This window comes from Gossypium arboreum, chromosome 7 (genome assembly GCF_025698485.1).
Source record: "Gossypium arboreum isolate Shixiya-1 chromosome 7, ASM2569848v2, whole genome shotgun sequence".
In the NCBI taxonomy this organism is placed as follows: domain Eukaryota; kingdom Viridiplantae; phylum Streptophyta; class Magnoliopsida; order Malvales; family Malvaceae; genus Gossypium; species Gossypium arboreum.
The window spans coordinates 5,914,821-6,035,599 of record NC_069076.1 but is presented as its reverse complement, the minus strand read 5'-3'; the positions used below and the strand labels follow the sequence as shown (position 1 = coordinate 6,035,599).

The window sequence follows — 120,779 nt, the reverse complement described above, 5'->3', positions numbered from 1 at the left end:
GGCCTATCGCGGCCACGTGCCAAAATCACGCTTCCCGCAAGAAATTCTCGATCAACGGTGATGGAGGACCAAACATATTACGGATGTACCATTGCAACACCCGATCTACAGACCATTATAAAAATTTAAAAAACAAAAATGAATTAAAATTGCATAAATTAATTAATGCAAACATCATAAAGGAAAAAAAAAATAAAGCAGTATTGAAATTGTAATTATAATTGCATAAATGAATAAAATATCAAATAGTATTGCAAATTTAATTAAATTTGCATAAATTAAAAAAATATCAAATAGTATTGAAAATTTAAAATTATCACTTACCATTGTCATTTAATCAACGGAGATGTGCTTATTATCGAGACGGATTAATTCTCCGGCCATTACTAACACGATCGAATTTTTTTAATTTAAAAAAATTAAATTCAAAAAATTTTAAACAAAGAAATTTGATAGAATTTTGTGAAAAATTCAATAAAAATTGATAGATTTTTGAAGGGAATATTGAAAGAATGTTGAGAATTATGAGAGAATTGTGTGAAAAATAAATAAAGGGAAAGGAATTTTGAGAGAATTATAGAAATTGTGAGAGATTTGTGTGAAAAAATGATTTGAGGAGGTTTTATAGTTTTTTTTTTCGGACCGTTCAAATTTTTTATCGTTACACGGGCAAAACGCTTCCCTGGGGGAGCGTTTTACTGACGTGGACACTAAATCGCGCTTACGTGGATGCGTTTTCGTGAAAAACGGCCTAATCCGGTAAATAACCTAAAAAACGGCCCATTTCCGTAATTATATTTGTTAAAGGGCCTTTTTGGGTAAAATTGTAATGGCGTAAATTCAATGTTATCGGAACAGTGGTTTCGTAACCACAAATCCGATTTAAAGAGAAATTTATTTCAATATTTTTGCTTGAAAATTTATATGATAGGAAAATAGTATGAAAATATTGATAGGAAAATTTTATCAATTTAGTGATTAGTTAGAAAAAGAAATTATTGAAGAAATTGGGTAAAATAAGGTATCGGGACCTCTATCTCGTAAAACCGAGTCAAAAATAATTTTATAAATAATTATGAAATGTTATTAATGTGGTATTAAAATTTCGTTAGGAAATTTTAATGTTTGGGTAGTCAATTAAATGAAAAGGACTGAATTGTAATAGGGGTAAAAGTTGCTAGAGTGATTAAATAGCTTATTAGTCTAATGAGAAAGGATATAAAAAGCATTTAGACCCAAAAGTTATTTGGGCTGGACGGCAAGGGTATGAAATCAGCAGAAAAATTGATAAATTAAGGGTAAAATTGGAATATTGCAAAATTAACTAAATAAAACTAGGACTAAATAGGAAATATCTAGATTTTTTTTCATTTCTCTTCAATTTCAGCAGCTAAGGAGGGTTCTATAAGCTGGTATTTCATAATTTTTGCACCAAGTGAGTTAATCCTTGCCTTTTTCTTGTAATTTTTGTGTTTCTAAGACTTTTACAACTAGATCCTACTATTAAATTCATAAGTTTTTGATTTCATGGATGAAATTTAAAGTCACCATGGTTGAGTGCTGTAAGTTTATGATGAAATAGAATGAAATTAAAGCTTTAATTTGTTTATGAGATGATTTTATTAGGCAATTTCAATGGAAATTGATTTTTGGGACCTAATTGTGAAAATGTTTGGAATTAAAGTCTATTGCTGAAATTCTGATTCCTAAAGGTTGTAAACTAGTTTAAGGTGATAGAATAAAATGTTAATTGAGAAAAATCAGCTCAATTGAGAGGCTAATTGAGTAGGGACGAAATTATCATTTATTAAAAGCTTAGGGGAAAAATGGTAATAAACAGCTTGCACTAAAACAGTTTGGACAGCAGCAGTAGACTAACTTTGAAAAATCACCAAAATTGTAGAAATCGAATTAGAAGATGAAAAAATATGGAATTAAAGCTTATTGAGTCTAGTTTCTCATAGAAGAAATATTGTAAGCAATGGATTTGTAAATTTTGAGATATAATGAATTTTGTGAGACAAGGTCAGAATGAATTCGGGTTCCCCTGTTCTGAATTTGAAAAATTATAAAAAAATTGAATAAAAATAATTAGGAACTTAAATTTATATGTATAGAATTCTGAATGAGTCTATTTTTAATAGAAACAAATGAGAACATCATTTGAATTCTGTATAAAGAGATAATTTATTTTTAGTGAAGAAGGGTCAGAACTGTTAGACAACAGAACAGGGGTGACTTTGAAGAATAAACTGTACTGATTGGCTAAACCAAAAATTCTGAAAATTTTATGGTAAAAATATATATGAGTCTAGTTTCAGGGGAAATTAACGGATCTTAATTTGGAGTTCCGTAGCTCAAGTTATAAATAATTTAGTGCCTATGACTCAAGTAGACAGCTTTGAATGAACTATAAATAATAGTTGAATTATAGAGAATGTTGCATATGAACATGAAATGTATTAAATTGATAATTAAATTTATTTATTTAGATCCAGAAGATTCAAATATGAAGCTAGATCGAGGAAAGGAAAAAGTTCGGGATTAATAGATTTTTACTGTTTACAAACAAGTATCAAGGTAAGTTCGTGTAACTTGAATTATATTCTTAAATGCTTGAGATTGTATGTTATTGATGTGAATATGATTTGAGTGTTCATTGTATGAAAATTAATGAAACATTGATATATTTGATAAAATGGGAAGAAATCCGGTTGAATGAAAGGAAAATTCGATGGATCTCTGAAAAGGAATTGACGGTAAAAGGATCTAGCCGGACGGGTGATCCTATCTGATATAGCCCTCCAGAAGAATATGTGTAAAATGGATTTAGCCGGACGGGTAATCCGAATTAGGTCTGAATTAGCTTTGGACTGGTAATTGGATCCAAGCTCATTAGAGTAATTATCGTTTGAGGATTTAGCCTAGGTGGTAATCCCGACAATACTCTATGAGTTTATATTGCGAGGATTTAGCTTTGACCGTAATCCATTGCAAGGTTGAGGTTCGAGGGAGTGTGCTCTCTGAAATGGAAATGTGCGCACATGAATATGAATTGACAGACCCGGAATTGTACACTAAAAGAGTACCTCTGAAAATCCATCGAAAACTCCAAGAAATTCAACGGGATAAATATGGAAAAATAACAAGGAAATGGAAATCATGGTATTGACGAACTCATCAATCATAGTATATATTATTGGTACATGGAAATTATTGTACTAACTTGAATGTTGAGTTTGTGCATATTAGGGTAATAATGCATTGAATGGATATATGGATGTTTATTGTATTGTATTGAAAATATTAGGTAAGTATAATTCTTGTTACATGAGCTTACTAAGCACAAAGTGCTTACCCCGTTTCCTTTTTCCTTGTTTTGTAGTGTTAAGAGCTCGGAGGTCGGATTTGGTCAGAGACACATCACACTGTCAACCTCAGGATTTCGGTATATAAAGAAACTTTATTTTGGAAATCAATGGCATGTATAAGCTAACAAAGTAAATGTTAACGTGAAATGAATGTAAAGTTAGCCATTAGTATGGTTAACAAACCTGGTTATAGATATGTGATGACGTTATCTTATATAAATGCATGAATCTATCATGAAAATATGTTGAACTGAAAAAAAAATTAATTCGTAAACTTCGGTAATGCCTCGTACCCTATTCCGGCAATGAATACGGGTAGGGGTATTACAAAAATGGCCGAAAAAATGAATCATGATACTTCCGAGTCTAGATAAAAATAGCAATTTTTTCTTTTGAGATATATATTCAACTTTCTTCATGATAATGAAAGAGAAAATTAGTTTGCTTAATTTAAACAAAATTTTTTTATTTCATAGTATAACTTTACACAAATTTTATTTAGTAGTTAATTAAAGTTAAAAAAATGCTACTTCAATGGTTTTTTTTCTCGGGGCAAATGGTTTGATTGGATGAAATAGAATGAGTATTGTAATAATATTTATGCGTTTGGTTGAGAGGAATAGTTATATAATAAGAAAAAAACTCGAATGACGAGTATGTCCTTTAATAAATTATATTATGTTTTATTTTTGTAAAATATTTAAAAAAGCGTTAAATCTGAAATGATAAATATACCTTTAATTTTTTTATGAAAATGTAAAAATTATAAAAAAGTTCAAATGAATAATATACTATTTAATAATTTTTTAAAATGAAAAAAAGAGTGGAATCAATATACTTTATTGTATACTATTATTTTTGTATTTAGCATAACCTTATATTTTATAAATTGAAAATTCAATTATACCACTTAAATCGTTTACCAAAATCCAACATTATATTCCATTATAATAATATTATATTTCATTTTAGTAACATCACTACTATTGTTAAAGAGTGCTACTATCAAAATAAAAATAATGTTAAAGAAGTAGCACCAACATAATTCAACCATTATCTCAACATCTAAATAATATAACAAACTATAGTCGTCTTTCAACCAAATACAGTACAATACTCATTTACGCATGTACAAAAAATGACAATATTAGTATGACATATTTCCATGTCATTGTATCATCTTACAATTAAATACAAAAAGTTATATTACTCCACCACCACATCCAATTACACATATAAAAAGTGACAACCTATAATTACATATAAAAAGTGATATTAGTCCATCACCATACCCATTTACACATAGAAAAAGTGTCAACCTACAATTACATATAAAAAGTTGTATTAGTTCACCACCACACGCATTTACACATAAAACAAAGTGACAACCCTTTATGGCACACAAAAAGTTACATTCATCCACCACCACAACCACTTCTTTAATGGGTAGAAATAAATTTTCTCACTCATGCTAATCGCATAGAAGGGGTAGACTTAGGAAAACAAGCTAGAACTACTACACTATCACCCAATGAACTCTTCACAGTAACACCCAACCTAGATATCTCTACAGAAATCCCAACTCTCTAGCTACATCTCTCAGAATAAACGATCTCGTAGAACTAGAATCTACTAAAGCTAGAAAAAAAAGGATTGTAGTGTGAATGTACCTGCGATGATGTCCGTGGTCTCTATAGTCTGGGGCTTTCTAACCTTATATACTCTAGCTTGACCTCCAGTCTCAACTCGAGCAGCTCCTCTCTGTCCAAACCCTCTACCACTATCACCTCTACTATGACCTTTCCCTCTAGTCGAAACAGGTGCAACAGCAACGACAGCAGCAACAGGTTGGTCTCTAGCCATATGTAACTCTTAGGACAATCTCTAATACAGTGTTCCATCGATCCACAAGCAATACAGGCACCAGTAACCCTCTAACACTCAGCAGGATGCCTACGGTTACAATACTCGCATAATGACATTATAGCACGTCCCTGATCACCTGCGTCAGTCACAACTCTTGCGGTCTGTCTAACCGAACCCTAGCCTACAACAACACGTCGTCCAAAACTCCCAAAATGACCTCTCTTGGCCTTCTGGAAAGATCCACCAGCAGGTTCAGAAGACCTCTTAACGGTCCTAGCAATAACAGCCTGGTCTCCTCACTTAAAGTCTCTTCTAAAGCTCGGGCCTTCTCAACCAACTCGTCAAAAACCTCAGCAAATTGTGCTACTAGATACAACTTAATATCCCGGTTCAGTCCAAACCTGAACCTCTTACAACAACTAGCCTCTTAAGCCACCAACTCAAGTGCATACTGGTTTAGATGCACAAATCCCGCATTGTACTCGTCCATATACAGAGTACCTTGGACTAAATCCATGAACTCGCGTCTTTTTACCTCTAGATATTACTCTCCCATGAACTTCTTCCAAAAAGACTCTAAGAAAAAGTCCCAATCCACTCTCTTGGATGCAGTACCACGCTCGACTGTCACCCATCAGTGATGAGCCTCACCATCTAAAAATGACACAGCGCACCCAAGCTTATCCTCGTCAGAACAACCCATCTGACCAAGGATATGGGTAACTCCCTCCAACCAATACTCAGCATAAGCAAGGTCTCCACCTTTAACTCCTCGAAACTCCTTACTACCTAGAGCTTGCAAGCGCTCTAGTGGTAATCCTTGGCAAACAGGAGCAGTATTGGCACCAGTGATACGCTACAACTCCCCGATCATTTCATACATCAAGTGCTCAACTTAATCTAGATGAGTATCTTCACGTGGCTGCGGCGGTGCATCTCCATGCAACGGTAGTGATACATCCTCATGTGGCTGCGGTGGTGCCGGCAACTAATCGTGACTACCTCGTCCTAGTCGCAAAGGCATAACATAGATAGAATAGTAAAGTAAAACGTAGGGAAAACGTACCAGGAGTGAGTAGCAACAAGTGATCCAATGCTTAACTAAGTATAATTTCCTATAGGGCTTTGTGTTCCCGGTTTCTACCTTAGAAGATAGTTTATAAAACAAAAAACATGCATGGGTAAAATAGATAATTTCAAGCAATATTATCAAGTAGGCTAGGCTTCGGGGTTACAAAATTTGTGACTTTTAATGTTTAACAAACCTAGCTCTGATACCACCAAATGTGACACCTCAAACTCAACCAGAATAGACTGACAGAATCCAAAGTGACACATTAGCAATCGAAATGACTCTTTAGCACAAAACCACCCCAAAACACACTGCAACCTTATAACACCTCAATTCTAATTAATAGTTGTCTAATCTTACTGCGGAAACGATTTGTGAACTATTTTAAAACTATTTTTAAGGATTTAACCCTAAAGGTATATTGGTCATTTTACTACTTAAAACTAAATGATCTCGATTTTAATTCTAAATGTAATGGCCTAAATTCAAGGTTATCGGAACAATAGTTTCGTAATCATAGATCCGATTTAAAGAGAAATTTATTTCAATATTTTTGCTTGAAAAATTATATGATAGGAAAATCGTATGAAAATATTGATAGGAAAATTTTATCGATTTAGTGATTAGTTAGAAAAAGAAATTATTGAAGAAATTGGGTAAAATAAGGTATCGGGACCTCTATCTCGTAAAACCGAGTCGAAAATAATTTTATAAATATTTATGAAATGTTATTAATGTGGTATTAAAATTTCGTTAGGAAATTTTAATGTTTGGGTAGTCAATTAAATGAAAAGGACTAAATTGTAATAGGTGTAAAAGTTGCTAGAGTGATTAAATAGCTTAAGAGTCTAATGAGAAAGGATTTAAAAGGCAATTAGACCCAAAAGTTATTTGGGCTGGACGGCAAGGGTATGAAATCAGCAGAAAAATTGATAAATTAAGGGTAAAATTGGAATATTGCAAAATTAACTAAATAAAACTAGGACTAAATAGGAAATATCTAGATTTTTCTTTATTTCTCTTCAATTCCAGCAGCTAAAAACGCCATAGGAGGGTTCTCTAAGCTGGTATTTCATAATTTTTGCACCAAATCCAGAAGATTCAAATACGAAGCTAAATCGAGGAAAGGAAAAAGTTCGGGATTAGTAGATTTTTACTGTTTACAAATAAGTATCAAGAAATCCCGGTTGAATGAAAGGAAAATTCGATGGATCTCTGAAAAGGAATTGACGGTAAAAAGGATCTAGCCTGGACGGGTGATCCTATCTTGATATAGCCCTCCGAAGAATATGTGTAAAATGGATTTAGCGGACGGGTAATCCGAATTAGGTCTCAATTTAGCTGGGTGGTAATTCAGATCCAAGCTCATTAGAGTAATTGTCGTTGAGGATTTAGCTGGTGGCAATCTGAAAATACTCTATGAGTTTATATTGCAAGGAATTTAGCCTGGACTGGTAATCCCGCTGCAAGGTTGAGGTTCGCGGGAGTGTGCTATCTAAAATGGAAATGTGCGCACATGAATATGAATTGACAGACCCGGAATTGTACACTAAAAGTGTACCTTTGAAAATCCATCAAAAATTCCAAGAAATTCAACGGGATAAATATGGAAAAATAACAAGGAAATGGAAATCATGGTATTGACGAGCTCATCAATCATAGTATATATTATTGGTACATGGAAATTATTGTACTAACTTGAATGTTGAGTTTGTGCATATTAGGGTAATAATGCATTGAATGGATATATGGATGTTTATTGTATTGTATTGAAAATATTAGGTAAGTATAATTCTTGTTACATGAGCTTACTAAGCACAAAGTGCTTACCCGCTTCCTTTTTTCCCTGTTTTGTAGTGTTAAGAGCTCGGAGGTCGGATTTGGTGGAGACACATCACTTTATCAACCTCGGGATTTCGGTATATAAAGAAACTTTATTTTGGAAATCAATGGCATGTATAAGCTAACAAAGTAAATGTTAACGTGAAATGAATGTAAAGTTAGCCATTAGTATGGTTAACAAACCTGGTTATAGATATGTGATGACGTTATCTTATATAAATGCATGAATCTATCATGAAAATATGTTGAATTGATTTGGTTGATGTGGATTGGTCTCGATTTAATATTACAGGGAAGGTTAGATATTTATAAAAGGGCTATATTGAATTAAAAAAAATTAATTCGTAAACTCCGGTAATGCCTCGTACCCTATTCCGACAATGAATACGGGTAGGGGTATTAAACTAAATGATTACCAACTTCCTTTTAATCAATTTTGAGAAACCCCTAAAATTTATTTTAATTAACCATTTTTCCTTAATTCATTTACTAATTAAGGCTATATTAGCTGAGTTTTATTACTTTAATTATATATATACAATTTTAATTAATTTATTTACAACGAATAAACATGTATTCATAATTTAAACATCCAAAATCATGCTTAACAAACAACAATTAAATTATACAATGGACTTACCTTAGCCACAAGGCTATCCACTTCTTGCCAAGCTACAATTAAAATGTATTAGTGAAAAATTTATGCTTCAATCACTATGTTTTCAATCACCATGATATCACTTAACAACATACCATAATCCATATAACATTTAACCATAAAATCAATCATTAAAAAAAAAAACAAGTATAACATCTCAAAATTAAAATTCAAATAAAAGTATCAAATGTCCACTACAAGTATGTCAAATTATCCCAATTGAATGCCACAATGCCCTCTAATGTTTCTAAAGAAGAGTCCTTAATCTATACTACCAAATAGCCTTAGACTTGGACCAGCCTTGCCCTTGCTCCTCAACTCCCCACAGCTAGAAAAAAAAAAAACTCTATACAAAGCTGTGAGGGTGTGAGTTGAAAAAGCTCAGTGACTGGCCATAAATTCAGTATGTAAATCACACCAAAAAAATACTTAAACTAAGGAAAATCATGTATCAAATTTTGAGTATATGAATCATAGTTTCAATTATATTTTCATGCTCAATTATAGCATTCAATTGACTGAAATTTCTAGCAAGAATGCAACATCATAACATCATAATTCCATATGTTATTCCATGATTAAAAAACACATTTATTATGGCATATGAAAACATAATTTAATTAACAAACAGACACTTATATTGGCAAATGATATCCATAGAAAAATATAAATGTGTGATAATGCTTTGGATAAGCGGATCTCTAATCTCCAAAATATCAAATACAATACTCAAGTTGAGTGGGGTGTAGCCACACACTCCCTTATATCGCCTCGAAATCGTAAATAATTGAGTGGAGAAATAGGCTCAACACTCCTTTATCCACTCTAACAAAATCAATGCTCCTAGAGCCATATGCTCACAAATAACACATATAGTGGTGAGTACTCACTAATCTTATGACATGCCATCTATATCCAATGGATCCACCATGCAGTGTTGCCAAAATAACCAATCATACAGAGCATAAAAACTGATATTTAAGCACTTAATTCATTATATAAAAATTTAATTTAAATCATGTCACTTAGCAATTTTAGTACCAACATAAATAAGCACAATAAGTGTCTTTGTCCATGGATCTAAAACCAATCATAAAACCATCATCAAGTGCTCTAATATACAGTAATATATGCTCCAATTATTATTCAATACAATCCAAATCAATCATACCAAACACACAATTCACAATTTCCATTAATCATTTATAAATATGCTTATATAAAATTAAAATCAATTTTAATAATCTAAACCATTTGAGATACAATTGAATCATTAGAAACACAATTCAAAACCTCAATTTAGAATGTAAATAGGCATGTTTACCAATTGCCTTTAAAAAATCACCCACCTTCACACTTTGCTTCTCAAGTCAAAGTGTATCAAGTAGTTGTGTTTGGACCTCGATTTTGATTAACAATGGCCTTATCTCGTTATGAAGCTTAAATAGAGGTAAAATACATGTTATAAGCTATCATTATCAACAAGAAAATAAAAAAAAAATCATGAACTACACGGATCTAAAATGCCTCTCCAATCTACCTTATCGAAAACTCACAGTATAGTCGAAACATAAATTTTAGCCCCTAAATGACCTTTTCTGCACCAAACATCATTTCTAATCTATAAACACAAAACCTAAGCATCAATTTCATCAAACGAACCGTTTCATAATTTCCTGGAAAATCAACTCATGTTTTTAGTTAAAAACCGATTTGTCAAAATTGATCAATCAAATGAGTTTAATCTTTTTGTTTTTTGATAAAAAAAACCTCTTAATAAACATGATTTGAGTTTAGGTATCCATTTAAACTTGGATTCCAACTCAAAACCATGAATTCACCATTAAAGAATCTCATGTTCAAGAGAGAAGAGATTAAGATTTAAAAAATTATTTTAATCGATTTAAATAAAAAATAATGATTAAAAATAACTTTAAAATGAATTTAGAGTTGATAAATTACCTTCAATCGATCTAGAATCATCAATACTGAAGATTGGATCAAGATCTTTGAAGAACTCTGAGTTCTTTTCTAACTTTGAAAATCTTTTCTGGAGAATTTTGAGAGAATGTGGACTTCAAAAATGAAAAGGAAAAATGAGAGAAAATACATAGGAATCGAGTGAAAATTGTATGTGAAGTGAGGGAGTTGCAGTGTTTTTGAGCTAAAGAACCCCCACCTAAATTTCAAAAATTGGGAAAATTGCCATCAGGCCACTCCTACAATTCCCTTGTTTTACAAAGTAATCCTTTTCCTCCAAAATTCCAAAAATATGGGTAATTTACCATAAAACCACTCAAACATTTCCCTTGTTTTGAAAAATAGTCCTATGTAATTAATATTTTAAATTCTCTCAATTAAACCACCATTCTAATTTATTTTTCAATTCTAATTTGTCCCAAAAAAATTTTACCCAAAAACTATTTAAAACCATAAAATTAAATTTTCTAGAAATATTTTTATTTTTCGGAATATTATTTCTTGATTTTTTAAATGAAATTAAGCTAACTAAACTAAGAGAAAAATTACTAATAACCCCAATTTACTCCTAATTTTTCACTTTGAACCTGGTAAACTTATCCGAAATTACTAGGCCTATTTTTAGGGCCTCACAATGCCCAAAATGAAAATACACATTGCTCATATTGAGAATACCTAAAATCAAAATAAACATATTTTTGATTTCCCATTCAACTGCAACTAAATAGGAAATTTCTGGAAAAAAAAACAAATAGGAAATTATTAGAAAAAAATAAAAATTAGAAAGAAGAGATGAAAAAGGTATAAGAAGAGCAAATTACCCAATAATGGCAATAGATTTTGTCTCCAACTTTGTTACTCACTGTAATAGGAGCATCCAAAATTGATTTGTTGAAATGACCGCAGTAAATGAAGACTATAGATGAGAGGAGATTTTGGTCTTAAAAAATAGAAAGCTATTACGGACGACAAAGAATAACCAATTTAGAGCCCTACCCTTTGAATGGGTACGCAATCCTCATATGTAATAAAGACCAGAGTGGAATGATGAATTTGGAAGTAAAAATTGAACCAAACAAATTCAACACTACTCAAAACTGAATAATCCTTGAATCGAGTCCTTATTTACGTCAACCAAACGTATTCCTTTGGTTCTAACAGCTTTTGGCTTCTTATTTGTTCCCAACAATTTTGATTCATCAATTATTTAAAATGAGTATTATTTTTTTCTTTATCTGTTACTACAGGGAATAACTTGTGAATGCAACGAACAAGTGAATAAAATAAAATCGAGAAGATCAAACACGCAAAATTTAACATGGAAAAACTCCTCAAATGAGGACAAAAACCACAACCAAAATGAGATTTCACTATAATAAAGAAGAATACAAAATAAAGAGAATTAAAAGAGAACCCAAAACCCCACAAGAAAAGCCCTTTGAAACAATGGACAAAATTCTCTCAATCTAAATATTTTTTTTGTGTCTAACCTAAAGTAATTGAGGCCTATTTATAGGCTAAAATTCGTACTACAATATGACTAGAATATCTCTAGACTAATTAGAGTTTAAGTGGGAAGCTAAAATAAAATTTAACCGAGAGAAGAAAATTGAAAAACTTGTGGATCATGTTGCCACGTTTGGATGTGGCCTTCGCATTGTTGAAACGATGGCCGTCGCGTCATAGAGACGATATATGTTTGCTCATTGTGACGTCAACACAAAAATGCGACGTATAACTTCCACAAATCTCCACTTTGACTCGTACTTGACTTAACTCCATTGCCAAGTATTGTTATGGGCTTATTTTGATCTTCATTGGATTCTTAGCAAGTTTGAGCAATGCTCTAAAACTGGAAGGCTCTTACATATTGGCCGGATTGTGTTTCGTGCCGATTTTAAGAATCTGAACATCTCTTTAAATGATCACCTCTCAACAAAGTGATAACGAATGTCTATATGTTACGATCTCTCATTATGTATTTGATCTATGTATTTGATCTTTGGTGAGATGTATGGCACTTTGGCTATCACAATATATGACAACTGCTTCTTTTTCACTTACCAGTTCATAAAACAGGCCCCTTAACTAAATTGCTTCTTTTACTGCTTTTGTAATTGCCATGTATTTTGCTTCAGTAGTTGACAAAACCATTGTAGCTTGAAGTGTAGTTTTCCAACTAATGACACAATTCTCAAAAACAAATAGGTAACCTGTGAGAGACCTTCGATCTAAATCTCCTGCATAATCAAAATCAACATATTCGACTAAGCCCTTTGGGCTTTTTCTGAACTTTAAGCACATGTTAGAAGTACCCCGCAAATATATGAAAATCCACTTAACTACATGCCAGTTTAATTTACCGGGATTGACCATGTATCAACTAATAATACTAACAACATGTGAAATATCGGGATGAGTGCATACCATTACATACAAAAATTCTACAAAATAGCTTGTGTACATTGAAGGGTTAAGTAGAGAAGGCCGTTTTTAGCTTTTCTTCCGAGATGTTTGGATTTAAGAAATCATTTTGGGGTTGCTTTTGAAGCTCACGGTTTCACTGCTATAATTACAAAATCTAAACATCATTTTATCATAAATTTTAAAAATGAAACAATATATTGATATAATAATAACTTTGAGAAAAAAAATTTGTGAGAGTCTGAATAGTTATATAAAAAAACTATAAATTACAGTGGATACTCAGTTGGCTATCCAACTTTTAGGGTATTTTCATTTTGGTCATTTAAGAAAATTCTTTTATTTTCATCACCTAATTTTTATAGTGTTTTCTTTTAGTAACCCAAGTATTAAATCTTGAACAATGACTGATTGTATATGCCAAATCATTTTCACAACATGTTCACACTTCCATTTTGGTTACTTAACTTTTAGATCGATTTCATTTTGGTGATTTTTTTTAAGTATTGATTTGAGTAAAAAAATCAACAATTTATTTAATTGGTTTTGATGTCAATATTCAAAAAAAAAAAAAAGAAATTTAAAGCTTTCAGCAAAATTAATTAATTTAATTAATGTATTATTTCAGTTTCTACCGCTTTTTCACTTTAACTCTTAATGTCATTTACCTTGATTAAACTTAAAAAAGACTTCTTTTAGGTGACCAAGATGAAAACAATCTAAAAGTTGGGTGACTAAAATGAACGTGTAAATATGATGTGACATGTATAATCAATTGCCGTAGTGATTTAATACTTGAGTGAGTAAAATAAAAACATTCTAAAAATTGGGTAATGAAATTGTAAGGATTTTTTTTGGTGTCTAAAATGAAAGTACCCTAAAAATTTGGTGACCAAAATGAAAATATAAATATAACGAGACATATACAATCAATCGTCGTTAGAGATTTAATACTGGAGGACTAAAATAAAAATTCTTAAAAATTTATGATAAGCAATAGTCTTGATAAAGGAATCAATTAAAACATCACCGTAATAAACTTTTAATTTCTCAGGAAGTTGCTTTCTATTTTTTTTTACCTTCTCAAAAGAAATTTATTTCCAAAAAACTTATGTGTATTTGTTTTATTGCATAATTATCTAGTTGGAGCTTTCAAGCCGCCTTGTAATATTTTCATTTCATTCACAGATGGAAGAAGTTTATATCTTATTTAGATTGGGTTTGTTCCAAATTTTAAATTTATTTTTTAGATTAAGTTCAATTTAAAAAATGGACTTAAAATTTTATGTCGATTCAATTCAGTCGGTGATGAACTCTATATTTAAACTGAGTTAATTATTACTTTTTTATTATTAATTATTGTAATGGAGCGTTTACTTACCACTTTCAGTGGGGCTAATTTTACGTTTAAGCCCAGGACAAAAATCACGCTTTTAGTCAAGTCTTTATACCCTGTGAAAGCAAATTTGACCCAAGCAGTTCCAGCCGGGAACCTTCCGTTCACCAGATTTGTGGATGTAAGTCTTCAATATCGACTTCTTTGACCCGGGCAACAAATTTAATTTGAATTACTATTTCTTAATTTTAGTTTTATTTGTTTACATTGGAACTGTTTTTGGACAGTAATGATGGATGTTTTACATTGGGATGGAACCCTTTCTGCAAAGGATTTCAGAATTGGTGCTTTCGCGTTTGCTCAGAAATGGGAAAGTCGTAACTTAGCTTTTCCCCCATGGTCGTGGCTTCCTTGTCCTAAACACCCTTGGCTTGCTCCTCCTAAGGTAACCACTCTTCTCACCCTTTTTTGACCAATTCTTGTTGCAAAATCATTTACTGCTTTTAAAGGAATCGACTTGTTTTTAACTTTTGCAGGAGGAAGGCTACTTGTCACTGGAAAAGATATGTATTTCCAGGCCAAATGAGGTCCAGTCTCGAGTCATTTAATGGATCATATTTGATTATTTAACAAAAAGGTGATTTTCCCCTTATTTTTCTTCTTTCTTTTGGGTGCAGGAAGAAGATATTGATCAAATTAGTCAAATTGAAACCGGGGAAGAAGAGACCTGTTGTTCAGGAAACGAAGATGTTCTTGATGATGCCACATTGGTACATATTTTTTTATTGGTTTTTCCAGTTAATTTGATTGCATTAAATGTAAAATTTCATGTGTAACTTGGGAGTAAAACATGAGATTTACTAGTTTTGTTGCCTGGTTTACTGTTGGCTGACTTTGATCATGCTCTTGTTGGGTGTCTAGGTTCAAAGCAATCATCATGAATTACATTACTGTGACTTTCAAATAGTTTACAGTAGTACATTTAGGGTTCCGGTGCTATATTTTCGTGCTTACTGCAGCGGTAAGTTCTCTCGATGCTGTCACTTCCTACCTCAAGATAGCCATTATTTTCCATGTCAACTTGCGACAGAACATACTGGTTGACATAGTTTAGCTTGTTTGTATGACTTAAATGCATGATATATCTTATATTTGAGAAACCTAACTTGGAATAAACTGATGATATGTGCTCTTTCAAACTAATGATTTCTGTTTATTTTTTATATTACCATTTTCATCAATAACTTTTTTTTGTTGCTATGCACCTGAGCATTTGGGTTTATAGTAGGTTCATGTATCCTCTTCTCAAAGAGCTAGTTTCATATCTCTCCAAATTTGGATGGGGCTAAAAGACCAAAGAGATAACACTTATACTCTATGCTTTGCTGCTTGCTTTGTTAACTGATCATGAAAATGGGTCATCTGATTTGAAGGATTGAAATTGTTCAAAGTATACTGTTCCTTGTCTTACAGCTGGGAATTTATATCATATTCTAAACTTATGAAACTCTCAGTTCCTGAAAAATTGTGGTGGTTGTGTAATGTAATTGTGGATCTCATAAATCTTGCTTATTGTATCTGAAATGCAAGTCCTAGCATTGATTCATAGATGAATTTATGCTTTACATGTTTTCATTGTCTCTGATCTGTCCACTTTTCGATTACCTTCAACAAATAATCTTGTGAAGGATGATAGGTGATTCAATTATTGATGGCTATATGCTAACGAAATTAACCTCAGACAAGTTTTGCTTAGCAAAGATGTGATTTGGCAACTTGAGGCTATTAGAACCAACTTAGAGTAGGTGCTGATAAGCTTAGTTATCAGAATTATCTGTCAGTTGCACCAAACGGGGCACCAAACAAATAAAGTCAAGTTCATGTAAGCTTAACAGTATGAAATTTTATTGCAGCAGGACAGACCCTGTGCTGAGGAATCCCTTCATATAGCATAATTGCACCTTATTGGATAACAAAAGCCGTTAGTAGCAAGTAATTATTTAATTAAGGGATTATGTCAGGTCATTTGTAATGCTTCTCTGGTCAGTGTCTTTGTCTTTTATATATATATATTAGTATCTGGTTTATGTTGATGGCAGACCAAGGAAACAGGTTATTATATTCTTGCTTCCTGTGAATGCATGAGTTTTTGCGGGTGTATATAGATGAATTCTGGCTTTAAAGTATTCGATTCGATATTTATTTGAAGAGTATAAGTGAGATATATATTATTCCATGTATAGATGGAAGACCTTTGCCATTGGATGAAATAGAAAAGGAGCTCCCTGCATGCTCTTCAAAGGAATTGTCAAAAAAAAAATGGACATTCATAACTCAAGAGGTATGTTTCTCCTACCTTGCTTTATTATCTCTTTGCCTTGCAGCTTCTTTGTTTTTAAGAAGTGTTCTATATTCCTTGCAGTTTCATAACTAAATGAAGGAAATGATGGAAAGAAATAAATTTTCCTTCCTCTCTCTTTCCTTCTTTCTCTCCTACCAAACACAATGTTAACCTTTTTTCTTTTTTTTTTTTCTTTATTACTGATCCTTCATGCCAAACACAATGACATGACAGTAACTTTCCTTTTTTCTTTCTTTTTTGGTAAATCATTTAGAAGCATGTTATATGAAGATGATATGTGAATATTTTCAATTATAGGAACATCCATACTTGAAAAGACCATGGTACAAATTACATCCATGTGGGACTGCTGAGTGGATGAAGTTGCTTTTTCTCAGTGACAATGCTAACCCTAAATTTGAAGTGGTGCTGGAACTATATCTTCTATCATGGTTCTCAGTTGTTGGCCAAGTGTTTGGTCTTAGAATCTCTTTTAAAATCTCAGACTAGGGCTGGTAGTCAAATCTTTTAATATATAAAAGAAATGCTACATCTTCCAGCCAGTTTGAGAACTCAATTCTTCCAATACATGATATCCATACTGGAAAATGAAAGCATACATTATATGCATAATACATATATATATTCCTTGTCATCTATTAGCTTCAAGCAGAGGTTAACTGGGGACGGGACAATATTAGACATGATGCACAAAAAAGATGACATGAATGTATGAATCTTCCAAGATCCATGTAAATGAATATAAAACGTGATTAAACACGTCAAAACTGAAATATATTAAACATGATTTATGGCATTACTAAATACACAAACAAGAAAAATATACGAACTGTTAGTTCTAAGTTGAGCAGGGTGACTGTTTAAGAAAGTATAAATAACTAAATACACTTGGGGTTAATCTTTGAGCTTGTGATTCTTATTGACATGGAACTATTCAGCTACTGATAGCAGTAATTCCGCGACAGGGAAACACAAACTGATAGCAGTAAATAAATAGCTAAAGACAACTTATTGTTTAAAAACCCAAAGGAAAATTATTAGCTGTTAATTTGGTCTTTGAGCTTTTTCCTGGGAAATTTATCAGATGAATCATGACACTGAAACCATTGCTTCCAGGATTCCCTGCTGTAATTAATACAATGTATTATGTTTTGAAGTTTAGTCTATAAATACGTGGTTCAAATTTATTGGTCAACAAAAAGAAAAATAATCTCTCTCAGCATCAAGTCAACAGTTCATGTTGGACTGAGTCACACTGGGAATCGCTCAAGTATTCTTCGAAACATAGATGAAGGAATAAAGTAGTCCTTACCGGCAGACTAGAGTTCCGGAAAACTGCTTTTTGGCTGCATGTATTTCCCAAGAAAGGTTTGGTGTAAGCATGTCATAAATGATTGACCAATCCCTTTTCAATGTCCTAATCCTCGATTCAAGATTAGGTTTAGCCTTCAACATTGCATTGGGTAAAACTTTTTCTACCATTTTTTCTAACTCATTTAAATAGCCAGCTTTGAATCCCGTATCCGCATTAAAGGTTCCAGCATTGTGCAAGTCGACCATACAAGCAACCAACGCAGCATCTTCTTCTGAAACCCATTTCCTTTTGGTTCCTCAAGAACTCTGAGAAGAAACACTTGATTGGAAAAAACCTGACATAACTATATTAAGAAAAAACACAAATGAAAATATAAAAATTTTAAAAAATTGTTTAAAAAAAACTAAAATGTATTAAAATAGAAAATCAAGTCAAAATCATGATTATGCTACAAGGATATATACAAAAAGATAATAGCACAAAACATTGCCAAGAAGCTAGTACTTCTTTAAATTTGTCATGGTAACTAACAAGAATAATGTGCCATATCTGGCCAGTCTCCAACCAAGCTTTCTGGTCTTTATTTTTTGCACAAGCATCTTATTTTTCCTATGGGCAGAGATCCATAGCTTTGCAGGTCCAGGGTCAAATATATAATTTCGCACCTTCAAGGTGGTCTAAGATGTTATATATGCAACACAAATCTCCTAATATTCTTCTACCATATGCAAGATGCAACAGACAATTCACCTGGTTGACTAGTTGATAAAACTCGTGTTAGCCATTTGTTCCAGATTTTCCTTTCACCAGCCTCGTAAGGAAGCAGCACACCATCAATTGGCGCACAATCTAAATTCCTGTATTAGATTACAGCCAAATCCGTAAACCCATAAAAACTTTTGTAGATGGCTCTATGCTAATATTATGAGCAACAAAGACGCACAACTGCAGTGGGAGTTGATATATATTAAGGCACTTACAGGTATATATAACATATTATTCTTAAAAGGAGCTGAATGGAAATGTTGATCAATGCTTGAAGTTCCCATTAAAAACCTTGAAGTAGAAAACACAAAATATATTCAAGATATTCAAGTATATACCAAAATCATGCAAATTATTATTATTACTTTTTTAGGAGGGGGCAAAGTAAAAAAGATGAAGAAATAATTGCCAAAAGAACTACTGCAGTTGGAGATTTAAGAGCTCAGTTGAAACTTAAAACTAATGACACACTCTTAGTTGTCATGGAATTTACAACTGTAAAATAAACAAGTTCTTAGTACAGCGTGTAAAACTGAATTTTGCGATAATAAATGAACTCCACGAATGAAAATTGAAGAACATTTTCATCCTTAAGTTCTGTTTGTTATATTTGAAGTGATTTATTTCCTTAGAACAATGAGATACTCTTTAAATTGCACAGATCAACATCACCTATCAGATACGGACTCCTAATAGACACTATAAACCATAATTTACAAGTTATAGAAATTCGAAAAGTGAATGCAGCACAACCACAATAAGAGCAGTCCTTTTATGCGGTTGCAGAGATCCACCAGTAGCTGTTGGTGTTGGAAGACGCTGCTCAAGTTGAGAAGTTTAGCAGCTCAGTTCATTAACCTACACAGACAGGTGCATGGATATTTCACGGCCAAAAGTTTATAGTTGGTAACATATGGAATATGATAAGTGGCAGGGCTGATAAAAATCAGTATTCGGCAGCTTTGGTACCCATTTCATATACCAAAGCTTTCTTTGGTGTATTGGTTGGCTGTTCAAAACAGACTGCTTACTAAGGATAGAATTATAAGGAGAGGGCAAAATATTGATGGCAGGTGCAATTTTTTTTGCTTGGAGTTGGAGACAAAGGATCATCTGTCTTTTGAGTGTAGATACTTGGGAGCAGTACGGGAGGGGGCCAGATTAAAAAATCAGTTGAGGTTTGCAGCAGGAGTTGCAATGGGTGACTGTTAAACTAAGAGGAAAGGCTCTTATATCCATCTTGCCGAGAATAGGATGGAATGCTTTCCATTTGTTTGATTTGGAGAGAAGGTAATAACAGACAATTCAATATGACTTAGTTGACTGAACTGAATTGGTTAAGTAGGATGAAATAGGTAGTTAGAATGTTTTTTAACTGGCATAAATACAAGGCATTTTGATACTGTAAACTTGAGATTGTGCATGGCTTGGGAATAGAATTTACTTCATGGCTAATTATCTTCCACAGCTCTACTACAAAAGGTCTTAATCCTTAACAGTAACCAAAGATATTGATAAAAACTTACCACTGTAATGACCGCCAACCCAGTCCCAGAATGCAAAAGCATCGTTATGATCAATGCCAAACTTTTTAACAAGCTGCATAGGAAACATTTATAAGCTGAATAGTATATATACCAGTGTACCATATCATATGTTATATGAAGCAATATTTATAAGAGCTTTAGCAGTTAATGAAAAGTGAAGAAAACAAGCCATGAACGATAGGCTATCTGATTCAAGCAAAAGGAGAAAATACATTTTCGCTTTATCAAGTTGGTCCATCTCTTCTTTTTTGACACTAATTACCCAATGGAAGAAAGAAAGAACACACAAAAAACATACCAGTTGCAGTAATAAACAACTACTTACAAACATAGACGGCGTCCTTAATTTGAATTAATGACAACTGGCAAACAAAGCAAACTTAACAACTCAGGAGAACAGACAGAATGTGTAGCACTTCAGTCAAGCAGACTGACTGTCATTAATTTGAAATAATACCTGCCCTCTATTAGCAATGGGGAGAAGCTTGAAACCTTCTTCCAAGGGATCTAAAATTCTGCCGCAAAAGAAGAATTAGAATCGAAGACAAGAAATCTAAACAAAGTTCTCAACTTTGAAACGAAAACAAAAAATCTGGAGCAGTTATGAGGAAGGAGAAATAGAATCGGAGCTTGAAGTAAAAAAAAGACATACCTTTGAGGAGATGAAGATGAAGAGCGGATGGATGGATGCTTGATTTGGGGAAAAAGGTTGAAAGAAATCTGGAGCAGATTTGTTGGGAGAAGAAAGCAGGCTATTTTGGTCCCAAAATCTGAAAATGTATTCAGCCTTTGTCTTGAATAGCAATTCAGAGCCCTCACCGCTAAATAGCTATTATAGGATGTGAGGGAATGTGGTTGTAATACCTAAGCTACGGAATCACCTAAATGGTGAACTAAACATATGAATCATTGTAGCGCACGGAATAAGGCAGGAATGGAATAGCAATTTCATCCAACCAAACATGGTATTTGTGTTTATTGTACGACAAATTTTAATCTGTCTTTAGTTTTTAAAAGTTTAGATTAGCCTTAAATTTTTTGTTAGGAAAGTAATGAATCCACTAGGAATAAATGACAAAAAGGTTATAAGTTTATATAAAAACCCATACCTTACGTTGTTTAAAAAAAATAAGAATAAATAAACTTTGAGTCTATAAAAACTCAAGCCATAAGCATTAAGTGCAACAAATTAAATATTGAATTTTCTATTTGGTTTCTTTAGCATAACACTCAATAGGCCAACAGTTACTCAAATTTGGGGTAGCTAACAAAACAATCACCTAGGTTTCATTTCAGTCACTCAACTTTTAAAAAATAATAAAATAGTCACTAACATTATAAAAAAGTGGCAAAACAGTCACTGATTAACAGTTTCTGTTAGTGTCTTAACGAGACTGCTGATGTGTGGTAAGTTAACTAGTTGATGTGGCCAGTTAACTTGCTACGTTGGATGTCCACAGTGAAAACCCACCAAATTTAAGAAGAAATTGAAAAAAAAACCTAAAAAAAACCCTTAATAACAGAGAAGAAGAAGAAGAAGAAGAAGAAGAATATTCTGAGAGTAAACAATATTCCTTTGCGAATGCCATTCAAACAGTGATTCAGCATTCGCCATCGCCTCACACTTGCAATAAATTGTCAAAAGTGCATTACTCACAATTGTTTCTGATAAATATTGCATCTTCACAACTTGGGCATGAAGCTGTTTTCCTTCTTCGATAGCCGAAAGGATTCCACAAATTGCTAGCATACTTGAGTATGTATAAGAATTCAGCTTGTTACCCCAGCTTTCATAATTCATGAACAACCTAAAAGCTTCTTCAAATAATACACAATTAGCATAACTAGAAATCAAACAATTACATAAAGCAACATCTAGACGAAGCATCTGATTAAATACCATAACTGTACTAACTATGTCTCCACATTTAGCATACATATCAATAAGGTTGGTATTTACAAATTCATCCCCATCAAGTCCATTCTTTGCAATAAAACCATGGTAAGTCCTTCTAAATTCTAAACATCCTTCACCACTAGTACCAGTTTTTTCAAGCGTTCATGCAAATACCTTGCATTCATTCTTTAACGGAACTTGTTCTCTTAATACACATGTTGCTGGAAAGTTACATCTTTGAAGCAAGGTTTGATCTTTAACAGAAACAACAAAGGACAAAGAAGACTTTTTTTTTTACAGTCTCTTATTCTTCTTTGTTATTAAGGGGTTTTTTAGGTTTTTTTTTTCAATTTCTTCTTAAATTGGGTGGGTTTCTGGAACGACGAAAAAATGTGCAAGTGTACACAATCGCAACAAGTAATAAAGTGACAAGTAAATATCGAGTTATCGTACCCACAGGGACTGTAAAAGAATTATTTATGAAATTAATTGTAAAACACTTTGGTGAGGTAAAAATAATTTGGTTTTAAAATGTGGTGAAAAACTATTTAAAAACTAAGTAAATGATTAAAAATAAAACAAAGGAGTTCTAGTGCACGATTTCAAATAAGATTTAATCAATGTAACATACTTATGTTGGATTAATTATATTTCTTGAACTCAGAATTATTAAACTCATGTTTACACTGTTACGAATAAATTCACAGAAACCCGGTAATTCGCTAACTTATGAACAAATTTACATACCAAAAATCCATTCATCTCTTGACATATCCCTATGTCAATTCAACCGACTAAACAGATTCTAGCAAGCAAACATGCTATTGCACATACATACTTATTAAATTGAACCAATCTCTTGTATATCCTTATGTCAATTCAAACGATTAATTAAATCTAATAAGCATATAAAAGACTTTGTGAAGTACAAGATATCCCTACCTTGGAACAATTTAATTACAATAATCTTGCAAGTTATACAAGGCAATAATATCGCCAGATATATTGCTAATTTAACCTTCAGCTACCTTAGAAGAATAAACATGCACTGATTAAGTATTGTGTCAACTAATTACAATTGCAATCCGTTTAAATAATTAATTCATTAGTTACCTTACAGTCGTAACGCAAGAATAACTTAGGAATGAATTTACTTAATCAAGCATCTTACCGAGGCTTATAACAGCATAAACATCATTTTAACAATTCAAGCAGGCAGAATATAATCAACCCAACGCAAACATAATTTAAGCTGAATTGATTAAAATAACCATTTCAATAGCATAAATATTCATAAACATGTTCGTCAAAACAATAACAAAAATTAAAGAGTTAGGAAACAAGAGGCAAATCCAGTGTTTCTCCGTGGCTTAACGAGTTTCTCCGTTCTTCGTTCTTCGTTGGCCTTGGCTATCAAGGTGGCTTATGAACACCTAATTGCTGCTCCAAAATGGCTGATGGAAGCCTCTTTCCCAAGAGAAGAAATCGGCACTTGAACAAGAGGGAATGGAATGGAAAAAAATGAGAGAAAAGTGAGAGAGGGAATGAGAGAATGATGTGAAGTGAGGGATGCCTTGAATGATCAGCAAGGGATGGCTTTTATAGCTGATTGTGGCTGCTAAAAATAGAAAATTCCAGCAGCCAAAGAGCCCTCCCTTGGCCGTTGAGAGTTTCAACTTTGCTATTTTAAGCTTGGGGCAAATCTACAAAACCATAATTTAAGGTGGGGTTTGAATGCAATTTAGAAGTCTTTTGAGGGCCTTTTTGCAAGCATATTTAATCAGCTAAAATTCTGATTTGGGTCAGCATATGGACGGTTTTGGGCTGCCCATTTAGTCGCTGGTTCGGTTCACTCAATTTGGCTCGACCAGTGCGGTTCAACTGGACCCTTTCTCCATAATTAATTAAAAATAATTTATTTAACCCAAATTAAATGGGGAATAAATTAAAATTAATTAAATTATGAATTAATACACATTATTGGACCGTCTTAGGCTAGAATTAAAGTGCCTCGATACTTCAAATTGCTTCTCGGTTTAGTGCTTTCAGCAGTGTCAGCGGAGGCAATTTTCATCATTTGCGTGAATCTGTCGAAAAAAGTCAAAATTAGTCAAAGTTAAGTATAAAATTAAATAAATTCACCATGTTCATATTTTTAACATGACTTAATTATTTTATAATATTTAATTATTTTTTGACAAGAATTTAACCGAATTTGCATGAATTTAAGAGAAATTGGGTATGAAAAAGTATATAAATTTTTGTGTTTCCACAACCCAAACTTAATTCATTGCTCGTCCTGAGTAATGCACAAATTTTGAAAAGAATCTCTTCGAAACACCTTTGAAAAATTCTTTCAGAACAACATTTTTCCAAAATTATAAGTTTAAAATACTTATGCTCAAAGACAAGAAATCTGATAGTTATGCTACTTAAGTATACATATTGTTCTAATTAAATTCAACAACTTATTATAATAGCAAAATTTAGACTAAATGCTTTTGTAACAAAGACATGTTAACCCTTACCAATTTGATTTTCATTCCTTTATTCAAGACTAAGCTGCAATCATTAAGCTTAACTTATGTCTTCATATGTTGATCGTAGCAATTTCTCTACACTAATGTAGGTAGCATGAGGACTTTGAATCAATAGGTCTTCATCAAGGTTGTAACGTGGCTAGGTTAGGGGTAGGTGAAAGATGGATAAATTTGGTTTAAAAACCCTAGACTCAGCCTCAATCGAACCTTCGGAGTTTTTACCTTCAAAACACCAACTTGACTTTCATATGCTCTTTCGTACATCTCTTTCAAATACATATGCTCTCTCTTTTTCTTTTTTTCTTTTTCAATTAAAGTGCCTCTATACTTCAAATTGCTTTTCAGTTTTGTGCTTTCAGCAGTGTCAGCCGAGCCAATTTTCACCCTTTGCGCGAATCTGTCGAAAATAGTCAAAGTTAAGAATAAAATTAAATAAATTCACCATGTTCATATTTTTAACATGACTTAATTATTTTATAATATTTAATTATTTTTCGACAAGAATTTAACCGAATTTGCATGAATTTAAGAGAAATTGGGTATGAAAAAGTATATAAATTTTTGTGTTTCCAGTTTCCACTATGGACATCTAACGTGGCAAGTTAACTGGCCACATCAGCAAGTTAACTTGCCACATCAGCAATCTCGTTAAGACACTAACAGAATCTGTTAATTAGTGACTGTTTTGTCTCTTTTTTATAACGTTAGTGACTGTTTTGTTATTTTTTAAAAATTGAGTGATTGAAATGAAACCTAGGTGACTGTTTTGTTAGCTACCCCAAAGTTGAGTGACTGTTGATATAATTTACCCAACTCAATATTTGGTTTGATGCACGTCAGGCTTACAATATGAGTCTTATGGGTTTTATCCATTTATCATGTGTTCCTAAAAACTAAAGGAAAGATGTTTAAATTTCGTACAACAATAACCCTAATAAAATATATTTTCCAATATACTAGATGGTGATTATTAGTTGGTGTTGTTATTCACCACTCCCTTTTAACATCAACTTCCACCATGCCAAATTGATGACTAAAGCTTTCAAGTTTATTATTGTACAAGCATTTTGTAACACCCCCTAACTCTTATCTGTCGCCAGAATAGAATTTCGGAGCATTACCGGACATTACAGATCAAATACGAACAATTAATAAATTACTCACACATAAATATAATAATTGAATCATATAGTCCCTTTGTGAACCTTTGAGGCTCAAAACACGTGTTAGAAACAAATCGAGACTTAATCGTGTGCTTTGGAAATTTTTCATGAAATTTCAAAATCTTTCCTAAGTGCAGGGGTCACACACCCGTGTGATCAAGGGATACGCCTGTGTGGTCCTGAGACATGCCTGTGTCTTGAGCCGTGTCCTACCCCGTGTAACTCCCTGACTTACCTCACACGGCCAAGTCACACGCCTGTGTGCTGGGCCGTGTTCCTCACACGGCTGAGACACACACCTGTGTCTCTGCTTATGTGGTAATACCTGAGCATTTTGGTTTAAATTTTTAAGATACAGGGATGCACGGTATAAGCCGTGTGTCTCACACGATCTAGTCACACGCCCTTGTGTCAGGCCGTGTGGACTCAAAATGAGCCTTATTCATCAAGTCTTACCAACCCTGCAAACTTAAACCACAATCAATTCAATAACCAAATGTTTAACCAATCCAAAACACGTTCAAATACATTTAAAACATGTCTAATTAATCATCCTAAGTACCTAACCAATATACTCTTATAGGTATTTCACATATACTAACTAAATTAATCCAATTAAAACTCATTCAAACTAATTCTAATTTCATACAAATTTACTACTAAAACTTATCATTTGATAACTTTAACATTTCATATATATATATATATATATACACCAACCATTATCATTTTACAACATCACTATAAACATTTCTCAAAATAACAACACAATATCCCAGGTACATGCCATTTACCAAAAAGAAATGTACTTCGCCACAATAAGTTCGAGATCAGCCTTGGATGCTGAGTCAACGATTGAAGTTTAACCTAACCCGCGCACGGAAACAAACCGTACGCTGAGTATAAACTCAATGGTATTTCTATAATCTGAATACTTTAAATAAATAACATTATATAATATACACTTTTAACCATATATATATATATAAACAATATCTAATCAATAATTCAATTCATCCATTTTGCCTTCATTTCTCATCAATAGTTTTCTCACTTTGATTCACATATCATTTGGCAATCACGTTACTCTTTTCGTAATCCCTTGATTCATACATTTCAATTGTACAATCCAATTCAATGTCACATTTCAATTTCACATTCAATATCAATCTTATGCTAATTCATTTATTTATCCTTATTAACAGGACTCAGACTTTGGCGGATACATGGATCCAACCAAAACACACCAGTATGGCACCCGGTGCCTCATCAGATAATTCAAAGTAATAAATTGACACCCAGTGCCTCATCGGCCATGCCGAAATAAGTTGGTACCCAGTACCTCATGAATTTATCCGAAAAAATAGTTTGACACCCAGTGTCTCATCGACTAGTGGTCGAAGTATCCCTGAACACTTCCAATCCTATGACATGCCAACTATATTTGACTCAGCCCGATATAGTTAATAGGGTTTCAATTTCACTTTTCAAAGTCACATTCATCCAATATACAAATATCACAAAATCACATACTTTCAATTTGATGTCATAATGATAATTACTCACCTCATTTACTTACCATAACATTTAATCAAAATACAATAAATAATAATTACTAGATTCAAATTATAGAAATACAACCGTAGTTTCTGAGCAAATCCTCATTGACTTTGTCTTTTCCTTTTCTAGCTGAGGTATTCGGCTCAATGTTAGCTACGGAATTAAAATAATTAAAAATCATCAATTCAACACAATTTTACATTGAATATTTCAATTTATACACAACTTTTGTCTAAATTCCAATTTAATCCTTAATCAAATCTAACATTATTTTCTTCACAATTTTATTCTTTATTTTCATTCAATTAACACTTAAAACTAAATTTAACTCTCTAATTTCACCATAAATCTATAATTTTGAAATTCTCTTAATTTAGTCCCTATTACTTAAAACTTACAATTTATTCTACAATTCAATCTTTCTTCATTTCTAACTTAAAAATCTATCAATTTAATCCCTAATACTCAAATTATTCAACATAGACAACACTTAAAAGTTCAATAATTTCTAAAATTTTGACATAGGTCGAGTAGTATTTAATACCGGGATTCCAAAAACATAAAAATTACAAGAAAAATGGACTAAATTAACTAACCGATTGAACTTGCAACTTTTGAAACCCTTGGCCGTGGCTTCCTTCTTTCTCCTTTTTCTTTTTCTTTCTATTTCGTTTAACCTTCTTTGTTTCTTTTTTTTTTCTTTTATTTTTTTTATTTTTTTGTTTTATTGTTATATAATATAATATAATATAATATAATATAATATAATAATTATTACTTAAATAATAAGTATTCTTTCTAATATATGTATTTTATTTTACCACATGTATTTCACTATTACGACACACTTGTCACTTATGGATTAATTTTTAATTTAGTCCTTTCACTTTTCTCTATTCTATAATTCAACTTTCTTCCTATTTGCAATTTAGTCCTTATACCTAATTACTTTTAATTTAGACAAATTTACCTAACCAAAACCTAATTGACCACACAACTATCTTCGTAAATATTTTTAATAAATATTTACGAATTTGTTTTACGAAAATGGTGACCTGAAAATGCACTTTCTGATATCCGTAAATTTTGGCTCGTTACATTTCTCTCCCCCTTAATAAATTTCGTCCTCAAAATTTACCTGAAAAGAGGTGGGGTATTGATATCGAAGCTGTATCAGGATATACTTCAATTGCGAACTCAACCTCCTGATCTTGTTGTAATCCCGGTAATTCTTCAGAAAAACATCAGGAAATTCACAAACAGTCCGATATATTTTAATATATGTATATCATTTTACCACATGTATTTCACTATTACCACACACTTGCCACTTATGGCTTAATTGTTAATTTAGTCCCTTCACTTTTCTCTATTCTATAATTCAAATTTTGCCCTATTTGTAATTTAGTCCTTATACCTAATTACTCTTAATTTAGACAAATTCACCTAACCAAAGCCTAATTGACCACACAACTATCTTCATAAATATTTTTAATAAATATTTACAAATTCGTTTTGTGAAAATGGTGACCCGAAAATGCACTTTTTGATATCCGTAAATTTCAGGTCGTTCACATTTTGTGAATAGGTCTACAAGTTTATCTTTTATCTGAATATATTTCAACTTCTTTTGTTGTTTCTCGTGATCACCCTCGTTGCTTTGTGTAATGGAACGTCGCCTATCTGTCTTATCCTTGTTGATGCCCCTTGGCTCGACTCATGGCACTCTACTCTCACTTGTGTTGGCTTGATCAGATCCTTTTTGCCCAATAGAGCAAATGTAACACCCTCAACTTGACCTGAATTATCGGATCCAGATTTTGGGTATTACTTCACATTTCACTCAACAAAATTTCAAAACAGTTGACGAGTACTCCTTACATAAAACATATTTCTTATTATTTTATTAAAAGACTCAATATCAAAGAAATAAAGAAAAGTATTTGAAAATGAAATAATACATCAGACTTGTCATAACTTATTACAATACAAAGTTTGTTAAAGACAGATCTTTAAGACATAATCTTACTATATGTCACTTTTCCAAATAGTTTATTGTATGCATGATAACCCGAGTCGCCGCTTTCTTGGCGTATTCCTGGCTTATCCCTCTTGGCGCACTCATTAATACTTGAAACATAAATAGACACATGTAAGTTCAAGAGATCTTAGTGAGCTTTAATACGGAATACCTTAGCGAGTACTTTAATAATTTCATATGTATGCTTGCACGCCAGTTTCCATATTTAACATGTCATATATGTTTTGGGGCAAACACTTTCATAATATTGATCTTGCATGTTTACGCCAACTACCATACTTAACATATCAGCTTTCCTTTTTACTACTTGACTGCTTTTAGATCTTACTAGACTATATTGTTATCTTCTTTCTCATAGAACAACAAAGATACTTCTCAAAGGAATAATTTTATCGAGCCCTCTTCATACAGATTTACTCTTCATACAAACATTTTCCAGAATGGTTGTTCGCATTTACTACTCACTAGCGGATATTTACTATCTAAACTCACATTATGGCGGATTCACATACTGAGTCTGATACTATCAATCTACCAAACAAGTCATATCCTAGTTTAAAGCCCAACATATGCTCGAACTGATCTGAACTATCCAGATCATTAAAAAGAGTTCCAAACACCTTTGTTACAAAACATAAGAAAACCCAAAATGACAACTTAGATTCTATAAAATTCCAAAATGAGACATGATGCTATTAAGATATAGCGAATACCAAATGACACAGATTTCATCTCTATTTAACACAGGTGAACTCAAATCGACGAATACTTATATATTTCATATCTACAAATACAAAGCTTGACAACTATTGAATTTTCATAACTTTTTATGAATCAAGTCATGAATTCGATTTGAGAAACAAATTTCAGTAAATTGACCATCTTTGCTAATAGACACATCCTCCAATTCGAAATCAAAGTCCTCTTCTAAACTATCGATTAGCAATCCATTAGCATTCCTAGGGTTACCCATTTGTCTCTTAAGGAGACCCACTGAAATAGGAAAGACAGGACGTTCAAGGGTAGGTGGGATGAGAATACTCTCCACCAGAGCAATCTTTTATAATCTTAAATGTGTTTATTTGTTTTAAGGTTTGAGTCTACTCTTGTTTATATTCATATAATATATATTATGTATATTTTCTTGTTTTTAGTTATAGTTAAAAGTGGACCCTATTTAAAATTAAGTTTTAAATATGATTTTCTTCCTATTAATTAATGATGTGTTTATTCCATTAATCACAAATCATAAATTATTAAACATTCTAAATAACTCATCAATACATTTTCTTTTCATATTTGCATTATTAATCCCTAATACTCCATTTTAAATCATAATGTACTACTAACACAATTTATAACTAAGCTGACTAATTACTATATATTTTAATAGATAGTGAATATACTTACTACTTATAATGTCAACCATTTCATATTAAACCTTATTTGCTATGTATTTCTTTGAAAGCCATCAAAATTCATAACTTAATGTCATATATAGTAATAAATACAACAAAGAAAAAATTAAATTTTAATGTCAATGTAAAAGGTAATAGAAAAGTTCTTAATATTAATTAATTACAAGTAAAAATATGGAAAATAAAATCACAACAATTAAGAAATAAATTATATAAAATAAAAGTCCACCTTTCATTCGTTCATTTTATGCATGAATAAAGACCTATAAATAGTATTCTTACAGAAATGATGAAATACAATAAGGAGTTATAAGTCAAATCATTGCATTTTAAAATTTTTAACCTTATTTTTACTTCATATCTTTTAATTTTATTTTGCATCATTTGTCTGAACATAATTTATTCTCATACTTTTTTTAATATTAAGATTATAGGAATCATCCCTGATAATTAGAAGAAGAAATTCAATAGATCTATGAAAGCGTAGGAATTAATTAAAATTATCTCCTTTAATCTTATATCGATTCAAAAAGGTTTCTTTTTAATTATTATCGGGGAACAACTAGAGAGAAAAACGAATATATGAAAACAAAAATGTTATTACATTTTGCTAAGAAGCAAGCAAACAAATCATATAATTCCAAAACGGTTTTCAATTTCTTATTATTTCCCATAGTTAATTGTCTCACCGTCCATTTTGACAATTGAGTTTCAAACTTGAATCGACTGATTTCGCTTGAAGTGACAAATCACTGAAGGGAAATAGACGAAAAAATTGAAGAGAAAAAATCACCAAATTGTTAAGAGTTTCATTTCTGAAAAGACTAGAAATGGCTAGGGTTTTTTTTCTTTTTGTCAACGAAACTACTGCTAGTTGTTTTTGATATAGGGATGAATCCTAGGTCGGGGATGCAATGAATGGAAGGGGAATTAGGGGAAGGGGAAGGGGAAGGGGAAGGAGAAAGCGTTTAGCAAGTTCTGATGCTGAGATGTGAAGAGGAAAAACTTTGGAAAATGTCTTATCGAAATAAAAAAAAAGGTAAGATATTTTTCCCAAAAAAATCTCCTTTTCCCGTGTTCTGCAAAATATTTTAATGTGAAAAATCATTTTCAGCCAAACAAATATTGGAAAAGGCTGAAAAGTTTCTACGGAAATTTTTTTTTAAGTAAACAAACGGAGCATTAATTTATAATATAAAATACCATTCCTTTTTTTCTAATTTTTATTTTAACTTCATTACTAGATTGATTGAGTTTTTAGTAAAAAAATTTAAATTTATAATACAAAGTTTCTTCTTCTCAAAGCCACAATTTCTTCTCTCAAATCAAGATTTTACTTTCATGATATTCATGTTTGATGCACGACTTGAGCTATAAGCTAACTGCAATTTTTTTTTTTACTATAATTTGAAACCGCAGGGGAGAAGCTGTTAAGCAACTTGTCAAAGTTTGTAGTGATAATATGGATGTTTTTTGTGCTTATAATAACCTCAAGCTACACTGCAACTTTGGCTTCCATGTTAACTGTTCAGCAGATTGAATTGAACTCAAAAGAGGATGATGTAGGTTATCGTTTTATGCTTTGAAGAGCCGTTAGTAACTTAGATCTCAACAATCACATGTTAAAGCCATACAATTCTCCAGAAGAATATGCCGATGCTTTAAGTAGGGGAAGCAACAATGGTGGCGTGTCAGCCATTGTTGATGAAATACCATACCTTAAAGCATTCCTTGCTAAGTACCCTTCTGAAAATATATGAAAAATTAAACAAAAATCTAAAAAAAAAACTCAGTTAAACCAATTTTTTAATCGGTTCAAACAGTTCTAGTTTCCTGTTTAATAATACACTACCAGAATTTGAGGAAACAATGACAGACAAAATTCGTCACAGATATACTACATCTATCGCTGTTTATGCTTTGTATGGAATTCAGTAACCAGTTTTTTCTGCCGCTAATTATACTGTCGACAAATCCCATCACTAAATTTGTAATGGAATTTTCAACACAGTTTGTAAATAATGTAACATGCTAGCATAAAGATAATTGGTGACATGTAAATGTATATTTCCATGAATAATTAATTTGAAAACTTCAGCAGCTCCATGAAATTATTACACTCAAAGCACAACAATCTACGGGATTATATGATAAAAGTTTACTTCTGTTAATTTTTAATTCACGATTCGATTTTAAAAAATCGAAAAAAGAATTTAAATTTTGAGTTATTTAAATTATTCGAGTCAACTCGAATAACTTGATTCGAGTTCGAGTCGAGTTGAATTTCACAACTCGAATAACAGATTGGTGTAAATACTTTTTTGGTCCCTTGTCAATTTTGAAAAAAAGCAAATTGGTCTCTCTCTCAACAAAAATTACAAAAAATAAATTAAAATAATTCAAAATAAATTTTAAAATTCAAAATAAATATTTATTTAAAAAAGCATATTTTATATTTTTAAATATATATAATTCTAATATATATATTTTAATTTTTAATTTTTTCTAAAATAATAATTTTAGGGCCTAATTAATTATCTAAATTTATCCTACTCAAGTATCTTATTTTTTTTATTATTTTGCTTTAATTTTTTTAAAATATACATTGTTTTAAATTTATTTGCTTTAACATGAAATTAGTCACGCTGTAAGAATATTCTTATTTGACATGTTTATATTTTTTTAATTTAACTCAAACAATTTCACTCGATTCAATCCAACTCGAATGAAATTTCACTCTACTCGATTCAAAAAAGTTTTAAATTAAGTTAAGATAAAAAAATAGAACTCGTGAACTTAATTAACTTGAATTTTTTTTACTCGATTCAATCTATCGCTAAACCTATCTAACTAAACCAAAAATTTATTTTCGAAAAATTGCATACTGTATTCATGGCGTTAAAAGACTCCAATGCCAATGTATAATATAATAAAAAAACACGTCATCCATATTCCTAGGCACCATCTGTTTTATTACAAAGGAAGAATAATAAAGTAAAAAATATAGAAGCCTGGCTAAGAGCAACATTTGCATTCAAAACATCATTTCTAAGCAGCATGCAAGACCCTGCCAATGGTTGCTCGAAGCAGAGTAGAGTGGCATCACTGACAGCCTCAACTTTTGCTATAGTATCTGCTACCCTATTTGCATCCTTTGAGATGTTTAGTAGCCTTAACTCATTACGATCTCACGCCAGGGAGTGTATTTGCTTCGAAGAATCAGAGATTTGTTGTATCATCTTCATGTTATCACTTTCGACTATAACTTTCTTCTATCCGCGATCCCATGCGATAGATAGACCATCCTTAACAGCCCACAGTGAGGCTTGAAGGACAGAGGCCATTCCTACATACCTGTTGTAATCCACTTGCCAGTTCCCATTATTTGATATAAAAATTAACAATATTTTTGAAAAATAAGAACCAAAAATAAAAAAAACTACATCCTTCATCTTTCTTGTATCATAAAATTGCAGTTGTTATACAAACACAATAAAGGAACAGAATATAAAATTTGTACACAGTATCCCACTAGTTAAAAAGTATGGTAGGCGTCGTAAAATATCTTTGAACTTTCAAGTAATCTTTCACAGAGTCCATGGAGTCGAGGAAGAATTTGAACTCACGGATTATTATGGCTCGACTTTTCTGAAATAGGCATAGGAGAAGAGCTGAAGTTGAAGAGATTCCAGTAACAAGAAATAAACCCCCAAAGCTATGAAGGTTTAGCCTGCTGGGGTTACTTGTTGTGTCCTGGTCTGTGAAAATTGATTCAGTACTGTTAAACCATTTATTTTCCACCAATTGCAGCTTTTCTTCCTCTCTTAGCCTCATAATTGCGCTCGATATGTCTTGGACAAGTGGGGGACCTTTAGGGAAAACCTATTAGATACAAAAGACAAATCAGCACCCGTTGCTGCAAATCAAAGAAAGATCAAAATCGTGAATGTGAATGGCTTTTCTATAGGAGTCTTACAAAGCCAAAACCGCCTGAGGTAGTCATGGATTTAATAATGGTGTAATCAGAAGGGTACTTGGCAAGAAATACTTTAAGGTATGGTATTTCATCAATAATGGCTGACACACCACCATTGTTACTTCCCCTTCCCAAAGCATCGGCATATTCTTCTGGAGAGTTGTACGGCTTTAACCTGGGATTTTTGAAATTTAAGTTGCTAACGGCTCTTGAAAGCACAAAACCATAATGATAACCTACATAGTCCTGTTTTGAGTTCAATTCAATCTGTTGAACTGTTAACATGGAAGCCAAAGTTGCAGTATAGCTTGAGGTTATTATAAGCACAACAAACACCCATATTATCACTACAAACTTTGACAAGTTGCTCAACAGCTTCTCCTCTGCAGTTTCGAATTACAGTAAAAAAAAAAAAGAAAAAAAAAAGAAATACAGTTAGGTTAGCTCAAGGCGTGCATCAAACATGAATATCATGATAAAGTTACATTTAGTTTCACTTTTATATCTCGGACGCAACTCAGAGATTAAGATATAGTTTACCTAATAAGTTCAATTCAATATATGGGTTTGTATGCATGAAGCAGAAAGGTTATTTAAGTTGAACATAGAGTGCTTACTGTGGGCAAATACTAGAGTTGAGAAAGAGTACCAAAAGATCATTCCTATTTGCTCACATGGTGAGCCTTGGAACTCCTCATTGATGGGACGTTCAATAAACCAAACCACAAGTCCAGTTAGAATAAAGAAAGCAGCGGTTGTTATCCACAGATCTCCGGAAAGAGGCATCAGGAATATCCAGATGCTTTTCTTGTTGATTTTGGGCACTACGGTTCCAATGCCTATGTCAGTGAATGGCATCGTGAAATCGACATATTGGAATCTTCTGGCAAGGATCGTCGTATCCCCCACAACAGCATCGTAATTCTAGTCCATTGATCACAAGAAAGAATATGTAAATACCACATTTAAGTACAATTATAATCTGAATTCTCAGAAGATGAGGAAGCCATGCATAAATCCATTAATTCAGATTTCTTACCTTATAATAAACCTGAAGGATAAGATCATCGTAAGTTCCTGCAATTTTTCCGCTGGCATCTTCAAACGGGATAAAATCATAATGTACTTCATAACCTAAACTTTGAACGGCTTCCTTAAACACATCAACACAATATCCAGTTACAGTAGTTTCATTTGTTCGGGGATCACGAGTCACGCTAATTATTTCTCTGAATCCATTATTTGCTGGAACACCAATCCTCAGCCTCTTGCCATGTAGAGACCAACCTCTCGGAATGTTCATAGTTCCTCCAGGCCAAATAACACTTTCAAGCTTACTAGATGATGTCGAATTCATCTCATTATGGTTTTCTTGCTTCATCAATGAGGTAATTCCATTTCCTGGATTCCAGTAACCAATTATCCTTTCTCCCTTGAATACGTTTACAATTTCGAATTCCTTTGGGATCAGCCTGCCATTAGTAAGTTGAAAGCCACCACTTATTCCCTTGAATGTACTCTGTAATATCTCATCCATAAATACCAAACCACTTTGTGAGGACCGGATAGTGGTGAAGTTCATATTCATTCTGGTTACTTGGTGTAGGATATGAGGATATCGAGTCATTACCCTTTCTGCAGCTGTTGCCACAGCCCAAACCATATCATAGCTCCATATGCCATACACATTTATCTCCATTTCTTCTAAATTTTGGTTTTCATTCAAGTTTTTACTCCTCCACCTGATCGCCAACTTGCGAAGCTCCTTCGATGCCGGAATGTGAGGTTTGAATCCAACCACTCCCTGCATTGACTCAATGACCGATGGATCCATTGAATTCATGAAATTAGTAATCATATCAGTTGTAATCCAAGCATACCCTTGACTCATCATTCCAAGCCGTCTGGCATTTAAAAAAAGTCGAGATGCTAGAGTCGGTGACATGTGCACAAGAAGTACAGTCGTCTGCAAACTCATGAGGTTCCTGAGCTGCTCAACAATTTCTTCATCAGTAGATGATGCTAGAAGGGCAACATGCTGATCAAAACAAGTGTTCGCATTAGAAAGGATCGGTCTTGCAGGATCATTGGAATGGTAGTGTTCCTTTCATTTCTTCCTCTACTTTTTTGAGAAAAAAAATGTAAATTACTCATTTAATTTTATATTTTAATCATTAAACTTTTTTAAAAAAATTACTATATTGTTTCTTGTAACCCCTTAAACTAGGCTTAAATGTTACAGCTCAATTTAAGCGATTACATGGGTCATAGAAATGACAAAAACTTGAGTTCAAAAATTTGATTTAATCTTTGAAAACGCATGCTAAATATGATGTTTTTAACTATTACTTTGAAAGAAATCTTATTTATTATTTGTAAAACATTGTGATGATCTTTAAAATTTAAGTCCATTCAATTGAGTTTGCGGAAAAACGGATTTTATTAAGTAAATACTAAATCATTTAATCCATGTTAAAAACCTATGTAAAATATCCAATAACGAAAGTTTTCAAAATGAAATATCCCATCCCACAGTTCAATAGTTTACCACAAAATAAAATCCCAAATAAAAATAATAAACTCCATAAAAGTCTCAAATTAAAATATAAGTTCATAACCATGAAAACCATTTTTCTGAGATCCTCTTCGATGATCGAATCCAAGTCCTAGTCACGAAGATTATCTGAAACACATGAATAATGTGAGTGAGCTTTAAAAGGCTCAATGTGAGATCAAAACAAAATATATTCGCATACATATCAAAATACACATATCAATCATGACATAACATACATCATTAAATTCATGGAATATAACATTAATACTTATGCATGGACATATCGATGCATATTTTATGATGCGAGTCTCAAGGCACAATTTCAGACCCATGAATGTGATGGGTTCATACTATCTCAAGGCCAAACAACAATGTCAAAAGCTAAGCAAATCAAATCAGAATCTGATTAAAAACAAGATTTGAGGACGAATCTTTTTGAGGAAAAGGAGAATGATACATGCACGGATGGGGTGAAATTTATTAAATTCCAATCATCAAAGCTGCCAATTTTCAGGCTTGGGAAATTAGCAGACTTGCAACCACTTTTTGGATGGGATCCTGGATTTTTTGGGTTGAGATATCTCATGGCGTTTGAATATCTATCTCTTAGCTTCGAAACGCATTTTGAATCACTCGATTTTGAGTTTGAGAGCTCAAGTTGTGACCGTTTTAGTTAAGACTGCGCAAGCAGAATTTCTGAACAGGATTATGACGAGAATTATGAATTTTAGGCTTTTAATTCGAGTTTAAATCATATTCGGGTTTCAGGCTTAATTTTTATTATATATATGAGCCCAATATTGTATTTATCATCTCCAATTATTTTATTATTGTAACACTCCTAACCCGTATCCGTTGCCGGAATAAGGTTATGAGGTATTACTTGACTGAACAAAACTTCTACAAGGTCAAAGATACTTACCAAACATAAATTATCAACAATGCAAACATGTCTCATTGATTTTCCATAAGAGCTCGAAAAGCATCTCATTAACAAGTTTTAACCATGTTTGCAACAAAATCACAAATTCACTACAAGCTGTCTTCCTGAGTAACAGTCACTAAATTATTTATAATTGGAGCTAAGAAACTCCAAATCAAGTCCCGTTAATTTTCTCTGAAAATAGACTCATATATCTTTCATCCATCAAATTTTCAGAATTTTTAGTTTGACCAATAAATACCAGATTTTTATTGAAATTTCCCCTGTTTCACTATTTGACTATTCTGACCACTCTTCACTACGAATAAAATTTCTCATTATACAGAATTCAAAATATGTTATCGTTTATTTAAATTGAAACTAGACTCATTAAGGAGTCTAAGAATATAAATTTTATCTTATAACCATTTTTGTACCATTTATAATGATTTTCTGAAAATAGAACAGGGGACCTCGAAGTCATTTTGACTCTGTTCCACGCCACTTCAAATATCTCATTATTGGCAATTCTTTTGCTTACACAGTTTCTTCTATAAGAAACTAGACTCATTAAGATTTCATTACATAATTTATTCAGCCTCTAACTCAATTCCCACAATTTATGGTGATTTTCCGAAATCACGTTACTGCTGCTGCCCCAAGCAGATTTATTACCCATTTTTTTTTGCATTCATATTATTTAACATGTATATCACCAAATCAATCTCATATAACCTTTCACCATAACCGAATACACACATACACATATGAGATTTTCACATATACTTCTCATTTCGTATTCATGATTCAATTCCGATCAATCTAACATATAAAAGTATATAATACATACCTGACCAACTTAATGTATTGAACATATTCAATGGTAGTTTACTACGAACATTCGAAATCATAATCTTACTCCAATCATCGGCATTAAGTCTGCTAGGTTTAGAACCCAAATCCAATCACCATCACAAAGCATGCGGGACTTTAAGCCCGGATATAATACCCGCACAAGGCCTGCGGGACTTTAGCCCGGATATAACATCAGCACGAATGCCTTCGGGACTTGGCCTGGATATAACACCAGCACGAATGCCTTCGGGACTTGGCCCGAATATAATTCTCCATTATCATGCACAAATATATATATATCATAACACATTAGCATTTCATTTACATTACTTGAACACAAGCACAACATGCTTATCAACCATTCCACTTTCGGCTCAATAGCCACATACAAAGAACACGATTTCGTTTCGCTATCCAACATGATTTCTATAACCATTTGGCTACAATTCATATGCACAAATTATTTATCCCACTACGTAATTCAAGTAGAACCAATAGGTCACAATTTATTTATTATGCTTATATACCATGATTTTATCAAATCATAAGCTAAGTTTCATTACTCAAAGACTTACCTCAAGTCAGAGATGATTATTCCACGACCTTCTCTTATCCCTGGCTTATAATCGATCTATATATTTCACAATTAAAACATAATAATAAATCAATAAATATTAACTAACTCAAATATCAAATCAAGTTCAAACTCAAACCATTTTATCATTTAATTACAATTAATGAAAACATCTTTATTACCCACAAATGGTCAACATGAATACAGTAGGAATTTATATTAGTTCATGAAACTTAAAGCCTTAAAGATTTACATATTTGGATAACATTAACTTACTCTTTAATAAACAACATTTATCAGCATTATTATCACCTTTTTCTCCTGTTGTAATAAATAACCCATAAACTGCCCAAACAATATAAACATACGGCTATTGATTACTACTTAATCAACTCATTAACTAACATCTAAGACATAAATTCTGTAGCATTTACTCTGCTTTTATCCTCATTTAATAACTTTAATAACAGTTGTATTAACCCGTTTAACATTCAGATTTTTACACATAAACTGCAACTAAAAAATATTATTAATATAACACCTCACAAAGGCATTCAGTCATACACGTGCTGCATTAATACACCAACAGCTGTTCATAAAACAGCATGCGTAAATCCTTTTTTTTTTTTTTTTAGTATCCTTATTACTGAAATATTCAATATCATCTACCATGATCGAACGGTAATAACAGAGCAGCAACTTACAATACTAATAGGGGGTACAATCCGGACATCATCTAACAGTTTTTCCCAAATTTGCAAACACAGAAAATAAAAGTTCAAGGAAAGCTTGCTAATATTTTCCAACACCGATTCTATCAATTCAAATTCTTGTTCCTTCTCTCACACATTCGGCCGAACTTAAATCAATAATTTAACCAAGATTCATCAATAAAAAGCTATAGGTAATGGAGAGTTTAGAAGAGTTACCCCGTTACTTCAAAATTTTAGCTTCTAAGCAACCAATTTCACGGTTTTCCCACAGCATGCAACCGGCCTCTTCCCTAGATCCCATAATCTCCTTCTCTCCTTAGAATTTTCGGCCAAAGAAATCAAAAAGATGAACACTTTTCTTTCTTTTCTTTGTTTTATTCACTTCATTAATTTAACACAATTTTTTTATTACATGTTTCTTACCACTATTTAATATAATAATATTAACCCATGCATAAAATGCCCATAAGTATGAGCTTGGCCGGCCACTATTGTCAAAAAGGGATATTTGACATGCAAGTCCCATCTTTATATAACATGAATTAATAGACCACTTTTAAAATTAGCTATCACATTTCACTATTGTCTCACATAAGTCCTATTTAATAAATTTCACATTCAAATGAAAAAATCAAAGTATGAAACTTTCACACATGCATGTTCACATACAATAAGCATAAAATATAACGGTTAATTATTTTTATAACTCGGTTTTGTGGTCCCGAAACCACTTTCCAGCTAGGGTCAAATTAGGGTTGTCACAACTCTCCCCCCTTAGGAATTTTCGTCCCCGAAAATCTTACCAACGAATAAATTAGGGTATCGTTCTTTCACAATTCAAATTGTTCATTAACATATGGTTGAAGATCATAAACTCATTATTCAACTCAAACTAAACCAGAACTGACATTTCGGTTGATAATACCTTCGTGCAAAAAGAAGCTTCAACAATCGAACTAACTTTAACTTTTCTCATAGAATTGCTCCGATAGATACAATTTTTGTACCAAATCTTCACGAATTTAGATTCTTCTTTTAGACTATCCTTCAAATCATATCTTTCTTCTTATTAAAAAGATAATCTTGATCTTCTATCATTTTCACTTTTAATGATGTCGAACCTTTCACAATAACTAGGAAAAAGTTTATAATAAAACTGTCTCCACCCTATAATAAATATTATCCCGATTGTTAATGAAACATTTGAACACAGAAGAGAATCAAATATGGTTTAAACAGCAACCAATGCAGAATCACAACTTCTATAACTCTGATGACGGTACCACTATACTCTCACATTCCAAGCCAAAAATTATAATCATAATAAACATAATCAACTCTGTCAAATAAATATTTCTTACAGATAATCACATGAAATCATAAGAAACCGATATAGCAAAATTTTAATGTCTAAAGTTACACAGAATATCAGTAAATTACCACCCATATAAAATGATATCAATTCCGATAATATCCCAGAAAACGTCCAGAAAGAACCATGTCACTCATAATTACTGAAATCCATAATAACAGAGACGATATACTCTTCACGAATATTCAACCGAACAATAATCAATAGAAACAGAGTATTAGCATCACACACACACACACACACACACACACACACACACACACACACACACACACACACACACACACACACACACACACACACACATATATATATATATATTTTGATTTTCATATTCACATATGGGAGTAAATACTAAAGAATGACATAGCAATGTCGAACATAACCCAAACAAACCAACGATGCTTTCTTTTATTAGTATGTTGAACTAATGATCTCTTATTACAAAAATTCCTTCTGAAATTAAACCGTCACATATACTTCTGAAGATAAACGTACACATAGAATGCCCAGAAGAAGTCATAGTAACTGCCCGACTATAACTACTGCACTCAATCATCAATATAATTTAATCATGACTTAACCGTCTAATTCTGTTTTCACTAATCCCATACTATTACACTATTGTACTCTTTAATTTCACTTTTGCAAACTCATGCAATGTATCTCTCAAGAATCTCATCGTATAACTCTATTCTGGTAAGGGGCAAAAATTGTAAAGCCTTTAAACTTTTGAATTTCAAGCAAGTGCACATTCAACAACAACATAGCATTACGCACATTGATTCAAACATTTCAAATTTCCAACTTATTATGAACACGTTTTCATACATCTCAGTAATTCATGCAACTTTATTTCCTGTGAATGTCACAAAACATAAGTGAATTTATCATAATTCAAACTTTCAATTCTTTTACCCAAATTATGAAAACTTTCTTATCAAGTTTCCACGTCTAATCTTGATCATTTATCACTATATATCAAATTGGAGAACGTCTTATGGTTTTGAGTACATCGCCTACTTGATGCCATAGTCCAACTATGGTCTTATACTAGCTCTACTATTGTCGTGCCGATGCCTATCCCAGATAGGTCTTACGCACAGCACTAGTTGAGCCGATGCCACATCCCAGACGGGTCTTACACTTGCACCTACGAGGCCGATGCATGTCCCGGACATGTCTTACACTAGCTTTCATATTTCATGTATTTCCATGGCCCAACCATGGTCTTTTCCGTCAATTTATTAGTAAACGATCGTACTCATTCCCTGCGTTCCACCCAATTTGATCTTTCATTACAATTTTCATGCTATTGTGACATTTATGAATCTGTAATTGAGATTATAAAGCATAACATTACGACATCTTGACTTCATTAGTCTAGACATAAATGTCAGTCTCATGCATATACTGATTACTAACCAGGCAATAAAAGCATTTATTCATACATTCTATCATTTCAAACAAATTTTTCTCCTCATAATTACTAAGCCAAATGAGTTAGGTAGGTATCATCATGTGAATACTGACATGTACGAAAGAGCTTATCACAACTTAACTTTCATTTCATTCCACGTTTCCTTATTCTTTAACTTATTAGTATCACAAAATGAATACTAGTTCATGTAAAAAAAATCATAAATTTCTTTTCATACCTTTCCCATTTTCAGCATATTACAAGCATGATTCATTAATCTCAATTTCACTCTTATCTCTATCAAGATTTGCTCAGTTGGAACTCATTCCTGTCTTAACCAATAACTTTGTTAGGGCCGGGAGATATCACACTATCATGAATAATACTATGGCATGTATAGCTAGACTCTCTTAAGCTAGGTTAGTCCGAGAATCGACTAAACCATGCTCTGATACCACTAAATGTAACACTCCTAACCCGTATCCGTTGCCAGAATAAGGTTATGAGGTATTACTTGACTGAACAAAACTTCTACAAGGTCAAAGATACTTACCAGACATAAATTATCAACAATGCAAACATGTCTCATTGATTTTCCATAAGAGCTCAAAAAGCATCTCATTAACAAGTTTTAACCATGTTTGCAACAAAATCACAAATTCACTACAAGCTGTCTTCCTGAGTAACAGTCACTAAATTATTTATAATTGGAGCTAAGAAACTCCAAATCAACTGCCGTTAATTTTCCCTGAAAATGCACTTGTATATCTTCCATCCATCAAATTTTCAGATTTTTTGGTTTGACCAATAAATACCAGATTTTTATTGAAGTTTCCTCTGTTTCACTATTTAACTATTCTGCCCACTCTTCACTACGAATCAAATTTCTCATTATACAGAATTTGAAATATGTTATCGTTTATTTCATTTGAAACTAGACTCATTAAGGAGTCTAAGAATATAAATTTTATCTTATAAATATTTTTGTACCATTTATAATGATTTTCTGAAAATAGAACAGGGGACCTCGAAGTCATTTTGACTCTATTCCACGCCACTTCAAATATCTCATTATTGGCAATTCTTTTCCTTACACGGTTTCTTCTATAAGAAACTAGACTCATTAAGATTTCATTACATGATTCATTCAGCCTCTAACTCAACTTCCACAATTTATGGTGATTTTTCGAAATCACGTTACTGCTGCTGTCCCAAGCAGATTTATTACCCATTTTTTTTGCATTCATATTATTTAACATGTATATCACCAAATCAATCTCATATAACCTTTCACCATAACCGAATACACACATACACATATGAGATTTTCACATATACTTCTCATTTCGCATTCATGATTCAATTCCGATCAATCTAACATATAAAAGTATATAATACATACCTGACCAACTTAATGTATTGAACATATTCAATGGTAGTTTACTACGAACATTCGAAATCATAATCTTACTCAAATCATCGGCATTAAGTCTGCTAGGTTTAGAACCCAAATCCAATCACCACCACAAAGCATGCGGGACTTTAAGCCCGGATATAATACCCGCACAAGGCCTGCGGGACTTTAGCCCGGATATAACATCAGCACGAATGCCTTCGGGACTTGGCCTGGATATAACACCAGCACGAATGCCTTCAGGACTTGGCCCGAATATAATTCTCCATTATCATGCACAAATATATATATATCATAACACATTAGCATTTCATTTACATTATTTGAACACAAGCACAACATGCTTATCAACCATTCCACTTTCGGCTCAATAGCCACATACAAAGAACACGATTTCGTTTTACTATCCAACATGATTTCTATAACCATTTGGCTACAATTCATATGCACAAATTATTTATCCCACTACGTAATTCAAGTAGAACCAATAGGTCACAATTTATTTATTATGCTTATATACCATGATTTTATCAAATCATAAGCTAAGTTTCATTACTCAAAGACTTACCCCAAGTTAGAGATGATTATTCCACGACCTTCTCTTATCCCTGGCTTATAATCGATCTATATATTTCACAATTAAAACATAATAATAAATCAATAAATATTAACTAACTCAAATATCAAATCAAGTTCAAACTCAAACCATTTTATCATTTAATTACAATTAATAAAAACATCTTTATTACCCACAAATGGTCAACATGAATACTGTAGGAATTTATATTAGTTCATGAAACTTAAAGCCTTAAAGATTTACATATTTGGATAACATTAACTTACTCTTTAATAAACAACATTTATCAGCATTATTATCACCTTTTTCTCCTATTGTAATCAATAACCCATAAACTGCCCAAACAATATAAACATACGGCTATTGATTACTACTTAATCAACTCATTAACTAACATCTAAGACATAAATTCTGTAGCATTTACTCTGCTTTTATCCTCATTTAATAACTTAAATAACAGTTGCATTAACCCGTTTAACATTCAGATTTTTACACATAAACTGTAACTAAAAAATATTATTAATATAACACCTCACAAAGGCATTCAGTCATACACGTGCTGCATTAATACACCAACAGCTGTTCATAAAACAGCATGCGTAAATCCCTTTTCTTTTTTTTTTTAGTATCCTTATTATGAAATATTCAATATCATCTACCATGATCGAACGGTAATAACAGAGCAAAGAACTTACAATACTAATAGGGGTACAATCTGGACATCATCTAATGCTTTTTCCCAAATTTGCAAACACGAAAATAAAAGTTCAAGGAAAGCTTGCTAATATTTTCCAACACCGATTCTATCAATTCAAATTCTTGTTCCTTCCCTTACACATTCGGCCGAACTTAAATCAATAATTTAACCAAGATTCATCAATAAAAAGCTATAGGTAATGGAGAGTTTAGAAGAGTTACCCCGTTACTTCAAAATTTTAGCTTCTAAGCAACCAATTTCACGGTTTTCCCACAGCATGCAACCGGCCTCTTCCCTAGATCCCATAATCTTCTTCTCTCCTTAGAATTTTCAGCCAAAGAAATCAAAAAGATGAACACTCTTCTTTCTTTTCTTTGTTTTATTCACTTCATTAATTTAACACAATTTTTTTATTACATGTTTCTTACCACTATTTAATATAATAATATTAACCCATGCATAAAATGCCCATAAGTATGAGCTTGGCCGGCCACTATTGTCAAAAAGGGATATTTGACATGCAAGTCCCATCTTTTTATAACATGCATTAATAGACCGCTTTTAAAATTAACTATCACATTTCACAATTGTCTCACATAAGTCCTATTTAATAAATTTCACATTCAAATGACAAAATCAAAGTATGAAACTTTCACACATGCATGTTCACATACAATAAGCATAAAATATAACGGTTAATTATTTTTATAACTCGGTTTGGTGGTCCCGAAACCACTTTCCGACTAGGGTCAAATTAGGGTTGTCACAATTATTATTTTATTCTGAATTTTTTATAATTATTAAGCATTTTAAGTTATTTAGGAGTTTTATGTTAACAAGAAAGTTTAGTTTAAAACTACTTCTTGTTTAGATTAAATTAGAGTTCTAGTATACTTAAGAGTTTTATTTAGATTTATTTAGCTAACCCATATATAGGTTTTTGCATTGTACACAATTGCTACAATTCATTATTATTCAACTTCTCTTTTGAGTTTATAAATTCTCTTTGAGTTTTATTTTTATGAATTTCTCTTGAGTTTCTTTCAGAAGAGTTTTAACAATCTTTTTAAACTGTGGGGATCATCTTCAAACTTTTTCTTGCCAAAGTTTCTATCTTGGAGGGGAAATTAGAGTTGCTTGAAGGGAGTTGTGGATTCTTCATGTTTCCAAGGCTTCTTAGGACTTCTACACGCCACGTTCTATCTTTCCATTTATCTTTTTTATTCGCTTCCATATTATTCTAATCTTTGATTTATTTTTTTTATTTTAGTTATTTATTTTAATTGTTTTATCTGACTTGGATTCAATTTCCTTTCAAGTTGTGTCAAAATTTAAGTTTCTTTCTGAACATCTAAAACTATAAGTCAAATCATCGACTTTGACAAACTTTACGATCCGCTTCCACATTCATCCGTCCCATCCTTTATCATTTTAAATCGATGCACATTTTATAAAAATTTCTAGTTATCTCCGCTACACACCAATATCGAGTTCCCCAAAACTCGTCCATCCAAAACACCATTTGTGAACAAGCCACCACTGATTTGCAAATAAACTACCACTGATAACACTTTTGTGAACAAGCCACCATTGAATTGCAGATATACTACTACTGATATAATTTTATGGACATGCCACCACTAATTTGCAGATATATTGCCACTGCTTCCACCTTTCACAAAATCTGACCCTAGACATGTGATATGGAAAATTCACTTTTTAACACATATAGATAACTTTTTGACTTGTGCATGTAAACATGCTCTCATAATCATATATCACATAATAATCACCTTTAACATGTTAAACATGCTTTTCACATTAGATCATGGATCACATTTTTTATCATACGCATATATAAGTGTCACATGTTTAAATCATCACATATATCACATAAGTCATACATCACATATCTTGAGAATGAGATCTACACATACATCATAATCACAATCATAATCACATCAATTATCACGCATTTTATTGAACCACTCAGTTAGAATCACTTACTTGGTATTCATCTTGGTACGTTTTTTGTAACACCCCTAACTCGTATCCAACACCGGGATAGGGCTCGAGGCATTACAGGAACTTTGCACTTTCAGTATACTAACTCGGGTTACAAAATTTCATTTGAATTTAAAACTTTTCAATCATGAACACCTCGTCCCTTGTATAGGCCTTCGAGACCTATAACATATCGAAAGGCAATGCGAGACGAATACGGGCACGTTCGATTAACCTTGGGCTCCTCAGAAAATTTTCCTTAACATAAAGGGACACATGCTTGTGTAAGTGGGGCGTGTGGACTCACAAGCCCGTGTGTCTTGGGGCACACCCATGCCCTTCAACCGTGGGCAACACTGACTTATCAACACGGCCATGGAACACGCCTGTGCTGCCTGCCCGTGGACGAAACTATCATTTTAACACGGCCATGGCGCACACCCGTGTAGCCTACCCGTGTACAACTTTGAGCTAAAATTTTAAGTGCAGGAGACACACAGCCATAACACACGCCCATTGGAGGGAACCGTGTGTCACACACGGCCTAGACACACGCCCGTGTGTCCAACCATGTGGACTTTATTAGGCTATTTTCCAAGCCTTTAATCACCCCTTTCTACTACTAGTGCCTCATAGTTACCAAGTTTTAAAGAAAAACATAATTTTACGCTTGTAAATAATCTTAATGAAAATAGATGTATGGAAACCTCATATCATTGGTTTCATACATAAATGGTTATTCCCTATTTAGTGTCATGGGTTCCCATATTACATTAATCCATCTGAAATTGGCTCATTCATGTGATTCATTGCCAATTGATAGCAACCCATCATTTGTAATTAAAACCATGCATAAAATCGCAGGTTATAGCCTACTTAAATTAAGCTAATCTTCATGGCCATATACAAAGAGATAAACATATTTTTATATGCTTTTACCAGGCAAATCAAATGACACATATAACAAAATACTCAAAAATACTATACATGCCATTGAACAAAATAATTAGAGTCTTTATACCAAAGCTTGTTTAATTGATAGTGTGTTGACTCTCCAATTGTCCTCCAATCTTTATGAGTCATCGAGCTCTATAAAACAGGGAAAAAAGAGGGGTAAGCATTTTCATGCTTAGTAAGCTCAAATAACCGAAGAGTAAACTTACCGAGTAATTAGCATACATCCATACTTAAATCATGAAATCATCTAATATGAAATGATTTCCTATCACATGCACTCAATCAATGTGTTAGTCACATAATCATGTATCATGTAATTTAACTAGATGAGCTCATCATTCAACATTTCATTCATACATGTATCCTACGTTAATCTCGTTGAGTTTCTAGGAAATCTCGATGGAATACCCATTATTCATCAATTCATTCAAATAATCTTTCCATATATGCACTTCCGCGAACCTCACATCATATGGCAGGATTACCAGTCCAAGCTAAATCCCCCATATTATATGAACTCATAAGGTGATGTCGGGATTGCCAGTCCAGGCTAAATCTCTTATAACGACAAACACTCTTAATGAGCTCGGATCTGAGTTACCAATCCAGGCTAAATTCAGATCCTAATCGGATTACCCGTCCGGGCTAAATCCACAATGCACTCATATTCTTCGAGAGGCTTGATCATTCAAGGAACACCCGTCCGGGCTAGATTCCTTTCCATACTCAAGATCACAGATTACCCATCCGGGCTAAATCCTTACTGCAACACATGCAGGATCTCTTTTCACATATAAAACCTGGTTTATCCATCGAATTCCCTTTTAACCTCAACCGAGACAGTTATCAACAAGTCATTATCAAAGATGCATTTCATGCATTTTCATGTCATTAATACTGCAATTATCATGCATTCATAAATCAGACAATCATGCATATTAGGGGTTTACTTTAAGTTATCCGAACTTACCTGGTAACAGTTTCAGAGTTATGTTTCGGTTATTCCGAAACCTTGCGTTTACCTCGATCGGCCTCCGAAATTTGTTCCTCGGGGTCTATAACAACAAATTCAGCTCATTAATACCCCACATTATACATTTCAAGTCTAATATCTACCCCCGGTCCAAATGACCGTTTTGCCCCTAACCTTTGACATTTTTACGATTTAGTCCCTAGGCTCGTATAATGAAACACATGCAATTTCTATCTTACCCAAGCTTAATCAAACATTTTTATCTCTTATGGAAACTCACATTTTTCATTATTTTCCTCATTTCTACCACACATTTACATCTTTTGCAAAATAGTCCCTATAAGGGTTTCTCATGAAAACCAACTTGGAAAAGATGTTTAACACACATTTCTCTTTCATATTCCTCCATAATCCATCAAAATACCAATAACTCATGCATGGATAATTTTTTGGACATGAACCCTAGCATGAAATATGGGTAGAAATGGAGAGAGCAAACTACCGAGATTTCAAAAATACAAAAAACATGAAAAACAGGGCTTGGGAGCACTTACTATTGAGCTTGAAAATTGAAGAAACCCTAGCTATGGTGTCCTCCAAATTTCGGCAGCTATGGGAAGAAGATGAGCATATTTTTGCTCCATTTTTCCCTTTTTATTTCATTAAAATGACAAATGACCTAAATGCCCTTATGCCCTTTCTTTAAAATTTCATTCATGCAAGCCTATTTTTGTCCAAAAATTTAGAATTTGGGAAAATTGATCTCCAATACCTTATAATTCATAATCTATATCAATTTCATACAAATTGCTTCTAGAATCCAAGTTTTTCAATTTATTCAATTTAGTCCCTAATTTCCAATTAGACACCTTATACTTAGAATTTCTTCATGAAAATTTAACACATGCATATATTCATATTCTAAGCCTCATAATAATCATAAAATAAATATTTTGATGTCGGATTTGTGGTCCCGAAACCACTATTTCGACTAGGCCCTATTTCGGGATGTTACGTTTTTCAACTCTCTTCATGAATATTTAATGTACTTATGATTTATTATAATTAATTTATTAATGTAGTAAAATAACTATATTCCATAAAACAAATAGTAACAATCCCACACCTTGTATTGTAGATCCGATTTGCCTCAATTCTTATTAACAATGTCACTTGATCTATCTCGCAAGACAATCTAACACATAAGTAATGTTTATTAGTTAGGGTCATTTGAAAATATTTTATCACTTAAAAGATTGATTATTAATAGTCTCATCAACACTATGATCTAAGACTCTCAAAAGGAGGACTTCTAATGCAAAGTTAGGGGTCTCCCCTATGATTATTATTTGGTCTTTCAAGACGATATGAAACCGTATTAGTACGATAATAAATAAATAATAAATAAAATATTATGATGTCCTTATGGCACTATACCATTCGGCTATGATAAGAAATCATCAAGAGAAAGATTTTACAATCTGAAATAACCCACACTTACACTTGATCAAATCATATTGGGTGATTAATCGAGAAAGGAACGAAGTCAATGAAATGAGTGATTGGTGGCGGCTCGGCGATGATCTGGCAGCTACTAGGCGATGGTCCAGCGACGGTGGAGTGGCTGTCCGATAATGATGCTATGGGGGTTTCGGCACAAAAGGGGATGAATAAGAAAATTAAATAAGAATGAAAGAAAAGAAATTGAGGAGGAGAGGAATCCACGGTGGCTCACGATGGTGGTCACGACAACGATTGGCGGCGGCAAAAAAAAAGAAAGATGAGGGAAATGGCGGTGTTATGGTGGCTAAAAGGTGTGACGATGGTGGTGCTATGGTAGGTTGTGGTGGGGGAAAAGCAAAGGCTAAAATAAAAGAGTGGTGGTTATTTTGCAAAAGAAGAGAAAATGGATGGGAAAAGAAATGAAAAAGTGAATGAATGGAAGCAATAGGGAGCTAGGGACGGCAAAGGGTGAAGTTTTGGCAAGAAGAAAGAGACATGGAGTGAAAAGGGAATCCTCCTATTTATGGTGTAAAGGGGTGGATGACAAGCATTTTAAAACACATTGAATAATTGTAAAAAAAATAAATGAAGGAGTATGAACATTAGGACTTGAACCTTGGACTACTAAAATAGATAAGTAGTCATTTAACCACTAAACTACTCATTTCCATATTCTTATTCTTGCGCACATATTAATAAAAATATATAGGATGTGACATTACTAATGTTATTAATTTATTATATTTTGGTCACCCAATCGTTAACTACAATTAACGGTGCAATCGCAAGTTGATGTAACACATTAATGTCATTATATTTAAAAAAATTAAGTTAAATTGAACAACTAATCCTACACTTTTTCTTTTGAGCAAATTTAAATTTTCAAAAATAAAAATAGATGGAATAATTTCCGAATGTAAAAATAGTACTAGAGCTTAGAACATATTTTAATTGTGCAAAAAAAAAAGGAAAAATAATTAAATTTGCTCAAAAGAAAAAAAAAATACAATGATTAGTTGTGTAATTTGATATAAATTTTTTTGAGTAACATTTTCTCGTATGTTATTAATAGAAGTGTTCAGATATTTATACATGTTATAGATACTATTACAGTTTAGGATAGGGCTTCACTATTTTGTCTTGACTCTGTTGCCTCTAGTACTGACATTCTCTGCGAACTACAAGTTTGTTGGGCATGTGTCTACGAAGCACACAATCATTTCTGTTCCTGGGACTAACACTCTGGGCAGGCTCCGTACCTGCTGAACACATGTCTCGGTGGCCTGTGGAGCTTGCAGCCCCTTTCTACGAGCTCCATGGCTCCTTACGAGCCGGATCTGTGGCACTGTGTTACAGGTTGTGATAAAGAATGAGGCGGATGAATGCGAAAGCGGATTGTAAAATTTGTCAAAGTCAAGATTTGACTTAGGGTTCTAAACGTTCGGAAAGGAATGTGGATTTTGATGCAATGTGGCATGAATAAGTCCTAAGAAGCCTTGGAAACGCGAATAATCCACAACCCCTTTAAGCGGCTTTAATTTCCCCTCCAAGAAAGAAAACTTGGCAAGAAAAAGTTTGAAGATGATCCCCACAACCTAAAAAGATTGTTAAAATTCTTCTAAAAGAAACTCAAGAGAAATTCTCTAAAAAAAAGAAAAAAAAAAGAGAGAGAAGAAAACTCAAAGAGAATTTATAAACTCAAAAGAGAAGCTGAATAATAATGAATTGTATGGATTATGTACAATGCAAAGGCCTATATATAGGCCTATAACTCTAATTTAATATAAACAAGAAGTAGTTTTAAACTAAACTTTATTTTTAACATAAAACTCCTAAATAACTTAAAATACTTAATAATTATCAAATTTTCGGAATAAAATAATAATAGCTGATAAATACAATATTGGGCTACATGTATAATAAAAATTAAGCCTTAAACCCGAACTCAATATGATTTAAACTCGAATTAAAAGTTCGAAATTCGTAGATCCCATCATAATCTCGTTCAGAAATTCTGCTCACGCAGTCTTCACTAAAATAGTCATAACTTAAGCTCCCAAACTCAAAATTGAGTGATTCAAAATGCGTTTTGAAGATAAGAGATAGATCTTCAAACGCCATGAAAAATATCAACCTAGAAATGTTAGGATCTCATCCAAAAATTCAACGTGATTTTGCTAATTTCCCAAGCCTGAAAATTGGCAGCTTTGGTGATTAGAATTTAATAAATTTCACCCCATTTGTGCATGTATCATTCTCCCTTTCCTCAAAAAGATTCGTCCCTTAATCTTGTTTTTGATCGAATCCTGATTTGATTTGTTTAGCCTTTGACATTGTTGTTGGGCCTTGAGGTAGTGTAAACCAATTACATTCATGGGTCTGAAATTGTGCCTTAAGACTCGCATCATTTCCCCTTCCTCAAGAATATTTGTCCCCGGATCTTTAGCTGCATAAAAAGAAAAGGGATTAGAATTGTGACAACCCGAATTAGGGCCTAATCGGAATAGTGGTTTCGTGACCACAAATCCGAGATAGAAATAATTGTTTTATAAATTATTTTGGGGTTTATGATATGATTGCATGATAGTGTGAAAATTTCGTGATGAAATTCTATGCCTAAAATGCTTAAATTGAAAGTAGGGACTAAATCGAATAAGTTGCAAAATTTGCATTCTAGAAATTTTTAGTATGAAATTGCTTTGAAATATTTATTAGGAGGTCTTAAATAGCAATTTTACCAATTTTAAGTTCATGGACAAATTTAGGACATGGAAGGAATTTTGGAAAGTTTAGTAGTAAGGGTATTTTGGTCATTTTGATATTAATGAAATAAAATGGGAAAAATAACACAAAATAGTCATCTTCCCATTTAGTTGCTGCCAAACTTCACTCTCTCCATAGCTAGGGTTTCTTCAATTTTCAAGCTCCATAGTAAGTGATTCCAAGCCCCTTTTAATGTTCTTTACGTTTTGGAATCCAAAGCTCGATTAAGCTTATGCTAGTAATAATTTAACTGGGTTCATATTTGGAAAAATACCCATAGGTGAAATTTGTGTATTTTGATGTTTTATGATAGAATATGAGGTTTTAAATTATGTTAAATAATTTGTGCTACTCGATTTTAAGTGAAAACGAGTAAAAGCAAGATAATCAGAAAAATACCTATTGTTCATAACTATATGATAGAGTGGGAATTTGATGTTGTCGTAGAAGAGAAAAATGTTCAGCATATCATAAAACATAAGAATAAGGGCTGAAATTAAATTCCGAGCCTAGGGGCAAAATTGTAATTTTGTAAAAGTTAGGGGCAAAATGTAATTTTTCACGATGTGATTTTTGGATTGAAATAAATAGTATGAGTATTAAATGAGCTAAATGTGTTATTATAGATCAAGAAAGGCGCTGAACCGACCTCTAAGCGGGGAAGGAAAAGTTTTGGACTAAATTGCAAAATTTCCACATTTTGCACCAAGGTAAGTTTGTATGTAAATATTACAATAATTTCATGTACATTCTTATATTTCAGCCTATTATATAAATATACTAGCTGATGTTAAAATATAAATTGACTATTGGAAGAATGGAAATAAATATAGAGAGAGATCCGGTTGAACATTCTGAGAGATCGAATGAAATAGAGGGAGCGTAGCTAGGTCACATGTATGATGCTGAGTGCACATCATGTGTACAAGAAAGCTACGAGACACCATGTAGTAGCTAGGTCACATGTGTGATACGGGATGTATCCCATGTAGACAAGAGAGCTACGTGAAAGATAAATGTAGCTAGGTCACATGTGTGATACGGGATGTATCCCATGTAGACAAGAGAGCTACGTGAAAGATAAATGTAGCTAGGTCGCATGCGTGATTCCAAGTGAAGGACACCATGTAGACAAGAGAGCTACGAGACAAATCGGCTAGGTCGCATGAGTGGTACTAAGTGTTCACCATGTGTACAAGAGAGCCGAACTAAATGAAGTATGATGGTGGGGCTGTGTGCTGAAACCATTAAATATCGAGGATTGATCCGAATTGTTCAACGGGATGGTTTTGTGGTGACATTGTGGTTTGGACCTACACTTATGGTGAATGAAATGTGGTGAAAATGATTTGTGGTATATACATATATAAGATAAAATGAGGTTAGCATAAAGAATGTGTGAAAGAGTGAAATTAGCATTAAAACTGTTTTTAGATGGCAGCAGTGACGTGATTTTGAAAAATCACCAAAAATAGGAGGAATATAATTAGAGGTTGAATGAGATGTGAAATTAAATCTTAATGAGTCTACTTTCATATAAAAGAAACAGGGCAAGCAAAGGAATTCTATATTTTGAGATATTTACAATTGTAACTGACTTGCTCAGGATGAATACGTGATCCCCTGTTCCCACTTTGAAAAATCATTAAAAATTGTACAAAGCAAACTAAGAAATATAGTTTACATGCCTAAATTCCTTATTGAGACTAGTTTTAAATGCAACAGATTTTAGGGTTGTTTGAATTGTGTACTGAGAGAAATTCAATTCGTAGTGAACAGAGGTCAGATCAGTCGAGCTGTGTAACAGGGGAAACTTTAACTAATAAACTGTACTAATCGGCTGAACCAAAAATTATAGAAAAAAATTAGCAAAAATATTTATGAGTCTATATTCAGGGAAATTTTACGGATTTGAATTTCGAGTTTTGTAACTCGAGTTATGATTTATTTAGTGAATATGACGCAGCAGAGACAGCTTAATCAAAGTGGAATGAATAGTGAAGTTAAAGTAGATATACTTGAATTGTGGTGTAAACATGTTAGATTCTTTAATTAGTATTTACATACTTACTTACTAAGCTATAAGCTTACTTTGTTTCTCTCTTTTGTCTTATAGTGTTCTCCGGCTTGCTCAGGAGTTAAGGATCGTGAAGATCTACCCGCACTATCATACTTTAGGGTATCTGAACTAAACGTTTTGAATTATGGCATGTATAGTAGGCTTAATTATTTTGTTACGTGTCATATTTGTCTAGTTTTAAAATATTAGTTACAGTACTCGACCAACTACTTTGTACAAGCCGTTAAAGTAGGCTAATATTGTTCAAGCCATATGTTATACGATGCACTATCAAATTGGATGATATATCTATATCTCGGTGATGTTTAATGGTATGTGTTATGTTCTGGTAATACCTTGTATCCTGTTCCGGCGACGGTAACGGGTAAGGGGTGTTACAAGAATAAATAAAATGAACAAAATACTTACCTAAGATTGCTTGTGCGCCAAAACTATCTCCAGGATCAAAGATATGATTTTGATATCCCAAATCAGCATGGATCAGGTATCTCTCCTTCAAAAACAAACCATCAATACTAGACAAAGAAATATTAGGCACATGAGTGCTCAAGTAAAAAATAACTTGTAACTTTATTTTAATATGCATGGTCATCCATAAGAATTTCCAATGATGAATCAAGAATTTAACATGATTATAGAAATCAAGTAGTTTAATATTTTTATGTAAAAATTCATATTTAGAGTTTAAAGTAGAAAATTTTGTTGCAAGATAAAATGCATGAGGTTTTTTAATAAACTTGTCGAATGCAACAAAAGTAAACTTTAAATACCTAGATAAAACCATAAAATCAATTGAACTTTCAAACCATTGTTTATTGAAACTTGACCAAGAACTTTCAAACCATTGTTTATTGAAACTTGACCAATGAGAAACTATGTCGTCAGAAAAAATAAAATCAGCAGCATACTTATCAAAAACATTCAAGGTATGCCTATATATTTCAATTTCTGATTTATCATTACTTTTCTTACCTTCTAGCACCTGTGGAGAATTATCAATGTTCAACTTACCTCTTTCCAATAAGTAAAAATCGTTTATCGATGATAGAGTAATATAATTAAGAATCCGTCAATGGATACTTGAAATCCTGTAATAAAGAAACACCACTAAACAAATTAGAGTTAGTTACAACAAATCACTCCTCACTTTTGTATGGGTATTTTATTGCTTTTCATTTCTTTTTCCACTTGAGAACTCTCCAATTTTACCTCATATAGATTTTCACTCACCAAATTTGGACTATTAAGTAGACTTTTTCACTAAAGGTCTCTTTTTTCTCTATTTTTTCACATGATTTTTCCTCACTTCCTATATCCCCCTCACAAGTATTATGAATATTCAATTCAGTACAATATATCTCAGTAGGAGAACATAACGTTTCTATTTCATCTAACTCTATAGATTCAAGGAAAAAATTCTCATTATCATTTTTTTCCGGTTCATAAAGTTCGCCATCTTCTTTTATAAACAAAAGTCTCGTGTTGGCACAATCACGATTATGGTGTCCACGCCCTTTACACATAAAACATTCAATGTCACGAGCTCTTTGTTGTTTTGGTGAAAAATAAGTAGAAATGAGTTGCTTGAAAGATGTAGAAGAATGTTTTGTAGGAGCCCCACTTTTCCACTCAAAAGGTTTAGTCTCTACATGTTTTTGGCAGCAACTTATTAATAGCATAAGAAGGTTTCAAATTATTGAAAGTAGAATTAGAACTCATACATCGATAATAGTGTGATGTGCCAAATGGACGAGATTAATGTTGCTAAAATTGTTGCTTAATCTCAATTGCCTTCTGTATCATCTCCTCAAGATCAATATAGGTTTGAACATTAAGAACATTGGCTATTAAAATGTTCAAGCCATCTACAAGTCACACCATGATAGTTTCTTCATCCTCTTGTATATTTGCTCTTTGCATAAGCATCTCCATCTCCTTAAAGTACTCATCAACAGATCAATTACCTTGAACAAAGCGTTAAAGTCTCGTTGAGACCTCTTTATAATAATGAGAAGCTAACGGTTTCGCATCATTTACTTCAACTCGTCCCATGTTTCAATTACCATTTCGCGGTCTCTTTGACGATCAATTCCAAGTTAAATCCACCAACTCAAAGCATAATCTAAAAATCCAAGGGTCGCCAATTGGACTTTTTCCTCTTCCCCATATTTATAGTAACAAAACATAAGTTCAATTTTTTATTCCCACTCACAATATGCTTTGCGTTCATACTTCCCTTGAAATGGTGAAATGTTGAAATTCGGTTTAACTAAAAAATTGTTACATACGATCATTATTAACAAAATCTCATCATTTGCACGAGAGACACTCGAGCATTATTTGCACAAAGACGAGGTTAATCAATCTTATCTCCCCAATTATGATTCCGATGCTCAATTTTTGTACTTAGACGTTCTAAATTTTTGTTGATCATGTCTAGAATAGTGTCACGTTGTTGATCTTGAGCATTTCGAATCTCTTGATCCCTTCTAAACTTCCCAATCATAGTATTGCAAATCAATGGGAAAACTTGAAAAGCACACAACACTCAAGAAAAGAAAAATTAAGCAAATCTCACTGTTATGCACTCAGAAATAAAAATCAAATTCTCAATGAGGTAGGAATTAATCGTGTGAGTCTTTTAAAAAGTGTCTATATCAATCAATCAAAATATATTAGAATCAAACTAACAAAGCAAACCTAATAGGCTAGACATTAAAAAATTATGTTGCATGGAGGACAGAATGTGCAACATGCTTTAACCTACTAACACAAGAAACAATAAAGTGTTAGAATTCATAAAGGAACGATAAAAATAAAAACAAATGAAAACCTAAGCCTAAGAGTCAATGAAAATTGCTAAAACCCGAAAAATTGAGAAGCAACTTGACAAACTTCGTTCGAGGTATTTCTGATTTCCAAAAATCATAAAATTTAAACTAGAGCCTCCTTAAATAATATAGATCTGATCTAGAAAGTTTCGGTACAAAATTCAACTCATAGATTTTTTTTATTTTTTTTATTTTTTTCGTATTTTCTTTTTCTTGTAATTTTTCGATAACTTTTTTTGTCAGAAATATTTTTTTATATTCTAAAATAGTACCAAGAAATAGTATGTAAAATTTTAGATCATTTGAAAATTGTTTACCCACTTAAATTTTTTTTTCAAAAACTATCGGGGTAAAAAAAATGTTTTAAGACTGTTTGCTAGAAATCAGTTTATAAAAACAAAAAAAAAAAACACCTAAAATTCCCAAATCTGATACCAAATGATAAAGAATGAGATGGATGAATGCAGAAGTGGATCGTAAAGTTTTCCAAAGTCACAAATTTGACTTAGGGCTCTAGATGTTCGGAAAGAAACTTAGATTTTTAACACAAACTGAAACGAAATTAAATCCAAGTCAGATAAAACAATTAAAATAAATAAATAAAATAAATAATAAATCAAATATTAGAATAATAAGGAAGCGAATAAAGAAGATAAATGGAAAGATAGAACGTGGCGTGTAGAAGTCCTAAGAAGCCTTGAAAACACGACGAATCTACAACCCCCTTCAAGCGGCTCTAATTTCCCCTCCAAAAAAGAAAACTTGGAAAGAAAAAGTTTGAAGATGATCCCCACAGTCTAAAAATATTGTTAAAACTCTTTTGAAAGAAACTCAATAAAAATTTAAAAAAAAAAAACTCAGAGAATTTATAAACTTAAAAGAGAAGTTGAATAATAATGAATTGTATGAATTGCGTACAATGCAAAGACCTATATATAGGCTAGCTAAATAAATCTAAATAAAACTCTTAAGTATACTAGAACTCTAATTTAATCTAAACAAGAAGTAGTTTTAGTTACTAAACTTTCTTGTTAACATAAAACTCCTAAATAACTTAAAATATTTAATAATTATCAAAAATTTGGAATAAAATAATAATAGCTGATAAATACAATATTGGGCTCATACATAATAAAAATTAAGCCTAAAACCCAAACCTAATATGATTTGAACTCGAATTAAAAGCCTGAAATTTGTAATACCCGTCATAATCCCATTTAAAATTTTTGCTTGTGTAGTCTTCACTAAAATGGTCATAACTTCAGCTCCCGAACTTAAAATCAAGTGATTCAAAATGCGTTTCGAAGATAAGAGATAGATCTTCAAATTCCATGTGGACATCTCAATCTAGAAATACCAGGATCCTATCCAAAAAATTGTTGCAAGTCTGTTGATTTCTCAAGTCTGATTTCTCAAGTCTAAAAATTGGCAGCTTTGGTGATTGGAATTTAATAAATTTCACCCCATCCGTACATGTATCAAGCTAGGTCATTGGCTTTGCCTTGTGATCTGGGCCCGTAAGGTCGCTCTGCAAGCAGGGTCCGTGAGCTTGCCTTGATATCATATTATGCTCACTTTGCACTTAATCCTCTAGTGGGACTTATCTAGGTCATAGGTCGGAGACTCGAATCCCTGATAGGGCTCGAGTAGGTGATTACCGATGTATAACAATCTACAGCCTCATTTAGTAGGCCTAAAGGGTTCTATAAAGTGGTGCGCCTTAGGTCCATCATGTCGAGTTTTAATGCAACTTGTTTGGTACACTTGCGAGCTGTGATGCATAACGATCATTCTGCTATGTGCGTGATTAGGTTTTGACTGTGCGTATCTAACCATTGAAAGTTAAACCGTTTTCATCTGTTCGCACCTGGATCTCTGATTTTCCTCAGTTATACGAATCGTCAAAGAGTGAGATGAGAAATCCTTCTTTAAAAGGGGGAGACTTCAGAACCCTAATTATTTCACACTTAGCATTTCCAGCAACCTAAAACAAAGGTAGTTTCAAACATTCTTGCTTTTTAAATTTTCACTTTTTTCTTTTACATTTTTCTATTTTTGAGTACCTCAGTTCGTCGTTTTAGAGTACCCTACTGATATAGTATGTCGAGAATTGGTAGATGCTCTCTGACTTAACAGCATTGTTAAGACTGTCTCTTGTGAGGTAGCCAAATATAGGTAAAGGGTTTCTCCTACCCGGAGTAATTCCAAAAGTAGAGGGGAGGTAAGATACAGTTTCAATTCCTTGAAGGTAGCTTGACATTCTTTGGTCTACGTGAATGAGGTTCTTGAAGCTTTGAAGAAGGGGAGACACTTGCCTACCATCCTAGAAATGAGTTTGTTAAGTGCAACTGCTCTACCTGTGAGGTGCTGTATCCTTTATGGTTCGCAGAAGAGGCATTTCTATGATGGCTTAGATTTTTTTCGGATTCACCTCTATCCCAATTTTTGAGATCATGAAGCCTAAATACATACTAGCTCGCACTCCAAAGGCACACTTCTTGGGGTTCAACTTCATGTTGTGAGCCTTTAGGACTGTGAACATCTCTGATAGGCTTCAGACATGTTCCCCCATTGACTCGCTCTTTACTAACATGTCATCCACATAGACCTCAAGCCCGTGACCTGTCTAGTTCTTGAATATCCTATTTACGTCTCTAATAGGTTATTCCCACATTCTTGAAGTCAAATGGCATGACCTGATAGTAAAAAAGTCCTTCATCGGTGATGAAGGTTGTCTTATCTTGGTCGCCCCGATCCAACAGAACCTGATTGTATCCTGAGAAAGCATTCATGAAGCTCATGAACTTGTGGCCTGCAGAGGTGTCCACCAACCGGTTAATTGATGGTAGGGGAAAATTTTCCTTAGGGCATGTTGTATTAAGGTTGGTGAAGTCAATACACATTCTCCATTTGTCGCTTACCTTTTTCACTATTACTACATTTGAAACCCAATTCGGGTTTTTCACCTCTCTGATTAATCTTGCTGATAGTAGCTTAACTACTTCTTGTCTCACTGCTTCCACCATTTGTAGCACGAGTTTCCTTCTTTTTTGTTTACCAGCTTCGCCTCTAGGAGTACATTCAACTTGTGCATAATTACTTGGGGGTCGATATCGGCATGTCTACTGCAGACCAGGCAAAAACATCTGAGTTCTTCCTCAAACATTAGATCAACATATTCTTTTCTTCTTCTTCCAAAGGTGATGAAATTTTGATGGTTCTTTCCTTGTTATCACAAAATAGCTGCAGAGTCTCAGTATGTTTCATAGCCTTAGGTTTTTTGCTCCTATACTCATCTCTCACGTCCAAACTGTTTAAATTAAGAACTTAGCTCACAAATTCAGCCTTCTGCAAACTTTGTCCTTCAGCTACAGGCTCTCTCACCTGTTTGACAAACAAATATATGGCATTGCCTCATAGTTCATTGATCAGATCGTAGGAATCCAACTCCAGTCTTTGTCGAAAACTTAATTTTTCATACAGAATGTTACAATCACCATCTTTTTCATCTTGATTATCTATCTTCTAAAGATGGTGTTGTATGCCATTGGGTGGTCTACCACGTGAAATTAAACATATTCCGTGGTTGTATGCTCGTTATCCTCTAAGGTGACTGGCAAAGTGATTAATTCTTTCACCTCAATGGAATGGTTTGCAAAAGCACACAATGAACTAGCTTTGGACAGCGCATGTTCCTTTAGTCTCATCTTTTGATATGCATTCCAAGATAACACTTCCACTACACTTTCACTTTCCACGAGTATTCCTTTGACCCCGAAACTCATGACTATTGCTGAAACCACCATTAGATCATTTCCTTTCTCATCTCAGACTCATCACTGTCAAACTCAGCATTCTATTTTTCTTGTTGTCGTGACTTCTTAGGGGCGCTGGCTGACATTACACTTCTCATGTGCATCCTCCTCGTCGCATTGGAGCCTGCCCAATGTTCGTTTGTGCCTACAATCACATGGATGGTGCCTTTAACTTTTTTATTACTCTTGAGATCGTTGCGCGAGCTCTGACCTTGTTGAGAGCCACTCCGATATACGAATTTATTGAGCTCGCCATTTCAAACTACTTCTTTTATAGTTTCTTTCAATGTGAAGCAATATTTGATTTTATGTCTCATGTCATCGTGGTAAGCACATCGGTCTCTCGAGTTCATCTTTCTCCCAATGCGACGAGGAGGATGCACCTTGGGTAAAGATGCCAAGGCTTCTGACTTGGTTGAGAATATAGGTACGGGTGGCATTTAAAGGGGTGTAAGCTTCAAATCTTCATTGAGGAATGTATCTTCTAGCGTGGTCTTGTTGAGGTCTCTGAGGAATTCTGATTGTATCACCTTAAGGTTGATTCTTCTACGGCCTGTCATTTTTTACTCGCAGTGGTTGGCTAGGGAGGCTTGCCTACTACAGGGTCCCTCCCTATTCTTGAATTGTTTGTCTTCCCTCTGGAAGGTGGCACGCGATACTCATTTGATCTCATCCACTTTTACGAACTTGTGAGCTCGCTCGTAGAAGTTAGCCAGACTCTGCGATCTGTTATCTATGAAAGAGTATTGTATATGGTCATTTTGTACCCTCATTATAAAGGCGTCTATGGCCTACTGGTCCTCCAAGTTCTTCATGTTTAGGGTCGTCGTGTAAAACATTTTCACGTAATCTTGAAAGGACTCGCTCTTCCTTTGTTTCACGGACATGAGCCCCATGGCCGTATTCATAATTGTTCTGTGGGCCTTGAATCTACCCAAGAACATCTGTCCCAACTGCGAGAAGTTTTGAATCGAGCCTTATGGAAGAGACAAGTACCAATCCTTAGCACTCCACTTGAACGTTATAGAAAAGGCTTTACATTTTGTCGTATTTATTCATTGTACTACATCAAATGATCTCGCAAATCCCTTTTTCCTTCAAACATGTCTTTCGGGACCTTGAAGTCACATGGTAGGTTTACTACTGTGAACTCAGGGGTCAGTGGGCTATTGGAGCAGAACAACCAATCTATATCTTGCGATTTGGGTGTAACACCCGTACGTCTCTTCACAACTCGTCTATCTCATTCCAATATTCCTTAGCTTGGGTGTATAGGGCATTGTCTTGCGTGTTTATATTGTCCTAAAAATTGGAGTTATCAGAATGCGCATTCCTTCGCAACTCCTCGTTCTACTTTAGTAGATCCTGCTAAGCAGCTTGTTGTTGTTCGAATCACACCTCTTGATCAGCCATCTGCTCCCTTATAAGTCTCATTTCGGCTAGCTGCAGGGGTGCCTTTTGGTTGAAAGGGAGTGACAAACCCTGATTGGTAGAGATATTCAAGTTTAAAGGGCCAGAAGCTCCTCTATAAACCGTGTTGTCGAGGTTTTCTAGTCTATCGGTAAACCATCCGGCGAATAAGTCTGTTTCGTTATGTTGGTCATCGAAACCTGACGTTTTGGCCTGTCTTGATGAAGAGTTGAAAGGGAAATTTTCGTTCAAGTAAGCCATTTGCTTCGAAAACTAAAGAAAACTTAATCAAACTCGAAAAAATCTGATGATCGAAAGTTCTTCCACGCTTAATATTTTCTCGTATGTTATTGATAGGAGTGTTTGGGTATTTATACATGTTGTTATAGAAGCTATTACAGCTTATGATAGAACCCCACTATTTTGTCTTGACTCCGCTGCCTTTAGTACGACATTCTCTGTGAACTCCAGGTTTGCTAGGCACATGTCTACGGAGCACATGGTCCTTTCTGTTCCTGGGATTGACATTCTGGGTGGGCTTTGTACCTACTAAATACATATCTGGGTGGCTCGGATCTCATGCCCCTTCTCAGGCCGAGTCCTCGCGAGTTGGATCTATGGCCTTGTGTTACGAGCTGGGTCATTGGTTTTGTCTTACGAGCTGAGCCCGTGAGCTCGCTCTACGAGCAGGGTCCAAGAGCTCGCCTTGTTGTCCTTTTGTGGCTTGCTTCGCACTTAATCTTTTGATGGGACCTATCCGGGTCATGGGTCGGAGACCCGGATCCCTAGTATGTCTCGAGTCAGTAATTACTGATGTATAACAAAATTCATATAAAATGAAGATATTAACATGTCACACCAATTTGTTTTTATACATTATAATGAAAGTTAATGGATGAGTAATCATATTATAATAAATCGATAATATTATTGATCATATAATAATTTTAAAAATTCAATAACGAAAATATGAACTTAAAAGAATATGGGTGACTACATTTATAGTTTACTCGAAAAAAGTAAATCTTTTTTTTTTTTAATCAGCAGTATGAAAAGATTTTTTGATATAGAATTGTACAAAGATAATTAGCAATTAATGATGTTGGACGCGTTTCAATTCTAACATTAAATAAATGAATTGGAGGCGTTGATGCGTTTCAAATTATTGAAGTGTTTGGAAGATTTATAGAATGTATGTCTAAAATCGTGGTTATTTAAATTAAATTTTGTTTTTATTTAATATATAATTAATTTTAATTTTTATGATAGAAAATAAATGTTTTATATTTAAAAATAGTGAAAATAATTTAAAGTTTATGAAAAATCATTGTTTTTAGAAATATTTATGAAAAAATCTTAAATTTTTGTCATATAATATTAAAAAACATAAAACAAAGTTTATTTTAGTAAAAATATGTTAAGTTTATTTTATTAAAAGAATGTCTTGTTATATTTTTATGATCACCGATCCGAAAATTAGATAAGATTTGGATCGCCTATTCCCGACCTAAGTAGGGCCCACCAAATGGTTACGTGCGTGCCTTATAGTATGAAGCTTGCAAGGGGTGTTTAGAAAGGGAGCTCGCGGGTCCTGCTCGTACATGTCAGGGGCTGTTAAAAAGGGGAGCTCACGATCTCGGTTCGTAGATGCTCAAGGAGTGTCCAACAGGCAACCTAGAGCAGTACACGTGTCCAGGATCCATAAAGTCTACTAAGAACGTCAATTCTATGAACAGTAACTATATATATAAATATTCTATTGTCCCTTCTAATGAGATATAACAGAAAAATTACTCAACATATCTAAAAAGGAAAATAAAAATTAACATAAAAAAGTTAAAAACTAGATTGAATCGAACCGAATTTAATAAGCAGCTGAATTTTTTTTTTAAATTCGATCAAGCCAAACCGATATCACTTTAAAGTAGAGAGAGATACGTTAGATTTAACCGGACGGGATGCTAGTTTATGGGCCATTGTGCGAGATGGTGATGGCATGGTAATCGGAGGATGCGCAAGAGTGACAGAAGAGTGTGCGCAAGTTAGTTGGGCTGAGGCAATACTACATAGGCTTTAGAAACTTTATTGTTGAATTTGATAATTTTTTTAATTTTTTTTTTGTGATTTCTAAGTTAATCATCAAACATTATATTTACATTTTTTGGGCGATTCGATTATTGACATCCTAATTTTAATAGGTAATTTTGATTTGGTTATATTTAGTTGGTATTTGAAATTTTTTACCTAATTGATATATGAATTTGTATTCTGTTACATACTTTTAAAAGTTAAAATATAGTTTTGTCCTTATGAATTTATTCAAAATATCTAGTTGATATTTAAATTTGTCCAAAATTTTATACTTTTTAAAAGATTTTTAATTTTTTTAACTTATGTTCGCCATCTGTTATATTGAGGAACTACCATCAGTTCCACGTTAACACAAACTAAGAGTATTTGTGAGGAGGTACCAATTTAGATGATGAAATACAAATTCAAATACCAACTAAATACAAAAAAAATCAATACAAACTAAATATTTTAGACAAATTTAAAAGACAAACCACGTATTAACCTTTAAATTTAATTACTATAGCAAACGCATTATGACATGTATGTCATGTAGAGTGTTACCGGTATGCTTTCTTATATGCTTTCTCAAGCATAAAATTAATTATTTGTATTTTTTTTTGCTTTAATTATTATTTCATGTCGATTGAATATTAGTTTGATTAATATCGGTATTGTTGTCAATACAAAAGGATGTATATTTGAGTGTCTTCAAACGTATTATCTTAAAAAAAAACTATGAGTAATTCTAGGTATTATATAAAAAACAAAACTAAGAATCGAAAATAAAAAAATCTTATTTTATTTTTTTGTATATTTTATTATTTTATTTAATGTATTCTACTTTTATATATTTATATAAATTTTAAATCATTTGTATATATTATTAATTTATCATGTCCAGCTTGGATTACACTTTTTATTATTTCCTTTTATCTTTTTTGTGCTTTATAGCCCCTCCTCAGCCCCATCCCCCTAACCAAGAAAGGCAAAATTCTCATGCAGTCTCTAATGAAGCAACATTTATCCTTTGGTCATTTTTAAGGTACTTTACTATTTTTAAAAGGAAGGTAGGAGAAACATATACCTCTTGATCATTGTTACTATTTTTTAAAATATTTTAGTTTATTACTAGCAATAATATGATTCATTTTGGATTTTTGGATTTTTTTTTTGAAAAAAAAAACAAACACTCCTCATAGATGGTAAAGAACAAACTTCATCAATATAATAAAGGCTTTAGCCTCAATCTCAATAGAACATTATGACACGTTGACAATTGGCTTTGTCACAACTCAAGCACGACATATATGGAGTGATTGCAATCACTTAACATGATAATGAAATCAGCATCGGATAGTCTAAAACAGCGAGCAAAAATCAACAAAAGAATCGAGCATTCACCAAACTATAGAGGACGACAATAAAACCATTCCTAAAATCACTTGTAAAAGTAAGATTTCAGCATAAGCAAAACTAAAAATCATGCTACAAGAGCAGACAAAAACTTCTAAAACTAAAAATTTATTAACCAATGGAAAAACAATTAAACAAAAAAACATATAAAACTCAAGACAACATGGGGCTAAATTGACTCGTGAAATCATTTATTATTCTGAAATATTCTCGAAACAGAAACAGATTAAGAAGATGTCGAAGAGCCACCCACTTTCCAAGAAAAACTACTGGTGGCCAATGGAGTTTTAGCAAACGATAAGTATTATCATCTATCCATCACAACTTATGAAGAAAACAAAGATAGCTACAAAATAGATATGCAAACTAAAAAAGATAGAAGACATGTGGAGTGAATGTGAAAAAGAAAGAAAGAAAGAGTTAATGGGAGGGAGAAAAAAGCGAGCGATAACCAACCTGAAGACTGACGTCGCCGCTGGACAAAACCAAATATAAGGAGTACGCTTGGAGGAAAAAGAGAAATTTTTAAGGTTTAATACAACCTATTATGATTTTTGAAATATTTTGAAAATTTTTGTAAAAAATATTACATTATTCAGTTTATTAATCATAATAATATATAGTAGATCAAATACAAACCCTTAAAACTAAAATCAGAATATATTGATTAAATTACAATGTAAGCTTCTACTAGGTAGCCTATCGAGTGGATCCTTGGGAACATTTCCTTTCTATATTATGTCTTTAACTTCTCTGGTTTATCAGAGAATAAAAAAAAGGTATCAAACACCCAGCTTTTCACTTTTTGATTATTATACTATCTTCACCATTATTTTACTTAAAAAACAAGGCACATGCTTGAATGAAATCTATAAAACCCCTTAAGCTAGAACGGCCAAATTAGACCAAGAAAAAAGGAATTCAGCAATGCCAAGGTTGGCTAATGGCTAGCTTCTCTTCCATGTCTCATTATGTTTACTTATACGTTAATTGTTTTGGTTTGTATGAATTTTTATCCATAGTTTTCTTTTCACTATTCTACAGTGGAGCCGGCGATCTAGAAGCTTCCACCCCCACCGATGATAAAGGACCGTTGGAAAATCTGCGAGAAATTCACCAGAAAGCGTTAGATGACCTTGTGAACGTGAACTCGCTCTTCACGCTGGCCGTCTTCGTGGGGTTATCGATGGCACGTCAAGGCGAGCGTAGCCTCGAGAACCGCACTGAATGCGACGCGGATGTGGGGAACGCGAGGCGGCTGGTGGTGAACGAAGTGGTGTCGTTCGCTTGCTTCCTGTTGTCGAGCCTGGTAGCCAAGGCACTTAAAATCCATGTCACCATTTGCCAAGAAGAGGACTTCAAGAATACCCGTAACCAGAGTGTGAGATTCTCAATGCTGATGTTGTCGGTGTGGGCGTCGGTTTTCGGATGCATATTCCTTACGGTATCCATGGTGGATGTGATCCAAATCAAGGTGGGAAAGCTTTCTTGTAGGAGTGTCCATGCATGGAGGGCTGCCGGAGCACTGATTGCCATTGTGCTCCTTGCGCTTTCTATTTACGTCCCCTTTATGATGACTGCAATATTCACTTCCGTCAGGAATGTTCAAAGAAAAGTAGACAAGAAATAATCATTAACAATGATCATCATCATCATCATGTTCAAATATGCAATATTTCTTCTTTGTTTCTTAAATAAAAGTGTGGAACTCGCTTAGGTAAAAGGGTTCAAATGGAGAGGATCTAAAGAGTCCATTTTTTATATAATTGAAGTGTTTTTTTTTTTTAATATTTTTTTCATTATAAATTTAGAGGAACATTATGAGCACTGGAATCAAAATTTAATCTATAATATCAATAAATAACATTTTTATTTAATTTATGAGTTTGTATTTGATATATTGACTATATTTTTTTTACTATTTGTAAAATTATACTATACCGAGATTTGTCAACCCATTTAACCTTATTGGCAGTGTGCATGTGTAATATTTCAATTTTCATACACACTTTCAATAAAGTGGGTATTGAGGAAGCTTGGTCATATATTGGCATAACATTTTTAGTCCTCTAGCTTTATAAAAATAAATGGTTAATTTAGTCATCCATTTCATTTTTCGTCTATTTTAGTCTTAAATTTATATTATTTGTCAAATTACCCTAAAATAGATGATATGTTAATTTTGCTGATGTGGCATACATGTAGATTGCCACATGTATGTCACGTTAGCAATTAATTTTTTAAATTAAATTTTTATATTTTTATACTTTTAAATAATTCTATTTTTTAATATTTTTATAATTTTTGAATTTTCAATTTTTTAAAAATTAATTAATTGTTGAAATCACGTAGATATCACGTCACAAAATTAACAAACGTTAACTTTTCCAACCATTTAAGGATGGTTTGAAAAACAACGTAAATTTAAAGACTAAAAAAATAAAAAAAAATAAATGAAAGATCAAATAAAATTTTTAAAAGTTAGCTCATTTCAATATAAATTTTGCAATCATTTTCATCTTCTCTCAATTTGATTTCTCCTTCGTACCAAATAAAATCATGCATGCGCATCATTTTATTTAGAAAATTATAAAAATAATCATTCAATTATTTTGTTTTTTATTATGGTCACTTAATTAAATGCTTTAATCACTCACTTATTAGTGGGCATTAGATGAGATGGGCTCATTGGGCCTATCTCATTGACTGAATATAATTATATGTGTTATCTAGACTTCTAACTTACACATTTGATTTATCCAACCCAACAACCAATTTTTTATTTCCAAAAATTTGTTTATTTAACTAATTAAAATTTAATTAATTTTCAAATTAAATTATTTTCTCAATCCAATTCTAATTTCATTAAAGTCACGAAGTCTTTACCGTACTAAAATTGATACAAAACTACGATAACTAATTAATTTAACTTTTCCTCAAACTTTAATTATTTAATTACAATCAATTAAATAATAATTCAAAGAAATTAATTTATTTTAATCTCTAAGTTATCTCTTACTCACAATGAGAAACTGCATTCACTATAGATAATGATACGTTTTATCTATTTTTAATGTCATTTTCATTTATCGTTCTAATGCAATCTATATAAGGTTATGTTGAACTAATGGAGAGACCGATTGAACACGTATAATTAAGGTTCAAATAATTTGTAGTTAAATTCTGGCTAAATTTGAAAAATATGTCAATTTTTTTAGTAAATATAATTTTTATATGTGTAATATTTATTTTTCAATCAATATCAAGACTGTAGTAAATATTTTTGTATATGTATTTAAACTATTTTACATATAAACATAATGATGTTTTAAATAATTAAATAAAATATTTCACATATAAAAATATTTGAAATATCATACTCACAATGTAGATGAAAAACAATGTTATTTGAAATATTTTACATATTAAAATAATAATTATATTCAAATAATTATTTCATTTTATAATATTAGAAATCACCATACCCACAATATACATGGAGAAAATAAATATTTGACATATAAATATTATATATAAAGAAAAATATATCAAAAAATTAGTTGATGTTTATATTATATATAAAGGGTTATTAATTTCAAATATTTTAATATAATTATATATGTAAAAATATATTTTTATTATATAATTACATATTTATTATTTGATTTTATGAATAAAAGAGTTATTAATTAAAAGAGTGAATTAAAAATTGAAAAAATATATATTTATTAATTAAAAATTGAAACAGTATGAAATAAAAATTACAAATGTGTTTAGAAAAGGAGAATTAAACCTATATTTCAAGTAGGGATGAGTATTCAATCGAGTCGAGTCGAATCGAGTAAAAAAAATTTGAGTTAGTCAATTTGACGAATCTTATTTTAACAACCTAACTCGATTTGATTTTTTTCGAATCAAGTCAAAAAAATTCAAGTCAAGTCAAGTTGAGTTAACGAATCTTATTGTTTATACTCAATGTTGCGTTTACATATACTGATTATTTAATTAGTAGACGATGTATAAAATTATTTAACTACATAAACAATATAATGATTTTGCCTTTTTAACTTAATGGGTAAATATTTATCAAAACGACGTAGTTTTGCCTTTTCTTATTCTGATTTTGGATAACTCGAATTGTGTAATTCATATTTGAGTTAAACAGAAAAATTTATTTTTTTATTCGAGTTGATTCGAATAACTTGATTAACTCAAATAACTCGAACTATTTAATTCTAAATTTAATTTTTTTATCAAAATTTTCAAATCGAATTGAATTTTACACATCCCTAATCTCAATGATGAAATCATTATTATTTAATCATTTAAATAAGGAAGCTTATATGTTAAAAATCTTAATTAAAAGAAGAAGAAGAAGAAGAAGAAGAAGAAGAAGAAACATCTTTAAACAACATGAAATAAAAAATATAAATATGAGTGAAAATTGAACTTGGGACTTAATGACAAAATTACTAACACTTAACCCTTCGACCAAAGAAATTAATTATATTAAAAAAAACTGCAACTTAAAGGGAGAGAGTGCCCAGCTAGGTGCGTTTTCCTGCCAACTGTGCAAAAAGCACACCTAGCTGAATACACTTTCACACTCTCTCTTCAAAAACAACTTATTTCCCTAAATAAAATTAAAAAGATCTAAAAGTCTAATTAAAAAAAATTGACATATAAACCTTATGTACCCTTAAGTTCCAACTTTTCAATTATTAATTATAATATTATTTAATTATTGAGTCAATCTACTAAAAACATCATGACTGAACTCTCTATATATATCATTACGAAACAAACTTAACGTAAGTTTGGATGAACGATGCATTTATCTACAGTTAATGTAAAAACAATAATTATAATAAAATTAAATACTATAACAATACTATAATATAAAAAAAAAATTAAATACACTGTACGACACCTCACCACACCATCCATCCAAACCAACATTAATAAGCAGCCTCCAATTATTTTATAATATGAGCATCACTATCTTCTGCTATGTATTATATCTTTATTCTATGAAAAATAAATTACTAACGCATAGTAATCGAACGGTTGACAATCCATCATCTTCAAATCGAGCCGGGCCTTAGTATTCCTTTTCGCCTTTCGGCTGCATCGGATCAGAGAATCAATCGCGACTTTCAAATTATCTTTGGATGTCTCTCGGATCAGAAGAAACTCTTCATTCAGTAAGTTTTTCCCTCTAAAATTTCAACGCTGCGATTCTTATTTATTTATAATCTTCACTTAAAATAACCCACCTAGATTGCCTCCAATAATTCACTCTAATCTTCCTCTAACACACCCATCTCTTCTCGGAGTGAGGAAATACGCGTACTTCATAGGTAATTTTTATGGGTTATCTTTCTTTGAGGTTACGAATTTTAGGGTTTTTCTTGACAGAAACTATTGGGAAACAAATGCTTAATTTTGGAGTATTCGGGGTATGCAAAATTTAATGACGGTTTTTTTTCTTTTAAGGAAAATAAAATTGTAATTGTTGGTGTGATTTAGGAGTATCTGTCCAATGAATATAGTTAAGTTGGATTGTTCTGCCTAAATACCCTACCCAATCTGTTTTGTTGTAGTTGGATGGTGGAAGGAAGGAAGAAAGCCCTGTAGAAAAATGAAGGAAAGGGTTTTGTAAATGATTATGGTGATATTGATTTTGCAATGAAGATTGGCTAACTAATTTTATGGAATTTAGTTACCTATTGATGCTGCATTTGTTGTGCTCAGTTCTGGTTTTTATGAATATACCATTTTGGTGAAGGTATTGTTTGATGTCCCTATACGAGCTGCGTTTCATATTCTGTTATTCAGGTCCTCACTCAGTCCTCTAGACAAAGGAATAGACTGAATTCTACGGTTACCTCAGTTAATCATATGTCTCTTTGTTGTTACTGTTGCCAAGTCTTGGTTGAAGAACTGTCTAAATAATGGCATTCCAAATAACGGTATTGTTGTCATCATCCTATACTTTTAATTTGACACTTTCATCTAAGGAATTGGGTTTTAAGCATCCTCCTTAGCTTAATTAGTTTATTTCCTTTTCTTAGTCATAGCTGAAACCAAAACAGTAGGATCTTGAGCATTTCCTTGTTTCTTTCTTTAATGTCCATCGGTAAGTTATATCTTTTGTATGTTTGTGTAAATTATCACTTTCACTTGATTCTAGAATTTTCTTGTTGAGTCCTTTACATCTTTGGATTTGAACCCATTCCTACTAGTGGTCACTGAATTAACGTGCATATCTTGTGGTTCATCTGACCACTTGAAAAGTTTTGAGAACTGTTTCTGACGTGTCATATGATTTGTTGCTAGCAAATTATTATAAAAATTATGATTTGCATAGCATGAAAAGGCACCATACTATTATTTTCCTTTTTAAATTATATAAACTTGTCATTTTGCTTGATGTTAAAAACGAGGTTAGAAGGTCTGATTCTTTTCTTTTCCTTTTTTGGTAATAGTGGGATTTGGACAAAGAAGGTGGGAAAGCAGACAGCTCAGTTGAAGAAAAAACAGCTGAACCAGAAGGAAGCGAAATCCTAGAACCGTATGTGGGTATGGAATTTGAATCTGAAGATGATGCTAAGAAATTCTACATAGAGTATGCCAGACGGATAGGATTTGTGGTGCGAATTATGCAGCGTCGTCGTTCGGGGATTGATGGAAGAACACTTGCTCGTCGTCTAGGATGCAACAAACAGGGTTTCTCTCCTAATCATAAGGGCACACTAGGACAAGAGAAAAAGCCACGTCCTAGTGCACGAGAAGGTTGCAAGGCAACTATTTTGGTTAAGATGGAAAAGACTGGAAAATGGGTTGTTACAAGATTTGAAAAGGAGCATAATCATCCCCTTATGATCACAACCAATGGATTCAATACCACGGTGAGGTTCTATAAAGTTCTATATAAGAAAAATACTTCTAATTGTTTTATATTATATATTATATTAGTCTCTCATTCCCAATAAACTTGTTGCGTTTTGACTTTTAGTCATCAATTTTAGAACTTTGATAAAAAATATAGTTAAAAACTTTTAGTGATTTTTAAATATCGTTAATTAAAATATTAAAAATAATAAGTCAATGTTAAAAAAGTTTGACCACCCAAAAAAGTCAATTATGACAACTTAATTTGGACTAAGATAAAAGGAGTATATATATATATATATATATCAAATAGAGTTTAAATGTCTTGAACTTTGTTTTTGAATCTTATACTTGAGATCATTGACTCTTCCTTTATTTTTGTTGTTTTTACTTTCTTTGCGCATTAAGTAGAATGTTCCTATTTCTGGTTTTCATGTTTTTGGCTTGGTGCTAATTGTTTGGCATGGACAATTTCAGCTTTTCTTAGTAAATATTATATAGAGGGCAGATATTTTTAGATAATTTAAAATTATAGAATATGCTGTGGGGTGGGTGAAATTTTCCCTCATTGAGATTAATGGCTGTGATTGAATTTTTTCGGTGACCAATTATTTTCTAGAATTGAACATGATTCCTGCGTAAAGTTTGTTTTACAATATATGAAGTATCAATGCTGCGGGCCCCATTGGTTAAAGCTGGGGATAGATGATAATTTTGGTGTTACAACTTCTGCTTTTGTTCCTTTGAATTGGTCATCACTGAAAATGCCCCTGGAAGCTTTCTAATTTATAGATGTGTATAAATGAAAATAAATTCTCCTATGTATTGGACTAGGATATTTGATGTCATGCAATACGCTGCTTCTTGTTGAACTAGCTTCAGGAAGAGTATAAGTGCGCTGAGTGTATCATTAACACGCTTTCTGCAGAGTCACATTATAAGCTTTCTTTGGGAACTTAGGTGTTCTTATCTGATAAGGTGAAGGATGATTCTTTGATTGTAAGAGTAGGGACCTTTTCTTTTCTTCTCTTGTTAGCCGAATGTAATTATTTGCTTGTGGTTGTTAAATATCTATATACTTGCATAACAGTATAACATTCCTCCGTTATTCACTGCTGCTGCTGGCAATGATTGGCTTTTTTTGAGTTTTTAGGGTGATAAGGACAAGAAAATTGAAGAACTCACGATGGAGTTAGCGCATCAAGAGCAATTATGTTCAGCTTATCGAGAAAAGTTGTTTGCGTTCATTAACAACGTTGAGAAGCAAACAGAAGAACTATCTTCAAAGATTGAAGTTATAGTAGACAATGTTAGGAAACTCGAAGCTCAAAGGCAGAGATTTACGCACCGTAGCGCAGGTAGCCTTGGTATTTAACTTGACCAATTAATGCTATGATTAGATTTGTATATTTGGTTTCTTGGAAGCTTTTAATCATGTACAAAATTCTTTAGGATCATTTTGTTTTAGTCAAGATGCTTAACATTTGACATTGTGCAATCAAACTAAAAAGCATCTTGTTAGATGAAATTGGAGCTTCATGATTCTCTTGTGGGTTGATTTTGCTAGTAAAAAGGTGGAAAATAGAAATAGTTTTGTAATTTTGAACAATTTAGTTGTATGATTAGAAATTAGATACATTAATGTCAAACCAACATCTCTTAATATTTTCTATGCGTACATATATGCACACAGACATATATATATATATGTATTTTGACTATTAACTTGAACTTAAGGCAGCAAAGCTACCACCTTTCATCATCTGCTGGAACTCCTCGAAATTAACCCTACCATCTCCATCTTGATCTACTTTTGTTATCATATTCTTGCAATCCTCAATAGTTCTTCCCTGCTTCAACCCTAATGATGATAGAACCGACCTCAACTCCTCAAATGTGATGAATCCATCTCCGTTTTGATCGAAGACATTAAATGCTTCCATCATTTCTTCTTCTTCGTTCCTCTCATTCACCATCATTTGATACAATTCACCAAATTCATCGATATCTACAGAACCATCTCCGTTCACATCAATGTTATCAATGATTTGGTTTATTTCTTTATCGGAAAGAAAAATACTGAACTCCTCGAGTGAATCGCTAAGCTCTTTCTTTGTGATCTTGCCATCTCCATTCTTATCAAACATTTGGAACACCTTGCGAAGCTCAACTAGATCCATTTCTTTTATCAAACAAAACTAAACCCAAACCAAAATACACCACCTTAGAGCAAAAATGATAAGAGAAAGATGAAAATTGGACTATTGAGAGAGATGGGAAAGGTAATTAACAAGGAAAATCAATGGAGAATTAGTGTTGATTGTTGTTTACAATTGTGAAGAAAGAAGAGAGGGATATAAAGGATGCACACTAAAACAAGCCTAACGAAATCAGTTGTTAATAAATAACAAGGTGAGAGGTTTTCCTTTTGTGGATGTGAAAAGCTTTTTAAGTTAAAAAAAAGTGATAGAATTGGGCTAAAATTAGGCATATGTTCGGTCATTTTAGAATTGGACCGTTAATAAATGGAGGCAAAAATGCTGAACACTTGGAGACTTGCCATGATGTCATTGCCAACCAAAGGTAACATTGAATGGATTGAGGTTCTACTTACACATAATGTTTTCAATCACCTTACTTAAAATCTATATACTTCATTGAGTTATATTAATAATCTTTTTATTTAAAATAATGGTAAAATATATATATGATTGGATTTAAACCCACATCAATTAAGTTGATAAAATCTTAAAACTTACCACTTAACCAAAATTTCATTTTAATATATTTTATAAATTTTATTTTAATATACATAATTTATTATCACCATTAGTTGTATATATTAATAATATTATTTATTAAGTTAATGTCACATATCAACTTGATACTAACTCACAATTAATGATAACATCACAATAAATAATTGTAATATATTTAGTACTGTTATTTTATTTTATTCACAAATTAATCTAAATATTATACATTAATTAATTTCAATATTTCTAGAATGAATTAAATATTTTATTCAAATCCGATTCAAATTAAATTGATTTTATTCTAGCTTTATCTAATACATCCTTTTACCTTACTTTTTAACCTCTTTTTTTTTTTACAATTAGTTTAATTTAAGAACAATCATATTTAAAATATCTATTACAACATTTTTTCTTGAAAACAAAAATATTAATTAAAACTGAAAAGAGAATAATTAATATTAACAAAATAAAAATAAAAATACATCATATTCATCCATCATTTTTGCTAGTTCTATTTAATTTAGAGATCAGAAAGCGGAAAAAGAAAAAGAGTAGATTGTCAGCAATATGATTTCCAGTTCTCACCCATTTAATTTCACTAATTGAATTTGACCATAATCGGTTCTAAAGATGAGTTTAAATATGTAAATTAGTATAAAAACATAACAACAAAATTAGATACTTAAGTAACAACACTGTAATGTAAACACACCACCCCAAGCACCCATCCAAATCCGCCCTAAATCCCATTCCTTCTAATGCTTTGGGTTTTCCATACATCATGTAAAGATCCATCTTTATATCACAATTCTTCTGCTGCTTCGTCCCATGCCTCTTCTCTTCTACCCAATGTTTTAATTTCAATTTGATTATTACCTTGTCTGGATATTTCCGGAGTAATGTTTACAATCCATATTGATAAGGAAAGAGCCCCAAATTACGGCACTTTGAACAACCCATCGCTATCCTTCCAACCCAAAATTTCTATGACCCGATCAGACGTAGCTAACAAACAATGATACTGCTAATCTAAAATAAAGATTCAAATCTAGAGTCTATTAGAAAAACAAGTTTTTACTAAATCGTGCTCATCAAGGGTACTTGATTCTCATAATTTACACGCTATTATGTTACAGGTTATGAACAATCACGCTTACCAGATCTCACTACTAGGCATTTAAAAATGAAAACAGCTGTTCATGTTTAAATAACGCAAGGGAAAAAAGAGAGAGAAATGTATTCCAACCATGTGCCCAACAAGATCAGTTAAAAAGGGATCAAATTGGGCGAGTAAGTCGGAAATCAAATGGAATTTGATGATATAGCAAACGAAGAAATTGCCTCAAAACAAATTCGTCTTTACGACGGTTTTGGGACAGAGTGCGTTTGCATTGATTTTTTTTCTCCATTTTTGAAAAAAATATAAAGGTGAATATACCAGTAGTAAAAGGGCCTGAAAAATCAGGGAAAATATATCAGATTCAGGCGAGTGATACTGGCTGAGAATTTAGATATCGCAAGAAATTTCAATTATTTGATTGAGTGGGTCGCTTCCATCTACACCCAATCAAGAAGCTGACTTGCTTTATCATTCCTTCAATATGAAAACACACGCACACACAAACAAAACGGCAAAGGGAGGGACGCTACCGAGAACAGGATGAAAGATGAGGAGGTAGGATGCTATATATAAGGAATTGAAAATTAGGGCTAGGGTTCAAATTTTATTCATGAGGTTTTGGTGGTCGGAGTTTTCTTGAAATAACCAGAGGCCCAAATTTCCTAATTTAGTTTAGATTGAAAAGGCTGGCCCAAATAAAATTGCCTTTTGCATTAATTTGGGCCACTACCAAATTTTGTTTGAATATATATTATTAATGTGTTTTTTCATTTGGCCCAAATTTCCTAATTTAGTCATCAATGTTTGCATTTTTCATTAATTTGGTTATTATTCTTTTTTTGAGTTAGATTTAATCTTTAAATTTTCTAAAAAGAGTCAAATCATTTTTTAACGAAAATGTTAACTAAAATATTAATTTTTAACGTTTGATAACTCCTATGACAGTCCATATATGCATCATACTAACATAACAATATTTGTTTTAGATGTCACGTCAATAAATAATTCAAAATTTATAAAATACATCAAAATTAAAATTTAAAAAGCCGATTAAATTTTGACTTGATTGGTATGAAAATTGTTGCTAATACAATAGGACGTGAGTTTAAGTGCGCTGAAGCGCATTATCCTCCTATTTATGAGTTAGGAAGGAGATATGAATAGTTCTAAACATTATGTCAAAAAGAGTAGATATGATCAAAACTTACAATGAGGTGGTTCAAAAAAATTTTAAAATATAAATTTTTAAAAAATTAGCATAAATTATAGTGTCATGCAAACTATCGTATTTAAAAAGTTAACATTTTAATTAATTTTCTCATTTAAAAAAACCTTGATTTTGACTCTTCTTCAAGGATTGAGGACCAAATTTAGCTTTAAAAATAAAAATAAAAACAAAAATATAAACATCGACATTATAAGGTATGAAAATTTTGTTGGGCTAAAAAATATATTTACAGATTTATAAGTCATAGTTTTGAAGTAATATTTTTGAGCTATCAACGGTCTACCATTGGTCCCTCCATACTATTAATATAAATGATTAAATATACCATGAGAACATTAGCCATTTGCACCACAGGAAATTCATGAGGTGAATATGTCATGCAACAAATGATCTATATGACAAATAAAATTACTATTGAGATGACAAAGCAAGGTTCTCATGTAGCATGAGTGGTTTTGAACAATATGACTACGTAAAAAAGCTTTGTAGAAGCAAAGTGAGCATCAGCAGCACATACTTTTGCAGCTAAACAAGCAGGTGTATGCCATTTCGCAAATCAATTAAACATTCTCCTTTCTTTTTAATTTCTCAAAAATGCTAGAGGCACCATCCAAAATCTTACAACCAAGCTAAACAAGCAGGTGTAATGCCATTTCGCAAACCAAACTAGTGCAAAGACACAAGTCCTCCTCCACTACACTCTCAGACAGCTACATTGTTGAGTGAGGGACATCCAAGCCATTTTACCTGACAAAAAACATTTCCTTTTTCCTCCACCATTCTCATCTAGTAGAACATTAAACCATATCTTGGTCTTGGAGTTCACATGCTAGAATTGAAACAACATTAATAATTATGGCCTTCATATCTATAATATAAAACATGTTGAGATCTACTTTGGGAAAAAATCTGGAGTATCTTGAGATATATACATTGAAAACCATCAAGTAAGCTGCGTACATAGAACCTAATGGAACTCAAAGGAGTTCCAATCAAATGCACCCCTAACCAGTTAAGAGTAAAAAGGATTCCATTTTTACTGGGAAATAGTAATTCATATTAGTATTAGCAGTACAAATCCTGAATCATATTCTTCTCATCTTATTCTTTCATTTATCATAAGCCAAATCTTTCAACTTCAAACAATAACTGAAGAAAAAGCACTGACTGGTACAGAAAAACTAAAAGTTCCCAAACTCTCAAACCCTTTAGTGGAAATAAAATGCATCTAAAAGCTGGCCTTTAGCTTGGAATGCACAAGTAATTCAACTTATGGATATTTTAGCTGAACTTCTTTTGTTTGTAACCTATAATATTTCAAACCATCAGATATTTTAGCTCTGCTCTGTACTCTTGAGACATAAGCTAAGCTAATCTTGAAGGGGATTATTGGAGATAAACTATCAGGTGAACTGTTTGAGGCAGTAGGTTTTCTCGTGTTACTAAGATATCCAATACCCCATCATGTGAAACGAAAATGCAATTTCTGACATGGTCATGGACTAGCCAGAGAAGTGTAAGCAGTCTGATGCTGTACTTATCCAATTTATTCCATGCATGGAGTCACCAAACAAAAACACTTCTTTTCTCATAAAAATTAGACCATGTTAAACCATATGTATAACCTATAATCATTTGCAATTTAACTGGGCTCTGAGGAAGTAAGTGATCAAACCTTTAGAAGTAATGAACCAAAAGTTTCCATCAAACATCTTTGTTACCTCAAATTAACAAAACCAAACACCCTTGAAAGGAACCATCATGCTGCTCTTTATTTACTAGAGCTCTAGAAAATCTATTGGTCTACCGAATCTTTGATACTTGAAGAATCATCTCATATTCATTTCAATCACAGTTTCCAGGAGTTTCCCTCAGTAAGGGGTGCCTATAGTGGCACCACCTCTAATCCTTCATTCAGTTTAACTAGTATCTCAGATAAAATTCTGAGATGGTTCAAACCAATCCAACTACCTAGGAACAAAGTAAAGCTTCACCCAGGAAACAAGGTTAAGATAAGTAGAAGGCTGCAACGTTTGTTCTCCAGTCAGGCAAAGGATAAAAAGGGAAGCATAATGCTTAAAGTTTCGTAATAGCTTACTCTAAGACCGTCGCTGACATAATGTGGTGAACAAAACCCAGGATTCTTCGTTCCCGTAACACCTAGTAGCATCAAGCTTTAACCACGAGAAAAATCCACTAAAACTAAATGCAATTTCCAAATAATATTTGAAACTTCTATATTACTTCCAACCTGATAAACATAAGCATTGAAGAAAACCCAAAAAGTAACGCCAAAATCCATAGAATAACTTGCATTTAAATTCGAAGCGACCCAAATTACATGGGAAAAAATCCGTTTCTTTCAAAGTACCAAAATTATTATTACTCCCATAAAAACAACAGAAATACATTAGAAAGCACCCTCACTTCCGTCTAGTTCTATATATATTTTTATGGAATATCCCAAGGCTTAGGCTCGGGGACAGCGACAACCATACCTTGGAGCTGAGGCGTAAGCACGACCTGACACCCAAGCCTGGAATGCTTGTTCAAGATACGACCCCTCGAATTCCTTACCAACACATATTCCTCATCGTAGGTACGGGGTGGAAGCTTCTCGAGCCATTCCTGGGCGATGTTGACCTCGCATTCGGCGGAGCAAGCATCAATCTCCTCGAGCCGGTGAGACGCCGGATCGATCAGCCCGCTGTTAGTCAAGGCCCGAAGTAAGCTGTGGCCGGCTAGGCCCACAACCTCACGCTTTTGGCCTTCTGGGTCGATGGCGAAGAGCTTGACGATCCTGTCGGCAACCTTCTTGGAGGAGGACAAGGTGGCGGAGGATCGGGTGAGGATGTGGTAGGATACAGGTGGGAGACGGTGGATTTGGGAAGTGAGCTTTTGGATTGTTGAAATCGCCATTTTGGGGGAAGAATGGAGATTAAGGGAAAGAAAGGTTCAGTTGAGTGGGCTTTTTAGAGTTGTTTTTCTTTTCCAACAATTCGGTTTGGTTAATTGGAGCTTGTTCTTTGCAAGGGTAAATTACAAAGTTACTCGCTTACCTATAGTCTAAAGTATTTTTTTAGTCATTTTACGATATAATCATTAATATTATTGATTTATTACAATTTTATCATCGAGACATTAACTACTTAGAATAGTGTAAGAGCAAGCTGACATGACATATTATATCATTATTGTAAATAAAATTTTAAGTCAAATTTTATAGTTTCTCTGAATACTTATACTTTCGCATAAATACAACAACGTGATTCCCATAGTAAAAGTTGAGAAAATTATTTTTCCATATAGGTTAAAAAATTTAAAAATATTAAGATAAAATTAACCAAAAAAAGAGAGAAGATATTATTGTCTCCTCCTTCCTACTTGATTTTTGTTAAATATGACTCATATTTTCAGTCAAATTTGAAAAATAATCTTTCAGTTAAACTCTATTTACTTGGTTCAATCAAACACTGATTAGTTTAGATTATTTTATTATTATTTGACCTATAAATTTATCTTATAAATAGGCTCTTTTACAATATTAAAAAAATACACCCAATAGATATTAGAACTCATAACACATTTAGAAGAATTTTGTATTTACGTTTTGAGGGTTCTTTGTTTTCAGGTTTTCAGGATTTAGTCTTTATCTTCATCTTTTGTACTATTTGTTCTTTTTCCATTATAGTAAAATTATCTTTGCCCGTAGTTTTTTATCCTCTTTGGAGGGGTTTTTCCACATTAAATTTGTGTGTTCAATTTCTCAATTTATTCCGCTATTTTTCTTGTTCGTTGCTTAATCGGATCGATCCTAACAAGTGGTATCGAGCTAGTTCAATTTTCATAGATCAACTCATTCAGAGATGGCAACAACAAGGTTTGAAATTGAAAAGTTCGATGGTGAGACAAATTTCAATCTGTGGCAAGTTCTGATGATGGCAATTCTAGTTCAATCTAGTTTGAAAAAGGTTATTACCGGGAAAAAGCCTGAGAATCTAAATAAAATAGAATGGGAAGAGCTTGATGAAAAGGTTTTGTCTGCAATCCAGTTGTGCTTCGTGAATACGGTATTGCAGGAGGTATTGATGGAGAAGACCTCATCTGCCTTGTGGAAAAGGTTAGAAACTCTTTATGCGACTAAGTCTCTAGCTAACCGTTTAGTGTTGAAACAACGTTTATTTACGTTTCGCATGAACGAATGTGAGCTTCTTAGAGATCACATCAGTCAATTTATTACTCTTTTAAACGATTTAAAGAATGTTGAGGTTCATATTGATGATGAAGATCAAGCTATGCTATTATTGTGCTCTTTACCTCCTTTATACAAGTCTTTCAGGAAGACCCTGATTTATGGCAAAGACAAACTCTCGTTTGAAGATGTGAAGGGTCATGTGTTGAGTAGACACAAACTCGACAATAAGCTTCATTTGGATAGCAAGACAGATAGACAAGCTTCCGTTTTGGTAGCATCAAAGAAACGAGACAAAAGGTGTCGTTATTGTAAAAAGGTAGGTCACGTCAAAGCAGATTGTTATAAACTGCGAAATAAAAGAGCTGCTGAGAGTAACGAGGAAGATGTAGCTGGTGCTAATTTAGCTGATGAAAATGGTGATGATTTCTTGTTAGTGTCAACAAGTGATAACTCTAAGCTCACGTCCGAGTGGATCTTAGATTTAGGATGTTCTTTCCACATGTGTCCCAATAGAGAATGGTTCTCCACATACAGTTCGGTTGCAGGTGGAGTTTTGCGCATAGGAAACGATTCATCTAGTAAGGTAATTGGTATTGGTAATGTTAAAATTAAGATGCACGATGGGACGATTATGACTCTCTCAGATGTCAAGTATGTACCTAATTTACGAAAGAATCTCATCTCCTTGAGTATTTTAGACTTGAAATGATGCAGAATCAACATCAAGTCGAGCGGCATTAAAGTATCTCATGGAGCTCGCGTTTCGTTGAAGAGAAGTTCTCTTTTGAATGCAGGTTTTGAAAAGTTAGGGCACTGTGTTTGTGAAAATCAGGCCCGGGTTAGTTTTGATTTGACAGTGTACAAGTCGAAGGCTAGAAGTCTTCCATTTTCAAAGCACAAATTCGACTCAGTTAATTCCCTGCATAGTTCAAAATAGGCTCGTGGCGGGCTTTGGCAAAGATGGCGTTGTGGACATATGAGTCAAGGTAGAGATTTATTAAATATGACTCCTATTTTCAGTCAAATTTTAAAAATAATCTTTTAGTTAAACTCTATTTACTTGTTTCAATCAAACATTGATTAGTTTAAGTTATTTTATTATTATTTGACTTATGAATTTAGCCTATAAATAGGCTCTTTTATAATCTTAGAAAAATACACCCATTAGAGATTAGAACTCATAACACATTTAGAGAATTTTGTGTTTTACGTTTTGAGGGTTCTTTGTTTTCGGGTTTTCGGGGTTTAGTTTTTATCTCCATCTTTTGTACTCTTCGTTCTTTTTCCATTATAGTAAAATTATCTATGCCCGTGATTTTTTATCCTCTTTGGAGAGATTTTTCCACGTTAAATTTGTGTGTTCAATTTCTCAATTTATTCCGCTATTTTTCTTGTTCATTGCTTAGTCGGATCGATCTTTTACAATTTTCTTTATTACTTGAACAATTTTTTTCACAATTAAGTTTTTTTCCTAATTTTATTTTTATATGCATATTTAATCATTTATATAGTATACCCTTTATATATTATTTTTATTTTCTATTGCTTTTTCAATCTTTTATTTTTGGTATATTAATTGAAATTTAATTTTATTATAGTTTTATGAATATTTACAAGGAAAAGGGAAAAAGAAGAAGTAAGGTTTAGGTTTAACTCACTTATTTAATCATAACCTTTTGCATGATTTACCTTTAAATTATTTATATTGCTCGAATAATACCTAGAATTAACTTTTTATTATATCATTATGGGTTAGTCTTTAGTTGAAATAAAACGTGATTTAAAGTATTTTTAAATTTATTCCAAAGCAAGTTTATATATACTTAATTTTTATATGCATTATTATATTTAGAAATATATATATATATATATATATAAGACAAATTTGAAACAATTTTATTTTCAATTAAAATTATAAATTAAAAATAATTTTAAAACTGTCAATTAAATTTATTATTAAATATTTAATCTAAATATTCGTTGAGAATAAAGTTTATTATAAAAATTAAATAGATGAATATTATCTTTTATTTAATAATGATAAATTTGTAAACTATATATTATCACATCTCTAGCAAAATATTTAGTGAACCAAACATTTTAATTAATACTTTTCGAGATATACCAAATGTTGTAAAGTAACATTCTCATTAATCAAATTCTATTAGAAATATAAAAGCACCAAACACTATGTAAAAGTTCGTGAATCTTTACATGAAGAATATTACTGTAGTATTTATAAAAATGAGTCATCGGAATCACATTTAGGAGTAACATCTCAAGCTTTCTATCTTGACGCAAGAGACGGAAAGGATTCAACAACATCAGTTACCTCCGACTATTTTTCAGAGACGATAGGGAAGGCAATGTACTCTCTGAATGAGGATGATGCTCCAGCCGAGCATGAACACCAGATAGCAAGAGGGCATGGGAATTAGGGGAATTAGCAACACAACAAGAAAAGAAAAGAATGCGTTCTTGATAAAATCGATTTTTTATTAAATTATTTTATTAATATAATTTGTGCAAATTGAAAATTTATTGATTTTATGATATAAGTTGTTGATTTTCGTTTTTTTATTTAAAATATAAAAATAATAAATGGGTTGTAATTGAGTTGAGTCGAATTCGAGTACTACTAAATTCAAGCTCAAGTTTAATTGAATATTATTTTTAAATTCGAGCTTGGCTCGATAATTGAGCTATACATGCTCGATTAATATCATTTACCAATTTTTGTACTCAAACCCAAGCTTAATGCAATAATTAACCTTAGGGTTAATAATATATTAATAGCAATAAAATAATATAATAATATATATAAAAAAACTTTAAAAAATTCGTAAACAGTTTGAGTCAAGTATTATTAAGCTCGAATTTAGCTCAAGCAATAATTCGAGCCCGATTTGATAATTACCAAACCGAATTTAAATTATTTTTGAATTGAACTCAAGCAACTTGCGAACATCAATATCTCATTTACACCCTACAAATAATACATAAAAAGCGTTAAGAAATAAATTAATTAGCGTATAAGTCATTACTGAAAATTGATTCTAACTTACATAAATAAAATGCAGGACAGATCTTGAACTGTAGTTCATAAAAAAGCAATCTATTATTATTCTTAAGCATTTTATGTGAAATAGGAATGGGGAGTGACTTGAGCATGATTAGAATTGAGTCAAGGACCTAAACTATACCAAAACAGATTTTCAGGGGTTAATGAGGTAAAATATGTTATGAGCAAAGACTAAACAGAACATGGATCAAATATAGAGGTAAATATTCCGTACTTGGTTAAAGCATTTATTTTTAAAAGCAAGAGTAAAACAGAAATATGATTTAGAATATGAAACTCAGATAAAACTCTTGGCATTTAAATGCAAAGTGCCATTGAAGAAATTAAAGCTTCTTAGCAAGAAATGAATCAGATGCATAGCTGAAAATCCAAGCAAAGAAGATTTCTTTCGCTTTCCTTTTGTATAGCGTTTTCACACGGGATTCATTCTTTTTCTTTTAATACCAAACAAGAAAAAAAGAAAAAAATCCTCTTGATCATGAACTAATTTTATTAAAAAAGAGAAAAAAAAAAACATGGATTCTCATCATCATCATCATCACCTATGTTACAATATGCAAGAATGTTTTAATGCTATCCAAAACAAGATTTCTGATTGTAATTCGCTGCAGGATCGCCATGGAAGCCGATACCTTATCAATGGAAAAGTTGTGATTGAACATAGCCCTGGATTATCAGGTCCTGGAAAATCAGCATCTGTTCAGGTTTATAGTTCAACAGTAATCGACCCAAGTAAGTTCTTGTTTAGCTGGCCATTATTTAATTAGTTCGTCGTTTGATATGATGTTCGACCTTTAATGTCTCCTTCTTCAATGCCTTCAAAAGATACCATGAAAGGGAAGTTGAGCGGGAAAGCATGCCTCAAGAAGGGAAAGAGCAGTAAAAAAGACGGCACAAAAACCACCGTTTATAAGATCAAGTTACACGTAGAGCCTGGATTTGGAAATCCAGGAGCTTTCCTTATAGAAAACAATCACAAGCATAGATTCTTCCTTCAATCTGCAACTCTTGTAACTCCAGAAAACAAGGTCATCCACTTTGATTGCCGATCTTGGGTGTATCCAATCAAAGACACTAACACCAGTCGGCTTTTCTTTTCCAACACAGTAAGTTTTATACAAATTTGGTCCTATTTTTTGTAGTTGCATTTCTATAATTTCTGTCATTGCAGTGTTATCTTCCGAGCAAAACCCCAGCTTGTCTAGTGGAATTGAGAAAGGAAGAGCTTGAAAGCTTGAGAGGTGATGGAACTGGGGAAAGGAAAGAATGGGATCGAATCTATGATTATGCTCTGTATGATGATCTTGGAAATCCTGAAAAAGGTCCAGATCATGTTAGACCTGTCTTGGGTGGTTCCCGTTCACGTCCGTATCCTCGCAGGGGAAGAACCGGCCGCCCTGCTACCACAAATGGTAATATGAAAGCATCTATATTAATATATATGTGAGTGTGTGTGTGTGTTTGTTCTCACTTTTGTTTCTGATCATTGGCAAGGCACGATTAACTTGGACACTTATGTTCCACCGGATGAGCGATGCAGTCCCAAGAAACTATCTGAGTTCATTGCAAATGCAATCCAAGCCACGGCTTATTTCCATCTACCTGAGGCGAAATCCTTGCCTCGTGATTCCAGTAGTTTTGAGTCATTTGGTGACATACGGGACCTGTATTCCAACAACAGACGCCAAGCGATGAGGGGAAAATCGGTGACGGAGAAAGTGAAAAAGTTTGTGCCAGCTCAGCTTTTCAAAGATGTCACTCACGTGATTGAAGAAGTTGACATAAAATTCCCACTGCCTCAAATCATAAGAGGTGATATCATACGTCATAAGAACAACAATCTGCCATTTCCACGCATAGAATATGCATTGCTATGTGCTTAATTTTCTTTTAATGCTTTTTATCCTTACAGCTAATCAATTCGCATGGAAGCTAGATGAGGAATTCGGACGACAAATGCTTGCTGGGACGAATCCTACTAGAATTCATTGCTTGAGGGTCGCTCCACTTATTTGACTTGGTTTTAAATACTATTAGCTTAAAAACGTTTCAATTATACTTCATATTATCAGCATACAATTCATTTTACTTGGTTTACGCATCGGGTTTGTAATAATCCAGGAATTCCCACCTCGAGGAACACTAACGGAAAGCCACATAGAGCAGTCAGACATTGAGCACAACCTTGATGGTTTGAGTTTCGAACAGGTAACTACCTTAATTGTGGCTTCTAGTATTCGTGAATTGACTTTCAGCACATTATATTACAGGCAATGAAACAATGGAGGATTTATGTCCTGGACCACCATGATTATCTGTTGCCATTTTTAAGAAAAATGTACTCGGAGGGTGTCCGCCCTTGTGCATCCCGAACATTGCTATTTTTACGAAATGATGCCACCTTGAAGCCATTGGCCATAGAGCTGAGCTATCCCGGTTCTTCCAACAACGTCGACGGGATGAAAACCATGGTGTTACTTCCTGAAAAAGAAGACATCCCTCAAGCACTATGGCAGTTGGCCAAGGCTCATGTTGCAGCTAATGACTCGGCATACCATCAACTCATCAGCCATTGGTTATGAGCCATAACTTATATCTCAGAAGTCAAAATCCTCTTGTGTGTATCCATATTTAGGACTGATTCAGAATAGTTTAAACACCTCTTTTTCCAGGTTGCATACTCATGCAGTTGTGGAGCCGTTCATCATTGCCACCAGGAGGCAGCTGAGCGTGATGCATCCAGTTCACCGGTTGTTGGATCCTCATTTCAAAGACACCATGCACATAAACGCACTAGCTCGGACCGTTCTGATAAACGCCGGAGGAATACTTGAGAAGACACTCTTCACGGGCAAATTCTCCATGGAATTGTCATCTGAACTTTACAAACAATGGAGATTCGATGAACAAGCTCTCCCTTCCGATCTAATCAAAAGGTACATATAATGATGTGCTAAAACAATCTGCAAAAATGGCATATGATTAATGCTAAAAACCATGCCGTTTCACAGGTGTATGGCCCTGGAAGAGTCAGAAAACCCCAGAGGAGCTCTTATGCTCTTCCAAGATTATCCTTACGGTCTAGACGGTCTAGATATATGGTTAGCCATCCAAACATGGGTGGGAGATTTTTGCGACATCTTCTATGAAGACGATCCTTCAGTCAAATCCGATACCGAAATACAAGCATGGTGGTCGGAAATTCGAAACGTCGGCCACGGCGATAAACGCAAGGAGCAATGGTGGTGTCAAATGACCACAAAGGCAGACCTTAAACGCACTTTAACAACACTCGTATGGATCGCATCGGCCCTTCATGCATCAGTGAATTTCGGGCAATATTCGTACGCAGGTTATCCTCCAAACCGTCCCAGTCGGTGCCGGAAGTTCGTGCCCGAAGAAGGTACGATGGAGTTTGCAGAATTCTTGAAAGACCCAGATAAGTATTTTCTCAACATGTTACCAGATAGGTTTGAGGCAAGCCTTGGGATAGCATTAATGGAGGTACTGTCACGGCACACGTCTGAAGAAGTTTACTTAGGACAGAGAGCAACATCGGAGTGGATAGATAATAAGCAGGTGAAGCAGAGATTTGAGAAGTTCAATAAGTCTCTGAGGGAGATAGAGAAGCAAATCATGGAGAGAAATGGAGATCCAGAGCTTATGAATAGACGAGGGCCTGCAAAAGTGCCATACAAACTTCTTTACCCTGATGCAGCTAAGGTCGAAACCCCAGCAGGAATCACGGCCAAAGGGATTCCTAATAGCATATCCATTTAACTTTTCTCCCAGGTGTATGAATACAAATATTTCATATGATACTATTTTGTATTGATTTATTTACAATTACAAATGGATGAGATAGATTGTATGAAATTATAATTTTTAGTAGTTTTAGTTGAATTTAAAATTTTCAAGAGTAAAAAGTGAGAAATCAAAAGAAAAAAATAGCTAGACTCACAATTTCATATAATTATTTATCTAATATAATATAAGAAAAAATGTTTATTAGACACATATCATATGTGGCCGAACGTTGGGTCCAACTGGCTTGTTTAAATCACGAATTCGTCGTGTATTATGAGCCCATGATCCAGCTACGGATCACCATAGCCGGGCAGCAACTGGTTTAATTTATACGCACCATAGAAGCGCGTGTAAGAGACAGATACTGGCATGAATAAACACGAAACAACCCCAAGAATTTACAGTCAGGCCATTACCCAATCTACGTGGCAGTAAACTACTGGTTTATCGTATGGTAGGAGAAAATCCCAACCGTAGAGGATAACGGATAGGAGGGGCCTACTCATAATTGATCATTCTCCTAATCCTCTCTGTATTCAAGCTGGCAAACACTTGTCACCTACTTCTCTCGTTCGCTTTTCTTATCTTATTCTCCCAATTTTCTTTCGTTTAAACCCTAACCCTAATTTCCGCCTTCATGTAGTAACATAGAATTCCTCACGAAAAATAAAGAAAAATGATTCCTTTAGTTCCTTCCATATTTCTTCACGTCATTTTCATCTTCTTCGCGCTTGTCAACGGCGAGCAGGAGACTATTTACGATATCCTAAAGGCCCATGGGCTACCCACGGGGCTGCTTCCGAAGGGGATAACCCGATTTGAGTTCGACGAAACCGGCCGCTTCGAGGTTCAGTTGGATCAAGCTTGTAATGCTATGTTTGAATGCCAGTTTCGTTATGATAGGAACGTTTCTGGGACTTTGAAGTACGGGCAGATGGGGGCCTTGTCTGGGATTTCTTCTCAAGAGCTGTTTCTTTGGTTCCAGGTCAAAGGGATTTGGGTTGATGTTCCTAGCTCGGGCCTCATTTATTTCGACGTCGGTGTCGTTTCTAAGCAGTTTTCGTTGTCTTGGTTCGAAACGCCGAGGGATTGTATGGCGATTCAGGATGATTCTGAATCTGGTGATTCGATTGGAGATGGCAAGTTATTAGCTGAAGCAGTCGCGAAGGTTTGATTTTTGTGCTTCCTCTTAGCTTTTTAATAATTTGTGAATTATAAGCTAATTTAATAGCTTAATTTGATTTTTTTTTTCTTGTACAAATTGTAGAGTCCACGTGCGAAACATCGATATGAACTTGATCATGGAGGTTTTGGGAGGAACGAGATCTAGAAAGTTAGAAAGACGAAAGACGAAAGAAGTTGTTCAATAGCTCAATCAGGTTAGCCTTGAAGTGTGTTCTGGGGCCTCGCCCTCCCCCGCCTCCACTTTGTAAATTTTGGTCAGAATGTCTGCTGTGGATGGTCTTCACGCCTCCATCCTGTGTGCTTTGCTTGCATTTCTTTCCTTTGTTTTATATAGTGCAGAATCGTCGACTTGCCAAGTCCAGCTGGCTTCTGTCTATGCGAGGCGAGCTGTTGAGGAGAAAATGGAAGATTGAAGAGCTATTTTATTGATGACCTTGGTTAGTTTACATTATGGAAGATAAAATGGATATAGGAGCATTTGGTCGGCGGTTTCAGGTGATAAATTCTATGGAATTTAATTCATATGTTAAAATTTTCATTTGTAATATGAATATAAGCATGGTTATTAAATTGAGTCTCTTTTGTGTTGTAGAAAAAACAATTAGATTGATGGGAACTCCTTCGTGAATCAATCGTGATATGAAATTCAATAATAAACATTTCTTGCTTCATTTCCCTTATTTCTTGCTTGGTAAACAATTGAGTGGCTTTATATGCTTGAATGTTGCGTTTCAGTTGTTTTGTTGATTATTCTTTAATCATGAGTTTTCCCTGTTCCATATCAAATATTGGTGTAGTATGAGTTCTTTAATCTATATGTTCAGGTCTAAACCTTGACAGCATCTATTCTCATTGTCATAATTCAAACAGGGGTTTGTGACCTTGTGTAGATCATGGTCATTGGATGGGGGTGTATTTCTCCCTAAGATTTTGAACTGGCAGTCTTGTTCCGAAGAAAAAAAAGGTTGATTTTACCTTTTCTCCCCTTCTATTTTCTCTGACTTTGGGAGGGTTGTTAAAGCCTTGCTCAATTAGTGAACTTTTGGGTATCTACCTGATGTGTGGTAGCCATATGCTTATTTTCTGGGCATGCAATGAAGTAGTGAGAGGCTTTCTAAAAGATTTTGCTTTAGCATCTAAGTTATTCGATTTTGTATTGGCTAAATTCAGAATTTGAGAATCACTGTGTTCATGGTATACTCTATTGTAGCATTTTGCATCAGCATATAGATTGTCATATTAGGTATTTGATGTGTAACTGATCTTGCAAGTGATCATAACTTTCCCTTGAACAACTTGGTACTGGAATGTTGAAGAAGAAATTGGATGTACCTTGTCTTTTAAGCTGTGAAGATTGGAATGTTTAAATTGGGCGAAACTGCTATAAACCAGTGTAAAATTTCGGTCTACTTTCCTTGATTTTCTCTATGTAAAATTTGCAGTGTGTCTATATCGGCTGCATCAGATGGGTTTTAATTTGCTAACAGACTACCGTTAAATATGTCTAGTAAGTTGAATTTTGTCCCTAATGTGCGCAACTTCTATCATGGACACTGTCTTTTGCATGTTAGATGTAGATTCCTCCTTTGCTGTCATTTGGAACACTTCGGTTTCATTTTTCTGATGGGATTGTAGTTAAAAAGTTTGTTTCTTAAAATTATAATCTCTCAGGTAACCATGCAATTTCTTTTTCCGTTATTTGGTCCTGCAAGGTATTGGTGCTGATATGTTCAAATGTTTAGCAGTTAGATGCTGGTTATGAAAGAATGGAAACTTTTTATATAGGCATACTATGAACTACTAAAACCTTTATATCAAAGTTGTGATTTTCAAACCTTACCAACTTAGTACAGTCTGCAAAACAATTCTTTATTTAGTTTAGAAAGACATGAAATTATTGAAATGTTGGCAATGGAGAAGGTTGAATTTGGGTAGAAGAATGATGGGACGACAGGCCAGCTTGGCCTTGGCGGGGGTTGAGTTTATACTATACTACTATATGGCATGTGATGTGATCATTGATCACAGTTCACATGCCATGCTACCATGTTTTAGGAGGCATTTTGTTCGTATATTGATTTCCCCATCGTGTTTGTGTTTGTATATCTTCAACCTACATCTGTACTTAAGTATCGGATTTATGAAAGGATAATATAGAATTAATTTTGATGATTATATATATGTTTTTGGCATTTTTTTTAATAGTAATATCTACCAGTGATATTTCAGTCTGTGGATCTTGACTTTCGAGTGGTTTTATTTGTTTGTTTTCCAAAAAAAAAAAAGGAAGTCGGTTTGGAAGATGTGATACTTCATTATTTCACTTGAATTATTGCTAAAATATCTGGTATCAATCACCCCATCTCTGCGTGTGTGTCTGTCTGTCTCTTTTACCATGGGTGCCCCATGGAGGTACTTAGGCTTGTTGCGGTTGCTCCCATTTGATTAACTTAGGCTTAGTATTGCTTTTTTATAGTGCTTTTGAGGTTAAAAGCACTTCTTGCTTTTCAAGCAAGTAATGCTAAACAAACAATTTTTGGGGTCAAAAAGACTAAATGACAGTTTTATCCCTTTTAATATATTTTATATAGTATTTATATTTTGTATGTAATTATTTTTCTACTAAAAATTATTTTAATATAATATTATATTTTTAATTTTTATTGTTTATATTTTATTATTTAAAATATGTTTATATATTTGAATTAAATTTTATGAATAATTAATATTAATTTTTTTAAAATATTTAAAATCTATATTTTATATATTAAAATATTAACAGAAAATTATAATAAATTATTTTTATATTCTTATTAAGATTTTATAATATTAATTAATTTAAATATTATTTAAATGTATATTTATTATTTTATAATACTATGTTTAAAATAGATATTTTATTTTTTAAAAATATTTTTTGATAATAATATTAAACAATTAAATTTTAAACCTGCACATCCCTCTGTTGACGACTCGACTTGACATTACATATTTGACACACTAGCACTTTTCTGAGCCAGCGCACCAATACACGAAAATCTCATCATGAAGGTCAGCCCATTCCTTCGTTTCCAAATGTGCTAACATATATTTATATCAAAAAAAAAAAAAAAAGTGCTAACATACATGTGCAAACAAGAGATTCCAAGGCAGGTTTAGAAGAGGGCATACATGGTCACGCTTTAGATTGACAAGCAGACAGTCCACCCGAGCAGCATCAGAAAACAAACGCTGCTTGGTAGTTGGAGCAAAGTGGCACCATAGTTTTGCAAGAGCCGGACAGTCCCTCGAAATGTGCATAATACTTTCTAAGTCATTACCACAAACTGCACACAAGGGGTCATCCACCAGACCCCGTCAACATCGTTCTGCATTGGTGAGGCGCTTCCCCTACATGACCAACCACAAGAAGTGTGTAACATGTTGCGACCCAGGCAGAGCCCACACAAGTTTCCATAGCTCATCAGCGTCCTCCCATCGGTCCTCCACTAGACAAAATACACCTCGGCAACTGAGAACCTACCTTTCGCATCCAATTTCCACAAGCATTGATCCATATCATTGTCAGGCGACTGGGGGGCGGGGGTGGATGTTCAGAATATAGAATAACACCTCCCCACTAAAGCATGCCACCAGAGCGTTGCAGAGCCAATTCCCAGTTCCATCCACTATGTCCTGAACAATAAGCGAGTCACTTGGATCACTCTATCCAAGAAGTAAAGGTGAGCATTCGGTCGAATTGAGTGAAAAAATTTCGAGTTAATCAAGTTGACAAGTCCTATTTTATTATCCTAACTTGATTTGAAATTTTTTTGAATCAAGTTGAGTGAAATAAATTCGAATTGAGTTGAATCGAGTAAAATTGTTCGAGTTAAATTAAAAAGTAAACATGTCAAATTAAAATCTTATTACAGTATAGCTACGTTCATGTTAGAGCACTTAAATTTGAAACTATACATATTTGAAAACTTTTTCAAAGGAAAAAAAAGAAGAAGATACTTTAGTATGATAAACTCAATTCATTAATTAACTTAGTCCCTAAAATTATTATTTTAAATTATTTTAATTTTATTTTTTATTAAATTACCCTAAAATGCTGATTTTTTAAATTACCGAATAGGCTGATTTTTGGAATATTTACGGGAATAGGTTGATTTAGGGAAAACACTGCGTTTTTAGGGGAAATCTAGAAAATCGCTTCCAGTTGGAAGCGTTTTAGACGTCACCAAGAAACGCTTCAGCTTGAACGCATCCCCAACAACAAGAAAAAGAAACTATAAAACCCTACTCTTACTCATTTCTTACAATATTCTCTAAAATCTCTCTTGAATTTATTACTTAAATTCTATTTTTTATTAATATTTTTATTAAAAATTAATTTGATTTTTATATAATCAAGAACGACCCATTCTCTAATTTGACATATGACAAACACATTTTTGTCATTCGATTGCAAATGGTAAGAATAATTTTAATAAATTTTAATTTTGTTTAATTATTTTTATTTCATTGTTATATATTAACTTAATATTTTGCATTTTTTTATGTAAATAGGAGGAAGATAGAATTTTACAATGCCATATCCGTAATATACCTGATCCTCCATCACCGTTGATCGAACCATACTTGAGGGAAGCCAATTTTTGGCACATGACCCTTGTAGGCCGGGGGTTTAAGTTGGACCCGAAACTCGTAACTGTGTTGGTGGAGAGGTGGAGAATGGGACGCACACATTCTACCTTCCATGCGGTGAGTGTACTATCTCATAAGCGTGTTGGTGGAGAGGTGGAGAATGAGACGCACACATTCTATCTTCCATGCGGTGAGTGTACTATCACTCTGGATGACATACATGGGTTGGTAGTCACCGAGTCTGTTCAGTCTGTTGGTTGGAGAGGCGTATGTGTGAACTTTTACGTTCGATTTCGGAGATGATTTACGGAGGTCAGATCGAAATGGCTTTGGTTAAGAAGAAATTTTGCAAGGTTGGATGAGGATTCGACTAAAGTCGAAAGAAAATGACATGCTCGGGCATACATCTTTCAAATCATCGAGGGTATCTTGATGCAGAATAAGTCACAAAAAGTCGTCAATCTACGGTGGTTACTGAAACTCGTCGATTTTAGAGGAGCAGGTAAACTCAGTTGGGGGTCTACCGTGTTGGCGACATTGTACCGGGAGATGTGTCGGGTGACGCAACCAGAAAAAATCAAAATTGATGGTTGTATTTTATTACTACAATCATGGGCACGATACCAATTTCTATTTTTACGTCATTGAGTGAACTACCCGTATACATTTCCACTCGTAACAAGATAAAATTTAGTAAATATTACCATAAGAAAATTGATTTAAATTAAAATCGTTATGCTAACAAGTTATTTAAATAGGTGGAACCATTGGTTGAGTCACATGGGATTACCTATTGAGCTTTAAGATATATGACTTCTATTAGACCAACTATCGGAAGCGAAGGTATCCTATTTATTTAAATTTGAACTATATAATAAGAACGCAATCGATTTCGTATTTAATAGTATATATAACTAATATTTTTTATCACGTTAACATAGTTTGAATGGACACCATACAAGGATCCGACAATTTGAGAAGTCATCTCCGATGAATTCTTTGTAAATCCCAACATCTGGCACGTGAAGGTTTCATTGGTAGTGTATGCTACCGTCCAGATACACGAGACCGATAGAGTGTTGCGGCAGTTTGAATTCCAACAATCGATTTCCGTGGCACCTCAAGACCTTGATGATCTGCATTCTATCAACTTATAGCAGTTGGATGAGAATTGGTCGGTATTCTACTTCTAACATATCAACATGTGGAATAATTGATATGATTTCTTACCTACTCGCGAACCTATTATCATTCTGGAGTTAGCATGCGATTTAAAGTACATGCCATAGTTTAGGATCCATGGAAAACTATATTTGTATGAGGAAGAGGTGAGGCATCGGCATCTCCATACGAGTAGGCCATGACGATCCCCTTGAAATCTAAGGGCTGATAAGACGGATCCATCATCAGCGCCAATGCAAGAACCAACATTGATGCCCACACCACTCGCCGATCAGTATGTACCGTCTTATTTTGGGGCGTATTCTAACCTTATCATCTTCATACGAACACCATATATTGCACCACATTTTTCTACTTTTAGTCCTATGTTAGGTTAGACTTTAGACATCCATCCTCGATGTATTACACGGCTATACCATGTACTTTTTCGACGACAACAATACCGACAACGACGTATAGACCATCTATGTTTCAAGCATCGAGGGAGAGTCCACTCATTATCCCATCGGAATATGGGATTCAACATAGTTATGCTCATTTGTTGTTTGTGACACAAACACCTCTGGGATCTTTATTTTACCAAGTTGGGTCATCTTCCCAACTGCCTATTCCTAGACCGAAGGATGCACGATGACAATGAAGAATGCAAAGATCATAATCGAATTTTTGGTTTGTGACACAATGACCTATCGGGTAACAACTTAAACGGAGCGCTCAATACAGGCGGCCATATACGTTCATCTTGGACTGGCAGGAATACGTATCTCCATACGTTGTACAAGTTTTCTAATTTGTACACTTCGTCCACAAAGCTTATGGGATCCAAGCATTTATTGCTACACGCTACAATTGCATGAGAGCATGGAAAACAAAGTGCTTCAAATCTCCCACAGTCGCAAGTTCTATGTAATACCCCCTACCCGTATTCATTGCCGGAATAGGGTACGAGGTATTACCAGAGTTTACGATTTTTTTTATATGCAATATAGCCCCTTTATAAATATCTAATCTTCCCTGCAATATTAAATCGAGACCAATCCACATCAACCAAACCAATTCAACATATTTTCAAGATAAATTCATGCATATTTATAAGATAACGTCATCACATACCCAAAACCAGGTTTGTTAAACCATACTAATGGCTAACTTTACATTCATTTCACGTTAACATTTACTTTATTAGCTTATACATGCCATTGATTTCCAAAATAAATTTTCTTTATATACCGAAATCTTGAGGTTGATAGTGTGATGTGTCTCCGACCAAATCCGACCTCTGAGCTCTTAACACTACAAAACAGGGGAAAATGAAACAGGGTAAGCACTTTGTGCTTAGTAAGCTCATGTAATAAGAATTATACTTACCTAATATTTTCAATACAATACAATAAACATTCATATATCCATTCAATGCATTATTACCCTAAAATGCACAAACTCAACATTCAAGTTAGTACAATAATTTTCAAGTACCAATAATATATACTATGATTGATGAGCTCATTAATACTATGATTTCCATTTCCTTATTTTTTTTTTCATATTTATCCCGTTGAATTTCTTGGAATTTTCGATGGATTTTCAGAGGTACACTTTTAGTGTACATTTCCGGGTCTATCAATTCATATTTATGTGCGCACATTTCCATTTCAAAAAGTACACTCCCACGAACCTCATCCTTACAGCTGAATTACCAGTCCAGGCTAAATCCCCTGTAATATAAACTCATAGAGTATTGTCAGGATTACTAGTCCAGGCTAAATCCCCTACAACGACAATTACTCGAATGAGCTTGGATTTGAATTACCAGTCCAGGCTAAATTCAGACCCTGATTCGGATTACCTGTCCAGGCTAAATCCATTTTACACGTATTCTTAGGGAGGGCTATATCAGGATAGGATCACCTGTCCGGGCTAAATTCTTTTTACCGTCAATTCCTTTTTAGAGATCCATCGAAATTTCCTTTCATTCAACCGGGATTTCTTCCTCTTTTATCAAATATATCAATGTTTCATAAATTTTCATACAATGAACTTTCAAATCATATTCACATCAATAGCATACATTTCAAGCATTTAAGAATATAATTCAAGTTATATGAACTTACCTTAATACTTGTTCATGTACAAAAATCTACTAATCCTGAACTTTTTCCTTTCCTCGATCTAGCTTCGTATTTGAATCTTCTGGATCTAAATAAATAAATTTAATTATCAATTTAATACATTTCATGTTCATATACAACAATTTATATAATTTCATTATTATTATTTATAGTTTATTCAAAACTGTCTATTTGAGTCATAGTCACTAAAGTATTTATAACTCGAGCTACAGAACTCCAAATTAAGATCTGTTAATTTTACCTAAAACTAGACACATATATCTTCTTACCATAAAATTTTCAGAATTTTTGGTTTAGCCAATAAGTACAGTTTATTCTTTAAAGGCACCCCTGTTCTGCTGTCTGACAGTTCTGACCCTTCTTCACTAAAAATTAATTATCTCTTCATACAGAATTTAGATGATGTTCCAGTTTATTTCTATTGAAAATAGACTCATTCATAATTCTAGACATATAAATTTAAGCCCCTAATTATTTTTATTCAATTTTTTATGATTTTTCAAATTCAGAACAGGGGAACTCGAATTCATTCTGACATTGTCTCACAAAATTCATTATATCTCATGATTTACAGATCCATTGCTTACACCGTTTCTTCTATGAGAAACTAGACTCAATAATCTTTAATTTCATATTTTGTTCATCTTCTAATTCGATTCCTAAAATTTATGGTGATTTTTAAAAGTTAGTCTACTGCTGCTGTTCAATATTGTTTTAGTGCAAGCTGTTTATTACCATTTTCCTCTAAGCTTTTAATAAATAACAATTTCGTCCCTACTCAATTAGCCTCTCAATTGAGCTGATTTTTCTCAATTAACACTTTAGTCTATCACCTTAAACTAGTTTACAACCTTTAGGGATCAAAATTTCAGCAATAGACTTTAATTCCAAATATTTTCACAATTAGGTCTTAAAAATCAATTTCTATTGAAATTACCTAATAAAATCATCTCATAAACAAATTAAAGCTTTAATTTCATTCTATTTCATCACAAACTTACAACATTAAACCATGGCAATTTTCAATTTCATCCATGAAATAAAAAACTAATGAATTTAATAGTAGGACCTAGTTGTAAAAGTCTTAGAAACACAAAAATTGCAAGAAAAATGCAAGGATTAACTCACTTGGAGCAAAAATTATGGAATACAGGTTAGAGAACCCTCCTATGGCGTTTTTAGCTGCTGGAATTGAAGAGAAATGAAGAGAAATCTAGATATTTCCTATTTAGTCCTAGTTTTATTTAGTTAATTTTGCAATATTCCAATTTTGCCCTTAATTTATCAATTTTCCTGCGGATTTCATGCCCTTGCCGTCCAGCCCAAATAAATTTTGGGTCTAATTCCCTTTTAAATCCTCTCTCATTAGACACTTAAGCTATTTAATCATCCCATCCACTTTTACACCTTTTACAATTTAGTCCTTTTTATTTAATTAACTATCCAAACATTAAAATTTCCTAACGAAATTTTAATACCACATTACTAGCATTTCATAAATATTTATAAAATTGTTTTTGACTCGGTTTTACGAGATAGAGGTCCTGATACCTTATTTTACCCAATTTTTTCAATAATTTATTTTTCTAACTAACCACTAAATCGGTAAAATTTTTCTATCAATATTTTCATACGATTTTCTATCATATCAATTTTCATGCAAAAATATTGAAATAAATTTCTCCTTAAATCAGATTTGTGGTTATGAAACCACTATTCCGATAACCTTGAATTTAAGCCATTACATTCTATGTCGCAAGTCCATGCCACCTACTGTGCATCTTCTTCAATACATTTTGCTTTACTATCCACGCATTGTGGTACGAAGGCGTGTAATTGAATTAGCTATAAATATTTGCAATTAAAATCGACATAGCAATCCTCGGACTTCTTTCACTATCGGTAGTATTTTGCCCGTAATTATCTTTGAATCCAACTTCAGATGATCCTGTGAAATACCTGTAATGCCATGAATACGTTAAATTTAGTAATTCAACTATGTCATAATATATATAAATATTGATGCAGTACCAGTGACAACACATGTATGCTGAGAGGTAAACTTCTTTACTGTCCACAACCTCGTTTTCTTCTTAACAGAAGCCATGATTTCCCGTACGCATCTACTGTCTCGCATTGCACACTTGGCCTCGAACTTCTTAGATCAAGATTTAACCATGTGGAAGTTAACCCTATTCTTAATGTTGTATCGCTTCATTACAGCGATAAAACCAATATTAAGTGGAAAACTCCTTGCCCATTTCCAAATCACCTGAATCCAATGAAGAACTAGCGTGACTCGGCCTCCTGTGTGGTAATTTTGCAAACTCCAACCCATCCTCTATTGATAGATCGACATTATGCTTATGGGATGGAGGCGAGTACGCCGTGAATCATAGATCTTCTTCTTCTTCTTCTTTATCATCTTCACCTGCTTCACCATTTCTGGTTTAGTTGGAACAGTCTCCGATTTAGAAAATAATACAATTTTTTAACCATCGGCACCGGGCTTCCGGACCGGATCGACGTTAGATTCATTGCCATATTCATTCTCGGACCACCAACATCATCCATTCTTATGTAGTTTTTGAAACGTCCATAATCACTTGTCGATTGCCAACTGCTGAAAGTTGCTGCCATTTCCCAGTAAGTATTCCAAGCGTTGAACATCGACCTACCGAAGTTCATGTCTAACCCACTAACTGAGTGTTGTGCAGGGGTTGTATATTTTGTTCTACCACCAAAACTCAATTGTTCGGTGTTCTGCCTCTTACGGTTGAAATCTAAGGCCAAGATGCATGAGTTTTTTTCCCATCAATGATTCTGGGATATCATAATGGGAACTTTCTAACAAAGTAGTGAACCCACCACACAAATGCGTTGTTGGACTATCGGCATTTTCAACCGTTCTGGCCTCTCGAGTAGGAATAGATGTTAACGTCCAAATGCCTTTATCTGTCCTTGAAAATTTCACATATAACTCGAGAAATTGTGATCCACTATTGATATACGTCTACACCATCGTCTCCAAGCCCCTAACATCTTTGATATCGAAAGTATCATATCTCACAGGATCAACCGAAGCACAAAATTGATACTTAAAAGACGATACTCTCATATTGTTGAATTCAAAAAATTTCCGTCTAATTCTTTTCTGAAGTTTTGGCAACTCTATGTTCTGGTTAAATGCCAGCCGCGTTGTGTTCTTCGATAAGAAAACTACGTCGTTCTCAGTGTCATGGACCTCACCGTCGTAATAAATAATAACATTAATCTGTTCACTAATTTTGAACCAAATTATTTGTCAAGGCAAGTTCAAAACAAAAACATTACGCAAAAAATATAATGCTTCAAATAAATATTAACATGAAAAATCAATGCTTATGCCTACTTTTTATACAAATAGTATCGTCGCTCCAACTTATGCCTTCATTGTCAACTTTTATTCTTCTCAACTTTAGATTTTATTTTCTCGACTTATGCCACCGGAGGCTGAAATATGTTACATTTATAACTTAAGGGATGACCTCCTATTTGATTTTGAAAAAATTCTCCGGATAATAAGGGGTTGAAATTTGTAGAGAAAAAACGCTTCAAGGAGAACACATCGGCAGCAAAAGTACCAAAAACGCATCCAGCTGGAAACGTTTTCAGTGCCACCTCTGTAACTATCCAATTTTGACCCTAATTGGAATGGTGGTTTCGGGACCACGAATCCGAGTCAGAATAATATTTAAATATTATTTTCTATGCTTAAAATGTGTGAAGTTACTTTTGTGAAAGTTTCGTTTAAAAATTTTAGTGTTTGGAGGTCGATTTATTTAAAAAGAGTTAATCGCGTAAAATGAAAAATTTAAAGGTTAAAGCATAAGGGCCAAATTATGATTGTTTTTATATTATGGAATATTAAGGTTGCAATTTGGCCATAAATAGGAATTAGTGGCCGGCCAACATGCATGAATTTATAACTTGAACTGTTTATTATATTTTATGGCATTATGGTATATTTTAATACATGTTAATATATTATATTTGATAAAAAGATGAAAGTGTTCATCTTTCTATTATTTTCGGCCGAAACTAAGAGAAAGGAAAGAAAGTTTAAGCTTTGGTATTTTGGGTCCTCGCAAATTCAATTAGGTAAGTGATTTGAGTTCGGTTTTTATTAATTTTTACGTTTTTGAGGTCGTTGCTATGAATACTATAAAGCCCATGCTCGAAATTTTGAAATTGATTATGTATTCATGAAGTGTCATTGTTGATAGTTTGATGGAATTTATGTTCGATGTTAGAAAATAAAATAAAAATGTTAGATTAACATTTTTGGCATTGGGATTTTTGGTAATTTTGAGCATTTAGGGTTAAATTGCGAAAATACTAAATTGAAGGACTAGATTGTGAAATTAGTTAAATTGGAGGACTTATATAAGCCTAGTGAACATTCAGCCCTGGCATTGTATATGCAAATTCTTCATATTTTGTATTTTGTGAAAATTGGATTAAATTGTAAAAGCGTATAATGTTAGGGGTAAATTGGAAAATTGCTCAATTATGTGTATTTGGACTTAAATGAATGAAATTCTATTTGAATGAGCTTAATTTGGAACTTTTTAGATCAAGAACCAAAAAGATCGGACGTGGATCGGGGAAAATCAAAAATCGTTAAGTAGTTGAATTCAACTGTCCATCAATATCCGAGGTAAGTTATTAAGCAATTTTTTTTTTTGTTATTGATAAAATTTAAATCAATTTAAGTAGATGAGCCAAATTGAATTACATGAAAGATTGATGTTGCCGAATTCAAAGGGAATTGATGAATTTAAATTGATGTGTATTGAGTAATGGAATTTAGGCAGTAAGTGTGTGAGTATAAACGATTACGGGTGTGAATCTTGCACTAAGTGTACGAATTTCGTTATTGAGCACTAAGTGTGCGAGTTTAAATATCGAGCACTAAGTGTGCAAACTCTCTCTATATTTTTGAGTAAACATTAGCACTAGGTGTGTGATTAATTGATTAGATTGGGAATGGTTGAATGAATTAAAGCTTTAAACTTCTTGATGTACAAGTATGATGTATAGCTCAAGTTTGTGCAGGTGAGTAGCAATTCTATATGATGGATATTATAAATTAAAAGTATGTATAATGATAGATTGGTTTTAATGGCTTTGTGCTCGAATATATTAATGTTATACAATGATGGGATGTTAAATGCATTCGGTTTTGTGTTTTGAGAGTAATGTAGTATATTGTGGTTGAGCAGATGTATATTGGACTTAGTAAAAATTGAGTATATGTTTAATAAATTGCCTTGAATTTGGTAAGATATTGATTAAATGATCTAGTAGCATGATTTAGTTAGATGATACTAAACTATTAAATTGAATTTGGAGTTTTTGATGCTTATAACTTACTAAGCTATGGTAGCTTACTTTGGATGTGTTTTTCTTGTCTCTATTTTATAGATTTTGGAGATCGTTACGCGCTCGGGGATCGTTAGTAAAGTCATCCACACTATCTTCAATATTTTAGTATTTTTAAAAGTTGGTTTGGTACTTATGGCATGTATAAGCTAATAACTCTTTTGGAGATGTTTAAATTTCTTATATGTATAATGGTTAAGTCATGCGAAAATGACTTAATTTACATGTTAAAGTTTGGTTATGCTTGGTTGTGGTTTGAGTTTACCTTTATGTGTGATACTTAAACTATGAGTATTTAAATATAGTAATGATCAATATGGGTTTTAGTATTAGTTTGGTAAAAATTTGAATATGATGGAATAATGAGCATTAATCGAGTTTAATTATTATATGCTATGGTGGTGTAAGTTTAATCATGATATGTATATGTTGTGATAAGTGAGTTGTTTTATATATTCTTGGTTGATGATCGAAAATTTATACTTATAATTTGATCAATTATGGGTTGGATATTGATATTAGGTGGTAATAACAAATGCGAGTATGTTTTAAGCTTATTAATTGGTATTTTTATTAGGTTTATTATATATATATATATATATATGATTTTGGTATGTACATTGAGCATATATGGTTTTATATAGACGTTCAACATGGTTGAAATGGACATGGTCATTTTGCTTAAACATTGTTAAGAAATGATGCACATTTGGTCTTGTTATAATGTTACTTCATGCGCATAATTTTTGTTAAGTATATATATATATATACACCTTATTTTGTTGAGTAAATATCAAACATTGATGGTATTTGGTTTAATCTATTAATTGTTTTTAAATGATTTCGTAGAATGGTCAATTGACTTTGTAAGTAAGTATAAGCAAATATTGTTGTGATCGTTAGGTAATACCTCACAACCCCTTCGGCAACGGAATTGGGTTAGGGGGTGTTACAACCTCAACCAAAAGTTCTTCCAACTGGACGCGCTTTCAGTATTTTTGCTAACAGTGCGTACTGATTGTAGCATTTTTTTCTACAAATTTCAACCCCCCATTATACAGGGAATTTTTTAGAATCATTTCAGATATCCCGGGATACGCGAGATATATTTTTAGAACCCATCTCGTCAAAAATAATGCAGTGGATAAGTATTTTACTAAAATATCAAATCAAACTAAGATTAAAAAAGGGCAATGATTTTTAAAACTAATTCTGCATCCGAATCGAGTACTCTGAGTTTCAATTTTTATTCGATTTGTAAAATAAAATTCAAATATACGATTGGTATAAATACGAATATTTTAAATATTAAATTCAATAACTACTATTATTATGTTAAATATTTTATCAATTTAAAATCCTAAACCATATTTTAAAACTCTAACCCAACCCTAACACACTAAAATCCCTAAACCCTAATATAACACGGGGGGAAACGCTTCTAGTTGGAAATTTTTCCAACTGGAAGCGTTTTCAAGTGAAATGCAGGAAAATGCTTCCAGCGTTTCTAGCTGGAAGCGTTTTATTGGAGACACGCATAAATATTTTGAATTTTTATATATCTTTTAAAATTTTAAGAAAATATAATTTTTGGAATTTTTATAAATATTTTAAAATTTTGAAAATTATTTTGATTTTTTGTAATTATTGTTGAGAGAGTAACAATTTGCTCATTTTTAAAATTGATAGGGACCAAAAGGATATTTACATCAATCTATTATTCGAATTATTCAAATTATTCGAATTGTAAAATTCAACTCGACTCAAACTCAAAACTCAAATAATTCAATTCAATTAACTCGAAATTTAATTTTTTTAATTTTTTTAAATCAAATTAAATTTTACTCCTTACTAAAAAGTACTCGTGAAGCGTCCCTAACTAAGAATCCAACAATCATCCCAAAACTGGGCCATAGATCCATTCCCAATAGACCAGAACATGTTCTCTTGGAGCAGTTTTAGCATCTGGCTATAGGCAATGTTAGATGGTAATTAAAAGGTTTAATTATGCCAAAGGTATCTATATTATTTTAAAATTTAAATTTTAGTCATTATAAATTTAAGATATTGAGTTTATTTAAAATCTTGATTCCTTCATCAATTCTGCCGTTAGAATTCATTAGAATTGATGACGTGATTGTTATAAAAAGGTAAAATAACTCTTTTAGCTCTCATGATTTTTTATTTTTATTTTTATTTTTGTCAATTTGATACAAACTCTTTAAAATTAAATAAACAATTAAAAAGTGTTTTAAAATTAATTTTTCATATTTTCAATAAAAATATAAAAATAATAAAAATTTTGAAAAACTAGAACTCTTTAAAATTAAAAAAATAAAAGTTCATTTTAAATAAATTTTTTGGTGGAAAAACAAGCTAAATTAAAAGAAAAACAAAACCTAAATCTACGTGTTTACTCGACAGTTGTTCCTAAGTTTTGCTCGAACTCTTCATTTAAATCTTGATATGGATCCCACACATAAGAATTGATATACTATCTTGCCCAACAAATAGAAATCTTGATGGTCTCTGTTAAACTTTGAAAAAGAAATAAGTTCCTATTCTTCCATATATGCCATGCTACTAGCCCAAAAAGGGTGTGCCAGGAAGCTTGAGCCCATGCCAACCACTCATGATGTCTTAAATTTTCCTCCACCCATTCAAAAATATTACTTGAAAAGATTTGGGATTGCCAGTTTATTCATTTTAAATAATTTAAAAATATATGTAAAATATAAAATTTCAAGAAAATGTTTTAGAAAATTGTGTTATTTACTCCATGAATTGTAATAAAGTCTCTCTAAACTTTGAGCTATTAATTCAGTCCATATTAACTCAAATTTGATAAGTTTTATTATTATTTTAAATCGATTAATTATATATCAAAAAGTATTTTATGTAAATTTAATTATTAATGACATAAAATATTAGTGTAAAATATTTTCTAAATAATGATACAAACTCTAAATATTTTATGTAATAAATATTTTCATTCAAAATACATTATATTGAATTAAAAAATATCTTGATTTATACAAAATACTTATGATACATATATGATTTGAATTAAATAATGATACAAACTTTAAATAGGTTAAAGTTAAATTTAAATTTTTGTTCCAAGTACACTATATGAAAATTTCAACACTTAATTTATTACCTTTGTATTTTGCTAAAATGAGTCCATTTTATATGAAATTCTTTTACTATAGTGCATTTTGAACAAAAAGTTTATACTAAATTTAATTTGAATCGATTCAAAATTTGTATAATTATTTAATAATTATTAAATAATAATATTTAATATATTTTATAATTAAATTTATAAAAATATATTTTGATATATAATTAATATGATTTAAAAATTGTTCACTTTTTTTATTTTATATATTTTTAATTTTAAATAGTTTGGACCAAATGGACAAAAAAATTATAAATCATGAGGGGTAAAAGAGTTATTTTACCTTTTCTTTATAATATTTATATTATCATTTGTAATGGCAAAACTGATGGAGGTAGGGTTTTTACTAAAATAAGTTTAAAAAAATATTATATACCAAAATAGGTTGTAGGATTATTTATCAAAATGGGTTGTTTTATTTCATTCGCGTCTATCTGACAGACGCGACTCTTTTTTTATATTAAAATATATTATTTTTTTATTTTTTAAATAAGATATTATTTTTTATTTTCGGATCAATATGACCCGTGTATAGATACGAATATGTTGCGCCTATCTCTGAGGCACGACTAGTTGAGCCTTTCTCAGAGGCGCGACTAATTGTGCCTATCTTGGAGCCACAAATGGTGGGCCCCAAGCGTCTGTTGCTTAATTTTTTCCGGAAAATCTTTCTCCACTCTCATCATATTCTGTTAATACATACTTCATCCGGCTAAATTATGCATTTGAGTGAAAACTGTATAATTTAGCCGGATGAAGTATGTATTAATGATATACTTAAAATCTAGTTGGCACTTAAAATCATTGCAATATATGTAAAAAAAAAGTAAAATATAAATTTATTAATATATATATATAATAAACTCAAATAAACAATGAAAAGATAATAAATTCTTAAATATATATTTGTTTAATTTAAAACAACTTTTATAAAATATTTTTAGAAATCTACCAAACAACGGAAAATATTTTATATAGATTCATCCCAACACCAGAAAAGTAAATTATTTCCAGAAAAGTAAATCATTTTCTAGAAATTATTTTTCGAAAAATATTTTACTGGCAAACAAACAGAGCCTTAATTTTTTATAAGCTTATATGTTTTAAACCCACCAAATACTAAACTCAACGCAGCTATTTATAACTTAATCCTAAATTACTAATAAATTAATTTTAAAATAATTACAAACACAAAATTAATAACATAATTCTAAATTACTAACAAATTAATTTTAAAATTATTATAAAAAACAAAAAAAACTACATTCATACAAAATATTAACCTAAAGCCATAAACCCTAAACATAAATAATTTATAAATAATAATTAAAAATAAAAATTTTCACAACATCTTAATAAACTCTTTAAACCCATATTTATGCCACCGATAATATATTTGTGACATGTGTTTCAGTTTAATACTACACTAATCAAGATTAATCAATTTCTCGCCAATTCGATTGTCTTTTCCTTATTTCAAGAAAGATAGGAGGTTAGGTATTTATATTTTTGAATTATTTGAATCATTTAAAATATACATCTATTTAATATCTGTAAATAATTCAAGACTTTAAATTCAATTTTGAATTAAATATTATTATTTTTCTGATATTTAAATTCATAAAATAATCATTTTCAGATATCTAATTTATTAAAATTTGAATTTAAATCCGCTAAAATTCTTTCGTTTAGCATATATGTCTAGCTTTTTATTAGATATATAATTAGACAAATAATCATATACAAAAATAGTTTATATAAATTAAATATTAATCTTGAAGAAAATTATATTTTCTAGACAAAATAGAAACCAAGGCAAAAACCAAAAACAAAAAAAGAAAAAGAAAAATAAGGACTCAACTTCTGCGATGAACAGTCTATTCGCGCCTACCTGTCAGGTGCGACTAGTCGCGTCTATCTGACTGGCGCGACCCATTTTTGGATTTTTTTACCCGTATTTTGACTCGTTATTCGTATTTTTATATGTATATAAATTTAAATATTTTTAATAAAAATAAAAAATAATATTTTATTTAAAAAACCCAAAAATAATATTTTAATATAAAAAAGAGTCGCGCCTATCAGTAGGCGCGAATGAAATAAAACAACCCATTTTGGTAAATAATCCAGCTGACAACCTATTTTGGTATATAATATTTTTTTAACTTTTTTTAGTAAAAAACCCGACGGAGGTACCAAGATTTAAAAAAAATGTATAAGTAGTTAATGCCTCAAAATTAAGATATAAATACTGAAATTTAAAATTTCAGAAGAGTACAGGGACCTTTGACATATTTAAACCTAATTAAAAAATATATATTTTTTGAAAATATTTTTATATTTTTTATACCATGCTTACTTCTAACTATAACTCCTCCCAATTTTTAAAACGAAGAAAAAATGCGTTGAAGCTTGCTCAAACCTACCCATGTCTTCCTAACTATTAGAATAGCAACGGTTTCAACTAAGTTAAGATTCGATCGACAATAAATTTATACTTAATACTTTGATTTCATTAAATAAAAAGGTAAACTACAACTATAGTCACTTCTGTTTGGCTAAGTTTACATTTTGGTTACTGAACTTTAATTTGTTATGAAATGATCACTGACATTATCGATTTGTAACATTTTGATCATTGTGCCGTTAACCAACATTAGGAGTGTGACAGATATAGCATGTGGAAAGGTGTTAGGTAGGGGCGAGCAAAACTCGATCCGATTAGAAAAATCAATTTTTTTTTTCGAATTTCGAGTTAATCGAATCAAGTTATTCGAGTTAACTCGAATAACTCTCGATTTGAGTTGAATTTCACAATTCTAATAACATATTAGTGTAAATACCCTTTTGGTCAGTGTTAACTTTGAAAATAAGCAATTTGGTCCCTCTCATAACAAAATTTTTAAAAATAAAATATTTATAAATAAAAGTTAAAATTTTAAAATTTTCTAAAATAATAATTTTGAAACTTAGTTAATGATTCAAATTTATCATACTCAAGTATCTTTTTTTTTTTAAAAAATATATTTCTTTAAAAAAATTCAAATATATATGGTTTCAAATTTATGTGCTCTAACATGATAACAATATTTTTATTTGACATGTTTAATTTTTTAATTTAACTTGAACAATCTCACTCGATTTGACTCGACTCGAATTTTATTTCACTCAACTCAATTCGAAAAAAATTTCGAATTGAGTTAGGAGGATAAAATATGACTCGTGAACTTGATTAACTCGAAATTTTTTCACTCGATTTGACTCAATTCGATTGAACGCTCACCCTTAATGTTAGTTGTTAAATGTCTATGTGGATGCTATATCATTGCCACATATTTAAATCATGGTTTTTTAGTTTACTAATTATAATTTTATTGTATATTATATTTTTTTATAATTTATAAACCTAACCCTTAAATAAAAAGGACTAAATCTCTCTTTTTTTTAACTAGATGGCATGCAATAGAAGAAGATAAGAAAGAATAGAAGAGATGGAGGCACCAAACACTATACATGTAAGCTATTGTGTTCCCCAACTTAGTTAAGGATGTCTTAATTCAATGAAAACTCAAGCAAGAGATTTTTTGGGTGTTCAAATTATAGGAATGAGAAAAGTGCCTATTGCCTTTTTTTTTTACCTGGTTTGATCATCCTGTAACATATCGTGCAAGGGTAGTACTGGTTAGAATGTTAAGGAAAGTTAAAATATGAAGAGGGAGAAGAGGAATGAGAGAATGATTTGGGTTTCAGTAATGGTGTTATGTGTTGTAATGCAATGAGATTTCCATTAAAAAACATCAATGTTGTTGAAGTGAACTGCAATAGAATTAAGAGAATGTTGTAGGGTTTAAGGGTTGTTTAAGTTATTTTGATTTTGGGTAAATTGTTAGTATCCTTAATGGTTTAGGAAACTTAAGTAATTGTGGCATTGAGGGTTAAAGAAAGTGATTATGAAAAATGTTGTATAAACGGTTCATTGGATTTGTGTTAATGGTTTTGCTTGTGTTAAAAATCCAGATTATATAAGATTTTGTTATTTAGTAATGTTAATGGGATGAAGAAAAAAAGAGAGGAAATAAACAAAATTCATGTCAAAACATTGAAATGTTAATTTCATATCCAATATGGCAAAATTCGTAATTGTTTAATAGTACAAAATAAATTGTATTAACTCCTTGAGTATAATTAGCTATTTGTCACTTAATGGCCTAAACACTATTCCAGAAGAGATTATAAATTTAAAACCTAAATATATTTATAAGCTATACCACAATATACCCTTCCTAAAAATGCAATACATAGAGTATTACATTTACAAAATCATCTACAACAACAATAACAAAAAAGCAATACATAAAATACCATTCTCATAAGTTAAATAAAATAAAGTAATGAAACAGAAGATCAGTTCATCCTTGGCCTTTTTGGATATTATATTTGTTGTATTGAAGGAGTAGGAGGTAGTGGAGTCTTAATGATGGTCACTAAACTAAATATAAATACGAAAAATGCAAGCAAACTTATCGAACAATAGTATAGCTATGGTGAGTAGAGAATATCGTATTCATGAGTACTAAAGGTATTAGTAATTATCGTTTTTCTATTATTTAGCCAATAATTTGGAGTGATGTGTTTCAATTTAAATTTACTAAACTAATTTAACTAAGAACGCAACAGAGAATGAATCAAGGAAATAACCGAATATTAACTAATGAGATAAACATACTTAGGAAAGAATCTACCTAGACTTCACCTTTTGTTATGAATCTGAATTAAATGATTTATTCATTTGTGTCTTAATCCGTAGAAATCTCTAAATTATGTTAATATCTCTTTCGAGAGTAAGAACAACTGACTCCAGGTTGATTAATTGAAATCTTTTTCTAATTAAAACCTCTATCGTCACATTAACTTGATCTATGGATTCCCCTATTAGATTTGACTCTAATCGGTAGATTTATGTCGTCCTATTTCTAGGATTGCATGTAACACCACTCAATTATGCTAGATCTACTCTTAAAGATGAATTTTTTCTCCACTAAATTAAGCACATTAAACATGAATTAATATCCAAAAACTACTAAAACAAGAAATAAACATACATAATTGAGAACAAGATTCAAGTATTTATCGCGTAAAAATAGACATTAGATAAAAGGATTCATCATAGGTTTCATCCTCCCTAGGTATCCAGGGAATTAGTTCATAATCCTAAATAGAAACATCTCAAAGTCAGAATAACTACAAGACATAAAGAAACTCAATAAAACTTCGAAAGAAATTAAAAGGAAATCTTCAATCTTGATGGGGATCCACTTCCAAGTTGATTTTGATGGTGTTCTTCGAGTATTTTCTTCGATCTTCTTTTATCGCTCCTTATGTCTTCTTCTAGTTGGTATTTATAGATTTTAGAATGCTCAGAAAAACTAAAAATTGAGTTTCTTTTGCGTATTTGGGAAGCAAGATGCAATATCAACACGGGCTAAACATTGGCTTGTCTCTAGCCCGTGTGGCTCACACAGGTGTGTGTCCAGCCCGTGTGGAAATGCCCAGGTCATGTGGCTCCTGAAAACAACTCTATTTGTTCGATTTTGACTCGTTTTTTGCTCCCAAATGCTTTCCTAAGTATAGAAACATTAATTTAAAAAATTAGGAGCATCAAATTCACTAATTTGCATAATTAATCATCTAAAAACGCATTAAGAATTGGATTAAAATATGTTACTTTTATAGCTTATCACTTAGCTTGGCATCCATCTAATTGTAAAAGGTGGACCAATAGGTTTCATCCTCCTAAATGGTAATTTAAGCCTTGGATGTTGAGTAGGGTTTGAGCTTTGTTAGCTAAAAGGTTGGGGTTATAGGATTGAAGGTTGAAACTAGCCTTGATGGGTTAGATGCTAGGGTTAATGGGTTAGAGTCTGGGGTTGCTGGGATGATGATGTGGACCTTCTTACCTATAAAGAAGCAAATATGATAATATTTCTAATTTAAAAACATATAAGTGATAAGTATTTGGAGTTAAGAACATTACCTTTTTGTTAACCCCATACCACCCCCTTGCAAATCCTTATATCATGGCAGGGTTTACCACATGTTGTGTAGTTTTCTTTATACCCTATTTTGCTCACTTTAGTGTAAGACCCTATACTCGACCTAGTGGCCGAGCCTGAATAACAGGACGCTACATCAAACATCACAATTCATACATATTCACATAGTCCCAATTGTGTACAATAATCGTGACATCCAAACATTTACAGAAGTTTTACGTCTAAAACACCCTAGGCAACATTAAAAATGACTTAACATACTTTAATCAACCCTAGAAGCAATTTAAAGCATGCTTAGGAACCATTTAGCAAATTTCCAAAGAATATCACGTAGGTATCAATACTCAATCGTGTGTATCAATATTTTGGAGATAAGTATCGATATTAGCAAGAAAATCGACAAGAAACTAGCATTCTGTCAAATTTTAAACGAAAGCATTTTATCAATACATGGGCAAAGGTATCGATATTTTCACCCTGAGTATCAATACTTGTGTTTGTGTATCGATTCCAAATTAAGCTACTGACTTCACGAAAATACAATTCAACTCTGAGGTATCGATATTTATGTCCAAGTATCAGTACCTCTACTCATATTCACAAAAAACGCAATAAAACAGAGTATAAAACATGCTCAACATATTTCTATTCTAACATGCATTAATCATCACAGCTTCAAGCACCAAATTCACCCAATACACAGTCCAACACAATATCTTTACCTTAACATTCCAAAGCATGGTAATAACAATTAAAAGATATTAATAATTTCCAAGCAAAATTTTTAGAAATTCATAATCATACTAATCCAACAATAACATAATAATAACCAGTTAATATCTCTATCCATATTGTATTTATTTCAACAGTTCAAAGAATAATAATATCACCTACTCAATTTACTAAGCCTAACTTGGATCACTTCCTTGGAATACACAGCAACGCTAATTATATACAATGGTTTAGAATGGAGTGTGTGAGTTTAACAAGCTCAGTAAATGTATAAGATTACTACAAATACACACAATATCATATGTTAAACGAAAACCGCAAGAGAAACATTCTCAACAGTGTTTAACTAGAGTGCCAAATTAACCTATTTATGCATCACTTACTAATACATCTAACATTGTATTTACATAGTTATACATGCAATGCATTTCATACATAATTCACTGTTCGATAAATTTTCAACTTGAGACTACGAAACATAAAAGTGGGCTCTATCACCACACATTAGATACACAAATCTCCAACACACCAAAAAAAACATATCCCAAAAGTGTAGCATTAAACTAACTCTCTCCAACACACCAACATATCCCGATGAATAGAGCTTAGCTCACATTCCCTTATCTCTCCAAACTGTCCCGAGCCTTAATGCCCCAAAATCATAACACAAAGGTGAGTACTCACAAAATCCTATGACATGCCAACTATATCAACGGTCTCAAAAGATCGCAAGGCCAAAATATCAATAATTATACACATTTTTACTTACCATTTTCTACACACTTTCATTACACATTTACATTATAACACAACATCATCACATTTACTTGGCATGTTTACATGCTCACAATTCATATATTTCACAAGAAATAACACAACATATGTTGCATATCACTTGAATACATTACATTACTCAATTTACATCACATAATCACAAATTTAGCAATATAAAATGAGAAGAGTAATTAAGCTTACACTTAGAACTTAGGATAGAGGTTTAGGCTACTCCTAAGTTCCAATTTAACACTATAAATCGTGTCTATAAGCAAAGATTCCAAACAATTACTGTTCGCGCTTTCGCCTAGTCGTCGAAAGTTCAATTAACTTTTCCTTTCATTTCGCCTTGCTCGTCGAAGGCTCCAACAGTTCCGAATCTTCACCCAAAATAGACCACACAGCAAACACAATTAATTTACAGCTATAAACACATCTCAACAAGCAAAAACACTAGTCTAAGCTAGTTCCTCTTGAAATTGAAATTTTCGACTAACATACTCGAAACCCAAATACTTTACTCTCCACTCATTCTCATTGCTTAAAATCAATTCCAATCATTTAATTACTCATCTAAGAATAATTCTCAACCTTCAAACCTTACAAAACTGCTCAGATTCATGGTTCCAAAAATTTGACATATATGGCAATTTTTAATGAAACTCAACAAAATCTTTGAATTCTTTAACGAAACTTTAAGGAGAGTTTGAAAACGTTCTATCACATCAAAACAATTTAAAAAACACTTTGATTCAATAGCTTCATTCAAACTCCTAGATTTTACCATTAATGACCCAAATCTCGACTTCTACACAAAACCTTTGATTCAATAGCTTAAAACTCGATTTAAATGGCTAGATTACATTAAAAAGTATTATGAAATCAAAACGTTACCTTGATTAAGGGAAAAACAAACGATTGGTATAAATCTAAGAAAACTCACAAGTTGAATGACAATGGCTTTAATGGTGTTCTTGATGTTTCTTTTTTACTTAAGAAAAGATTTGGTGTTTGGAAGATGGTAAAAATCAAAGATATTAGAGTTTTGAGAATCAAAATCGGTGAACGGGGTTTTAGGGATTCAACTGATGGCAAGAAGGGGAGTCTCTCTTTTTTTTTTTCACGTCACTATTAGGGTGAAAGGGGATAAATGGGCTAATTTTAAAACTTGGTTTATTTGCTTTAAAGCTACTTTTAAATTAAAACCTTTTACAAAATAGTCTTCTTTTCAAAATTAAAGGTCTTTACTACATTATATTCACAAATTGATTTAGTTTTCAAAAAGCCATGGAAGAAGACATTTTTGGGTTACTACATTTCTGAATTTTTGAATTCATCTTGAGCCAAAATTCTAAAATTACCTTGAAAAATTTTAGACCCAATTTCGAGATGTGACATTTAGACCACTATTGGTGGCTTTATCAACTTCTTTCCTTTTTTTTTCTTTAAAATGTTTTCTTGGAGACCTTCTTAATGCAGAAGGTAGAATAAGTTCCATACTAGGGACATGTTCCCATTACATTGTACCTGCACACAAAAAGTAAAAAGATATTAACAACACAAGAACCAATATAATAGGATTAAGGTTTAGGAAATACTACATTTGACAAGTTTAATTAGGCTGGAGTATATTTTGAGTTTAGTATTCATTGTGTAGCAATAGTGGACATAGTTTTTTGGTCGCACTCTATCCATTTGTATGCAGTTTACAACATGGGCTCATAGAATACCAAATAGGTCCCATTTTCTGTATGAACATGAATGGGACCCTGTATCAACTACATGCTTATGTCACGGGCCGCAGATTATTCTAGCCTTGTGACACTTGTGGCTTGATCCACATTTAATCTCATACTTATCATTACTAACATAAGTAGGCCAACACCTACATATATGAAAAATAGGTATTAAATTTAATGTAAGCCCTAAATATAGAATCATTAAAGGAAATAGATAACGAATGAAGGGTAAGTTTCACTCATTTACTTATTGGCATGTATGACAATTTGTTCAAACTTCCTATAGATCTTAGGACACAAAGGTCCAAAGTATTTCTCAACAACATCTTTTTTGTTTACCAATCTTCTCAATCTTTGTTTTGATGATCTTCATCATGGTCAAAATTGATTTATCTCTACCTTCCAAAATAATCTAAAATGAAAAGAAGTAATTAATAAATAGTTACTAATAGTATAATCTCATAAATAGTGTCAGTTAAGATAGAATTGCAAATACCAGAACCAAATCATACCTTGTTGAAGCACTTGCATAGGTTGTCAAAGAGCATGCCACATTTTATCTTGGTGGAGATGTATGCCCTAGACCACTAAGAAGGATCTTTTTGCTTTAACTAATTAAAAGTTGTAGTTGACAGCGGCTTTGACTCAACCCCAAATTCTTCAAATTCTACACATCATTTGAGCTAGCAACTTTCCACAAAGCATTTTTCAAGGCATTCCTTTTGTGATTTACATTGTTCTTGAAATTTTTGTAAAAATGTCTTACACAATTCCTTACCTCTGTATTAGGGAACAAACTTGAAATAGCTTCCACTAGTGTCACGTGACTAGAACTTAAATCTGGTAAACCGTACGACCTTAGACGATTTCTTGATTTCAAATTTGCATAAGTCAACCTAACTCTTGCAAAGTGAGAACTCACAAATGAAATTCTCCAAGGCATCAAAAATAAAGCGGAAGCAACTTAAAGATAATGAAATAACAGAAAAGCTATAATAAAGAAAAAGCATGTCAAGTGTTTGAGTAAATGCTCTCAAAAGTATTTTATTACTTTGAAGGATTACAACTGAATGATCACAAATGAGGGGGAAAACCTATATTTATAATTGAGGTCCCCCAGATCCAACAGTATAGTTTACTTACATCGACGATTGAGATTAAAACCTATCTAAAATTAAGATTTTTATGGGATTTACACAATCCTCTAAGATTGCAAAACCAAATATTATAAGATTACAAATCTTTCTTATAAGATTAGTTTTCATATCTACCATGCTAGTCTTAATTTTTCCTAAGTGCTTCACTGGGTCATCAAGACTTTAAGTAGATGAGCTTCTTCCCACATTCTACGAATCAGGCCAATTCAAGTAGGTCAAATGAGCCCCATTTAATCAATTGACCTCCATGAGACGTCCTTTGTGAATTAGTCAAGTAGCCAGATATAAAATCTCCAGAATAACCTACAGCTTAGGTGACAAATTGTTGTTATTCTAGGGTAGATGATAGAAATATGTTATAAGTAAAGGATACGCGTTGCAAATATCCTTGAAAGACCTTCACACGGGTTGTCAACCTTACCATTACCGTCCATTTCCTGACAGATGAAAATTAGAATACAACCAACTTAAACTGTCCTATCAACTACTGTGGAACTTCCCTAAGAAACATATATATCCCTTTATCTCCCTTCACCTCCTCTCATTTCGTTTCCACCACTGCTAATACCTTTGCTGCCGGCCACCCTTCTCTCCGGCGCCGGCAAAAGGAAGGCAAAAGCAACTTCAATTCCCTGCCGAATACGATAAAAATGATCTCACTTACTCCCTATCTTTCTCTCCCCACCACAAGCGCCTTCACTTCGAAAGCCAAGAAGCTCTCGATCTCTCCCAAACCGGCGACGTCGCCAGTTTGTTGTTTTTATTCGAGATATGGATTGAAGCTGAGTGGGAGGAAGGGTTACTGTCAAATTACTAAAAGTACTAGAGGAGGGTTGTTTGTATTTGCCTGTTCGACGACGCCGTATGTCCGGAGAGTTGGGTCGCGGAGACTTTCGTTTGGAAGTAACGCAGGTGGTGGCGCTACCCAAGTATCTAAAAAGGTTGATTTGTCTCAGGTTTTGTCAGCAATGCTTCCTTTTGTTGTCGCTATTACCGCTGTTGCTGCTCTTGTTCAACCTTCCACTTTCACCTGGTAAACTTCTTTATTTGGTTATTCCTTTTATTTTATTTTTTGCATCTTAATCAGTTTTTGAATAATCAAATTCTTAATTCTTTCTGGGTTTTCGTTTTTTTTTTTTTTTGTATGTGGAAATTCAGTTTTTACTTTGCTCTGTAGATTTTAGTTGTATTTCTTTGATCCCAAATAGTTTTTTTTTTTAATTCTTAAATTGATTCCTTTTGGAAATCTATTATAAATAGTTGAAGCTGATTACTTTAATTATCAGTTCTACGAGAAAAATGATATTTCGTTATTTATTTATATATGGTGGTCACTTATATCAGTTTCTGGCTTTTTGTGAGTTTTAAATGTTCACTCATGTTGGCTTTTAGTTGACTAGTTTTTCTGTTTCCTTCAAGCTTTGTAGTTTACTGTTTCTGATATCTTTTCCCT

At 32.6% G+C, this 120,779-nt stretch overlaps 9 protein-coding genes and 3 long non-coding RNA genes across 24 annotated transcripts in view; 7 read left to right on the top strand and 5 right to left on the bottom strand.

Annotated features, from left to right (window-relative positions):
• The first annotated feature begins 2,390 nt into the window (after window positions 1-2,390).
• LOC128295126 (uncharacterized) lies at window positions 2,391-3,614 on the top strand. Its single transcript, XR_008285444.1, has 2 exons — window positions 2,391-2,580; window positions 3,386-3,614. It is a non-coding gene; the product is annotated as an uncharacterized LOC128295126 (long non-coding RNA).
• A 10,953-nt stretch (window positions 3,615-14,567) lies between these two features.
• Window positions 14,568-17,678, top strand: LOC108475097 (ubiquitin-like-conjugating enzyme ATG10). Its single transcript, XM_017777124.2, has 7 exons — window positions 14,568-14,730; window positions 14,837-14,994; window positions 15,086-15,136; window positions 15,227-15,319; window positions 15,471-15,570; window positions 16,793-16,890; window positions 17,209-17,678. The coding sequence occupies exons 2-7, from the start codon at window positions 14,839-14,841 to the stop codon at window positions 17,398-17,400; spliced, it is 690 nt and encodes a 229-aa protein (XP_017632613.1). The 5' UTR covers window positions 14,568-14,730; window positions 14,837-14,838; the 3' UTR covers window positions 17,401-17,678.
• Window positions 17,679-17,987: 309 nt separating this feature from the next.
• On the bottom strand, window positions 17,988-21,403 carry LOC108475190 (uncharacterized). 8 transcript variants are annotated; one of them, XR_001869966.2, is made up of 8 exons: window positions 21,191-21,403; window positions 20,996-21,053; window positions 20,864-20,900; window positions 20,518-20,590; window positions 19,745-19,849; window positions 19,207-19,282; window positions 18,977-19,083; window positions 17,988-18,569 (listed from the first exon to the last, which is right to left on the bottom strand). It is a non-coding gene; the product is annotated as an uncharacterized LOC108475190 (long non-coding RNA). The 8 variants fall into 8 exon arrangements; XR_008285888.1 differs by having other exon boundaries at window positions 20,864-21,053; XR_001869962.2 differs by lacking the exon at window positions 20,864-20,900.
• A 13,285-nt stretch (window positions 21,404-34,688) lies between these two features.
• Window positions 34,689-62,371, bottom strand: LOC108479363 (glutamate receptor 2.7). Its single transcript, XM_017781912.1, has 5 exons — window positions 62,042-62,371; window positions 36,173-37,171; window positions 35,751-36,057; window positions 35,134-35,516; window positions 34,689-35,039 (listed from the first exon to the last, which is right to left on the bottom strand). Exons 1-5 carry the CDS (start codon window positions 62,369-62,371, stop codon window positions 34,689-34,691), a joined length of 2,370 nt encoding a protein of 789 aa, XP_017637401.1.
• A 6,584-nt stretch (window positions 62,372-68,955) lies between these two features.
• LOC108487193 (uncharacterized) lies at window positions 68,956-69,844 on the top strand. The gene is made up of 2 exons (XM_017791469.2): window positions 68,956-68,991; window positions 69,101-69,844. Exons 1-2 carry the CDS (start codon window positions 68,984-68,986, stop codon window positions 69,684-69,686), a joined length of 594 nt encoding a protein of 197 aa, XP_017646958.1. The 5' UTR covers window positions 68,956-68,983; the 3' UTR covers window positions 69,687-69,844.
• Window positions 69,845-73,050: 3,206 nt separating this feature from the next.
• On the top strand, window positions 73,051-76,615 carry LOC108468145 (protein FAR1-RELATED SEQUENCE 3). The gene is made up of 3 exons (XM_017769014.2): window positions 73,051-73,260; window positions 74,545-74,967; window positions 76,104-76,615. The coding sequence occupies exons 1-3, from the start codon at window positions 73,228-73,230 to the stop codon at window positions 76,323-76,325; spliced, it is 678 nt and encodes a 225-aa protein (XP_017624503.1). The 5' UTR covers window positions 73,051-73,227; the 3' UTR covers window positions 76,326-76,615.
• On the bottom strand, window positions 76,151-77,363 carry LOC108468159 (calmodulin-like protein 3). Its single transcript, XM_017769034.2, has one exon. It carries the CDS (start codon window positions 77,128-77,130, stop codon window positions 76,672-76,674), a length of 459 nt encoding a protein of 152 aa, XP_017624523.1. The 5' UTR covers window positions 77,131-77,363; the 3' UTR covers window positions 76,151-76,671.
• A 4,977-nt stretch (window positions 77,364-82,340) lies between these two features.
• LOC108469623 (uncharacterized) lies at window positions 82,341-83,097 on the bottom strand. Its single transcript, XM_017770564.2, has one exon. It carries the CDS (start codon window positions 82,971-82,973, stop codon window positions 82,506-82,508), a length of 468 nt encoding a protein of 155 aa, XP_017626053.1. The 5' UTR covers window positions 82,974-83,097; the 3' UTR covers window positions 82,341-82,505.
• Window positions 83,098-87,402: 4,305 nt separating this feature from the next.
• LOC108483796 (probable linoleate 9S-lipoxygenase 4) lies at window positions 87,403-91,207 on the top strand. 3 transcript variants are annotated; one of them, XM_053030584.1, is made up of 10 exons: window positions 87,403-87,530; window positions 87,943-88,063; window positions 88,157-88,437; window positions 88,503-88,743; window positions 88,826-89,143; window positions 89,244-89,329; window positions 89,453-89,539; window positions 89,602-89,906; window positions 90,004-90,267; window positions 90,343-91,207. In XM_053030584.1, the coding sequence occupies exons 3-10, from the start codon at window positions 88,162-88,164 to the stop codon at window positions 91,109-91,111; spliced, it is 2,346 nt and encodes a 781-aa protein (XP_052886544.1). In that variant the 5' UTR covers window positions 87,403-87,530; window positions 87,943-88,063; window positions 88,157-88,161; the 3' UTR covers window positions 91,112-91,207. The 3 variants fall into 3 exon arrangements, with proteins under 3 accessions (XP_052886544.1, XP_052886543.1, XP_017642874.1); XM_053030583.1 differs by lacking the exon at window positions 87,403-87,530 and adding an exon at window positions 87,591-87,732; XM_017787385.2 differs by lacking the exon at window positions 87,403-87,530 and having other exon boundaries at window positions 87,743-88,063.
• Window positions 91,208-91,648: 441 nt separating this feature from the next.
• On the top strand, window positions 91,649-94,498 carry LOC108458239 (uncharacterized protein At5g01610-like). 4 transcript variants are annotated; one of them, XR_008285678.1, is made up of 4 exons: window positions 91,649-92,306; window positions 92,406-92,818; window positions 93,194-93,287; window positions 93,766-94,498. XR_008285678.1 is itself a non-coding variant. In XM_017757557.2 (2 exons), the coding sequence occupies exons 1-2, from the start codon at window positions 91,815-91,817 to the stop codon at window positions 92,466-92,468; spliced, it is 555 nt and encodes a 184-aa protein (XP_017613046.1). In that variant the 5' UTR covers window positions 91,649-91,814; the 3' UTR covers window positions 92,469-92,980. The 4 variants fall into 4 exon arrangements, 1 of the variants encoding a protein (XP_017613046.1); XR_008285677.1 differs by lacking the exon at window positions 93,194-93,287; XR_001867263.2 differs by lacking the exons at window positions 93,194-93,287; window positions 93,766-94,498 and adding an exon at window positions 92,916-92,980.
• A 19,499-nt stretch (window positions 94,499-113,997) lies between these two features.
• On the bottom strand, window positions 113,998-117,555 carry LOC108470522 (uncharacterized). Its single transcript, XR_008285844.1, has 3 exons — window positions 117,325-117,555; window positions 114,906-116,810; window positions 113,998-114,492 (listed from the first exon to the last, which is right to left on the bottom strand). It is a non-coding gene; the product is annotated as an uncharacterized LOC108470522 (long non-coding RNA).
• Window positions 117,556-119,751: 2,196 nt separating this feature from the next.
• The window catches only part of LOC108458970 (probable sodium/metabolite cotransporter BASS3, chloroplastic), a 3,883-nt gene continuing 2,855 nt past the window's right edge, over window positions 119,752-120,779 (top strand). Inside the window, exon 1 of the mRNA XM_017758375.2 lies at window positions 119,752-120,359. Coding sequence (XP_017613864.1) covers window positions 119,977-120,359 — 383 coding nt within the window. The 5' untranslated portion in view covers window positions 119,752-119,976. The remainder of the gene's footprint in view (window positions 120,360-120,779) is intronic.

Excerpts from the sequence above, each read along its gene's own strand:
- LOC108475097 (XM_017777124.2), top strand. The coding sequence starts at position 14,839 with ATGATGGATGTTTTACATTGGGATGGAACCCTTTCTGCAAAGGATTTC. Across the intron at positions 14,995-15,085 it reads CTTGGCTTGCTCCTCCTAAG|GAGGAAGGCTACTTGTCACT; the intron begins GTAACCACTCTT and ends TAACTTTTGCAG. Across the intron at positions 15,137-15,226 it reads GTATTTCCAGGCCAAATGAG|GAAGAAGATATTGATCAAAT; the intron begins GTCCAGTCTCGA and ends TTTTGGGTGCAG.
- LOC108479363 (XM_017781912.1), bottom strand. The coding sequence starts at position 62,371 with ATGGTGGAAGCAGTGAGACAAGAAGTAGTTAAGCTACTATCAGCAAGA. Across the intron at positions 37,172-62,041 it reads AAGGACTTTTTTACTATCAG|CATGTTGCCCTTCTAGCATC; the intron begins GTCATGCCATTT and ends TGTTTTGATCAG. Across the intron at positions 36,058-36,172 it reads TCCTTCAGGTTTATTATAAG|AATTACGATGCTGTTGTGGG; the intron begins GTAAGAAATCTG and ends TCAATGGACTAG.
- LOC108468145 (XM_017769014.2), top strand. The coding sequence starts at position 73,228 with ATGTCTCTCGGATCAGAAGAAACTCTTCATTCA. Across the intron at positions 73,261-74,544 it reads CAGAAGAAACTCTTCATTCA|TGGGATTTGGACAAAGAAGG; the intron begins GTAAGTTTTTCC and ends TTTTGGTAATAG. Across the intron at positions 74,968-76,103 it reads CCAATGGATTCAATACCACG|GGTGATAAGGACAAGAAAAT; the intron begins GTGAGGTTCTAT and ends TTGAGTTTTTAG.
- LOC108468159 (XM_017769034.2), bottom strand. The coding sequence starts at position 77,130 with ATGGATCTAGTTGAGCTTCGCAAGGTGTTCCAAATGTTTGATAAGAAT.
- LOC108469623 (XM_017770564.2), bottom strand. The coding sequence starts at position 82,973 with ATGGCGATTTCAACAATCCAAAAGCTCACTTCCCAAATCCACCGTCTC.
- LOC108483796 (XM_017787385.2), top strand. The coding sequence starts at position 87,847 with ATGGATTCTCATCATCATCATCATCACCTATGTTACAATATGCAAGAA. Across the intron at positions 88,438-88,502 it reads GGCTTTTCTTTTCCAACACA|TGTTATCTTCCGAGCAAAAC; the intron begins GTAAGTTTTATA and ends CTGTCATTGCAG. Across the intron at positions 89,330-89,452 it reads CTAGAATTCATTGCTTGAGG|GAATTCCCACCTCGAGGAAC; the intron begins GTCGCTCCACTT and ends GTAATAATCCAG.
- LOC108458239 (XM_017757557.2), top strand. The coding sequence starts at position 91,815 with ATGATTCCTTTAGTTCCTTCCATATTTCTTCACGTCATTTTCATCTTC. Across the intron at positions 92,307-92,405 it reads TAGCTGAAGCAGTCGCGAAG|AGTCCACGTGCGAAACATCG; the intron begins GTTTGATTTTTG and ends TACAAATTGTAG.